This window comes from Syngnathus typhle, unplaced genomic scaffold (genome assembly GCF_033458585.1).
Source record: "Syngnathus typhle isolate RoL2023-S1 ecotype Sweden unplaced genomic scaffold, RoL_Styp_1.0 HiC_scaffold_24, whole genome shotgun sequence".
Lineage (NCBI taxonomy): Eukaryota > Metazoa > Chordata > Actinopteri > Syngnathiformes > Syngnathidae > Syngnathus > Syngnathus typhle.
Window position 1 is genome coordinate 870481 of NW_026871930.1, and position 143697 is coordinate 1014177.

A 143697-nucleotide genomic window follows, 5' to 3' on the forward strand; every position below is an offset into this window, starting at 1 on the left:
AATGACCACCTCCAACGTTTGGTTTATGTTTTATAAGCATTTTTAATTTTATTGCTTAAATCGCATTTTCTCGGCGAGCTGAGCACTTTTTCTGAATTGTGCCGCTCCCGTCACTCTGGTTAGGTTGGCATCGAAAAAAACGCTCTCGGGTGCTTTAGAGTGCCGAGTTCATCACTGCGCATGAAGAAATGACCACCTCCAACGTTTGGTTTATGTTTTATAAGCATTTTTAATTTTATTGCTTAAATCGCATTTTCTCGGCGAGCTGAGCACTTTTTCTGAATTGTGCCGCTCCCGTCACTCTGGTTAGGTTGGCATCGAAAAAAACGCTCTCGGGTGCTTTAGAGTGCCGAGTTTATTACTGCGCATTAAGAAATGACCACCTCCAACGTTTGGTTTATGTTTTATAAGCATTTTTAATTTTATTGCTTAAATCGCATTTTCTCGGCGAGCTGAGCACTTTTTCTGAATTGTGCCGCTCCCGTCACTCTGGTTAGGTTGGCATCGAAAAAAACGCTCTCGGGTGCTTTAGAGTGCCGAGTTATTCACTGCGCATGAAGAAATGACCACCTCCAACGTTTGGTTTATGTTTTATAAGCATTTTTAATTTTATTTCTTAAATCGCATTTTCTCGGCGAGCTGAGCACTTTTTCTGAATTGTGCCGCTCCCGTCACTCTGGTTAGGTTGGCATCGAAAAAAACGCTCTCGGGTGCTTTAGAGTGCCGAGTTTATCACTGCGCATGAAGAAATGACCACCTCCAACGTTTGGTTTATGTTTTATAAGCATTTTTAATTTTATTGCTTAAATCGCATTTTCTCGGCGAGCTGAGCGCTTTTTCTGAATTGTGCCGCTCCCGTCACTCTGGTTAGGTTGGCATCGAGAAAAACGCTCTCGGGTGCTTTAGAGTGCCGAGTTATTCACTGCGCATGAAGAAATGACCACCTCCAACGTTTGGTTTATGTTTAATAAGCATTTTTAATTTTATTGCTTAAATCGCATTTTCTCGGCGAGCTGAGCACTTTTTCTGAATTGTGCCGCTCCCGTCACTCTGGTTAGGTTGGCATCGAAAAAAACGCTCTCGGGTGCTTTAGAGTGCCGAGTTTATTACTGTGCATTAAGAAATGACCACCTCCAACGTTTGGTTTATGTTTTATAAGCATTTTTAATTTTATTGCTTAAATCGCATTTTCTCGGCGAGCTGAGCACTTTTTCTGAATTGTGCCGCTCCCGTCACTCTGGTTAGGTTGGCATCGAAAAAAACGCTCTCGGGTGCTTTAGAGTGCCGAGTTTATTACTGCGCATTAAGAAATGACCACCTCCAACGTTTGGTTTATGTTTTATAAGCATTTTTAATTTTATTGCTTAAATCGCATTTTCTCGGCGAGCTGAGCACTTCTTCTGAATTGTGCCGCTCCCGTCACTCTGGTTAGGTTGGCATCGAAAAAAACGCTCTCGGGTGCTTTAGAGTGCCGAGTTTATCACTGCGCATGAAGAAATGACCACCTCCAACGTTTGGTTTATGTTTTATAAGCATTTTTAATTTTATTGCTTAAATCGCATTTTCTCGGCGAGCTGAGCGCTTTTTCTGAATTGTGCCGCTCCCGTCACTCTGGTTAGGTTGGCATCGAAAAAAACGCTCTCGGGTGCTTTAGAGTGCCGAGTTATTCACTGCGCATGAAGAAATGACCACCTCCAACGTTGGGTTTATGTTTTATAAGCATTTTTAATTTTATTGCTTAAATCGCATTTTCTCGGCGAGCTGAGCACTTTTTCTGAATTGTGCCGCTCCCGTCACTCTGGTTAGGTTGGCATCGAAAAAAACGCTCTCGGGTGCTTTAGAGTGCCGAGTTTATTACTGCGCATTAAGAAATGACCACCTCTAACGTTTGGTTTATGTTTTATAAGCATTTTTAATTTTATTGCTTAAATCGCATTTTCTCGGCGAGCTGAGTACTTTTTCTGAATTGTGCCGCTCCCGTCACTCTGGTTAGGTTGGCATCGAAAAAAACGCTCTCGGGTGCTTTAGAGTGCCGAGTTTATCACTGCGCATGAAGAAATGACCACCTCCAACGTTTGGTTTATGTTTTATAAGCATTTTTAAATTTATTGCTTAAATCGCATTTTCTCGGCGAGCTGAGCGCTTTTTCTGAATTGTGCCGCTCCCGTCACTCTGGTTAGGTTGGCATCGAAAAAAACGCTCTCGGGTGCTTTAGAGTGCCGAGTTATTCACTGCGCATGAAGAAATGACCACCTCCAACGTTTGGTTTATGTTTTATAAGCATTTTTAGTTTTATTGCTTAAATCGCATTTTCTCGGCGAGCTGAGCACTTTTTCTGAATTGTGCCGCTCCCGTCACTCTGGTTAGGTTGGCATCGAAAAAAACGCTCTCGGGTGCTTTAGAGTGCCGAGTTTATCACTGCGCATGAAGAAATGACCACCTCCAACGTTTGGTTTATGTTTAATAAGCATTTTTAATTTTATTGCTTAAATCGCATTTTCTCGGCGAGCTGAGCACTTTTTCTGAATTGTGCCGCTCCCGTCACTCTGGTTAGATTGGCATCGAAAAAAACGCTCTCGGGTGCTTTAGAGTGCCGACTTTATCACTGCGCATGAAGAAATGACCACCTCCAACGTTTGGTTTATGTTTTATAAGCATTTTTAAATTTATTGCTTAAATCGCATTTTCTCGGCGAGCTGAGCGCTTTTTCTGAATTGTGCCGCTCCCGTCACTCTGGTTAGATTGGCATCGAAAAAAACGCTCTCGGGTGCTTTAGAGTGCCGACTTTATCACTGCGCATGAAGAAATGACTACCTCCAACGTTTGGTTTATGTTTTATAAGCATTTTTAATTTTATTGCTTAAATCGCATTTTCTCGGCGAGCTGAGCACTTTTTCTGAATTGTGCCGCTCCCGTCACTCTGGTTAGGTTGGCATCGAAAAAAACGCTCACGGGTGCTTTAGAGTGCCGAGTTTATTACTGCGCATTAAGAAATGACCACCTCCAACGTTTGGTTTATGTTTTATAAGCATTTTTAATTTTATTGCTTAAATCGCATTTTCTCGGCGAGCTGAGCACTTTTTCTGAATTGTGCCGCTCCCGTCACTCTGGTTAGGTTGGCATCGAAAAAAACGCTCTCGGGTGCTTTAGAGTGCCGAGTTATTCACTGCGCATGAAGAAATGACCACCTCCAACGTTTGGTTTATGTTTTATAAGCATTTTTAATTTTATTGCTTAAATCGCATTTTCTCGGCGAGCTGAGCACTTTTTCTGAATTGTGCCGCTCCCGTCACTCTGGTTAGGTTGGCATCGAAAAAAACGCTCTCGGGTGCTTTAGAGTGCCGAGTTTATCACTGCGCATGAAGAAATGACCACCTCCAACGTTTGGTTTATGTTTTATAAGCATTTTTAATTTTATTGCTTAAATCGCATTTTCTCGGCGAGCTGAGCACTTTTTCTGAATTGTGCCGCTCCCGTCACTCTGGTTAGGTTGGCATCGAAAAAAACGCTCTCGGGTGCTTTAGAGTGCCGAGTTTATTACTGCGCATTAAGAAATGACCACCTCCAACGTTTGGTTTATGTTTTATAAGCATTTTTAATTTTATTGCTTAAATCGCATTTTCTCGGCGAGCTGAGCACTTTTTCTGAATTGTGCCGCTCCCGTCACTCTGGTTAGGTTGGCATCGAAAAAAACGCTCTCGGGTGCTTTAGAGTGCCGAGTTATTCACTGCGCATGAAGAAATGACCACCTCCAACGTTTGGTTTATGTTTTATAAGCATTTTTAATTTTATTTCTTAAATCGCATTTTCTCGGCGAGCTGAGGACTTTTTCTGAATTGTGCCGCTCCCGTCACTCTGGTTAGGTTGGCATCGAAAAAAACGCTCTCGGGTGCTTTAGAGTGCCGAGTTTATCACTGCGCATGAAGAAATGACCACCTCCAACGTTTGGTTTATGTTTTATAAGCATTTTTAATTTTATTGCTTAAATCGCATTTTCTCGGCGAGCTGAGCGCTTTTTCTGAATTGTGCCGCTCCCGTCACTCTGGTTAGGTTGGCATCGAAAAAAACGCTCTCGGGTGCTTTAGAGTGCCGAGTTATTCACTGCGCATGAAGAAATGACCACCTCCAACGTTTGGTTTATGTTTAATAAGCATTTTTAATTTTATTGCTTAAATCGCATTTTCTCGGCGAGCTGAGCGCTTTTTCTGAATTGTGCCGCTCCCGTCACTCTGGTTAGGTTGGCATTGAAAAAAACGCTCTCGGGTGCTTTAGAGTGCCGAGTTATTCACTGCGCATGAAGAAATGACCACCTCCAACGTTTGGTTTATGTTTAATAAGCATTTTTAATTTTATTGCTTAAATCGCATTTTCTCGGCGAGCTGAGCACTTTTTCTGAATTGTGCCGCTCCCGTCACTCTGGTTAGGTTGGCATCGAAAAAAACGCTCTCGGGTGCTTTAGAGTGCCGAGTTTATTACTGCGCATTAAGAAATGACCACCTCCAACGTTTGGTTTATGTTTTATAAGCATTTTTAATTTTATTGCTTAAATCGCATTTTCTCGGCGAGCTGAGCACTTTTTCTGAATTGTGCCGCTCCCGTCACTCTGGTTAGGTTGGCATCGAAAAAAACGCTCTCGGGTGCTTTAGAGTGCCGAGTTATTCACTGCGCACGAAGAAATGACCACCTCCAACGTTTGGTTTATGTTTTATAAGCATTTTTAATTTTATTGCTTAAATCGCATTTTCTCGGCGAGCTGAGCGCTTTTTCTGAATTGTGCCGCTCCCGTCACTCTGGTTAGGTTGGCATCGAAAAAAACGCTCTCGGGTGCTTTAGAGTGCCGAGTTTATTACTGCGCATTAAGAAATGACCACCTCCAACGTTTGGTTTATGTTTTATAAGCATTTTTAATTTTATTGCTTAAATCGCATTTTCTCGGCGAGCTGAGCACTTCTTCTGAATTGTGCCGCTCCCGTCACTCTGGTTAGGTTGGCATCGAAAAAAACGCTCTCGGGTGCTTTAGAGTGCCGAGTTTATCACTGCGCATGAAGAAATGACCACCTCCAACGTTTGGTTTATGTTTTATAAGCATTTTTAATTTTATTGCTTAAATCGCATTTTCTCGGCGAGCTGAGCGCTTTTTCTGAATTGTGCCGCTCCCGTCACTCTGGTTAGGTTGGCATCGAAAAAAACGCTCTCGGGTGCTTTAGAGTGCCGAGTTATTCACTGCGCATGAAGAAATGACCACCTCCAACGTTTGGTTTATGTTTTATAAGCATTTTTAATTTTATTGCTTAAATCGCATTTTCTCGGCGAGCTGAGCACTTTTTCTGAATTGTGCCGCTCCCGTCACTCTGGTTAGGTTGGCATCGAAAAAAACGCTCTCGGGTGCTTTAGAGTGCCGAGTTATTCACTGCGCATGAAGAAATGACCACCTCCAACGTTTGGTTTATGTTTTATAAGCATTTTTAATTTTATTGCTTAAATCGCATTTTCTCGGCGAGCTGAGCACTTTTTCTGAATTGTGCCGCTCCCGTCACTCTGGTTAGGTTGGCATCGAAAAAAACGCTCTCGGGTGCTTTAGAGTGCCGAGTTTATTACTGCGCATTAAGAAATGACCACCTCCAACGTTTGGTTTATGTTTTATAAGCATTTTTAATTTTATTGCTTAAATCGCATTTTCTCGGCGAGCTGAGTACTTTTTCTGAATTGTGCCGCTCCCGTCACTCTGGTTAGGTTGGCATCGAAAAAAACGCTCTCGGGTGCTTTAGAGTGCCGAGTTTATCACTGCGCATGAAGAAATGACCACCTCCAACGTTTGGTTTATGTTTTATAAGCATTTTTAAATTTATTGCTTAAATCGCATTTTCTCGGCGAGCTGAGCGCTTTTTCTGAATTGTGCCGCTCCCGTCACTCTGGTTAGGTTGGCATCGAAAAAAACGCTCTCGGGTGCTTTAGAGTGCCGAGTTATTCACTGCGCATGAAGAAATGACCACCTCCAACGTTTGGTTTATGTTTTATAAGCATTTTTAGTTTTATTGCTTAAATCGCATTTTCTCGGCGAGCTGAGCACTTTTTCTGAATTGTGCCGCTCCCGTCACTCTGGTTAGGTTGGCATCGAAAAAAACGCTCTCGGGTGCTTTAGAGTGCCGAGTTTATCACTGCGCATGAAGAAATGACCACCTCCAACGTTTGGTTTATGTTTAATAAGCATTTTTAATTTTATTGCTTAAATCGCATTTTCTCGGCGAGCTGAGCACTTTTTCTGAATTGTGCCGCTCCCGTCACTCTGGTTAGATTGGCATCGAAAAAAACGCTCTCGGGTGCTTTAGAGTGCCGACTTTATCACTGCGCATGAAGAAATTACCACCTCCAACGTTTGGTTTATGTTTTATAAGCATTTTTAAATTTATTGCTTAAATCGCATTTTCTCGGCGAGCTGAGCGCTTTTTCTGAATTGTGCCGCTCCCGTCACTCTGGTTAGATTGGCATCGAAAAAAACGCTCTCGGGTGCTTTAGAGTGCCGAGTTTATCACTGCGCATGAAGAAATGACCACCTCCAACGTTTGGTTTATGTTTTATAAGCATTTTTAATTTTATTGCTTAAATCGCATTTTCTCGGCGAGCTGAGCGCTTTTTCTGAATTGTGCCGCTCCCGTCACTCTGGTTAGGTTGGCATCGAAAAAAACGCTCTCGGGTGCTTTAGAGTGCCGAGTTATTCACTGCGCATGAAGAAATGACCACCTCCAACGTTTGGTTTATGTTTAATAAGCATTTTTAATTTTATTGCTTAAATCGCATTTTCTCGGCGAGCTGAGCGCTTTTTCTGAATTGTGCCGCTCCCGTCACTCTGGTTAGGTTGGCATTGAAAAAAACGCTCTCGGGTGCTTTAGAGTGCCGAGTTATTCACTGCGCATGAAGAAATGACCACCTCCAACGTTTGGTTTATGTTTTATAAGCATTTTTAATTTTATTGCTTAAATCGCATTTTCTCGGCGAGCTGAGCACTTTTTCTGAATTGTGCCGCTCCCGTCACTCTGGTTAGGTTGGCATCGAAAAAAACGCTCTCGGGTGCTTTAGAGTGCCGAGTTATTCACTGCGCATGAAGAAATGACCACCTCCAACGTTTGGTTTATGTTTTATAAGCATTTTTAATTTTATTGCTTAAATCGCATTTTCTCGGCGAGCTGAGCACTTTTTCTGAATTGTGCCGCTCCCGTCACTCTGGTTAGGTTGGCATCGAAAAAAACGCTCTCGGGTGCTTTAGAGTGCCGAGTTTATCACTGCGCATGAAGAAATGACCACCTCCAACGTTTGGTTTATGTTTTATAAGCATTTTTAATTTTATTGCTTAAATCGCATTTTCTCGGCGAGCTGAGCGCTTTTTCTGAATTGTGCCGCTCCCGTCACTCTGGTTAGGTTGGCATCGAAAAAAACGCTCTCGGGTGCTTTAGAGTGCCGAGTTATTCACTGCGCATGAAGAAATGACCACCTCCAACGTTTGGTTTATGTTTAATAAGCATTTTTAATTTTATTGCTTAAATCGCATTTTCTCGGCGAGCTGAGCGCTTTTTCTGAATTGTGCCGCTCCCGTCACTCTGGTTAGGTTGGCATCGAAAAAAACGCTCTCGGGTGCTTTAGAGTGCCGAGTTATTCACTGCGCATGAAGAAATGACCACCTCCAACGTTTGGTTTATGTTTAATAAGCATTTTTAATTTTATTGCTTAAATCGCATTTTCTCGGCGAGCTGAGCACTTTTTCTGAATTGTGCCGCTCCCGTCACTCTGGTTAGGTTGGCATCGAAAAAAACGCTCTCGGGTGCTTTAGAGTGCCGAGTTTATTACTGCGCATTAAGAAATGACCACCTCCAACGTTTGGTTTATGTTTTATAAGCATTTTTAATTTTATTGCTTAAATCGCATTTTCTCGGCGAGCTGAGCACTTTTTCTGAATTGTGCCGCTCCCGTCACTCTGGTTAGGTTGGCATCGAAAAACACGCTCTCGGGTGCTTTAGAGTGCCGAGTTATTCACTGCGCACGAAGAAATGACCACCTCCAACGTTTGGTTTATGTTTTATAAGCATTTTTAATTTTATTGCTTAAATCGCATTTTCTCGGCGAGCTGAGCGCTTTTTCTGAATTGTGCCGCTCCCGTCACTCTGGTTAGGTTGGCATCGAAAAAAACGCTCTCGGGTGCTTTAGAGTGCCGAGTTTATTACTGCGCATTAAGAAATAACCACCTCCAACGTTTGGTTTATGTTTTATAAGCATTTTTAATTTTATTGCTTAAATCGCATTTTCTCGGCGAGCTGAGCACTTTTTCTGAATTGTGCCGCCCCCGTCACTCTGGTTAGGTTGGCATCGAAAAAAACGCTCTCTGGTGCTTTAGAGTGCCGAGTTTATTACTGCGCATGAAGAAATGACCACCTCCAACGTTTGGTTTATGTTTTATAAGCATTTTTAATTTTATTGCTTAAATCGCATTTTCTCGGCGAGCTGAGCGCTTTTTCTGAATTGTGCCGCTCCCGTCACTCTGGTTAGGTTGGCATCGAAAAAAACGCTCTCGGGTGCTTTAGAGTGCCGAGTTATTCACTGCGCATGAAGAAATGACCACCTCCAACGTTTGGTTTATGTTTAATAAGCATTTTTAATTGTATTGCTTAAATCGCATTTTCTCGGCGAGCTGAGCGCTTTTTCTGAATTGTGCCGCTCCCGTCACTCTGGTTAGGTTGGCATCGAAAAAAACGCTCTCGGGTGCTTTAGAGTGCCGAGTTATTCACTGCGCATGAAGAAATGACCACCTCCAACGTTTGGTTTATGTTTAATAAGCATTTTTAATTTTATTGCTTAAATCGCATTTTCTCGGCGAGCTGAGCACTTTTTCTGAATTGTGCCGCTCCCGTCACTCTGGTTAGGTTGGCATCGAAAAAAACGCTCTCGGGTGCTTTAGAGTGCCGAGTTTATTACTGCGCATTAAGAAATGACCACCTCCAACGTTTGGTTTATGTTTTATAAGCATTTTTAATTTTATTGCTTAAATCGCATTTTCTCGGCGAGCTGAGCACTTTTTCTGAATTGTGCCGCTCCCGTCACTCTGGTTAGGTTGGCATCGAAAAACACGCTCTCGGGTGCTTTAGAGTGCCGAGTTATTCACTGCGCACGAAGAAATGACCACCTCCAACGTTTGGTTTATGTTTTATAAGCATTTTTAATTTTATTGCTTAAATCGCATTTTCTCGGCGAGCTGAGCGCTTTTTCTGAATTGTGCCGCTCCCGTCACTCTGGTTAGGTTGGCATCGAAAAAAACGCTCTCGGGTGCTTTAGAGTGCCGAGTTTATTACTGCGCATTAAGAAATAACCACCTCCAACGTTTGGTTTATGTTTTATAAGCATTTTTAATTTTATTGCTTAAATCGCATTTTCTCGGCGAGCTGAGCACTTTTTCTGAATTGTGCCGCCCCCGTCACTCTGGTTAGGTTGGCATCGAAAAAAACGCTCTCTGGTGCTTTAGAGTGCCGAGTTTATTACTGCGCATTAAGAAATGACCACCTCCAACGTTTGGTTTACGTTTTATAAGCATTTTTAATTTTATTGCTTAAATCGCATTTTCTCGGCGAGCTGAGCACTTTTTCTGAATTGTGCCGCTCCCGTCACTCTGGTTAGGTTGGCATCGAAAAAAACGCTCTCGGGTGCTTTAGAGTGCCGAGTTATTCACTGCGCATGAAGAAATGACCACCTCCAACGTTTGGTTTATGTTTAATAAGCATTTTTAATTTTATTGCTTAAATCGCATTTTCTCGGCGAGCTGAGCACTTTTTCTGAATTGTGCCGCTCCCGTCACTCTGGTTAGGTTGGCATCGAAAAAAACGCTCTCGGGTGCTTTAGAGTGCCGAGTTATTCACTGCGCATGAAGAAATGACCACCTCCAACGTTTGGTTTATGTTTTATAAGCATTTTTAGTTTTATTGCTTAAATCGCAATTTCTCGGCGAGCTGAGCACTTTTTCTGAATTGTGCCGCTCCCGTCACTCTGGTTAGGTTGGCATCGAAAAAAACGCTCTCGGGTGCTTTAGAGTGCCGAGTTTATCACTGCGCATGAAGAAATGACCACCTCCAACGTTTGGTTTATGTTTAATAAGCATTTTAAATTTTATTGCTTAAATCGCATTTTCTCGGCGAGCTGAGCACTTTTTCTGAATTGTGCCGCTCCCGTCACTCTGGTTAGATTGGCATCGAAAAAAACGCTCTCGGGTGCTTTAGAGTGCCGACTTTATCACTGCGCATGAAGAAATGACCACCTCCAACGTTTGGTTTATGTTTTATAAGCATTTTTAATTTTATTGCTTAAATCGCATTTTCTCGGCGAGCTGAGCACTTTTTCTGAATTGTGCCGCTCCCGTCACTCTGGTTAGGTTGGCATCGAAAAAAACGCTCACGGGTGCTTTAGAGTGCCGAGTTTATTACTGCGCATTAAGAAATGACCACCTCCAACGTTTGGTTTATGTTTTATAAGCATTTTTAATTTTATTGCTTAAATCGCATTTTCTCGGCGAGCTGAGCACTTTTTCTGAATTGTGCCGCTCCCGTCACTCTGGTTAGGTTGGCATCGAAAAAAACGCTCTCGGGTGCTTTAGAGTGCCGAGTTTATCACTGCGCATGAAGAAATGACCACCTCCAACGTTTGGTTTATGTTTTATAAGCATTTTTAATTTTATTGCTTAAATCGCATTTTCTCGGCGAGCTGAGCGCTTTTTCTGAATTGTGCCGCTCCCGTCACTCTGGTTAGGTTGGCATCGAAAAAAACGCTCTCGGGTGCTTTAGAGTGCCGAGTTATTCACTGCGCATGAAGAAATGACCACCTCCAACGTTTGGTTTATGTTTAATAAGCATTTTTAATTTTATTGCTTAAATCGCATTTTCTCGGCGAGCTGAGCGCTTTTTCTGAATTGTGCCGCTCCCGTCACTCTGGTTAGGTTGGCATCGAAAAAAACGCTCTCGGGTGCTTTAGAGTGCCGAGTTATTCACTGCGCATGAAGAAATGACCACCTCCAACGTTTGGTTTATGTTTAATAAGCATTTTTAATTTTATTGCTTAAATCGCATTTTCTCGGCGATCTGAGCACTTTTTCTGAATTGTGCCGCTCCCATCACTCTGGTTAGGTTGGCATCGAAAAAAACGCTCTCGGGTGCTTTAGAGTGCCGAGTTTATTACTGCGCATTAAGAAATGACCACCTCCAACGTTTGGTTTATGTTTTATAAGCATTTTTAATTTTATTGCTTAAATCGCATTTTCTCGGCGAGCTGAGCACTTTTTCTGAATTGTGCCGCTCCCGTCACTCTGGTTAGGTTGGCATCGAAAAACACGCTCTCGGGTGCTTTAGAGTGCCGAGTTATTCACTGCGCACGAAGAAATGACCACCTCCAACGTTTGGTTTATGTTTTATAAGCATTTTTAATTTTATTGCTTAAATCGCATTTTCTCGGCGAGCTGAGCGCTTTTTCTGAATTGTGCCGCTCCCGTCACTCTGGTTAGGTTGGCATCGAAAAAAACGCTCTCGGGTGCTTTACAGTGCCGAGTTTATTACTGCGCATTAAAAAATGACCACCTCCAACGTTTGGTTTATGTTTTATAAGCATTTTTAATTTTATTGCTTAAATCGCATTTTCTCGGCGAGCTGAGCACTTTTTCTGAATTGTGCCGCTCCCGTCACTCTGGTTAGGTTGGCATCGAAAAAAACGCTCTCGGGTGCTTTAGAGTGCCGAGTTTATTACTGCGCATTAAGAAATGACCACCTCCAACGTTTGGTTTATGTTTTATAAGCATTTTTAATTTTATTGCTTAAATCGCATTTTCTCGGCGAGCTGAGCACTTTTTCTGAATTGTGCCGCTCCCGTCACTCTGGTTAGGTTGGCATCGAAAAAAACGCTCTCGGGTGCTTTAGAGTGCCGAGTTTATCACTGCGCATGAAGAAATGACCACCTCCAACGTTTGGTTTATGTTTTATAAGCATTTTTAAATTTATTGCTTAAATCGCATTTTCTCGGCGAGCTGAGCGCTTTTTCTGAATTGTGCCGCTCCCGTCACTCTGGTTAGGTTGGCATCGAAAAAAACGCTCTCGGGTGCTTTAGAGTGCCGAGTTATTCACTGCGCATGAAGAAATGACCACCTCCAACGTTTGGTTTATGTTTTATAAGCATTTTTAGTTTTATTGCTTAAATCGCATTTTCTCGGCGAGCTGAGCACTTTTTCTGAATTGTGCCGCTCCCGTCACTCTGGTTAGGTTGGCATCGAAAAAAACGCTCTCGGGTGCTTTACAGTGCCGAGTTATTCACTGCGCATGAAGAAATGACCACCTCCAACGTTTGGTTTATGTTTAATAAGCATTTTTAATTTTATTGCTTAAATCGCATTTTCTCGGCGAGCTGAGCACTTTTTCTGAATTGTGCCGCTCCCGTCACTCTGGTTAGGTTGGCATCGAAAAAAACGCTCTCGGGTGCTTTAGAGTGCCGAGTTTATTACTGCGCATTAAGAAATGACCACCTCCAACGTTTGGTTTATGTTTTATAAGCATTTTTAATTTTATTGCTTAAATCGCATTTTCTCGGCGAGCTGAGCAGTTTTTCTGAATTGTGCCGCTCCCGTCACTCTGGTTAGGTTGGCATCGAAAAACACGCTCTCGGGTGCTTTAGAGTGCCGAGTTATTCACTGCGCACGAAGAAATGACCACCTCCAACGTTTGGTTTATGTTTTATAAGCATTTTTAATTTTATTGCTTAAATCGCATTTTCTCGGCGAGCTGAGCGCTTTTTCTGAATTGTGCCGCTCCCGTCACTCTGGTTAGGTTGGCATCGAAAAAAACGCTCTCGGGTGCTTTAGAGTGCCGAGTTTATTACTGCGCATTAAGAAATAACCACCTCCAACGTTTGGTTTATGTTTTATAAGCATTTTTAATTTTATTGCTTAAATCGCATTTTCTCGGCGAGCTGAGCACTTTTTCTGAATTGTGCCGCCCCCGTCACTCTGGTTAGGTTGGCATCGAAAAAAACGCTCTCTGGTGCTTTAGAGTGCCGAGTTTATTACTGCGCATGAAGAAATGACCACCTCCAACGTTTGGTTTATGTTTTATAAGCATTTTTAATTTTATTGCTTAAATCGCATTTTCTCGGCGAGCTGAGCGCTTTTTCTGAATTGTGCCGCTCCCGTCACTCTGGTTAGGTTGGCATCGAAAAAAACGCTCTCGGGTGCTTTAGAGTGCCGAGTTATTCACTGCGCATGAAGAAATGACCACCTCCAACGTTTGGTTTATGTTTAATAAGCATTTTTAATTGTATTGCTTAAATCGCATTTTCTCGGCGAGCTGAGCGCTTTTTCTGAATTGTGCCGCTCCCGTCACTCTGGTTAGGTTGGCATCGAAAAAAACGCTCTCGGGTGCTTTAGAGTGCCGAGTTATTCACTGCGCATGAAGAAATGACCACCTCCAACGTTTGGTTTATGTTTAATAAGCATTTTTAATTTTATTGCTTAAATCGCATTTTCTCGGCGAGCTGAGCACTTTTTCTGAATTGTGCCGCTCCCGTCACTCTGGTTAGGTTGGCATCGAAAAAAACGCTCTCGGGTGCTTTAGAGTGCCGAGTTTATTACTGCGCATTAAGAAATGACCACCTCCAACGTTTGGTTTATGTTTTATAAGCATTTTTAATTTTATTGCTTAAATCGCATTTTCTCGGCGAGCTGAGCACTTTTTCTGAATTGTGCCGCTCCCGTCACTCTGGTTAGGTTGGCATCGAAAAACACGCTCTCGGGTGCTTTAGAGTGCCGAGTTATTCACTGCGCACGAAGAAATGACCACCTCCAACGTTTGGATTATGTTTTATAAGCATTTTTAATTTTATTGCTTAAATCGCATTTTCTCGGCGAGCTGAGCGCTTTTTCTGAATTGTGCCGCTCCCGTCACTCTGGTTAGGTTGGCATCGAAAAAAACGCTCTCGGGTGCTTTAGAGTGCCGAGTTTATTACTGCGCATTAAGAAATAACCACCTCCAACGTTTGGTTTATGTTTTATAAGCATTTTTAATTTTATTGCTTAAATCGCATTTTCTCGGCGAGCTGAGCACTTTTTCTGAATTGTGCCGCCCCCGTCACTCTGGTTAGGTTGGCATCGAAAAAAACGCTCTCTGGTGCTTTAGAGTGCCGAGTTTATTACTGCGCATTAAGAAATGACCACCTCCAACGTTTGGTTTACGTTTTATAAGCATTTTTAATTTTATTGCTTAAATCGCATTTTCTCGGCGAGCTGAGCACTTTTTCTGAATTGTGCCGCTCCCGTCACTCTGGTTAGGTTGGCATCGAAAAAAACGCTCTCGGGTGCTTTAGAGTGCCGAGTTATTCACTGCGCATGAAGAAATGACCACCTCCAACGTTTGGTTTATGTTTAATAAGCATTTTTAATTTTATTGCTTAAATCGCATTTTCTCGGCGAGCTGAGCACTTTTTCTGAATTGTGCCGCTCCCGTCACTCTGGTTAGGTTGGCATCGAAAAAAACGCTCTCGGGTGCTTTAGAGTGCCGAGTTATTCACTGCGCATGAAGAAATGACCACCTCCAACGTTTGGTTTATGTTTTATAAGCATTTTTAGTTTTATTGCTTAAATCGCAATTTCTCGGCGAGCTGAGCACTTTTTCTGAATTGTGCCGCTCCCGTCACTCTGGTTAGGTTGGCATCGAAAAAAACGCTCTCGGGTGCTTTAGAGTGCCGAGTTTATCACTGCGCATGAAGAAATGACCACCTCCAACGTTTGGTTTATGTTTAATAAGCATTTTAAATTTTATTGCTTAAATCGCATTTTCTCGGCGAGCTGAGCACTTTTTCTGAATTGTGCCGCTCCCGTCACTCTGGTTAGATTGGCATCGAAAAAAACGCTCTCGGGTGCTTTAGAGTGCCGACTTTATCACTGCGCATGAAGAAATGACCACCTCCAACGTTTGGTTTATGTTTTATAAGCGTTTTTAATTTTATTGCTTAAATCGCATTTTCTCGGCGAGCTGAGCACTTTTTCTGAATTGTGCCGCTCCCGTCACTCTGGTTAGGTTGGCATCGAAAAAAACGCTCACGGGTGCTTTAGAGTGCCGAGTTTATTACTGCGCATTAAGAAATGACCACCTCCAACGTTTGGTTTATGTTTTATAAGCATTTTTAATTTTATTGCTTAAATCGCATTTTCTCGGCGAGCTGAGCACTTTTTCTGAATTGTGCCGCTCCCGTCACTCTGGTTAGGTTGGCATCGAAAAAAACGCTCTCGGGTGCTTTAGAGTGCCGAGTTTATCACTGCGCATGAAGAAATGACCACCTCCAACGTTTGGTTTATGTTTTATAAGCATTTTTAATTTTATTGCTTAAATCGCATTTTCTCGGCGAGCTGAGCGCTTTTTCTGAATTGTGCCGCTCCCGTCACTCTGGTTAGGTTGGCATCGAAAAAAACGCTCTCGGGTGCTTTAGAGTGCCGAGTTATTCACTGCGCATGAAGAAATGACCACCTCCAACGTTTGGTTTATGTTTAATAAGCATTTTTAATTTTATTGCTTAAATCGCATTTTCTCGGCGAGCTGAGCGCTTTTTCTGAATTGTGCCGCTCCCGTCACTCTGGTTAGGTTGGCATCGAAAAAAACGCTCTCGGGTGCTTTAGAGTGCCGAGTTATTCACTGCGCATGAAGAAATGACCACCTCCAACGTTTGGTTTATGTTTAATAAGCATTTTTAATTTTATTGCTTAAATCGCATTTTCTCGGCGATCTGAGCACTTTTTCTGAATTGTGCCGCTCCCATCACTCTGGTTAGGTTGGCATCGAAAAAAACGCTCTCGGGTGCTTTAGAGTGCCGAGTTTATTACTGCGCATTAAGAAATGACCACCTCCAACGTTTGGTTTATGTTTTATAAGCATTTTTAATTTTATTGCTTAAATCGCATTTTCTCGGCGAGCTGAGCACTTTTTCTGAATTGTGCCGCTCCCGTCACTCTGGTTAGGTTGGCATCGAAAAACACGCTCTCGGGTGCTTTAGAGTGCCGAGTTATTCACTGCGCACGAAGAAATGACCACCTCCAACGTTTGGTTTATGTTTTATAAGCATTTTTAATTTTATTGCTTAAATCGCATTTTCTCGGCGAGCTGAGCGCTTTTTCTGAATTGTGCCGCTCCCGTCACTCTGGTTAGGTTGGCATCGAAAAAAACGCTCTCGGGTGCTTTAGAGTGCCGAGTTTATTACTGCGCATTAAAAAATGACCACCTCCAACGTTTGGTTTATGTTTTATAAGCATTTTTAATTTTATTGCTTAAATCGCATTTTCTCGGCGAGCTGAGCACTTTTTCTGAATTGTGCCGCTCCCGTCACTCTGGTTAGGTTGGCATCGAAAAAAACGCTCTCGGGTGCTTTAGAGTGCCGAGTTTATTACTGCGCATTAAGAAATGACCACCTCCAACGTTTGGTTTATGTTTTATAAGCATTTTTAATTTTATTGCTTAAATCGCATTTTCTCGGCGAGCTGAGCACTTTTTCTGAATTGTGCCGCTCCCGTCACTCTGGTTAGGTTGGCATCGAAAAAAACGCTCTCGGGTGCTTTAGAGTGCCGAGTTTATCACTGCGCATGAAGAAATGACCACCTCCAACGTTTGGTTTATGTTTTATAAGCATTTTTAAATTTATTGCTTAAATCGCATTTTCTCGGCGAGCTGAGCGCTTTTTCTGAATTGTGCCGCTCCCGTCACTCTGGTTAGGTTGGCATCGAAAAAAACGCTCTCGGGTGCTTTAGAGTGCCGAGTTATTCACTGCGCATGAAGAAATGACCACCTCCAACGTTTGGTTTATGTTTTATAAGCATTTTTAGTTTTATTGCTTAAATCGCATTTTCTCGGCGAGCTGAGCACTTTTTCTGAATTGTGCCGCTCCCGTCACTCTGGTTAGGTTGGCATCGAAAAAAACGCTCTCGGGTGCTTTAGAGTGCCGAGTTTATCACTGCGCATGAAGAAATGACCACCTCCAACGTTTGGTTTATGTTTAATAAGCATTTTTAATTTTATTGCTTAAATCGCATTTTCTCGGCGAGCTGAGCACTTTTTCTGAATTGTGCCGCTCCCGTCACTCTGGTTAGATTGGCATCGAAAAAAACGCTCTCGGGTGCTTTAGAGTGCCGACTTTATCACTGCGCATGAAGAAATGACCACCTCCAACGTTTGGTTTATGTTTAATAAGCATTTTTAATTTTATTGCTTAAATCGCATTTTCTCGGCGAGCTGAGCGCTTTTTCTGAATTGTGCCGCTCCCGTCACTCTGGTTAGGTTGGCATCGAAAAAAACGCTCTCGGGTGCTTTAGAGTGCCGAGTTATTCACTGCGCATGAAGAAATGACCACCTCCAACGTTTGGTTTATGTTTAATAAGCATTTTTAATTTTATTGCTTAAATCGCATTTTCTCGGCGAGCTGAGCACTTTTTCTGAATTGTGCCGCTCCCGTCACTCTGGTTAGGTTGGCATCGAAAAAAACGCTCTCGGGTGCTTTAGAGTGCCGAGTTTATTACTGCGCATTAAGAAATGACCACCTCCAACGTTTGGTTTATGTTTTATAAGCATTTTTAATTTTATTGCTTAAATCGCATTTTCTCGGCGAGCTGAGCACTTTTTCTGAATTGTGCCGCTCCCGTCACTCTGGTTAGGTTGGCATCGAAAAAAACGCTCTCGGGTGCTTTAGAGTGCCGAGTTATTCACTGCGCACGAAGAAATGACCACCTCCAACGTTTGGTTTATGTTTTATAAGCATTTTTAATTTTATTGCTTAAATCGCATTTTCTCGGCGAGCTGAGCGCTTTTTCTGAATTGTGCCGCTCCCGTCACTCTGGTTAGGTTGGCATCGAAAAAAACGCTCTCGGGTGCTTTAGAGTGCCGAGTTTATTACTGCGCATTAAGAAATAACCACCTCCAACGTTTGGTTTATGTTTTATAAGCATTTTTAATTTCATTGCTTAAATCGCATTTTCTCGGCGAGCTGAGCACTTTTTCTGAATTGTGCCGCCCCCGTCACTCTGGTTAGGTTGGCATCGAAAAAAACGCTCTCGGGTGCTTTAGAGTGCCGAGTTTATTACTGCGCATTAAGAAATGACCACCTCCAACGTTTGGTTTATGTTTTATAAGCATTTTTAATTTTATTCCTTAAATCGCATTTTCTCGGCGAGCTGAGCACTTTTTCTGAATTGTGCCGCTCCCGTCACTCTGGTTAGGTTGGCATCGAAAAAAACGCTCTCGGGTGCTTTAGAGTGCCGAGTTATTCACTGCGCATGAAGAAATGACCACCTCCAACGTTTGGTTTATGTTTAATAAGCATTTTTAATTTTATTGCTTAAATCGCATTTTCTCGGCGAGCTGAGCACTTTTTCTGAATTGTGCCGCTCCCGTCACTCTGGTTAGGTTGGCATCGAAAAAAACGCTCTCGGGTGCTTTAGAGTGCCGAGTTTATTACTGCGCATTAAGAAATGACCACCTCCAACGTTTGGTTTATGTTTTATAAGCATTTTTAATTTTATTGCTTAAATCGCATTTTCTCGGCGAGCTGAGCACTTTTTCTAAATTGTGCCGCTCCCGTCACTCTGGTTAGGTTGGCATCGAAAAAAAACGCTCCCGGGTGCTTTAGAGTGCCGAGTTATTCACTGCGCACGAAGAAATGACCACCTCCAACGTTTGGTTTATGTTTTATAAGCATTTTTAATTTTATTGCTTAAATCGCATTTTCTCGGCGAGCTGAGCGCTTTTTCTGAATTGTGCCGCTCCCGTCACTCTGGTTAGGTTGGCATCGAAAAAAACGCTCTCGGGTGCTTTAGAGTGCCGAGTTTATTACTGCGCATTAAGAAATGACCACCTCCAACGTTTGGTTTATGTTTTATAAGCATTTTTAATTTTATTGCTTAAATCGCATTTTCTCGGCGAGCTGAGAACTTTTTCTGAATTGTGCCGCTCCCGTCACTCTGGTTAGGTTGGCATCGAAAAAAACGCTCTCGGGTGCTTTAGAGTGCCGAGTTTATTACTGCGCATTAAGAAATGACCACCTCCAACGTTTGGTTTATGTTTTATAAGCATTTTTAATTTTATTGCTTAAATCGCATTTTCTCGGCGAGCTGAGCACTTTTTCTGAATTGTGCCGCTCCCGTCACTCTGGTTAGGTTGGCATCGAAAAAAACGCTCTCGGGTGCTTTAGAGTGCCGAGTTTATCACTGCGCATGAAGAAATGACCACCTCCAACGTTTGGTTTATGTTTTATAAGCATTTTTAGTTTTATTGCTTAAATCGCATTTTCTCGGCGAGCTGAGCGCTTTTTCTGAATTGTGCCGCTCCCGTCACTCTGGTTAGGTTGGCATCGAAAAAAACGCTCTCGGGTGCTTTAGAGTGCCGAGTTTATTACTGCGCATTAAGAAATGACCACCTCCAACGTTTGGTTTATGTTTTATAAGCATTTTTAATTTTATTGCTTAAATCGCATTTTCTCGGCGAGCTGAGCACTTTTTCTGAATTGTGCCGCTCCCGTCACTCTGGTTAGGTTGGCATCGAAAAAAACGCTCTCGGGTGCTTTAGAGTGCCGAGTTTATCACTGCGCATGATGACCACCTCCAACGTTTGGTTTATGTTTTATAAGCATTTTTAATTTTATTGCTTAAATCGCATTTTCTCGGCGAGCTGAGCGCTTTTTCTGAATTGTGCCGCTCCCGTCACTCTGGTTAGGTTGGCATCGAAAAAAACGCTCTCGGGTGCTTTAGAGTGCCGAGTTTATCACTGCGCATGAAGAAATGACCACCTCCAACGTTTGGTTTATGTTTTATAAGCATTTTTAATTTTATTGCTTAAATCGCATTTTCTCGGCGAGCTGAGCGCTTTTTCTGAATTGTGCCGCTCCCGTCACTCTGGTTAGGTTGGCATCGAAAAAAACGCTCTCGGGTGCTTTAGAGTGCCGAGTTTATCACTGCGCATGAAGAAATGACCACCTCCAACGTTTGGTTTATGTTTTATAAGCATTTTTAATTTTATTGCTTAAATCGCATTTTCTCGGCGAGCTGAGCGCTTTTTCTGAATTGTGCCGCTCCCGTCACTCTGGTTAGGTTGGCATCGAAAAAAACGCTCTCGGGTGCTTTAGAGTGCCGAGTTATTCACTGCGCATGAAGAAATGACCACCTCCAACGTTTGGTTTATGTTTTATAAGCATTTTTAATTTTATTGCTTAAATCGTTTTCTCGGCGAGCTGAGCACTTTTTCTGAATTGTGCCGCTCCCGTCACTCTGGTTAGGTTGGCATCGAAAAAAACGCTCTCGGGTGCTTTAGAGTGCCGAGTTTATCACTGCGCATGAAGAAATTGCCACCTCCAACGTTTGGTTTATGTTTTATAAGCATTTTTAAATGTATTGCTTAAATCGCATTTTCTCGGCGAGCTGAGCGCTTTTTCTGAATTGTGCCGCTCCCGTCACTCTGGTTAGGTTGGCATCGAAAAAAACGCTCTCGGGTGCTTTAGAGTGCCGAGTTATTCACTGCGCATGAAGAAATGATCACCTCCAACGTTTGGTTTATGTTTTATAAGCATTTTTAGTTTTATTGCTTAAATCGCATTTTCTCGGCGAGTTGAGCACTTTTTCTGAATTGTGCCGCTCCCGTCACTCTGGTTAGGTTGTTATCGAAAAAAACGCTCTCGGGTGCTTTAGAGTGCCGAGTTTATCACTGCGCATGAAGAAATGACCACCTCCAACGTTTGGTTTATGTTTAATAAGCATTTTTAATTTTATTGCTTAAATCGCATTTTCTCGGCGAGCTGAGCACTTTTTCTGAATTGTGCCGCTCCCGTCACTCTGGTTAGGTTGGCATCGAAAAAAACGCTCTCGGGTGCTTTAGAGTGCCGACTTTATCACTGCGCATGAAGAAATGACCACCTCCAACGTTTGGTTTATGTTTTATAAGCATTTTTAATTTTATTGCTTAAATCGCATTTTCTCGGCGAGCTGAGCACTTTTTCTGAATTGTGCCGCTCCCGTCACTCTGGTTAGGTTGGCATCGAAAAAAACGCTCTCGGGTGCTTTAGAGTGCCGACTTTATCACTGCGCATGAAGAAATGACCACCTCCAACGTTTGGTTTATGTTTTATAAGCATTTTTAATTTAATTGCTTAAATCGCATTTTCTCGGCGAGCTGAGCACTTTTTCTGAATTGTGCCGCTCCCGTCACTCTGGTTAGGTTGGCATCGAAAAAACGCTCCCGGGTGCTTTAGAGTGCCGAGTTATTCACTGCGCATGAAGAAATGACCACCTCCAACGTTTGGTTTATGTTTTATAAGCATTTTTAATTTTATTGCTTAAATCGCATTTTCTCGGCGAGCTGAGCACTTTTTCTGAATTGTGCCGCTCCCGTCACTCTGGTTAGGTTGGCATCGAAAAAAACGCTCACGGGTGCTTTAGAGTGCCGAGTTTATTACTGCGCATTAAGAAATGACCACCTCCAACGTTTGGTTTATGTTTTATAAGCATTTTTAATTTTATTGCTTAAATCGCATTTTCTCGGCGAGCTGAGCACTTTTTCTGAATTGTGCCGCTCCCGTCACTCTGGTTAGGTTGGCATCGAAAAAAACGCTCCCGGGTGCTTTAGAGTGCCGAATTATTCACTGCGCATGAAGAAATGACCACCTCCAACGTTTGGTTTATGTTTTATAAGCATTTTTAATTTTATTGCTTAAATCGCATTTTCTCGGCGAGCTGAGCACTTTTTCTGAATTGTGCCGCTCCCGTCACTCTGGTTGGGTTGGCATCGAAAAAAACGCTCTCGTGTGCTTTAGAGTGCCGAGTTTATCACTGCGCATGAAGAAATGACCACCTCCAACGTTTGGTTTATGTTTTATAAGCATTTTTAATTTTATTGCTTAAATCGCATTTTCTCGGCGAGCTGAGCACTTTTTCTGAATTGTGCCGCTCCCGTCACTCTGGTTAGGTTATTGGCATCGAAAAAAACGCTCTCGGGTGCTTTAGAGTGCCGAGTTTATCACTGCGCATGAAGAAATGACCACCTCCAACGTTTGGTTTATGTTTTATAACCATTTTTAATTTTATTGCTTAAATCGCATTTTCTCGGTGAGCTGAGCACTTTTTCTGAATTGTGCCGCTCCCGTCACTCTGGTTAGGTTGGCATCGAAAAAAACGCTCTCGGGTGCTTTAGAGTGCCGAGTTATTCACTGCGCATGAAGAAATGACCACATCCAACGTTTGGTTTATGTTTAATAAGCATTTTTAATTTTATTGCTTGAATCGCATTTTCTCGGCGAGCTGAGCACTTTTTCTGAATTGTGCCGCTCCCGTCACTCTGGTTAGGTTGGCATCGAAAAAAACGCTCTCGGGTGCTTTAGAGTGCCGAGTTTATCACTGCGCATGAAGAAATGACCACCTCCAACGTTTGGTTTATGTTTTATAAGCATTTTTAATTTTATTGCTTAAATCGCATTTTCTCGGCGAGCTGAGCGCTTTTTCTGAATTGTGCCGCTCCCGTCACTCTGGTTAGGTTGGCATCGAAAAAAACGCTCTCGGGTGCTTTAGAGTGCCGAGTTTATCACTGCGCATGAAGAAATGACCACCTCCAACGTTTGGTTTATGTTTTATAAGCATTTTTAATTTTATTGCTTAAATCGCATTTTCTCGGCGAGCTGAGCACTTTTTCTGAATTGTGCCGCTCCCGTCACTCTGGTTAGGTTGGCATCGAAAAAAACGCTCTCGGGTGCTTTAGAGTGCCGAGTTTATCACTGCGCATGAAGAAATGACCACCTCCAACGTTTGGTTTATGTTTTATAAGCATTTTTAATTTTATTGCTTAAATCGCATTTTCTCGGCGAGCTGAGCACTTTTTCTGAATTGTGCCGCTCCCGTCACTCTGGTTAGGTTGGCATCGAAAAAAACGCTCTCGGGTGCTTTAGAGTGCCGAGTTTATCACTGCGCATGAAGAAATGACCACCTCCAACGTTTGGTTTATGTTTTATAAGCATTTTTAATTTTATTGCTTAAATCGCATTTTCTCGGCGAGCTGAGCGCTTTTTCTGAATTCTGCCGCTCCCGTCACTCTGGTTAGGTTGGCATCGAAAAAAACGCTCTCGGGTGCTTTAGAGTGCCAAGTTTATCACTGCGCATGAAGAAATGACCACCTCCAACGTTTGGTTTATGTTTTATAAGCATTTTTAATTTTATTGCTTAAATCGCATTTTCTCGGCGAGCTGAGCTTTTTTTTCTGAATTGTGCCGCTCCCGTAACTCTGGTTAGGTTGGCATCGAAAAAAACGCTCTCGGGTGCTTTAGAGTGCCGAGTTTATCACTGCGCATGAAGAAATGACCACTTCCAACGTTTGGTTTGTGTTTTATAAGCATTTTTAATTTTATTGCTTAAATCGCATTTTCTCGGCGAGCTGAGCACTTTTTCTGAATTGTGCCGCTCCCGTCACTCTGGTTAGGTTGGCATCGAAAAAAAACGCTCTCGGGAGCTTTAGAGTGCCGAGTTTATTACTGCGCATTAAGAAATGACCACCTCCAACGTTTGGTTTATGTTTTATAAGCATTTTTAATTTTATTGCTTAAATCGCATTTTCTCGGCGAGCTGAGCGCTTTTTCTGAATTGTGCCGCTCCCGTCACTCTGGTTAGGTTGGCATCGAAAAAAACGCTCTAGGGTGCTTTAGAGTGCCGAGTTATTCACTGCGCATGAAGAAATGACCACCTCCAACGTTTGGTTTATGTTTTATAAGCATTTTTAATTTTATTGCTTAAATCGCATTTTCTCGGCGAGCTGAGCACTTTTTCTGAATTGTGCCGCTCCCGTCACTCTGGTTAGGTTGGCATCGAAAAAAACGCTCTCGGGTGCTTTAGAGTGCCGAGTTTATCACTGCGCATGAAGAAATGACCACCTCCAACGTTTGGTTTATGTTTTATAAGCATTTTTAATTTTATTGCTTAAATCGCATTTTCTCGGCGAGCTGAGCGCTTTTTCTGAATTGTGCCGCTCCCGTCACTCTGGTTAGGTTGGCATCGAAAAAAACGCTCTCGGGTGCTTTAGAGTGCCGAGTTTATTACTGCGCATTAAGAAATGACCACCTCCAACGTTTGGTTTATGTTTTATAAGCATTTTTAATTGTATTGCTTAAATCGCATTTTCTCGGCGAGCTGAGCACTTTTTCTGAATTGTGCCGCTCCCGTCACTCTGGTTAGGTTGGCATCGAAAAAAACGCTCTCGGGTGCTTTAGAGTGCCGAGTTATTCACTGCGCACGAAGAAATGACCACCTCCAACGTTTGGTTTATGTTTTATAAGCATTTTTAATTTTATTGCTTAAATCGCATTTTCTCGGCGAGCTGAGCGCTTTTTCTGAATTGTGCCGCTCCCGTCACTCTGGTTAGGTTGGCATCGAAAAAAACGCTCTCGGGTGCTTTAGAGTGCCGAGTTTATTACTGCGCATTAAGAAATGACCACCTCCAACGTTTGGTTTATGTTCTATAAGCATTTTTAATTTTATTGCTTAAATCGCATTTTCTCGGCGAGCTGAGCACTTTTTCTGAATTGTGCCGCTCCCGTCACTCTGGTTAGGTTGGCATCGAAAAAAACGCTCTCGGGTGCTTTAGAGTGCCGAGTTATTCACTGCGCATGAAGAAATGACCACCTCCAACGTTTGGTTTATGTTTAATAAGCATTTTTAATTTTATTGCTTGAATCGCATTTTCTCGGCGAGCTGAGCACTTTTTCTGAATTGTGCCGCTCCCGTCACTCTGGTTAGGTTGGCATCGAAAAAAACGCTCTCGGGTGCTTTAGAGTGCCGAGTTTAGCACTGCGCATGAAGAAATGACCACCTCCAACGTTTGGTTTATGTTTTATAAGCATTTTTAATTTTATTGCTTAAATCGCATTTTCTCGGAGAGCTGAGCGCTTTTTCTGAATTGTGCCGCTCCCGTCACTCTGGTTAGGTTGGCATAGAAAAAAACGCTCTCGGGTGCTTTAGAGTGCCGAGTTTATCACTGCGCATGAAGAAATGACCACCTCCAACGTTTGGTTTATGTTTTATAAGCATTTTTAATTTTATTGCTTAAATCGCATTTTCTCGGCGAGCTGAGCACTTTTTCTGAATTGTGCCGCTCCCGTCACTCTGGTTAGGTTGGCATCGAAAAAAACGCTCTCGGGTGCTTTAGAGTGCCGAGTTTATCACTGCGCATGAAGAAATGACCACCTCCAACGTTTGGTTTATGTTTTATAAGCATTTTTAAATTTATTGCTTAAATCGCATTTTCTCGGCGAGCTGAGCGCTTTTTCTGAATTGTGCCGCTCCCGTCACTCTGGTTGGCATCGAAAAAAACGCTCTCGGGTGCTTTAGAGTGCCGAGTTATTCACTGCGCATGAAGAAATGACCACCTCCAACGTTTGGTTTATGTTTTATAAGCATTTTTAGTTTTATTGCTTAAATCGCATTTTCTCGGCGAGCTGAGCACTTTTTCTGAATTGTGCCGCTCCCGTCACTCTGGTTAGGTTGGCACCGAAAAAAACGCTCTCGGGTGCTTTAGAGTGCCGAGTTTATCACTGCGCATGAAGAAATGACCACCTCCAACGTTTGGTTTATGTTTAATAAGCATTTTTAATTTTATTGCTTAAATCGCATTTTCTCGGCGAGCTGAGCACTTTTTCTGAATTGTGCCGCTCCCGTCACTCTGGTTAGGTTGGCATCGAAAAAAACGCTCTCGGGTGCTTTAGAGTGCCGACTTTATCACTGTGCATGAAGAAATGACCACCTCCAACGTTTGGTTTATGTTTTATAAGCATTTTTAATTTTATTGCTTAAATCGCATTTTCTCGGCGAGCTGAGCACTTTTTCTGAATTGTGCCGCTCCCGTCACTCTGGTTAGGTTGGCATCGAAAAAAACGCTCACGGGTGCTTTAGAGTGCCGAGTTTATTACTGCGCATTAAGAAATGACCACCTCCAACGTTTGGTTTATGTTTTATAAGCATTTTTAATTTTATTGCTTAAATCGCATTTTCTCGGCGAGCTGAGCGCTTTTTCTGAATTGTGGCGCTCCCGTCACTCTGGTTAGGTTGGCATCGAAAAAAACGCTCTCGGGTGCTTTAGAGTGCCGAGTTATTCACTGCGCATGAAGAAATGACCACCTCCAACGTTTGGTTTATGTTTAATAAGCATTTTTAATTTTATTGCTTAAATCGCATTTTCTCGGCGAGCTGAGCGCTTTTTCTGAATTGTGCCGCTCCCGTCACTCTGGTTAGGTTGGCATCGAAAAAAACGCTCTCGGGTGCTTTAGAGTGCCGAGTTATTCACTGCGCATGAAGAAATGTCCACCTCCAACGTTTGGTTTATGTTTAATAAGCATTTTTAATTTTATTGCTTAAATCGCATTTTCTCGGCGAGCTGAGCACTTTTTCTGAATTGTGCCGCTCCCGTCACTCTGGTTAGGTTGGCATCGAAAAAAACGCTCTCGGGTGCTTTAGAGTGCCGAGTTTATTACTGCGCATTAAGAAATGACCACCTCCAACGTTTGGTTTATGTTTTATAAGCATTTTTAATTTTATTGCTTAAATCGCATTTTCTCGGCGAGCTGAGCACTTTTTCTGAATTGTGCCGCTCCCGTCACTCTGGTAGGTTGGCATCGAAAAAAACGCTCTCGGGTGCTTTAGAGTGCCGAGTTATTCACTGCGCACGAAGAAATGACCACCTCCAACGTTTGGTTTATGTTTTATAAGCATTTTTAATTTTATTGCTTAAATCGCATTTTCTCGGCGAGCTGAGCGCTTTTTCTGAATTGTGCCGCTCCCGTCACTCTGGTTAGGTTGGCATCGAAAAAAACGCTCTCGGGTGCTTTAGAGTGCCGAGTTTATTACTGCGCATTAAGAAATGACCACCTCCAACGTTTGGTTTATGTTTTATAAGCATTTTTAATTTCATTGCTTAAATCGCATTTTCTCGGCGAGCTGAGCACTTTTTCTGAATTGTGCCGCTCCCGTCACTCTGGTTAGGTTGGCATCGAAAAAAACGCTCTCGGGTGCTTTAGAGTGCCGAGTTTATTACTGCGCATTAAGAAATGACCACCTCCAACGTTTGGTTTATGTTTTATAAGCATTTTTAATTTTATCGCTTAAATCGCATTTTCTCGGCAAGCTGAGCACTTTTTCTGAATTGTGCCGCTCCCGTCACTCTGGTTAGGTTGGCATCGAAAAAAACGCTCTCGGTGTGCTTTAGAGTGCCGAGTTTATTACTGCGCATGAAGAAATGACCACCTCCAACGTTTGGTTTATGTTTAATAAGCATTTTTAATTTTATTGCTTAAATCGCATTTTCTCGGCGAGCTGAGGACTTTTTCTGAATTGTGCCGCTCCCGTCACTCTGGTTAGGTTGGCATCGAAAAAAAACGCTCTCGGGTGCTTTAGAGTGCCGAGATTATTACTGTGCATTAAGAAATGACCACCTCCAACGTTTGGTTTATGTTTTATAAGCATTTTTAATTTTATTGCTTAAATCGTTTTCTCGGCGAGCTGAGTACTTTTTCTGAATTGTGCCGCTCCCGTCACTCTGGTTAGGTTGGCATCGAAAAAAACGCTCTCGGGTGCTTTAGAGTGCCGAGTTTATTACTGCGCATGAAGAAATGGCCACCTCCAACGTTTGGTTTATGTTTTATAAGCATTTTTAAATTTATTGCTTAAATCGCATTTTCTCGGCGAGCTGAGCGCTTTTTCTGAATTGTGCCGCTCCCGTCACTCTGGTTAGGTTGGCATCGAAAAAAACGCTCTTGGGTGCTTTAGAGTGCCGAGTTATTCACTGCGCATGAAGAAATGATCACTTCCAACGTTTGGTTTATGTTTTATAAGCATTTTTAGTTTTATTGCTTAAATCGCATTTTCTCGGCGAGCTGAGCACTTTTTCTGAATTGTGCCGCTCCCGTCACTCTGGTTAGGTTGGCATCGAAAAAAACGCTCTCGGGTGCTTTAGAGTGCCGAGTTTATCACTGCGCATGAAGAAATGACCACCTCCAACGTTTGGTTTATGTTTAATAAGCATTTTTAATTTTATTGCTTAAATCGCATTTTCTCGGCGAGCTGAGCACTTTTTCTGAATTGTGCCGCTCCCGTCACTCTGGTTAGGTTGGCATCGAAAAAAACGCTCTCGGGTGCTTTAGAGTGCCGACTTTATCACTGCGCATGAAGAAATGACCACCTCCAACGTTTGGTTTATGTTTTATAAGCATTTTTAATTTTATTGCTTAAATCGCATTTTCTCGGCGAGCTGAGCACTTTTTCTGAATTGTGCCGCTCCCGTCACTCTGGTTAGGTTGGCATCGAAAAAAAACGCTCACGGGTGCTTTAGAGTGCCGAGTTTATTACTGCGCATTAAGAAATGACCACCTCCAACGTTTGGTTTATGTTTTATAAGCATTTTTAATTTTATTGCTTAAATCGCATTTTCTCGGCGAGCTGAGCACTTTTTCTGAATTGTGCCGCTCCCGTCACTCTGGTTAGGTTGGCATCGAAAAAAACGCTCCCGGGTGCTTTAGAGTGCCGAATTATTCACTGCGCATGAAGAAATGACCACCTCCAACGTTTGGTTTATGTTTTATAAGCATTTTTAATTTTATTGCTTAAATCGCATTTTCTCGGCGAGCTGAGCACTTTTTCTGAATTGTGCCGCTCCCGTCACTCTGGTTGGGTTGGCATCGAAAAAAACGCTCTCGGGTGCTTTAGAGTGCCGAGTTTATCACTGCGCATGAAGAAATGACCACCTCCAACGTTTGGTTTATGTTTTATAAGCATTTTTAATTTTATTGCTTAAATCGCATTTTCTCGGCGAGCTGAGCACTTTTTCTGAATTGTGCCGCTCCCGTCACTCTGGTTAGGTTATTGGCATCGAAAAAAACGCTCTCGGGTGCTTTAGAGTGCCGAGTTTATCACTGCGCATGAAGAAATGACCACCTCCAACGTTTGGTTTATGTTTTATAACCATTTTTAATTTTATTGCTTAAATCGCATTTTCTCGGCGAGCTGAGCACTTTTTCTGAATTGTGCCGCTCCCGTCACTCTGGTTAGGTTCGCATCGAAAAAAAACGCTCTCGGGTGCTTTAGAGTGCCGAGATTATTACTGTGCATTAAGAAATGACCACCTCCAACGTTTGGTTTATGTTTTATAAGCATTTTTAATTTTATTGCTTAAATCGTTTTCTCGGCGAGCTGAGTACTTTTTCTGAATTGTGCCGCTCCCGTCACTCTGGTTAGGTTGGCATCGAAAAAAACGCTCTCGGGTGCTTTAGAGTGCCGAGTTTATCACTGCGCATGAAGAAATGGCCACCTCCAACGTTTGGTTTATGTTTTATAAGCATTTTTAAATTTATTGCTTAAATCGCATTTTCTCGGCGAGCTGAGCACTTTTTCTGAATTGTGCCGCTCCCGTCACTCTGGTTAGGTTATTGGCATCGAAAAAAACGCTCTCGGGTGCTTTAGAGTGCCGAGTTTATCACTGCGCATGAAGAAATGACCACCTCCAACGTTTGGTTTATGTTTTATAACCATTTTTAATTTTATTGCTTAAATCGCATTTTCTCGGCGAGCTGAGCACTTTTTCTGAATTGTGCCGCTCCCGTCACTCTGGTTAGGTTGGCATCGAAAAAAACGCTCTCGGGTGCTTTAGAGTGCCGAGTTTATCACTGCGCATGAAGAAATGACCACCTCCAACGTTTGGTTTATGTTTTATAAGCATTTTTAATTTTATTGCTTAAATCGCATTTTCTCGGCGAGCTGAGCGCTTTTTCTGAATTCTGCCGCTCCCGTCACTCTGGTTAGGTTGGCATCGAAAAAAACGCTCTCGGGTGCTTTAGAGTGCCAAGTTTATCACTGCGCATGAAGAAATGACCACCTCCAACGTTTGGTTTATGTTTTATAAGCATTTTTAATTTTATTGCTTAAATCGCATTTTCTCGGCGAGCTGAGCTTTTTTTTCTGAATTGTGCCGCTCCCGTAACTCTGGTTAGGTTGGCATCGAAAAAAACGCTCTCGGGTGCTTTAGAGTGCCGAGTTTATCACTGCGCATGAAGAAATGACCACTTCCAACGTTTGGTTTGTGTTTTATAAGCATTTTTAATTTTATTGCTTAAATCGCATTTTCTCGGCGAGCTGAGCACTTTTTCTGAATTGTGCCGCTCCCGTCACTCTGGTTAGGTTGGCATCGAAAAAAAACGCTCTCGGGAGCTTTAGAGTGCCGAGTTTATTACTGCGCATTAAGAAATGACCACCTCCAACGTTTGGTTTATGTTTTATAAGCATTTTTAATTTTATTGCTTAAATCGCATTTTCTCGGCGAGCTGAGCGCTTTTTCTGAATTGTGCCGCTCCCGTCACTCTGGTTAGGTTGGCATCGAAAAAAACGCTCTAGGGTGCCTTAGAGTGCCGAGTTATTCACTGCGCATGAAGAAATGACCACCTCCAACGTTTGGTTTATGTTTTATAAGCATTTTTAATTTTATTGCTTAAATCGCATTTTCTCGGCGAGCTGAGCACTTTTTCTGAATTGTGCCGCTCCCGTCACTCTGGTTAGGTTGGCATCGAAAAAAACGCTCTCGGGTGCTTTAGAGTGCCGAGTTTATCACTGCGCATGAAGAAATGACCACCTCCAACGTTTGGTTTATGTTTTATAAGCATTTTTAATTTTATTGCTTAAATCGCATTTTCTCGGCGAGCTGAGCGCTTTTTCTGAATGGTGCCGCTCCCGTCACTCTGGTTAGGTTGGCATCGAAAAAAACGCTCTCGGGTGCTTTAGAGTGCCGAGTTTATTACTGCGCATTAAGAAATGACCACCTCCAACGTTTGGTTTATGTTTTATAAGCATTTTTAATTGTATTGCTTAAATCGCATTTTCTCGGCGAGCTGAGCACTTTTTCTGAATTGTGCCGCTCCCGTCACTCTGGTTAGGTTGGCATCGAAAAAAACGCTCTCGGGTGCTTTAGAGTGCCGAGTTATTCACTGCGCACGAAGAAATGACCACCTCCAACGTTTGGTTTATGTTTTATAAGCATTTTTAATTTTATTGCTTAAATCGCATTTTCTCGGCGAGCTGAGCGCTTTTTCTGAATTGTGCCGCTCCCGTCACTCTGGTTAGGTTGGCATCGAAAAAAACGCTCTCGGGTGCTTTAGAGTGCCGAGTTTATTACTGCGCATTAAGAAATGACCACCTCCAACGTTTGGTTTATGTTTTATAAGCATTTTTAATTTTATTGCTTAAATCGCATTTTCTCGGCGAGCTGAGCACTTTTTCTGAATTGTGCCGCTCCCGTCACTCTGGTTAGGTTGGCATCGAAAAAAACGCTCTCGGGTGCTTTAGAGTGCCGAGTTATTCACTGCGCATGAAGAAATGACCACCTCCAACGTTTGGTTTATGTTTAATAAGCATTTTTAATTTTATTGCTTGAATCGCATTTTCTCGGCGAGCTGAGCACTTTTTCTGAATTGTGCCGCTCCCGTCACTCTGGTTAGGTTGGCATCGAAAAAAACGCTCTCGGGTGCTTTAGAGTGCCGAGTTTATCACTGCGCATGAAGAAATGACCACCTCCAACGTTTGGTTTATGTTTTATAAGCATTTTTAATTTTATTGCTTAAATCGCATTTTCTCGGAGAGCTGAGCGCTTTTTCTGAATTGTGCCGCTCCCGTCACTCTGGTTAGGTTGGCATAGAAAAAAACGCTCTCGGGTGCTTTAGAGTGCCGAGTTTATCACTGCGCATGAAGAAATGACCACCTCCAACGTTTGGTTTATGTTTTATAAGCATTTTTAATTTTATTGCTTAAATCGCATTTTCTCGGCGAGCTGAGCACTTTTTCTGAATTGTGCCGCTCCCGTCACTCTGGTTAGGTTGGCATCGAAAAAAACGCTCTCGGGTGCTTTAGAGTGCCGAGTTTATCACTGCGCATGAAGAAATGACCACCTCCAACGTTTGGTTTATGTTTTATAAGCATTTTTAAATTTATTGCTTAAATCGCATTTTCTCGGCGAGCTGAGCGCTTTTTCTGAATTGTGCCGCTCCCGTCACTCTGGTTAGGTTGGCATCGAAAAAAACGCTCTCGGGTGCTTTAGAGTGCCGAGTTATTCACTGCGCATGAAGAAATGACCACCTCCAACGTTTGGTTTATGTTTTATAAGCATTTTTAGTTTTATTGCTTAAATCGCATTTTCTCGGCGAGCTGAGCACTTTTTCTGAATTGTGCCGCTCCCGTCACTCTGGTTAGGTTGGCACCGAAAAAAACGCTCTCGGGTGCTTTAGAGTGCCGAGTTTATCACTGCGCATGAAGAAATGACCACCTCCAACGTTTGGTTTATGTTTAATAAGCATTTTTAATTTTATTGCTTAAATCGCATTTTCTCGGCGAGCTGAGCACTTTTTCTGAATTGTGCCGCTCCCGTCACTCTGGTTAGGTTGGCATCGAAAAAAACGCTCTCGGGTGCTTTAGAGTGCCGACTTTATCACTGCGCATGAAGAAATGACCACCTCCAACGTTTGGTTTATGTTTTATAAGCATTTTTAATTTTATTGCTTAAATCGCATTTTCTCGGCGAGCTGAGCACTTTTTCTGAATTGTGCCGCTCCCGTCACTCTGGTTAGGTTGGCATCGAAAAAAACGCTCACGGGTGCTTTAGAGTGCCGAGTTTATTACTGCGCATTAAGAAATGACCACCTCCAACGTTTGGTTTATGTTTTATAAGCATTTTTAATTTTATTGCTTAAATCGCATTTTCTCGGCGAGCTGAGCGCTTTTTCTGAATTGTGGCGCTCCCGTCACTCTGGTTAGGTTGGCATCGAAAAAAACGCTCTCGGGTGCTTTAGAGTGCCGAGTTTATTACTGCGCATTAAGAAATGACCACCTCCAACGTTTGGTTTATGTTTTATAAGCATTTTTAATTTCATTGCTTAAATCGCATTTTCTCGGCGAGCTGAGCACTTTTTCTGAATTGTGCCGCTCCCGTCACTCTGGTTAGGTTGGCACCGAAAAAAACGCTCTCGGGTGCTTTAGAGTGCCGAGTTTATCACTGCGCATGAAGAAATGACCACCTCCAACGTTTGGTTTATGTTTAATAAGCATTTTTAATTTTATTGCTTAAATCGCATTTTCTCGGCGAGCTGAGCACTTTTTCTGAATTGTGCCGCTCCCGTCACTCTGGTTAGGTTGGCATCGAAAAAAACGCTCTCGGGTGCTTTAGAGTGCCGACTTTATCACTGCGCATGAAGAAATGACCACCTCCAACGTTTGGTTTATGTTTTATAAGCATTTTTAATTTTATTGCTTAAATCGCATTTTCTCGGCGAGCTGAGCACTTTTTCTGAATTGTGCCGCTCCCGTCACTCTGGTTAGGTTGGCATCGAAAAAAACGCTCACGGGTGCTTTAGAGTGCCGAGTTTATTACTGCGCATTAAGAAATGACCACCTCCAACGTTTGGTTTATGTTTTATAAGCATTTTTAATTTTATTGCTTAAATCGCATTTTCTCGGCGAGCTGAGCGCTTTTTCTGAATTGTGGCGCTCCCGTCACTCTGGTTAGGTTGGCATCGAAAAAAACGCTCTCGGGTGCTTTAGAGTGCCGAGTTTATTACTGCGCATTAAGAAATGACCACCTCCAACGTTTGGTTTATGTTTTATAAGCATTTTTAATTTCATTGCTTAAATCGCATTTTCTCGGCGAGCTGAGCACTTTTTCTGAATTGTGCCGCTCCCGTCACTCTGGTTAGGTTGGCATCGAAAAAAACGCTCTCGGGTGCTTTAGAGTGCCGAGTTTATTACTGCGCATTAAGAAATGACCACCTCCAACGTTTGGTTTATGTTTTATAAGCATTTTTAATTTTATCGCTTAAATCGCATTTTCTCGGCAAGCTGAGCACTTTTTCTGAATTGTGCCGCTCCCGTCACTCTGGTTAGGTTGGCATCGAAAAAAAACGCTCTCGGGTGCTTTAGAGTGCCGAGTTTATTACTGCGCATGAAGAAATGACCACCTCCAACGTTTGGTTTATGTTTAATAAGCATTTTTAATTTTATTGCTTAAATCGCATTTTCTCGGCGAGCTGAGGACTTTTTCTGAATTGTGCCGCTCCCGTCACTCTGGTTAGGTTGGCATCGAAAAAAAACGCTCTCGGGTGCTTTAGAGTGCCGAGATTATTACTGTGCATTAAGAAATGACCACCTCCAACGTTTGGTTTATGTTTTATAAGCATTTTTAATTTTATTGCTTAAATCGTTTTCTCGGCGAGCTGAGTACTTTTTCTGAATTGTGCCGCTCCCGTCACTCTGGTTAGGTTGGCATCGAAAAAAACGCTCTCGGGTGCTTTAGAGTGCCGAGTTTATCACTGCGCATGAAGAAATGGCCACCTCCAACGTTTGGTTTATGTTTTATAAGCATTTTTAAATTTATTGCTTAAATCGCATTTTCTCGGCGAGCTGAGCGCTTTTTCTGAATTGTGCCGCTCCCGTCACTCTGGTTAGGTTGGCATCGAAAAAAACGCTCTTGGGTGCTTTAGAGTGCCGAGTTATTCACTGCGCATGAAGAAATGATCACTTCCAACGTTTGGTTTATGTTTTATAAGCATTTTTAGTTTTATTGCTTAAATCGCATTTTCTCGGCGAGCTGAGCACTTTTTCTGAATTGTGCCGCTCCCGTCACTCTGGTTAGGTTGGCATCGAAAAAAACGCTCTCGGGTGCTTTAGAGTGCCGAGTTTATCACTGCGCATGAAGAAATGACCACCTCCAACGTTTGGTTTATGTTTAATAAGCATTTTTAATTTTATTGCTTAAATCGCATTTTCTCGGCGAGCTGAGCACTTTTTCTGAATTGTGCCGCTCCCGTCACTCTGGTTAGGTTGGCATCGAAAAAAACGCTCTCGGGTGCTTTAGAGTGCCGAGTTTATTACTGCGCATTAAGAAATGACCACCTCCAACGTTTGGTTTATGTTTTATAAGCATTTTTAATTTTATCGCTTAAATCGCATTTTCTCGGCAAGCTGAGCACTTTTTCTGAATTGTGCCGCTCCCGTCACTCTGGTTAGGTTGGCATCGAAAAAAAACGCTCTCGGGTGCTTTAGAGTGCCGAGTTTATTACTGCGCATGAAGAAATGACCACCTCCAACGTTTGGTTTATGTTTAATAAGCATTTTTAATTTTATTGCTTAAATCGCATTTTCTCGGCGAGCTGAGGACTTTTTCTGAATTGTGCCGCTCCCGTCACTCTGGTTAGGTTGGCATCGAAAAAAAACGCTCTCGGGTGCTTTAGAGTGCCGAGATTATTACTGTGCATTAAGAAATGACCACCTCCAACGTTTGGTTTATGTTTTATAAGCATTTTTAATTTTATTGCTTAAATCGTTTTCTCGGCGAGCTGAGTACTTTTTCTGAATTGTGCCGCTCCCGTCACTCTGGTTAGGTTGGCATCGAAAAAAACGCTCTCGGGTGCTTTAGAGTGCCGAGTTTATCACTGCGCATGAAGAAATGGCCACCTCCAACGTTTGGTTTATGTTTTATAAGCATTTTTAAATTTATTGCTTAAATCGCATTTTCTCGGCGAGCTGAGCGCTTTTTCTGAATTGTGCCGCTCCCGTCACTCTGGTTAGGTTGGCATCGAAAAAAACGCTCTTGGGTGCTTTAGAGTGCCGAGTTATTCACTGCGCATGAAGAAATGATCACTTCCAACGTTTGGTTTATGTTTTATAAGCATTTTTAGTTTTATTGCTTAAATCGCATTTTCTCGGCGAGCTGAGCACTTTTTCTGAATTGTGCCGCTCCCGTCACTCTGGTTAGGTTGGCATCGAAAAAAACGCTCTCGGGTGCTTTAGAGTGCCGAGTTTATCACTGCGCATGAAGAAATGACCACCTCCAACGTTTGGTTTATGTTTAATAAGCATTTTTAATTTTATTGCTTAAATCGCATTTTCTCGGCGAGCTGAGCACTTTTTCTGAATTGTGCCGCTCCCGTCACTCTGGTTAGGTTGGCATCGAAAAAAACGCTCTCGGGTGCTTTAGAGTGCCGACTTTATCACTGCGCATGAAGAAATGACCACCTCCAACGTTTGGTTTATGTTTTATAAGCATTTTTAATTTTATTGCTTAAATCGCATTTTCTCGGCGAGCTGAGCACTTTTTCTGAATTGTGCCGCTCCCGTCACTCTGGTTAGGTTGGCATCGAAAAAAACGCTCACGGGTGCTTTAGAGTGCCGAGTTTATTACTGCGCATTAAGAAATGACCACCTCCAACGTTTGGTTTATGTTTTATAAGCATTTTTAATTTTATTGCTTAAATCGCATTTTCTCGGCGAGCTGAGCACTTTTTCTGAATTGTGCCGCTCCCGTCACTCTTGTTAGGTTGGCATCGAAAAAAACGCTCCCGGGTGCTTTAGAGTGCCGAATTATTCACTGCGCATGAAGAAATGACCACCTCCAACGTTTGGTTTATGTTTTATAAGCATTTTTAATTTTATTGCTTAAATCGCATTTTCTCGGCGAGCTGAGCACTTTTTCTGAATTGTGCCGCTCCCGTCACTCTGGTTGGGTTGGCATCGAAAAAAACGCTCTCGGGTGCTTTAGAGTGCCGAGTTTATCACTGCGCATGAAGAAATGACCACCTCCAACGTTTGGTTTATGTTTTATAAGCATTTTTAATTTTATTGCTTAAATCGCATTTTCTCGGCGAGCTGAGCACTTTTTCTGAATTGTGCCGCTCCCGTCACTCTGGTTAGGTTATTGGAATCGAAAAAAACGCTCTCGGGTGCTTTAGAGTGCCGAGTTTATCACTGCGCATGAAGAAATGACCACCTCCAACGTTTGGTTTATGTTTTATAACCATTTTTAATTTTATTGCTTAAATCGCATTTTCTCGGTGAGCTGAGCACTTTTTCTGAATTGTGCCGCTCCCGTCACTCTGGTTAGGTTGGCATCGAAAAAAACGCTCTCGGGTGCTTTAGAGTGCCGAGTTATTCACTGCGCATGAAGAAATGACCACCTCCAACGTTTGGTTTATGTTTAATAAGCATTTTTAATTTTATTGCTTGAATCGCATTTTCTCGGCGAGCTGAGCACTTTTTCTGAATTGTGCCGCTCCCGTCACTCTGGTTAGGTTGGCATCGAAAAAAACGCTCTCGGGTGCTTTAGAGTGCCGAGTTTATCACTGCGCATGAAGAAATGACCACCTCCAACGTTTGGTTTATGTTTTATAAGCATTTTTAATTTTATTGCTTAAATCGCATTTTCTCGGCGAGCTGAGCGCTTTTTCTGAATTGTGCCGCTCCCGTCACTCTGGTTAGGTTGGCATCGAAAAAAACGCTCTCGGGTGCTTTAGAGTGCCGAGTTTATCACTGCGCATTAAGAAATGACCACCTCCAACGTTTGGTTTATGTTTTATAAGCATTTTTAATTTTATTGCTTAAATCGCATTTTCTCGGCGAGCTGAGCACTTTTTCTGAATTGTGCCGCTCCCGTCACTCTGGTTAGGTTGGCATCGAAAAAAACGCTCTCGGGTGCTTTAGAGTGCCGAGTTTTTCACTGCGCATGAAGAAATGACCACCTCCAACGTTTGGTTTATGTTTTATAAGCATTTTTAATTTTATTGCTTAAATCGCATTTTCTCGGCGAGCTGAGCACTTTTTCTGAATTGTGCCGCTCCCGTCACTCTGGTTAGGTTGGCATCGAAAAAAACGCTCTCGGGTGCTTTAGAGTGCCGAGTTTATCACTGCGCATGAAGAAATGACCACCTCCAACGTTTGGTTTATGTTTTATAAGCATTTTTAATTTTATTGCTTAAATCGCATTTTCTCGGCGAGCTGAGCGCTTTTTCTGAATTCTGCCGCTCCCGTCACTCTGGTTAGGTTGGCATCGAAAAAAACGCTCTCGGGTGCTTTAGAGTGCCAAGTTTATCACTGCGCATGAAGAAATGACCACCTCCAACGTTTGGTTTATGTTTTATAACCATTTTTAATTTTATTGCTTAAATCGCATTTTCTCGGTGAGCTGAGCACTTTTTCTGAATTGTGCCGCTCCCGTCACTCTGGTTAGGTTGGCATCGAAAAAAACGCTCTCGGGTGCTTTAGAGTGCCGAGTTATTCACTGCGCATGAAGAAATGACCACCTCCAACGTTTGGTTTATGTTTAATAAGCATTTTTAATTTTATTGCTTGAATCGCATTTTCTCGGCGAGCTGAGCACTTTTTCTGAATTGTGCCGCTCCCGTCACTCTGGTTAGGTTGGCATCGAAAAAAACGCTCTCGGGTGCTTTAGAGTGCCGAGTTTATCACTGCGCATGAAGAAATGACCACCTCCAACGTTTGGTTTATGTTTTATAAGCATTTTTAATTTTATTGCTTAAATCGCATTTTCTCGGCGAGCTGAGCACTTTTTCTGAATTGTGCCGCTCCCGTCACTCTGGTTAGGTTGGCATCGAAAAAAACGCTCTCGGGTGCTTTAGAGTGCCGAGTTTATCACTGCGCATGAAGAAATGACCACCTCCAACGTTTGGTTTATGTTTTATAAGCATTTTTAAATTAATTGCTTAAATCGCATTTTCTCGGCGAGCTGAGCGCTTTTTCTGAATTGTGCCGCTCCCGTCACTCTGGTTAGGTTGGCATCGAAAAAAACGCTCTCGGGTGCTTTAGAGTGCCGAGTTATTCACTGCGCATGAAGAAATGACCACCTCCAACGTTTGGTTTATGTTTTATAAGCATTTTTAATTTTATTGCTTAAATCGCATTTTCTCGGCGAGCTGAGCACTTTTTCTGAATTGTGCCGCTCCCGTCACTCTGGTTAGGTTGGCATCGAAAAAAACGCTCTCGGGTGCTTTAGAGTGCCGAGTTTATCACTGCGCATGAAGAAATGACCACCTCCAACGTTTGGTTTATGTTTTATAAGCATTTTTAATTTTATTGCTTAAATCGCATTTTCTCGGCGAGCTCTGCCGCTCCCGTCACTCTGGTTAGGTTGGCATCGAAAAAAACGCTCTCGGGTGCACTTTAGAGTGCCAAGTTTATCACTGCGCATGAAGAAATGACCACCTCCAACGTTTGGTTTATGTTTTATAAGCATTTTTAATTTTATTGCTTAAATCGCATTTTCTCGGCGAGCTGAGCTTTTTTTTCTGAATTGTGCCGCTCCCGTAACTCTGGTTAGGTTGGCTTCGAAAAAAACGCTCTCGGGTGCTTTAGAGTGCCGAGTTTATCACTGCGCATGAAGAAATGACCACTTCCAACGTTTGGTTTGTGTTTTATAAGCATTTTTAATTTTATTGCTTAAATCGCATTTTCTCGGCGAGCTGAGCACTTTTTCTGAATTGTGCCGCTCCCGTCACTCTGGTTAGGTTGGCATCGAAAAAAACGCTCTCGGGAGCTTTAGAGTGCCGAGTTTATTACTGCGCATTAAGAAATGACCACCTCCAACGTTTGGTTTATGTTTTATAAGCATTTTTAATTTTATTGCTTAAATCGCATTTTCTCGGCGAGCTGAGCGCTTTTTCTGAATTGTGCCGCTCCCGTCACTCTGGTTAGGTTGGCATCGAAAAAAACGCTCTCGGGTGCTTTAGAGTGCCGAGTTATTCACTGCGCATGAAGAAATGACCACCTCCAACGTTTGGTTTATGTTTTATAAGCATTTTTAATTGTATTGCTTAAATCGCATTTTCTCGGCGAGCTGAGCACTTTTTCTGAATTGTGCCGCTCCCGTCACTCTGGTTAGGTTGGCATCGAAAAAAACGCTCTCGGGTGCTTTAGAGTGCCGAGTTTATCACTGCGCATGAAGAAATGACCACCTCCAACGTTTGGTTTATGTTTTATAAGCATTTTTAATTTTATTGCTTAAATCGCATTTTCTCGGCGAGCTGAGCGCTTTTTCTGAATTGTGCCGCTCCCGTCACTCTGGTTAGGTTGGCATCGAAAAAAACGCTCTCGGGTGCTTTAGAGTGCCGAGTTATTCACTGCGCATGAAGAAATGACCACCTCCAACGTTTGGTTTATGTTTAATAAGCATTTGTAATTTTATTGCTTAAATCGCATTTTCTCGGCGAGCTGAGCGCTTTTTCTGAATTGTGCCGCTCCCGTCTCTCTGGTTAGGTTGGCATCGAAAAAAACGCTCTCGGGTGCTTTAGAGTGCCGAGTTATTCACTGCGCATGAAGAAATGACCACCTCCAACGTTTGGTTTATGTTTAATAAGCATTTTTAATTTTATTGCTTAAATCGCATTTTCTCGGCGAGCTGAGCGCTTTTTCTGAATTGTGCCGCTCCCGTCACTCTGGTTAGGTTGGCATCGAAAAAAACGCTCTCGGGTGCTTTAGAGTGCCGAGTTATTCACTGCGCATGAAGAAATGACCACCTCCAACGTTTGGTTTATGTTTAATAAGCATTTTTAATTTTATTGCTTAAATCGCATTTTCTCGGCGAGCTGAGCACTTTTTCTGAATTGTGCCGCTCTGGTTAGGTTGGCATCGAAAAAAACGCTCTCGGGTGCTCTAGAGTGCCGAGTTTTTTACTGCGCATTAAGAAATGACCACCTCCAACGTTTGGTTTATGTTTTATAAGCATTTTTAATTTTATTGCTTAAATCGCATTTTCTCGGCGAGCTGAGCACTTTTTCTGAATTGTGCCGCTCCCGTCACTCTGGTTAGGTTGGCATCGAAAAAAACGCTCTCGGGTGCTTTAGAGTGCCGAGTTATTCACTGCGCACGAAGAAATGACCACCTCCAACGTTTGGTTTATGTTTTATAAGCATTTTTAATTTTATTGCTTAAATCGCATTTTCTCGGCGAGCTGAGCGCTTTTTCTGAATTGTGCCGCTCCCGTCACTCTGGTTAGGTTGGCATCGAAAAAAACGCTCTCGGGTGCTTTAGAGTGCCGAGTTATTCACTGCGCATGAAGAAATGACCACCTCCAACGTTTGGTTTATGTTTAATAAGCATTTTTAATTTTATTGCTTGAATCGCATTTTCTCGGCGAGCTGAGCACTTTTTCTGAATTGTGCCGCTCCCGTCACTCTGGTTAGGTTGGCATCGAAAAAAACGCTCTCGGGTGCTTTAGAGTGCCGATTTTATCACTGCGCATGAAGAAATGACCACCTCCAACGTTTGGTTTATGTTTTATAAGCATTTTTAATTTTATTGCTTAAATCGCATTTTCTCGGCGAGCTGAGCACTTTTTCTGAATTGTGCCGCTCCCGTCACTCTGGTTAGGTTGGCATCGAAAAAAACGCTCTCGGGTGCTTTAGAGTGCCGAGTTTATCACTGCGCATGAAGAAATGACCACCTCCAACGTTTGGTTTATGTTTTATAAGCATTTTTAAATTAATTGCTTAAATCGCATTTTCTCGGCGAGCTGAGCGCTTTTTCTGAATTGTGCCGCTCCCGTCACTCTGGTTAGGTTGGCATCGAAAAAAACGCTCTCGGGTGCTTTAGAGTGCCGAGTTATTCACTGCGCATGAAGAAATGACCACCTCCAACGTTTGGTTTATGTTTTATAAGCATTTTTAATTTTATTGCTTAAATCGCATTTTCTCGGCGAGCTGAGCACTTTTTCTGAATTGTGCCGCTCCCGTCACTCTGGTTAGGTTGGCATCGAAAAAAACGCTCTCGGGTGCTTTAGAGTGCCGAGTTTATCACTGCGCATGAAGAAATGACCACCTCCAACGTTTGGTTTATGTTTTATAAGCATTTTTAATTTTATTGCTTAAATCGCATTTTCTCGGCGAGCTCTGCCGCTCCCGTCACTCTGGTTAGGTTGGCATCGAAAAAAACGCTCTCGGGTGCTTTAGAGTGCCAAGTTTATCACTGCGCATGAAGAAATGACCACCTCCAACGTTTGGTTTATGTTTTATAAGCATTTTTAATTGTATTGCTTAAATCGCATTTTCTCGGCGAGCTGAGCTTTTTTTTCTGAATTGTGCCGCTCCCGTAACTCTGGTTAGGTTGGCTTCGAAAAAAACGCTCTCGGGTGCTTTAGAGTGCCGAGTTTATCACTGCGCATGAAGAAATGACCACTTCCAACGTTTGGTTTGTGTTTTATAAGCATTTTTAATTTTATTGCTTAAATCGCATTTTCTCGGCGAGCTGAGCGCTTTTTCTGAATTGTGCCGCTCCCGCCACTCTGGTTAGGTTGGCATCGAAAAAAACGCTCTCGGGAGCTTTAGAGTGCCGAGTTTATTACTGCGCATTAAGAAATGACCACCTCCAACGTTTGGTTTATGTTTTATAAGCATTTTTAATTTTATTGCTTAAATCGCATTTTCTCGGCGAGCTGAGCGCTTTTTCTGAATTGTGCCGCTCCCGTCACTCTGGTTAGGTTGGCATCGAAAAAAACGCTCTCGGGTGCTTTAGAGTGCCGAGTTATTCACTGCGCATGAAGAAATGACCACCTCCAACGTTTGGTTTATGTTTTATAAGCATTTTTAATTTTATTGCTTAAATCGCATTTTCTCGGCGAGCTGAGCACTTTTTCTGAATTGTGCCGCTCCCGTCACTCTGGTTAGGTTGGCATCGAAAAAAACGCTCTCGGGTGCTTTAGAGTGCCGAGTTTATCACTGCGCATGAAGAAATGACCACCTCCAACGTTTGGTTTATGTTTTATAAGCATTTTTAATTTTATTGCTTAAATCGCATTTTCTCGGCGAGCTGAGCGCTTTTTCTGAATTGTGCCGCTCCCGTCACTCTGGTTAGGTTGGCATCGAAAAAAACGCTCTCGGGTGCTTTAGAGTGCCGAGTTATTCACTGCACATGAAGAAATGACCACCTCCAACGTTTGGTTTATGTTTAATAAGCAATTTTAATTTTATTGCTTAAATCGCATTTTCTCGGCGAGCTGAGCGCTTTTTCTGAATTGTGCCGCTCCCGTCACTCTGGTTAGGTTGGCATCGAAAAAAACGCTCTCGGGTGCTTTAGAGTGCCGAGTTATTCACTGCGCATGAAGAAATGACCACCTCCAACGTTTGGTTTATGTTTAATAAGCATTTTTAATTTTATTGCTTAAATCGCATTTTCTCGGCGAGCTGAGCAGTTTTTCTGAATTGTGCCGCTCCCGTCACTCTGGTTAGGTTGGCATCGAAAAAAACGCTCTCGGGTGCTCTAGAGTGCCGAGTTTATCACTGCGCATGAAGAATTGACCACCTCCAACGTTTGGTTTATGTTTTATAAGCATTTTTAATTTTATTGCTTAAATCGCATTTTCTCGGCGAGCTCTGCCGCTCCCGTCACTCTAGTTAGGTTGGCATCGAAAAAAACGCTCTCGGGTGCTTTAGAGTGCCAAGTTTATCACTGCGCATGAAGAAATGACCACCTCCAACGTTTGGTTTATGTTTTATAAGCATTTTTAATTTTATTGCTTAAATCGCATTTTCTCGGCGAGCTGAGCTTTTTTTTCTGAATTGTGCCGCTCCCGTAACTCTGGTTAGGTTGGCTTCGAAAAAAACGCTCTCGGGTGCTTTAGAGTGCCGAGTTTATCACTGCGCATGAAGAAATGACCACTTCCAACGTTTGGTTTGTGTTTTATAAGCATTTTTAATTTTATTGCTTAAATCGCATTTTCTCGGCGAGCTGAGCACTTTTTCTGAATTGTGCCGCTCCCGTCACTCTGGTTAGGTTGGCATCGAAAAAAACGCTCTCGGGAGCTTTAGAGTGCCGAGTTTATTACTGCGCATTAAGAAATGACCACCTCCAACGTTTGGTTTATGTTTTATAAGCATTTTTAATTTTATTGCTTAAATCGCATTTTCTCGGCGAGCTGAGCGCTTTTTCTGAATTGTGCCGCTCCCGTCACTCTGGTTAGGTTGGCATCGAAAAAAACGCTCTCGGGTGCTTTAGAGTGCCGAGTTATTCACTGCGCATGAAGAAATGACCACCTCCAACGTTTGGTTTATGTTTTATAAGCATTTTTAATTTTATTGCTTAAATCGCATTTTCTCGGCGAGCTGAGCACTTTTTCTGAATTGTGCCGCTCCCGTCACTCTGGTTAGGTTGGCATCGAAAAAAACGCTCTCGGGTGCTTTAGAGTGCCGAGTTTATCACTGCGCATGAAGAAATGACCACCTCCAACGTTTGGTTTATGTTTTATAAGCATTTTTAATTTTATTGCTTAAATCGCATTTTCTCGGTGAGCTGAGCGCTTTTTCTGAATTGTGCCGCTCCCGTCACTCTGGTTAGGTTGGCATCGAAAAAAACGCTCTCGGGTGCTTTAGAGTGCCGAGTTATTCACTGCGCATGAAGAAATGACCACCTCCAACGTTTGGTTTATGTTTAATAAGCATTTTTAATTTTATTGCTTAAATCGCATTTTCTCGGCGAGCTGAGCGCTTTTTCTGAATTGTGCCGCTCCCGTCACTCTGGTTAGGTTGGCATCGAAAAAAACGCTCTCGGGTGCTTTAGAGTGCCGAGTTATTCACTGCGCATGAAGAAATGACCACCTCCAACGTTTGGTTTATGTTTTATAAGCATTTTTAATTTTATTGCTTAAATCGCATTTTCTCGGCGAGCTGAGCACTTTTTCTGAATTGTGCCGCTCCCGTCAGTCTGGTTAGGTTGGCATCGAAAAAAACGCTCTCGGGTGCTCTAGAGTGCCGAGTTTTTTACTGCGCATTAAGAAATGACCACCTCCAACGTTTGGTTTATGTTTTATAAGCATTTTTAATTTTATTGCTTAAATCGCATTTTCTCGGCGAGCTGAGCACTTTTTCTGAATTGTGCCGCTCCCGTCACTCTGGTTAGGTTGGCATCGAAAAAAACGCTCTCGGGTGCTTTAGAGTGCCGAGTTATTCACTGCGCACGAAGAAATGACCACCTCCAACGTTTGGTTTATGTTTTATAAGCATTTTTAATTTTATTGCTTAAATCGCATTTTCTCGGCGAGCTGAGCGCTTTTTCTGAATTGTGCCGCTCCCGTCACTCTGGTTAGGTTGGCATCGAAAAAAACGCTCTCGGGTGCTTTAGAGTGCCGAGTTTATTACTGCGCATTAACAAATGACCACCTCCAACGTTTGGTTTATGTTTAATAAGCATTTTTAATTTTATTGCTTAAATCGCATTTTCTCGGCGAGCTGAGCACTTTTTCTGAATTGTGCCGCTCCCGTCACTCTGGTTAGGTTGGCATCGAAAAAAACGCTCTCGGGTGCTTTAGAGTGCCGAGTTTATTACTGCGCATTAAGAAATGACCACCTCCAACGTTTGGTTTATGTTTTATAAGCATTTTTAATTTTATTGCTTAAATCGCATTTTCTCGGCGAGCTGAGCACTTTTTCTGAATTGTGCCGCTCCCGTCACTCTGGTTAGGTTGGCATCGAAAAAAACGCTCTCGGGTGCTTTAGAGTGCCGAGTTATTCACTGCGCATGAAGAAATGACCACCTCCAACGTTTGGTTTATGTTTTATAAGCATTTTTAATTTTATTGCTTAAATCGCATTTTCTCGGCGAGCTGAGCACTTTTTCTGAATTGTGCCGCTCCCGTCACTCTGGTTAGGTTGGCATCGAAAAAAACGCTCTCGGGTGCTTTAGAGTGCCGAGTTTATCACTGCGCATGAAGAAATGACCACCTCCAACGTTTGGTTTATGTTTTATAAGCATTTTTAATTTTATTGCTTAAATCGCATTTTCTCGGCGAGCTGAGCGCTTTTTCTGAATTGTGCCGCTCCCGTCACTCTGGTTAGGTTGGCATCCAAAAAATTGCTCTCGGGTGCTTTAGAGTGCCGAGTTTATCACTGCGCATGAAGAAATGACCACCTCCAACGTTTGGTTTATGTTTTATAAGCATTTTTAATTTTATTGCTTAAATCGCATTTTCTCGGCGAGCTGAGCGCTTTTTCTGAATTGTCCCGCTCCCGTAACTCTGGTTAGGTTGGCATCGAAAAAAACGCTCTCGGGTGCTTTAGAGTGCCGAGTTATTCACTGCGCATGAAGAAATGTCCACCTCCAACGTTTGGTTTATGTTTAATAAGCATTTTTAATTTTATTGCTTAAATCGCATTTTCTCGGCGAGCTGAGCACTTTTTCTGAATTGTGCCGCTCCCGTCACTCTGGTTAGGTTGGCATAGAAAAAAACGCTCTCGGGTGCTTTAGAGTGCCGAGTTTATTACTGCGCATTAAGAAATGACCACCTCCAACGTTTGGTTTATGTTTTATAAGCATTTTTAATTTTATTGCTTAAATTGCATTTTCTCGGCAAGCTGAGCACTTTTTCTGAATTGTGCCGCTCCCGTCACTCTGGTTAGGTTGGCATCGAAAAAAACGCTCTCGGGTGCTTTAGAGTGCCGAGTTTATTACTGCGCATGAAGAAATTACCACCTCCAACGTTTGGTTTATGTTTAATAAGCATTTTTAATTTTATTGCTTAAATCGCATTTTCTCGGCGAGCTGAGCACTTTTTCTGAATTGTGCCGCTCCCGTCACTCTGGTTAGGTTGGCATCGAAAAAAAACGCTCTCGGGTGCTTTAGAGTGCCGAGTTTATTACTGCGCATTAAGAAATGACCACCTCCAATGTTTGGTTTATGTTTTATAAGCATTTTTAATTTTATTGCTTAAATCGTTTTCTCGGCGAGCTGAGCACTTTTTCTGAATTGTGCCGCTCCCGTCACTCTGGTTAGGTTGGCATCGAAAAAAACGCTCTCGGGTGCTTTAGAGTGCCGAGTTTATCACTGCGCATGAAGAAATTGCCACCTCCAACGTTTGGTTTATGTTTTATAAGCATTTTTAAATTTATTGCTTAAATCGCATTTTCTCGGCGAGCTGAGCGCTTTTTCTGAATTGTGCCGCTCCCGTCACTCTGGTTAGGTTGGCATCGAAAAAAACGCTCTCGGGTGCTTTAGAGTGCCGAGTTATTCACTGCGCATGAAGAAATGATCACCTCCAACGTTTGGTTTATGTTTTATAAGCATTTTTAGTTTTATTGCTTAAATCGCATTTTCTCGGCGAGCTGAGCACTTTTTCTGAATTGTGCCGCTCCCGTCACTCTGGTTAGGTTGGCATCGAAAAAAACGCTCTCGGGTGCTTTAGAGTGCCGAGTTTATTACTGCGCATTAAGAAATGACCACCTCCAACGTTTGGTTTATGTTTTATAAGCATTTTTAATTTTATTGCTTAAATCGCATTTTCTCGGCGAGCTGAGCACTTTTTCTGAATTGTGCCGCTCCCGTCACTCTGGTTAGGTTGGCATCGAAAAAAACGCTCTCGGGTGCTTTAGAGTGCCGAGTTATTCACTGCGCATGAAGAAATGACCACCTCCAACGTTTGGTTTATGTTTTATAAGCATTTTTAATTTTATTGCTTAAATCGCATTTTCTCGGCGAGCTGAGCACTTTTTCTGAATTGTGCCGCTCCCGTCACTCTGGTTAGGTTGGCATCGAAAAAAACGCTCTCGGGTGCTTTAGAGTGCCGAGTTTATCACTGCGCATGAAGAAATGACCACCTCCAACGTTTGGTTTATGTTTTATAAGCATTTTTAATTTTATTGCTTAAATCGCATTTTCTCGGCGAGCTGAGCGCTTTTTCTGAATTGTGCCGCTCCCGTCACTCTGGTTAGGTTGGCATCCAAAAAATTGCTCTCGGGTGCTTTAGAGTGCCGAGTTTATCACTGCGCATGAAGAAATGACCACCTCCAACGTTTGGTTTATGTTTTATAAGCATTTTTAATTTTATTGCTTAAATCGCATTTTCTCGGCGAGCTGAGCGCTTTTTCTGAATTGTCCCGCTCCCGTAACTCTGGTTAGGTTGGCATCGAAAAAAACGCTCTCGGGTGCTTTAGAGTGCCGAGTTATTCACTGCGCATGAAGAAATGTCCACCTCCAACGTTTGGTTTATGTTTAATAAGCATTTTTAATTTTATTGCTTAAATCGCATTTTCTCGGCGAGCTGAGCACTTTTTCTGAATTGTGCCGCTCCCGTCACTCTGGTTAGGTTGGCATAGAAAAAAACGCTCTCGGGTGCTTTAGAGTGCCGAGTTTATTACTGCGCATTAAGAAATGACCACCTCCAACGTTTGGTTTATGTTTTATAAGCATTTTTAATTTTATTGCTTAAATTGCATTTTCTCGGCAAGCTGAGCACTTTTTCTGAATTGTGCCGCTCCCGTCACTCTGGTTAGGTTGGCATCGAAAAAAACGCTCTCGGGTGCTTTAGAGTGCCGAGTTTATTACTGCGCATGAAGAAATTACCACCTCCAACGTTTGGTTTATGTTTAATAAGCATTTTTAATTTTATTGCTTAAATCGCATTTTCTCGGCGAGCTGAGCACTTTTTCTGAATTGTGCCGCTCCCGTCACTCTGGTTAGGTTGGCATCGAAAAAAAACGCTCTCGGGTGCTTTAGAGTGCCGAGTTTATTACTGCGCATTAAGAAATGACCACCTCCAACGTTTGGTTTATGTTTTATAAGCATTTTTAATTTTATTGCTTAAATCGTTTTCTCGGCGAGCTGAGCACTTTTTCTGAATTGTGCCGCTCCCGTCACTCTGGTTAGGTTGGCATCGAAAAAAACGCTCTCGGGTGCTTTAGAGTGCCGAGTTTATCACTGCGCATGAAGAAATTGCCACCTCCAACGTTTGGTTTATGTTTTATAAGCATTTTTAAATTTATTGCTTAAATCGCATTTTCTCGGCGAGCTGAGCGCTTTTTCTGAATTGTGCCGCTCCCGTCACTCTGGTTAGGTTGGCATCGAAAAAAACGCTCTCGGGTGCTTTAGAGTGCCGAGTTATTCACTGCGCATGAAGAAATGATCACCTCCAACGTTTGGTTTATGTTTTATAAGCATTTTTAGTTTTATTGCTTAAATCGCATTTTCTCGGCGAGCTGAGCACTTTTTCTGAATTGTGCCGCTCCCGTCACTCTGGTTAGGTTGGCATCGAAAAAAACGCTCTCGGGTGCTTTAGAGTGCCGAGTTTATTACTGCGCATTAAGAAATGACCACCTCCAACGTTTGGTTTATGTTTTATAAGCATTTTTAATTTTATTGCTTAAATCGCATTTTCTCGGCGAGCTGAGCACTTTTTCTGAATTGTGCCGCTCCCGTCACTCTGGTTAGGTTGGCATCGAAAAAAACGCTCTCGGGTGCTTTAGAGTGCCGAGTTATTCACTGCGCATGAAGAAATGACCACCTCCAACGTTTGGTTTATGTTTTATAAGCATTTTTAATTTTATTGCTTAAATCGCATTTTCTCGGCGAGCTGAGCACTTTTTCTGAATTGTGCCGCTCCCGTCACTCTGGTTAGGTTGGCATCGAAAAAAACGCTCTCGGGTGCTTTAGAGTGCCGAGTTTATCACTGCGCATGAAGAAATGACCACCTCCAACGTTTGGTTTATGTTTTATAAGCATTTTTAATTTTATTGCTTAAATCGCATTTTCTCGGCGAGCTGAGCGCTTTTTCTGAATTGTGCCGCTCCCGTCACTCTGGTTAGGTTGGCATCCAAAAAATTGCTCTCGGGTGCTTTAGAGTGTCGAGTTTATCACTGCGCATGAAGAAATGACCACCTCCAACGTTTGGTTTATGTTTTATAAGCATTTTTAATTTTATTGCTTAAATCGCATTTTCTCGGCGAGCTGAGCGCTTTTTCTGAATTGTGCCGCTCCCGTCACTCTGGTTAGGTTGGCATCGAAAAAAACGCTCTCGGGTGCTTTAGAGTGCCGAGTTATTCACTGCGCATGAAGAAATGATCACCTCCAACGTTTGGTTTATGTTTTATAAGCATTTTTAGTTTTATTGCTTAAATCGCATTTTCTCGGCGAGCTGAGCACTTTTTCTGAATTGTGCCGCTCCCGTCACTCTGGTTAGGTTGGCATCGAAAAAAACGCTCCCGGGTGCTTTAGAGTGCCGAGTTATTCACTGCGCATGAAGAAATGACCACCTCCAACGTTTGGTTTATGTTTTATAAGCATTTTTAATTTTATTGCTTAAATCGCATTTTCTCGGCGAGCTGAGCACTTTTTCTGAATTGTGCCGCTCCCGTCACTCTGGTTAGGTTGCCATCGAAAAAAACGCTCTCGGGTGCTTTAGAGTGCCGAGATTATCACTGCGCATGAAGAAATGACCACCTCCAACGTTTGGTTTATGTTTTATAAGCATTTTTAATTTTATTGCTTAAATCGCATTTTCTCGGCGAGCTGAGCACTTTTTCTGAATTGTGCCGCTCCCGTCACTCTGGTTAGGTTATTGGCATCGAAAAAAACGCTCTCGGGTGCTTTAGAGTGCCGACTTTATCACTGCGCATGAAGAAATGACCACCTCCAACGTTTGGTTTATGTTTTATAAGCATTTTTAATTTTATTGCTTAAATCGCATTTTCTCGGCGAGCTGAGCACTTTTTCTGAATTGTGCCGCTCCCGTCACTCTGGTTAGGTTGGCATCGAAAAAAACGCTCACGGGTGCTTTAGAGTGCCGAGTTTATTACTGCGCATTAAGAAATGACCACCTCCAACGTTTGGTTTATGTTTTATAAGCATTTTTAATTTTGTTGCTTAAATCGCATTTTCTCGGCGAGCTGAGCACTTTTTCTGAATTGTGCCGCTCCCGTCACTCTGGTTAGGTTGGCATCGAAAAAAACGCTCACGGGTGCTTTAGAGTGCCGAGTTTATTACTGCGCATTAAGAAATGACCACCTCCAACGTTTGGTTTATGTTTTATAAGCATTTTTAATTTTATTGCTTAAATCGCATTTTCTCGGCGAGCTGAGCACTTTTTCTGAATTGTGCCGCTCCCGTCACTCTGGTTAGGTTGGCATCGAAAAAAACGCTCTCGGGTGCTTTAGAGTGCCGAGTTTATTACTGCGCATTAAGAAATGACCACCTCCAACGTTTGGTTTAAGTTTTATAAGCATTTTTAATTTTATTGCTTAAATCGCATTTTCTCGGCGAGCTGAGCACTTTTTCTGAATTGTGCCGCTCCCGTCACTCTGGTTAGGTTGGCATCGAAAAAAACGCTATCGGGTGCTTTAGAGTGCCGAGTTATTCACTGCGTATGAAGAAATGACCACCTCCAACGTTTGGTTTATGTTTAATAAGCATTTTTAATTTTATTGCTTAAATCGCATTTTCTCGGCGAGCTGAGCACTTTTTCTGAATTGTGCCGCTCCCGTCACTCTGGTTAGGTTGGCATCGAAAAAAACGCTCTCGGGTGCTTTAGAGTGCCGAGTTTATTACTGCGCATTAAGAAATTACCACCTCCAACGTTTGGTTTATGTTTTATAAGCATTTTTAATTTTATAGCTTAAATCGCATTTTCTCGGCGAGCTGAGCACTTTTTCTGAATTGTGCCGCTCCCGTCACTCTGGTTAGGTTGGCATCGAAAAAAACGCTCTCGGGTGCTTTAGAGTGCCGAGTTATTCACTGCGCATGAAGAAATGACCACCTCCAACGTTTGGTTTATGTTTAATAAGCATTTTTAATTTTATTGCTTGAATCGCATTTTCTCGGCGAGCTGTGAGCACCTTTTCTGAATTGTGCCGCTCCCGTCACTCTGGTTAGGTTGGCATCGAAAAAAACGCTCTCGGGTGCTTTAGAGTGCCGAGTTTATCACTGCGCATGAAGAAATGACCACCTCCAACGTTTGGTTTATGTTTTATAAGCATTTTTAATTTTATTGCTTAAATCGCATTTTCTCGGCGAGCTGAGCGCTTTTTCTGAATTGTGCCGCTCCCATCACTCTGGTTAGGTTGGCATCGAAAAAAACGCTCTCGGGTGCTTTAGAGTGCCGAGTTTATCACTGCGCATGAAGAAATGACCACCTCCAACGTTTGGTTTATGTTTTATAAGCATTTTTAATTTTATTGCTTAAATCGCATTTTCTCGGCGAGCTGAGCACTTTTTCTGAATTGTGCCACTCCCGTCACTCTGGTTAGGTTGGCATCGAAAAAAACGCTCTCGGGTGCTTTAGAGTGCCGAGTTTATCACTGCGCATGAAGAAATGACCACCTCCAACGTTTGGTTTATGTTTAATAAGCATTTTTAATTTTATTGCTTAAATCGCATTTTCTCGGCGAGCTGAGCACTTTTTCTGAATTGTGCCGCTCCCGTCACTCTGGTTAGGTTGGCATCGAAAAAAACGCTCTCGGGTGCTTTAGAGTGCCGACTTTATCACTGCGTATGAAGAAATGACCACCTCCAACGTTTGGTTTATGTTTTATAAGCATTTTTAATTTTATTGCTTAAATCGCATTTTCTCGGCGAGCTGAGCACTTTTTCTGAATTGTGCCGCTCCCGTCACTCTGGTTAGGTTGGCATCGAAAAAAACGCTCACGGGTGCTTTAGAGTGCCGAGTTTATTACTGCGCATTAAGAAATGACCACCTCCAACGTTTGGTTTATGTTTTATAAGCATTTTTAATTTTATTGCTTAAATCGCATTTTCTCGGCGAGCTGAGCACTTTTTCTGAATTGTGCCGCTCCCGTCACTCTGGTTAGGTTGGCATCGAAAAAAACGCTCTCGGGTGCTTTAGAGTGCCGAGTTATTCACTGCGCATGAAGAAATGACCACCTCCAACGTTTGGTTTATGTTTTATAAGCATTTTTTATTTTATTGCTTTGATCGCATTTTCTCGGCGAGCTGAGCACTTTTTCTGAATTGTGCCGCTCCCGTCACTCTGGTTAGGTTGGCATCGAAAAAAACGCTCTCGGGTGCTTTAGAATGCCGAGTTTATCACTGCGCATGAAGAAATGACCACCTCCAACGTTTGGTTTATGTTTTATAAGCATTTTTAAATTTATTGCTTTAATCGCATTTTCTCGGCGAGCTGAGCGCTTTTTCTGAATTGTGCCGCTCCCGTCACTCTGGTTAGGTTGGCATCGAAAAAAACGCTCTCGGGTGCTTTAGAGTGCCGAGTTATTCACTGCGCATGAAGAAATGACCACCTCCAACGTTTGGTTTATGTTTTATAAGCATTTTTAGTTTTATTGCTTAAATCGCATTTTCTCGGCGAGCTGAGCACTTTTTCTGAATTGTGCCGCTCCCGTCACTCTGGTTAGGTTGGCATCGAAAAAAACGCTCTCGGGTGCTTTAGAGTGCCGAGTTTATCACTGCGCATGAAGAAATGACCACTTCCAACGTTTGGTTTATGTTTTACAAGCATTTTTAATTTTATTGCTTAAATCGCATTTTCTCGGCGAGCTGAGCACTTTTTCTGAATTGTGCCGCTCCCGTCACTCTGGTTAGGTTGGCATCGAAAAAAACGCTCTCGGGTGCTTTAGAGTGCCGAGTTTATTACTGCGCATTAAGAAATGACCACCTCCAACGTTTGGTTTATGTTTTATAAGCATTTTTAATTTTATTGCTTAAATCGCATTTTCTCGGCGAGCTGAGCACTTTTTCTGAATTGTGCCGCTCCCGTCACTCTGGTTAGGTTGGCATCGAAAAAAACGCTCTCGGGTGCTTTAGAGTGCCGAGTTATTCACTGCGCATGAAGAAATGACCACCTCCAACGTTTGGTTTATGTTTTATAAGCATTTTTAATTTTATTGCTTTGATCGCATTTTCTCGGCGAGCTGAGCACTTTTTCTGAATTGTGCCGCTCCCGTCACTCTGGTTAGGTTGGCATCGAAAAAAACGCTCTCGGGTGCTTTAGAGTGCCGAGTTTATCACTGCGCATGAAGAAATGACCACCTCCAACGTTTGGTTTATGTTTTATAAGCATTTTTAATTTTATTGCTTAAATCGCATTTTCTCGGCGAGCTGAGCGCTTTTTCTGAATTGTGCCGCTCCCGTCACTCTGGTTAGGTTGGCATAGAAAAAAACGCTCTCGGGTGCTTTAGAGTGCCGAGTTATTCACTGCGCATGAAGAAATGACCACCTCCAACGTTTGGTTTATGTTTAATAAGCATTTTTAATTTTATTGCTTAAATCGCATTTTCTCGGCGAGCTGAGCGCTTTTTCTGAATTGTGCCGCTCCCGTCACTCTGGTTAGGTTGGCATCGAAAAAAACGCTCTCGGGTGCTTTAGAGTGCCGAGTTATTCACTGCGCATGAAGAAATGACCACCTCCAACGTTTGGTTTATGTTTAATAAGCATTTTTAATTTTATTGCTTAAATCGCATTTTCTCGGCGAGCTGAGCACTTTTTCTGAATTGTGCCGCTCCCGTCACTCTGGTTAGGTTGGCATCGAAAAAAACGCTCTCGGGTGCTTTAGAGTGCCGAGTTTATTACTGCGCATTAAGAAATGACCACCTCCAACGTTTGGTTTATGTTTTATAAGCATTTTTAATTTTATTGCTTAAATCGCATTTTCTCGGCGAGCTGAGCACTTTTTCTGAATTGTGCCGCTCCCGTCACTCTGGTTAGGTTGGCATCGAAAAAAACGCTCTCGGGTGCTTTAGAGTGCCGAGTTATTCACTGCGCACGAAGAAATGACCACCTCCAACGTTTGGTTTATGTTTTATAAGCATTTTTAATTTTATTGCTTAAATCGCATGTTCTCGGCGAGCTGAGCGCTTTTTCTGAATTGTGCCGCTCCCGTCACTCTGGTTAGGTTGGCATCGAAAAAAACGCTCTCGGGTGCTTTAGAGTGCCGAGTTTATTACTGCGCATTAAGAAATGACCACCTCCAACGTTTGGTTTATGTTTTATAAGCATTTTTAATTTTATTGCTTAAATCGCATTTTCTCGGCGAGCTGAGCACTTTTTCTGAATTGTGCCTCTCCCGTCACTCTGGTTAGGTTGGCATCGAAAAAAACGCTCTCGGGTGCTTTAGAGTGCCGAGTTATTCACTGCGCACGAAGAAATGACCACCTCCAACGTTTGGTTTATGTTTTATAAGCATTTTTAATTTTATTGCTTAAATCGCATTTTCTCGGCGAGCTGAGCGCTTTTTCTGAATTGTGCCGCTCCCGTCACTCTGGTTAGGTTGGCATCGAAAAAAACGCTCTCGGGTGATTTAGAGTGCCGAGTTTATTACTGCGCATTAAGAAATGACCACCTCCAACGTTTGGTTTATGTTTTATAAGCATTTTTAATTTTATTGCTTAAATAGCATTTTCTCGGCGAGCTGAGCACTTTTTCTGAATTGTGCCGCTCCCGTCACTCTGGTTAGGTTGGCATCGAAAAAAACGCTCTCGGGTGCTTTAGAGTGCCGAGTTATTCACTGCGCACGAAGAAATGACCACCTCCAACGTTTGGTTTATGTTTTATAAGCATTTTTAATTTTATTGCTTAAATCGCATTTTCTCGGCGAGCTGAGCGCTTTTTCTGAATTGTGCCGCTCCCGTCACTCGTTGGCATCGAAAAAAACGCTCTCGGGTGCTTTAGAGTGCCGAGTTTATTACTGCGCATTAAGAAATGACCACCTCCAACGTTTGGTTTATGTTTTATAAGCATTTTTAATTTTATTGCTTAAATCGCATTTTCTCGGCGAGCTGAGCACTTTTTCTGAATTGTGCCGCTCCCGTCACTCTGGTTAGGTTGGCATCGAAAAAAACGCTATCGGGTGCTTTAGAGTGCCGAGTTATTCACTGCGCATGAAGAAATGACCACCTCCAACGTTTGGTTTATGTTTAATAAGCTTTTTTAATTTTATTGCTTAAATCGCATTTTCTCGGCGAGCTGAGCACTTTTTCTGAATTGTGCCGCTCCCGTCACTCTGGTTAGGTTGGCATCGAAAAAAACACTCTCGGGTGCTTTAGAATGCCGAGTGTATCACTGCGCATGAAGAAATGACCACCTCCAACGTTTGGTTTATGTTTTATAAGCATTTTTAAATTTATTGCTTAAATCGCATTTTCTCGGCGAGCTGAGCACTTTTTCTGAATTGTGCCGCTCCCGTCACTCTGGTTAGGTTGGCATCGAAAAAAACGCTCTCGGGTGCTTTAGAGTGCCGAGTTATTCACTGCGCATGAAGAAATGACCACCTCCAACGTTTGGTTTATGTTTTATAAGCATTTTTAGTTTTATTGCTTAAATCGCATTTTCTCGGCGAGCTGAGCACTTTTTCTGAATTGTGCCGCTCCCGTCACTCTGGTTAGGTTGGCATCGAAAAAAACGCTCTCGGGTGCTTTAGAGTGCCGAGTTTATCACTGCGCATGAAGAAATGACCACCTCCAACGTTTGGTTTATGTTTAATAAGCATTTTTAATTTTATTGCTTAAATCGCATTTTCTCGGCGAGCTGAGCACTTTTTCTGAATTGTGCCGCTCCCGTCACTCTGGTTAGGTTGGCATCGAAAAAAACGCTCTCGGGTGCTTTAGAGTGCCGACTTTATCACTGCGCATGAAGAAATGACCACCTCCAACGTTTGGTTTATGTTTTATAAGCATTTTTAATTTTATTGCTTAAATCGCATTTTCTCGGCGAGCTGAGCACTTTTTCTGAATTGTGCCGCTCCCGTCACTCTGGTTAGGTTGGCATCGAAAAAAACGCTCACGGGTGCTTTAGAGTGCCGAGTTTATTACTGCGCATTAAGAAATGACCACCTCCAACGTTTGGTTTATGTTTTATAAGCATTTTTAATTTTATTGCTTAAATCGCATTTTCTCGGCGAGCTGAGCACTTTTTCTGAATTGTGCCGCTCCCGTCACTCTGGTTAGGTTGGCATCGAAAAAAACGCTCACGGGTGCTTTAGAGTGCCGAGTTTATTACTGCGCATTAAGAAATGACCACCTCCAACGTTTGGTTTATGTTTTATAAGCATTTTTAATTTTATTGCTTAAATCGCATTTTCTCGGCGAGCTGAGCACTTTTTCTGAATTGTGCCGCTCCCGTCACTCTGGTTAGGTTGGCATCGAAAAAAACGCTATCGGGTGCTTTAGAGTGCCGAGTTATTCACTGCGCATGAAGAAATGACCACCTCCAACGTTTGGTTTATGTTTAATAAGCATTTTTAATTTTATTGCTTAAATCGCATTTTCTCGGCGAGCTGAGCACTTTTTCTGAATTGTGCCGCTCCCGTCACTCTGGTTAGGTTGGCATCGAAAAAAACGCTCTCGGGTGCTTTAGAGTGCCGAGTTTATTACTGCGCATTAAGAAATGACCACCTCCAACGTTTGGTTTATGTTTTATAAGCATTTTTAATTTTATTGCTTAAATCGCATTTTCTCGGCGAGCTGAGCACTTTTTCTGAATTGTGCCGCTCCCGTAACTCTGGTTAGGTTGGCATCGAAAAAAACGCTCTCGGGTGCTTTAGAGTGCCGAGTTTATCACTGCGCATGAAGAAATGACCACTTCCAACGTTTGGTTTATGTTTTATAAGCATTTTTAATTTTATTGCTTAAATCGCATTTTCTCGGCGAGCTGAGCACTTTTTCTGAATTGTGCCGCTCCCGTCTATCTGGTTAGGTTGGCATCGAAAAAAACGCTCTCGGGTGCTTTAGAGTGCCGAGTTTATTACTGCGCATTAAGAAATGAGATCCTCCAACGTTTGGTTTATGTTTTATAAGCATTTTTAATTTTAATGCTTAAATCGCATTTTCTCGGCGAGCTGAGCACTTTTTCTGAATTGTGCCGCTCCCGTCACTCTGGTTAGGTTGGCATCGAAAAAAACGCTCTCGGGTGCTTTAGAGTGCCGAGTTATTCACTGCGCATGAAGAAATGAGCACCTCCAACGTTTGGTTTATGTTTTATAAGCATTTTTAATTTTATTGCTTAAATCGCATTTTCTCGGCGAGCTGAGCACTTTTTCTGAATTGTGCCGCTCCCGTCACTCTGGTTAGGTTGGCATCGAAAAAAACGCTCTCGGGTGCTTTAGAGTGCCGACTTTATCACTGCGCATGAAGAAATGACCACCTCCAACGTTTGGTTTATGTTTTATAAGCATTTTTAATTTTATTGCTTAAATCGCATTTTCTCGGCGAGCTGAGCACTTTTTCTGAATTGTGCCGCTCCCGTCACTCTGGTTAGGTTGGCATCGAAAAAAACGCTCACGGGTGCTTTAGAGTGCCGAGTTTATTACTGCGCATTAAGAAATGACCACCTCCAACGTTTGGTTTATGTTTTATAAGCATTTTTAATTTTATTGCTTAAATCGCATTTTCTCTGCGAGCTGAGCACTTTTTCTGAATTGTGCCGCTCCCGTCACTCTGGTTAGGTTGGCATCGAAAAAAACGCTCTCGGGTGCTTTAGAGTGCCGAGTTATTCACTGCGCATGAAGAAATGACCACCTCCAACGTTTGGTTTATGTTTTATAAGCATTTTTAATTTTATTGCTTAAATCGCATTTTCTCGGCGAGCTGAGCACTTTTTTCTGAATTGTGCCGCTCCCCTCACTCTGGTTAGGTTGGCATCGAAAAAAACGCTCTCGGGTGCTTTAGAGTGCCGAGTTTATTACTGCGCATTAAGAAATGACCCCCTCCAACGTTTGGTTTATGTTTAATAAGCATTTTTAATTTTATTGCTTGAATCGCATTTTCTCGGCGAGCTGAGCACTTTTTCTGAATTGTGCCGCTCCCGTCACTCTGGTTAGGTTGGCATCGAAAAAAACGCTCTCGGGTGCTTTAGAGTGCCGAGTTTATCACTGCGCACGAAGAAATGACCACCTCCAACGTTTGGTTTATGTTTTATAAGCATTTTTAAATTTATTGCTTAAATCGCATTTTCTCGGCGAGCTGAGCAGTTTTTCTGAATTGTGCCGCTCCCGTCACTCTGGTTAGGTTGGCATCGAAAAAAACGCTCTCGGGTGCTCTAGAGTGCCGAGTTTATCACTGCGCATGAAGAAATGACCACCTCCAACGTTTGGTTTATGTTTTATAAGCATTTTTAATTTTATTGCTTAAATCGCATTTTCTCGGCGAGCTGAGCACTTTTTCTGAATTGTGCCGCTCCCGTCACTCTGGTTAGGTTGGCATCGAAAAAAACGCTATCGGGTGCTTTAGAGTGCCGAGTTATTCACTGCGCATGAAGAAATGACCACCTCCAACGTTTGGTTTATGTTTAATAAGAATTTTTTATTTTATTGCTTGAATCGCATTTTCTCGGCGAGCTGAGCACTTTTTCTGAATTGTGCCGCTCCCGTCTCTCTGGTTAGGTTGGCATCGAAAAAAACGCTCTCGGGTGCTTTAAGAGTGCCGAGTTTATCACTGCGCATGAAGAAATGACCACCTCCAACGTTTGGTTTATGGTTTATAAGCATTTTTAATTTTATTGCTTAAATCGCATTTTCTCGGCGAGCTGAGCGCTTTTTCTGAATTGTGCCGCTCCCGTCACTCTGGTTAGGTTGGCATCGAAAAAAAACGCTCTCGGGTGCTTTAGAGTGCCGAGTTATTCACTGCGCATGAAGAAATGACCACCTCCAACGTTTGGTTTATGTTTTATAAGCATTTTCAATTTTATTGCTTAAATCGCATTTTCTCGGCGAGCTGAGCACTTTTTCTGAATTGTGCCGCTCCCGTCACTCTGGTTAGGTTGGCATCGAAAAAAACGCTCTCGGGTGCTTTAGAGTGCCGAGTTTATCACTGCGCATGAAGAAATGACCACCTCCAACGTTTGGTTTATGTTTTATAAGCATTTTTAATTTTATTGCTTAAATCGCATTTTCTCGGCGAGCTGAGCGCTTTTTCTGAATTGTGCCGCTCCCGTCACTCTGGTTAGGTTGGCATCGAAAAAAACGCTCTCGGGTGCTTTAGAGTGCCGAGTTATTCACTGCGCATGAAGAAATGACCACCTCCAACGTTTGGTTTATGTTTAATAAGCATTTTTAATTTTATTGCTTAAATCGCATTTTCTCGGCGAGCTGAGCGCTTTTTCTGAATTGTGCCGCTCCCGTCACTCTGGTTAGGTTGGCATCGAAAAAAACGCTCTCGGGTGCTTTAGAGTGCCGAGTTATTCACTGCGCATGAAGAAATGACCACCTCCAACGTTTGGTTTATGTTTTATAAGCATTTTTAATTTTATTGCTTAAATCGCATTTTCTCGGCGAGCTGAGCACTTTTTCTGAATTGTGCCGCTCCCGTCACTCTGGTTAGGTTGGCATCGAAAAAAACGCTCTCGGGTGCTTTGGAGTGCCGAGTTATTCACTGCGCATGAAGAAATGACCACCTCCAACGTTTGGTTTATGTTTAATAAGCATTTTTAATTTTATTGCTTAAATCGCATTTTCTCGGCGAGCTGAGCGCTTTTTCTGAATTGTGCCGCTCCCGTCACTCTGGTTAGGTTGGCATCGAAAAAAACGCTCTCGGGTACTTTAGAGTGCCGAGTTTATCACTGCGCATGAAGAAATGACCACCTCCAACGTTTGGTTTATGTATTATAAGCATTTTTAAATTTATTGCTTAAATCGCATTTTCTCGGCGAGCTGAGCGCTTTTTCTGAATTGTGCCGCTCCCGTCACTCTGGTTAGGTTGGCATCGAAGAAAACGCTCTCGGGTGCTTTAGAGTGCCGAGTTTATCACTGCGCATGAAGAAATGACCACCTCCAACGTTTGGTTTATGTTTTATAAGCATTTTTAATTTTATTGCTTAAATCGCATTTTCTCGGCGAGCTGAGCGCTTTTTCTGAATTGTGCCGCTCCCGTAACTCTGGTTAGGTTGGCATCGAAAAAAACGCTCTCGGGTGCTTTAGAGTGCCGAGTTTATCACTGCGCATGAAGAAATGACCACTTCCAACGTTTGGTTTATGTTTTATAAGCATTTTTAATTTTATTGCTTAAATCGCATTTTCTCGGCGAGCTGAGCACTTTTTCTGAATTGTGCCACTCCCGTCACTCTGGTTAGGTTGGCATCGAAAAAAACGCTCTCGGGTGCTTTAGAGTGCCGAGTTATTCACTGCGCATGAAGAAATGACCACCTCCAACGTTTGGTTTATGTTTTATAAGCATTTTTAATTTTATTGCTTGAATCGCATTTTCTCGGCGAGCTGAGCACTTTTTCTGAATTGTGCCGCTCCCGTCACTCTGGTTAGGTTGGCATCGAAAAAAACGCTCTCGGGTGCTTTAGAGTGCCGAGTTTATCACTGCGCATGAAGAAATGACCACCTCCAACGTTTGGTTTATGTTTTATAAGCATTTTTAATTTTATTGCTTAAATCGCATTTTCTCGGCGAGCTGAGCGCTTTTTCTGAATTGTGCCGCTCCCGTCACTCTGGTTAGGTTGGCATCGAAAAAAACGCTCTCGGGTGCTTTAGAGTGCCGAGTTATTCACTGCGCATGAAGAAATGACCACCTCCAACGTTTGGTTTATGTTTTATAAGCATTTTTAATTTTATTGCTTAAATCGCATTTTCTCGGCGAGCTGAGCACTTTTTCTGAATTGTGCCGCTCCCGTCACTCTGGTTAGGTTGGCATCGAAAAAAACGCTCTCGGGTGCTTTAGAGTGCCGAGTTATTCACTGCGCATGAAGAAATGACCACCTCCAACGTTTGGTTTATGTTTAATAAGCATTTTTAATTTTATTGCTTGAATCGCATTTTCTCGGCGAGCTGAGCACTTTTTCTGAATTGTGCCGCTCCCGTCACTCTGGTTAGGTTGGCATCGAAAAAAACGCTCTCGGGTGCTTTAGAGTGCCAAGTTTATCACTGCGCATGAAGAAATGACCACCTCCAACGTTTGGTTTATGTTTTATAAGCATTTTTAATTTTATTGCTTAAATCGCATTTTCTCGGCGAGCTGAGCGCTTTTTCTGAATTGTGCCGCTCCCGTCACTCTGGTTAGGTTGGCATCGAAAAATACGCTCTCGGGTGCTTTAGAGTGCCGAGTTTATCACTGCGCATGAAGAAATGACCACCTCCAACGTTTGGTTTATGTTTTATAAGCATTTTTAATTTTATTGCTTAAATCGCATTTTCTCGGCGAGCTGAGCACTTTTTCTGAATTGTGCCGCTCCCGTCACTCTGGTTAGGTTGGCATCGAAAAAAACGCTCTCGGGTGCTTTAGAGTGCCGAGTTTATCACTGCGCATGAAGAAATGACCACCTCCAACGTTTGGTTTATGTTTAATAAGCATTTTTAATTTTATTGCTTAAATCGCATTTTCTCGGCGAGCTGAGCACTTTTTCTGAATTGTGCCGCTCCCGTCACTCTGGTTAGGTTGGCATCGAAAAAAACGCTCTCGGGTGCTTTAGAGTGCCGACTTTATCACTGCGCATGAAGAAATGACCACCTCCAACGTTTGGTTTATGTTTTATAAGCATTTTTAATTTTATTGCTTAAATCGCATTTTCTCGGCGAGCTGAGCGCTTTTTCTGAATTGTGCCGCTCCCGTCACTCTGGTTAGGTTGGCATCGAAAAAAACGCTCTCGGGTGCTTTAGAGTGCCGAGTTTATCACTGCGCATGAAGAAATGACCACTTCCAACGTTTGGTTTATGTTTTATAAGCATTTTTAATTTTATTGCTTAAATCGCATTTTCTCGGCGAGCTGAGCACTTTTTCTGAATTGTGCCGCTCCCGTCACTCTGGTTAGGTTGGCATCGAAAAAAACGCTCTCGGGTGCTTTAGAGTGCCGAGATATTCACTGCGCATGAAGAAATGACCACCTCCAACGTTTGGTTTATGTTTTATAAGCATTTTTAATTTTATTGCTTAAATCGCATTTTCTCGGCGAGCTGAGCACTTTTTCTGAATTGTGCCGCTCCCGTCACTCTGGTTAGGTTGGCATCGAAAAAAACGCTCTCGGGTGCTTTAGAGTGCCGAGTTATTCACTGCGCATGAAGAAATGACCACCTCCAACGTTTGGTTTATGTTTAATAAGCATTTTTAATTTTATTGCTTGAATCGCATTTTCTCGGCGAGCTGAGCACTTTTTCTGAATTGTGCCGCTCCCGTCACTCTGGTTAGGTTGGCATCGAAAAAAACGCTCTCGGGTGCTTTAGAGTGCCAAGTTTATCACTGCGCATGAAGAAATGACCACCTCCAACGTTTGGTTTATGTTTTATAAGCATTTTTAATTTTATTGCTTAAATCGCATTTTCTCGGCGAGCTGAGCGCTTTTTCTGAATTGTGCCGCTCCCGTCACTCTGGTTAGGTTGGCATCGAAAAATACGCTCTCGGGTGCTTTAGAGTGCCGAGTTTATCACTGCGCATGAAGAAATGACCACCTCCAACGTTTGGTTTATGTTTTATAAGCATTTTTAATTTTATTGCTTAAATCGCATTTTCTCGGCGAGCTGAGCGCTTTTTCTGAATTGTGCCGCTCCCGTCACTCTGGTTAGGTTGGCATCGAAAAATACGCTCTCGGGTGCTTTAGAGTGCCGAGTTTATCACTGCGCATGAAGAAATGACCACCTCCAACGTTTGGTTTATGTTTTATAAGCATTTTTAATTTTATTGCTTAAATCGCATTTTCTCGGCGAGCTGAGCACTTTTTCTGAATTGTGCCGCTCCCGTCACTCTGGTTAGGTTGGCATCGAAAAAAACGCTCTCGGGTGCTTTAGAGTGCCGAGTTTATCACTGCGCATGAAGAAATGACCACCTCCAACGTTTAGTTTATGTTTAATAAGCATTTTTAATTTTATTGCTTAAATCGCATTTTCTCGGCGAGCTGAGCACTTTTTCTGAATTGTGCCGCTCCCGTCACTCTGGTTAGGTTGGCATCGAAAAAAACGCTCTCGGGTGCTTTAGAGTGCCGACTTTATCACTGCGCATGAAGAAATGACCACCTCCAACGTTTGGTTTATGTTTTATAAGCATTTTTAATTTTATTGCTTAAATCGCATTTTCTCGGCGAGCTGAGCACTTTTTCTGAATTGTGCCGCTCCCGTCACTCTGGTTAGGTTGGCATCGAAAAAAACGCTCACGGGTGCTTTAGAGTGCCGAGTTTATTACTGCGCATTAAGAAATGACCACCTCCAACGTTTGGTTTATGTTTTATAAGCATTTTTAATTTTATTGCTTAAATCGCATTTTCTCGGCGAGCTGAGCACTTTTTCTGAATTGTGCCGCTCCCGTCACTCTGGTTAGGTTGGCATCGAAAAAAACGCTCACGGGTGCTTTAGAGTGCCGAGTTTATTACTGCTCATTAAGAAATGACCACCTCCAACGTTTGGTTTATGTTTTATAAGCATTTTTAATTTTATTGCTTAAATCGCATTTTCTCGGCGAGCTGAGCACTTTTTCTGAATTGTGCCGCTCCCGTCACTCTGGTTAGGTTGGCATCGAAAAAAACGCTCTCGGGTGCTTTAGAGTGCCTAGTTATTCATTGCGCATGAAGAAATGACCACCTCCAACGTTTGGTTTATGTTTTATAAGCATTTTTTATTTTATTGCTTAAATCGCATTTTCTCGGCGAGCTGAGCACTTTTTCTGAATTGTGCCGCTCCCGTCACTCTGGTTAGGTTGGCATCGAAAAAAAACGCTCTCGGGTGCTTTAGAGTGCCGAGTTTATCACTGCGCATGAAGAAATGACCACCTCCAACGTTTGGTTTATGTTTTATAAGCATTTTTAATTTTATTGCTTAAATCGCATTTTCTCGGCGAGCTGAGCACTTTTTCTGAATTGTGCCGCTCCCGTCACTCTGGTTAGGTTGGCATCGAAAAAAACGCTCTCGGGTGCTTTAGAGTGCCGAGTTTATCACTGCGCATGAAGAAATGACCACCTCCAACGTTTGGTTTATGTTTTATAAGCCTTTTTAAATTTATTGCTTAAATCGCATTTTCTCGGCGAGCTGAGCGCTTTTTCTGAATTGTGCCGCTCCCGTCACTCTGGTTAGGTTGGCATCGAAAAAAACGCTCTCGGGTGCTTTAGAGTGCCGAGTTATTCACTGCGCATGAAGAAATGGCCACCTCCAACGTTTGGTTTATGTTTTATAAGCATTTTTAATTTTATTGCTTAAATCACATTTTCTCGGCGAGCTGAGCGCTTTTTCTGAATTGTGCCGCTCCCGTCACTCTGGTTAGGTTGGCATCGAAAAAAACGCTCTCGGGTGCTTTAGAGTGCCGAGTTATTCACTGCGCATGAAGAAATGACCACCTCCAACGTTTGGTTTATGTTTAATAAGCATTTTTAATTTTATTGCTTAAATCGCATTTTCTCGGCGAGCTGAGCACTTTTTCTGAATTGTGCCGCTCCCGTCACTCTGGTTAGGTTGGCATCGAAAAAAACGCTCTCGGGTGCTTTAGAGTGCCGAGTTTATCACTGCGCATGAAGAAATGACCACCTCCAACGTTTGGTTTATGTTTTATAAGCATTTTTAATTTTATTGCTTAAATTGCATTTTCTCGGCGAGCTGAGCGCTTTTCCTGAATTGTGCCGCTCCCGTAACTCTGGTTAGGTTGGCATCGAAAGAAACGCTCTCGGGTGCTTTAGTGCCAAGTTTATCACTGCGCATGAAGAAATGACCACCTCCAACGTTTGGTTTATGTTTAATAAGCATTTTTAATTTTATTGCTTAAATCGCATTTTCTCGGCGAGCTGAGCACTTTTTCTGAATTGTGCCGCTCCCGTCACTCTGGTTAGGTTGGCATCGAAAAAAACGCTCTCGGGTGCTTTAGAGTGCCGACTTTATCACTGCGCATGAAGAAATGACCACCTCCAACGTTTGGTTTATGTTTTATAAGCATTTTTAATTTTATTGCTTAAATCGCATTTTCTCGGCGAGCTGAGCACTTTTTCTGAATTGTGCCGCTCCCGTCACTCTGGTTAGGTTGGCATCGAAAAAAACGCTCTCGGGTGCTTTAGAGTGCCGAGTTTATCACTGCGCATGAAGAAAGGACCACCTCCAACGTTTGGTTTATGTTTTATAAGCATTTTTAATTTTATTGCTTAAATCGAATTTTCTCGGCGAGCTGAGCGCTTTTTCTGAATTGTGCCGCTCCGGTCACTCTGGTTAGGTTGGCATCGAAAAAAACGCTCTCGGGTCCTTTAGAGTGCCGAGTTTATCACTGCGCATGAAGAAATGACCACCTCCAACGTTTGGTTTATGTTTTATAAGCATTTTTAATTTTATTGCTTAAATCGCATTTTCTCGGCGAGCTGAGCACTTTTTCTGAATTGTGCCGCTCCCGTCACTCTGGTTAGGTTGGCATCGAAAAAAACGCTCTCGGGTGCTTTAGAGTGCCGAGTTTATTACTGCGCATTAAGAAATGACCACCTCCAACGTTTGGTTTATGTTTTATAAGCATTTTTAATTTTATTGCTTAAATCGCATTTTCTCGGCGAGCTGAGCACTTTTTCTGAATTGTGCCACTCCCGTCACTCTGGTTAGGTTGGCATCGAAAAAAACGCTCTCGGGTGCTTTAGAGTGCCGAGTTATTCACTGCGCATGAAGAAATGACCACCTCCAACGTTTGGTTTATGTTTTATAAGCATTTTTAATTTTATTGCTTGAATCGCATTTTCTCGGCGAGCTGAGCACTTTTTCTGAATTGTGCCGCTCCCGTCACTCTGGTTAGGTTGGCATCGAAAAAAACGCTCTCGGGTGCTTTAGAGTGCCGAGTTTATCACTGCGCATGAAGAAATGACCACCTCCAACGTTTGGTTTATGTTTTATAAGCATTTTTAATTTTATTGCTTAAATCGCATTTTCTCGGCGAGCTGAGCGCTTTTTCTGAATTGTGCCGCTCCCGTCACTCTGGTTAGGTTGGCATCGAAAAAAACGCTCTCGGGTGCTTTAGAGTGCCGAGTTATTCACTGCGCATGAAGAAATGACCACCTCCAACGTTTGGTTTATGTTTTATAAGCATTTTTAATTTTATTGCTTAAATCGCATTTTCTCGGCGAGCTGAGCACTTTTTCTGAATTGTGCCGCTCCCGTCACTCTGGTTAGGTTGGCATCGAAAAAAACGCTCTCGGGTGCTTTAGAGTGCCGAGTTATTCACTGCGCATGAAGAAATGACCACCTCCAACGTTTGGTTTATGTTTAATAAGCATTTTTAATTTTATTGCTTGAATCGCATTTTCTCGGCGAGCTGAGCACTTTTTCTGAATTGTGCCGCTCCCGTCACTCTGGTTAGGTTGGCATCGAAAAAAACGCTCTCGGGTGCTTTAGAGTGCCAAGTTTATCACTGCGCATGAAGAAATGACCACCTCCAACGTTTGGTTTATGTTTTATAAGCATTTTTAATTTTATTGCTTAAATCGCATTTTCTCGGCGAGCTGAGCGCTTTTTCTGAATTGTGCCGCTCCCGTCACTCTGGTTAGGTTGGCATCGAAAAATACGCTCTCGGGTGCTTTAGAGTGCCGAGTTTATCACTGCGCATGAAGAAATGACCACCTCCAACGTTTGGTTTATGTTTTATAAGCATTTTTAATTTTATTGCTTAAATCGCATTTTCTCGGCGAGCTGAGCACTTTTTCTGAATTGTGCCGCTCCCGTCACTCTGGTTAGGTTGGCATCGAAAAAAACGCTCTCGGGTGCTTTAGAGTGCCGAGTTTATCACTGCGCATGAAGAAATGACCACCTCCAACGTTTGGTTTATGTTTAATAAGCATTTTTAATTTTATTGCTTAAATCGCATTTTCTCGGCGAGCTGAGCACTTTTTCTGAATTGTGCCGCTCCCGTCACTCTGGTTAGGTTGGCATCGAAAAAAACGCTCTCGGGTGCTTTAGAGTGCCGACTTTATCACTGCGCATGAAGAAATGACCACCTCCAACGTTTGGTTTATGTTTTATAAGCATTTTTAATTTTATTGCTTAAATCGCATTTTCTCGGCGAGCTGAGCGCTTTTTCTGAATTGTGCCGCTCCCGTCACTCTGGTTAGGTTGGCATCGAAAAAAACGCTCTCGGGTGCTTTAGAGTGCCGAGTTAACCACTGCGCATGAAGAAATGACCACTTCCAACGTTTGGTTTATGTTTTATAAGCATTTTTAATTTTATTGCTTAAATCGCATTTTCTCGGCGAGCTGAGCACTTTTTCTGAATTGTGCCGCTCCCGTCACTCTGGTTAGGTTGGCATCGAAAAAAACGCTCTCGGGTGCTTTAGAGTGCCGAGATATTCACTGCGCATGAAGAAATGACCACCTCCAACGTTTGGTTTATGTTTTATAAGCATTTTTAATTTTATTGCTTAAATCGCATTTTCTCGGCGAGCTGAGCACTTTTTCTGAATTGTGCCGCTTCCGTCACTCTGGTTAGGTTGGCATCGAAAAAAACGCTCTCGGGTGCTTTAGAGTGCCGAGTTATTCACTGCGCATGAAGAAATGACCACTTCCAACGTTTGGTTTATGTTTTATAAGCATTTTTAATTTTATTGCTTAAATCGCATTTTCTCGGCGAGCTGAGCACTTTTTCTGAATTGTGCCGCTCCCGTCACTCTGGTTAGGTTGGCATCGAAAAAAACGCTCTCGGGTGCTTTAGAGTGCCGAGATATTCACTGCGCATGAAGAAATGACCACCTCCAACGTTTGGTTTATGTTTTATAAGCATTTTTAATTTTATTGCTTAAATCGCATTTTCTCGGCGAGCTGAGCACTTTTTCTGAATTGTGCCGCTTCCGTCACTCTGGTTAGGTTGGCATCGAAAAAAACGCTCTCGGGTGCTTTAGAGTGCCGAGTTATTCACTGCGCATGAAGAAATGACCACCTCCAACGTTTGGTTTATGTTTAATAAGCATTTTTAATTTTATTGCTTGAATCGCATTTTCTCGGCGAGCTGAGCACTTTTTCTGAATTGTGCCGCTCCCGTCACTCTGGTTAGGTTGGCATCGAAAAAAACGCTCTCGGGTGCTTTAGAGTGCCAAGTTTATCACTGCGCATGAAGAAATGACCACCTCCAACGTTTGGTTTATGTTTTATAAGCATTTTTAATTTTATTGCTTAAATCGCATTTTCTCGGCGAGCTGAGCGCTTTTTCTGAATTGTGCCGCTCCCGTCACTCTGGTTAGGTTGGCATCGAAAAATACGCTCTCGGGTGCTTTAGAGTGCCGAGTTTATCACTGCGCATGAAGAAATGACCACCTCCAACGTTTGGTTTATGTTTTATAAGCATTTTTAATTTTATTGCTTAAATCGCATTTTCTCGGCGAGCTGAGCGCTTTTTCTGAATTGTGCCGCTCCCGTCACTCTGGTTAGGTTGGCATCGAAAAATACGCTCTCGGGTGCTTTAGAGTGCCGAGTTTATCACTGCGCATGAAGAAATGACCACCTCCAACGTTTGGTTTATGTTTTATAAGCATTTTTAATTTTATTGCTTAAATCGCATTTTCTCGGCGAGCTGAGCACTTTTTCTGAATTGCGCCGCTCCCGTCACTCTGGTTAGGTTGGCATCGAAAAAAACGCTCTCGGGTGCTTTAGAGTGCCGAGTTTATCACTGCGCATGAAGAAATGACCACCTCCAACGTTTGGTTTATGTTTAATAAGCATTTTTAATTTTATTGCTTAAATCGCATTTTCTCGGCGAGCTGAGCACTTTTTCTGAATTGTGCCGCTCCCGTCACTCTGGTTAGGTTGGCATCGAAAAAAACGCTCTCGGGTGCTTTAGAGTGCCGAGATATTCACTGCGCATGAAGAAATGACCACCTCCAACGTTTGGTTTATGTTTTATAAGCATTTTTAATTTTATTGCTTAAATCGCATTTTCTCGGCGAGCTGAGCACTTTTTCTGAATTGTGCCGCTCCCGTCACTCTGGTTAGGTTGGCATCGAAAAAAACGCTCTCGGGTGCTTTAGAGTGCCGAGTTATTCACTGCGCATGAAGAAATGACCACCTCCAACGTTTGGTTTATGTTTAATAAGCATTTTTAATTTTATTGCTTGAATCGCATTTTCTCGGCGAGCTGAGCACTTTTTCTGAATTGTGCCGCTCCCGTCACTCTGGTTAGGTTGGCATCGAAAAAAACGCTCTCGGGTGCTTTAGAGTGCCAAGTTTATCACTGCGCATGAAGAAATGACCACCTCCAACGTTTGGTTTATGTTTTATAAGCATTTTTAATTTTATTGCTTAAATCGCATTTTCTCGGCGAGCTGAGCGCTTTTTCTGAATTGTGCCGCTCCCGTCACTCTGGTTAGGTTGGCATCGAAAAATACGCTCTCGGGTGCTTTAGAGTGCCGAGTTTATCACTGCGCATGAAGAAATGACCACCTCCAACGTTTGGTTTATGTTTTATAAGCATTTTTAATTTTATTGCTTAAATCGCATTTTCTCGGCGAGCTGAGCGCTTTTTCTGAATTGTGCCGCTCCCGTCACTCTGGTTAGGTTGGCATCGAAAAATACGCTCTCGGGTGCTTTAGAGTGCCGAGTTTATCACTGCGCATGAAGAAATGACCACCTCCAACGTTTGGTTTATGTTTTATAAGCATTTTTAATTTTATTGCTTAAATCGCATTTTCTCGGCGAGCTGAGCACTTTTTCTGAATTGTGCCGCTCCCGTCACTCTGGTTAGGTTGGCATCGAAAAAAACGCTCTCGGGTGCTTTAGAGTGCCGAGTTTATCACTGCGCATGAAGAAATGACCACCTCCAACGTTTAGTTTATGTTTAATAAGCATTTTTAATTTTATTGCTTAAATCGCATTTTCTCGGCGAGCTGAGCACTTTTTCTGAATTGTGCCGCTCCCGTCACTCTGGTTAGGTTGGCATCGAAAAAAACGCTCTCGGGTGCTTTAGAGTGCCGACTTTATCACTGCGCATGAAGAAATGACCACCTCCAACGTTTGGTTTATGTTTTATAAGCATTTTTAATTTTATTGCTTAAATCGCATTTTCTCGGCGAGCTGAGCACTTTTTCTGAATTGTGCCGCTCCCGTCACTCTGGTTAGGTTGGCATCGAAAAAAACGCTCACGGGTGCTTTAGAGTGCCGAGTTTATTACTGCGCATTAAGAAATGACCACCTCCAACGTTTGGTTTATGTTTTATAAGCATTTTTAATTTTATTGCTTAAATCGCATTTTCTCGGCGAGCTGAGCACTTTTTCTGAATTGTGCCGCTCCCGTCACTCTGGTTAGGTTGGCATCGAAAAAAACGCTCACGGGTGCTTTAGAGTGCCGAGTGTATTACTGCTCATTAAGAAATGACCACCTCCAACGTTTGGTTTATGTTTTATAAGCATTTTTAATTTTATTGCTTAAATCGCATTTTCTCGGCGAGCTGAGCACTTTTTCTGAATTGTGCCGCTCCCGTCACTCTGGTTAGGTTGGCATCGAAAAAAACGCTCTCGGGTGCTTTAGAGTGCCTAGTTATTCATTGCGCATGAAGAAATGACCACCTCCAACGTTTGGTTTATGTTTTATAAGCATTTTTAATTTTATTGCTTAAATCACATTTTCTCGGCGAGCTGAGCGCTTTTTCTGAATTGTGCCGCTCCCGTCACTCTGGTTAGGTTGGCATCGAAAAAAACGCTCTCGGGTGCTTTAGAGTGCCGAGTTTATCACTGCGCATGAAGAAACGACCACCTCCAACGTTTGGTTTATGTTTTATAAGCATTTTTAATTTTATTGCTTAAATCGCATTTTCTCGGCGAGCTGAGCACTTTTTCTGAATTGTGTCGCTCCCGTCACTCTGGTTAGGTTGGCATCGAAAAAAACGCTCTCGGGTGCTTTAGAGTGCCGAGTTATTCACTGCGCATGAAGAAATGACCACCTCCAACGTTTGGTTTATGTTTAATAAGCATTTTTAATTTTATTGCTTGAATCGCATTTTCTCGGCGAGCTGAGCACTTTTTCTGAATTGTGCCGCTCCCGTCACTCTGGTTAGGTTGGCATCGAAAAAAACGCTCTCGGGTGCTTTAGAGTGCCAAGTTTATCACTGCGCATGAAGAAATGACCACCTCCAACGTTTGGTTTATGTTTTATAAGCATTTTTAATTTTATTGCTTAAATCGCATTTTCTCGGCGAGCTGAGCGCTTTTTCTGAATTGTGCCGCTCCCGTCACTCTGGTTAGGTTGGCATCGAAAAAAACGCTCTCGGGTGCTTTAGAGTGCCGAGTTTATCACTGCGCATGAAGAAATGACCACCTCCAACGTTTGGTTTATGTTTTATAAGCATTTTTAATTTTATTGCTTAAATCGCATTTTCTCGGCGAGCTGAGCACTTTTTCTGAATTGTGCCGCTCCCGTCACTCTGGTTAGGTTGGCATCGAAAAAAACGCTCTCGGGTGCTTTAGAGTGCCGAGTTTATCACTGCGCATGAAGAAATGACCACCTCCAACGTTTGGTTTATGTTTTATAAGCCTTTTTAAATTTATTGCTTAAATCGCATTTTCTCGGCGAGCTGAGCGCTTTTTCTGAATTGTGCCGCTCCCGTCACTCTGGTTAGGTTGGCATCGAAAAAAACGCTCTCGGGTGCTTTAGAGTGCCGAGTTATTCACTGCGCATGAAGAAATGGCCACCTCCAACGTTTGGTTTATGTTTTATAAGCATTTTTAATTTTATTGCTTAAATCACATTTTCTCGGCGAGCTGAGCGCTTTTTCTGAATTGTGCCGCTCCCGTCACTCTGGTTAGGTTGGCATCGAAAAAAACGCTCTCGGGTGCTTTAGAGTGCCGAGTTTATTACTGCGCATTAAGAAATGACCACCTCCAACGTTTGGTTTATGTTTTATAAGCATTTTTAATTTTATTGCTTAAATCGCATTTTCTCGGCGAGCTGAGCACTTTTTCTGAATTGTGCCGCTCCCGTCACTCTGGTTAGGTTGGCATCGAAAAAAACGCTCTCGGGTGCTTTAGAGTGCCGAGTTTATCACTGCGCATGAAGAAATGACCACCTCCAACGTTTGGTTTATGTTTTATAAGCATTTTTAATTTTATTGCTTAAATCGCATTTTCTCGGCGAGCTGAGCACTTTTTCTGAATTGTGCCGCTCCCGTCACTCTGGTTAGGTTGGCATCGAAAAAAACGCTCTCGGGTGCTTTAGAGTGCCGAGTTTATCACTGCGCATGAAGAAATGACCACCTCCAACGTTTGGTTTATGTTTTATAAGCATTTTTAAATTTATTGCTTAAATCGCATTTTCTCGGCGAGCTGAGCGCTTTTTCTGAATTGTGCCGCTCCCGTCACTCGTTGGCATCGAAAAAAACGCTCTCGGGTGCTTTAGAGTGCCGAGTTATTCACTGCGCATGAAGAAATGACCACCTCCAACGTTTGGTTTATGTTTTATAAGCATTTTTAATTTTATTGCTTAAATCGCATTTTCTCGGCGAGCTGAGCACTTTTTCTGAATTGTGCCGCTCCCGTCACTCTGGTTAGGTTGGCATCGAAAAAAACGCTCTCGGGTGCTTTAGAGTGCCGAGTTATTCACTGCGCATGAAGAAATGACCACCTCCAACGTTTGGTTTATGTTTAATAAGCATTTTTAATTTTATTGCTTGAATCGCATTTTCTCGGCGAGCTGAGCACTTTTTCTGAATTGTGCCGCTCCCGTCACTCTGGTTAGGTTGGCATCGAAAAAAACGCTCTCGGGTGCTTTAGAGTGCCAAGTTTATCACTGCGCATGAAGAAATGACCACCTCCAACGTTTGGTTTATGTTTTATAAGCATTTTTAATTTTATTGCTTAAATCGCATTTTCTCGGCGAGCTGAGCGCTTTTTCTGAATTGTGCCGCTCCCGTCACTCTGGTTAGGTTGGCATCGAAAAATACGCTCTCGGGTGCTTTAGAGTGCCGAGTTTATCACTGCGCATGAAGAAATGACCACCTCCAACGTTTGGTTTATGTTTTATAAGCATTTTTAATTTTATTGCTTAAATCGCATTTTCTCGGCGAGCTGAGCGCTTTTTCTGAATTGTGCCGCTCCCGTCACTCTGGTTAGGTTGGCATCGAAAAATACGCTCTCGGGTGCTTTAGAGTGCCGAGTTTATCACTGCGCATGAAGAAATGACCACCTCCAACGTTTGGTTTATGTTTTATAAGCATTTTTAATTTTATTGCTTAAATCGCATTTTCTCGGCGAGCTGAGCACTTTTTCTGAATTGTGCCGCTCCCGTCACTCTGGTTAGGTTGGCATCGAAAAAAACGCTCTCGGGTGCTTTAGAGTGCCGAGTTTATTTACTGCGCATGAAGAAATGACCACCTCCAACGTTTGGTTTATGTTTAATAAGCATTTTTAATTTTATTGCTTAAATCGCATTTTCTCGGCGAGCTGAGCACTTTTTCTGAATTGTGCCGCTCCCGTCACTCTGGTTAGGTTGGCATCGAAAAAAACGCTCTCGGGTGCTTTAGAGTGCCGACTTTATCACTGCGCATGAAGAAATGACCACCTCCAACGTTTGGTTTATGTTTTATAAGCATTTTTAATTTTATTGCTTAAATCGCATTTTCTCGGCGAGCTGAGCACTTTTTCTGAATTGTGCCGCTCCCGTCACTCTGGTTAGGTTGGCATCGAAAAAAACGCTCTCGGGTGCTTTAGAGTGCCTAGTTATTCATTGCGCATGAAGAAATGACCACCTCCAACGTTTGGTTTATGTTTTATAAGCATTTTTAATTTTATTGCTTAAATCGCATTTTCTCGGCGAGCTGAGCACTTTTTCTGAATTGTGCCGCTCCCGTCACTCTGGTTAGGTTGGCATCGAAAAAAACGCTCTCGGGTGCTTTAGAGTGCCGAGTTTATCACTGCGCATGAAGAAATGACCACCTCCAACGTTTGGTTTATGTTTTATAAGCATTTTTAATTTTATTGCTTAAATTGCATTTTCTCGGCGAGCTGAGCGCTTTTCCTGAATTGTGCCGCTCCCGTAACTCTGGTTAGGTTGGCATCGAAAGAAACGCTCTCGGGTGCTTTAGTGCCAAGTTTATCACTGCGCATGAAGAAATGACCACCTCCAACGTTTGGTTTATGTTTAATAAGCATTTTTAATTTTATTGCTTAAATCGCATTTTCTCGGCGAGCTGAGCACTTTTTCTGAATTGTGCCGCTCCCGTCACTCTGGTTAGGTTGGCATCGAAAAAAACGCTCTCGGGTGCTTTAGAGTGCCGACTTTATCACTGCGCATGAAGAAATGACCACCTCCAACGTTTGGTTTATGTTTTATAAGCATTTTTAATTTTATTGCTTAAATCGCATTTTCTCGGCGAGCTGAGCACTTTTTCTGAATTGTGCCGCTCCCGTCACTCTGGTTAGGTTGGCATCGAAAAAAACGCTCTCGGGTGCTTTAGAGTGCCGAGTTTATCACTGCGCATGAAGAAAGGACCACCTCCAACGTTTGGTTTATGTTTTATAAGCATTTTTAATTTTATTGCTTAAATCGAATTTTCTCGGCGAGCTGAGCGCTTTTTCTGAATTGTGCCGCTCCGGTCACTCTGGTTAGGTTGGCATCGAAAAAAACGCTCTCGGGTCCTTTAGAGTGCCGAGTTTATCACTGCGCATGAAGAAATGACCACCTCCAACGTTTGGTTTATGTTTTATAAGCATTTTTAATTTTATTGCTTAAATCGCATTTTCTCGGCGAGCTGAGCACTTTTTCTGAATTGTGCCGCTCCCGTCACTCTGGTTAGGTTGGCATCGAAAAAAACGCTCTCGGGTGCTTTAGAGTGCCGAGTTTATTACTGCGCATTAAGAAATGACCACCTCCAACGTTTGGTTTATGTTTTATAAGCATTTTTAATTTTATTGCTTAAATCGCATTTTCTCGGCGAGCTGAGCACTTTTTCTGAATTGTGCCACTCCCGTCACTCTGGTTAGGTTGGCATCGAAAAAAACGCTCTCGGGTGCTTTAGAGTGCCGAGTTATTCACTGCGCATGAAGAAATGACCACCTCCAACGTTTGGTTTATGTTTTATAAGCATTTTTAATTTTATTGCTTGAATCGCATTTTCTCGGCGAGCTGAGCACTTTTTCTGAATTGTGCCGCTCCCGTCACTCTGGTTAGGTTGGCATCGAAAAAAACGCTCTCGGGTGCTTTAGAGTGCCGAGTTTATCACTGCGCATGAAGAAATGACCACCTCCAACGTTTGGTTTATGTTTTATAAGCATTTTTAATTTTATTGCTTAAATCGCATTTTCTCGGCGAGCTGAGCGCTTTTTCTGAATTGTGCCGCTCCCGTCACTCTGGTTAGGTTGGCATCGAAAAAAACGCTCTCGGGTGCTTTAGAGTGCCGAGTTATTCACTGCGCATGAAGAAATGACCACCTCCAACGTTTGGTTTATGTTTTATAAGCATTTTTAATTTTATTGCTTAAATCGCATTTTCTCGGCGAGCTGAGCACTTTTTCTGAATTGTGCCGCTCCCGTCACTCTGGTTAGGTTGGCATCGAAAAAAACGCTCTCGGGTGCTTTAGAGTGCCGAGTTATTCACTGCGCATGAAGAAATGACCACCTCCAACGTTTGGTTTATGTTTAATAAGCATTTTTAATTTTATTGCTTGAATCGCATTTTCTCGGCGAGCTGAGCACTTTTTCTGAATTGTGCCGCTCCCGTCACTCTGGTTAGGTTGGCATCGAAAAAAACGCTCTCGGGTGCTTTAGAGTGCCAAGTTTATCACTGCGCATGAAGAAATGACCACCTCCAACGTTTGGTTTATGTTTTATAAGCATTTTTAATTTTATTGCTTAAATCGCATTTTCTCGGCGAGCTGAGCGCTTTTTCTGAATTGTGCCGCTCCCGTCACTCTGGTTAGGTTGGCATCGAAAAATACGCTCTCGGGTGCTTTAGAGTGCCGAGTTTATCACTGCGCATGAAGAAATGACCACCTCCAACGTTTGGTTTATGTTTTATAAGCATTTTTAATTTTATTGCTTAAATCGCATTTTCTCGGCGAGCTGAGCACTTTTTCTGAATTGTGCCGCTCCCGTCACTCTGGTTAGGTTGGCATCGAAAAAAACGCTCTCGGGTGCTTTAGAGTGCCGAGTTTATCACTGCGCATGAAGAAATGACCACCTCCAACGTTTGGTTTATGTTTAATAAGCATTTTTAATTTTATTGCTTAAATCGCATTTTCTCGGCGAGCTGAGCACTTTTTCTGAATTGTGCCGCTCCCGTCACTCTGGTTAGGTTGGCATCGAAAAAAACGCTCTCGGGTGCTTTAGAGTGCCGACTTTATCACTGCGCATGAAGAAATGACCACCTCCAACGTTTGGTTTATGTTTTATAAGCATTTTTAATTTTATTGCTTAAATCGCATTTTCTCGGCGAGCTGAGCGCTTTTTCTGAATTGTGCCGCTCCCGTCACTCTGGTTAGGTTGGCATCGAAAAAAACGCTCTCGGGTGCTTTAGAGTGCCGAGTTAACCACTGCGCATGAAGAAATGACCACTTCCAACGTTTGGTTTATGTTTTATAAGCATTTTTAATTTTATTGCTTAAATCGCATTTTCTCGGCGAGCTGAGCACTTTTTCTGAATTGTGCCGCTCCCGTCACTCTGGTTAGGTTGGCATCGAAAAAAACGCTCTCGGGTGCTTTAGAGTGCCGAGATATTCACTGCGCATGAAGAAATGACCACCTCCAACGTTTGGTTTATGTTTTATAAGCATTTTTAATTTTATTGCTTAAATCGCATTTTCTCGGCGAGCTGAGCACTTTTTCTGAATTGTGCCGCTTCCGTCACTCTGGTTAGGTTGGCATCGAAAAAAACGCTCTCGGGTGCTTTAGAGTGCCGAGTTATTCACTGCGCATGAAGAAATGACCACTTCCAACGTTTGGTTTATGTTTTATAAGCATTTTTAATTTTATTGCTTAAATCGCATTTTCTCGGCGAGCTGAGCACTTTTTCTGAATTGTGCCGCTCCCGTCACTCTGGTTAGGTTGGCATCGAAAAAAACGCTCTCGGGTGCTTTAGAGTGCCGAGATATTCACTGCGCATGAAGAAATGACCACCTCCAACGTTTGGTTTATGTTTTATAAGCATTTTTAATTTTATTGCTTAAATCGCATTTTCTCGGCGAGCTGAGCACTTTTTCTGAATTGTGCCGCTTCCGTCACTCTGGTTAGGTTGGCATCGAAAAAAACGCTCTCGGGTGCTTTAGAGTGCCGAGTTATTCACTGCGCATGAAGAAATGACCACCTCCAACGTTTGGTTTATGTTTAATAAGCATTTTTAATTTTATTGCTTGAATCGCATTTTCTCGGCGAGCTGAGCACTTTTTCTGAATTGTGCCGCTCCCGTCACTCTGGTTAGGTTGGCATCGAAAAAAACGCTCTCGGGTGCTTTAGAGTGCCAAGTTTATCACTGCGCATGAAGAAATGACCACCTCCAACGTTTGGTTTATGTTTTATAAGCATTTTTAATTTTATTGCTTAAATCGCATTTTCTCGGCGAGCTGAGCGCTTTTTCTGAATTGTGCCGCTCCCGTCACTCTGGTTAGGTTGGCATCGAAAAATACGCTCTCGGGTGCTTTAGAGTGCCGAGTTTATCACTGCGCATGAAGAAATGACCACCTCCAACGTTTGGTTTATGTTTTATAAGCATTTTTAATTTTATTGCTTAAATCGCATTTTCTCGGCGAGCTGAGCGCTTTTTCTGAATTGTGCCGCTCCCGTCACTCTGGTTAGGTTGGCATCGAAAAATACGCTCTCGGGTGCTTTAGAGTGCCGAGTTTATCACTGCGCATGAAGAAATGACCACCTCCAACGTTTGGTTTATGTTTTATAAGCATTTTTAATTTTATTGCTTAAATCGCATTTTCTCGGCGAGCTGAGCACTTTTTCTGAATTGCGCCGCTCCCGTCACTCTGGTTAGGTTGGCATCGAAAAAAACGCTCTCGGGTGCTTTAGAGTGCCGAGTTTATCACTGCGCATGAAGAAATGACCACCTCCAACGTTTGGTTTATGTTTAATAAGCATTTTTAATTTTATTGCTTAAATCGCATTTTCTCGGCGAGCTGAGCACTTTTTCTGAATTGTGCCGCTCCCGTCACTCTGGTTAGGTTGGCATCGAAAAAAACGCTCTCGGGTGCTTTAGAGTGCCGACTTTATCACTGCGCATGAAGAAATGACCACCTCCAACGTTTGGTTTATGTTTTATAAGCATTTTTAATTTTATTGCTTAAATCGCATTTTCTCGGCGAGCTGAGCACTTTTTCTGAATTGTGCCGCTCCCGTCACTCTGGTTAGGTTGGCATCGAAAAAAACGCTCACGGGTGCTTTAGAGTGCCGAGTTTATTACTGCGCATTAAGAAATGACCACCTCCAACGTTTGGTTTATGTTTTATAAGCATTTTTAATTTTATTGCTTAAATCGCATTTTCTCGGCGAGCTGAGCACTTTTTCTGAATTGTGCCGCTCCCGTCACTCTGGTTAGGTTGGCATCGAAAAAAACGCTCACGGGTGCTTTAGAGTGCCGAGTTTATTACTGCTCATTAAGAAATGACCACCTCCAACGTTTGGTTTATGTTTTATAAGCATTTTTAATTTTATTGCTTAAATCGCATTTTCTCGGCGAGCTGAGCACTTTTTCTGAATTGTGCCGCTCCCGTCACTCTGGTTAGGTTGGCATCGAAAAAAACGCTCTCGGGTGCTTTAGAGTGCCTAGTTATTCATTGCGCATGAAGAAATGACCACCTCCAACGTTTGGTTTATGTTTTATAAGCATTTTTAATTTTATTGCTTAAATCGCATTTTCTCGGCGAGCTGATCACTTTTTCTGAATTGTGCCGCTCCCGTCACTCTGGTTAGGTTGGCATCGAAAAAAACGCTCTCGGGTGCTTTAGAGTGCCGAGTTTATCACTGCGCATGAAGAAATGACCACCTCCAACGTTTGGTTTATGTTTTATAAGCATTTTTAATTTTATTGCTTAAATTGCATTTTCTCGGCGAGCTGAGCGCTTTTTCTGAATTGTGCCGCTCCCGTAACTCTGGTTAGGTTGGCATCGAAAAAAACGCTCTCGGGTGCTTTAGTGCCAAGTTTATCACTGCGCATGAAGAAATGACCACCTCCAACGTTTGGTTTATGTTTAATAAGCATTTTTAATTTTATTGCTTAAATCGCATTTTCTCGGCGAGCTGAGCACTTTTTCTGAATTGTGCCGCTCCCGTCACTCTGGTTAGGTTGGCATCGAAAAAAACGCTCTCGGGTGCTTTAGAGTGCCGACTTTATCACTGCGCATGAAGAAATGACCACCTCCAACGTTTGGTTTATGTTTTATAAGCATTTTTAATTTTATTGCTTAAATCGCATTTTCTCGGCGAGCTGAGCACTTTTTCTGAATTGTGCCGCTCCCGTCACTCTGGTTAGGTTGGCATCGAAAAAAACGCTCACGGGTGCTTTAGAGTGCCGAGTTTATTACTGCGCATTAAGAAATGACCACCTCCAACGTTTGGTTTATGTTTTATAAGCATTTTTAATTTTATTGCTTAAATCGCATTTTCTCGGCGAGCTGAGCGCTTTTTCTGAATTGTGCCGCTCCCGTCACTCTGGTTAGGTTGGCATCGAAAAAAACGCTCTCGGGTGCTTTAGAGTGCCGAGTTTATCACTGCGCATGAAGAAATGACCACTTCCAACGTTTGGTTTATGTTTTATAAGCATTTTTAATTTTATTGCTTAAATCGCATTTTCTCGGCGAGCTGAGCACTTTTTCTGAATTGTGCCGCTCCCGTCACTCTGGTTAGGTTGGCATCGAAAAAAACGCTCTCGGGTGCTTTAGAGTGCCGAGTTTATTACTGCGCATTAAGAAATGACCACCTCCAACGTTTGGTTTATGTTTTATAAGCATTTTTAATTTTATTGCTTAAATCGCATTTTCTCGGCGAGCTGAGCACTTTTTCTGAATTGTGCCGCTCCCGTCACTCTGGTTAGGTTGGCATCGAAAAAAACGCTCTCGGGTGCTTTAGAGTGCCGAGTTTATCACTGCGCATGAAGAAATGACCACCTCCAACGTTTGGTTTATGTTTTATAAGCATTTTTAATTTTATTGCTTAAATCGCATTTTCTCGGCGAGCTGAGCACTTTTTCTGAATTGTGCCGCTCCCGTCACTCTGGTTAGGTTGGCATCGAAAAAAACGCTCTCGGGTGCTTTAGAGTGCCGAGTTTATCACTGCGCATGAAGAAATGACCACTTCCAACGTTTGGTTTATGTTTTATAAGCATTTTTAATTTTATTGCTTAAATCGCATTTAGTCGGCGAGCTGAGCACTTTTTCTGAATTGTGCCGCTCCCGTCACTCTGGTTAGGTTGGCATCGAAAAAAACGCTCTCGGGTGCTTTAGAGTGCCGAGTTTATTACTGCGCATTAAGAAATGACCACCTCCAACGTTTGGTTTATGTTTTATAAGCATTTTTAATTTTATTGCTTAAATCGCATTTTCTCGGCGAGCTGAGCACTTTTTCTGAATTGTGCCGCTCCCGTCACTCTGGTTAGGTTGGCATCGAAAAAAACGCTCTCGGGTGCTTTAGAGTGCCGAGTTTATCACTGCGCATAAAGAAATGACCACCTCCAACGTTTGGTTTATGTTTTATAAGCATTTTTAATTTTATTGCTTAAATCGCATTTTCTCGGCGAGCTGAGCACTTTTTCTGAATTGTGCCGCTCCCGTCACTCTGGTTAGGTTGGCATCGAAAAAAACGCTCTCGGGTGCTTTAGAGTGCCGAGTTTATCACTGCGCATGAAGAAATGACCACCTCCAACGTTTGGTTTATGTTTTATAAGCATTTTTAAATTTATTGCTTAAATCGCATTTTCTCGGCGAGCTGAGCGCTTTTTCTGAATTGTGCCGCTCCCGTCACTCGTTGGCATCGAAAAAAACGCTCTCGGGTGCTTTAGAGTGCCGAGTTATTCACTGCGCATGAAGAAATGACCACCTCCAACGTTTGGTTTATGTTTTATAAGCATTTTTAATTTTATTGCTTAAATCGCATTTTCTCGGCGAGCTGAGCACTTTTTCTGAATTGTGCCGCTCCCGTCACTCTGGTTAGGTTGGCATCGAAAATAACGCTCTCGGGTGCTTTAGAGTGCCGAGTTTATCACTGCGCATGAAGAAATGACCACCTCCAACGTTTGGTTTATGTTTTATAAGCATTTTTAATTTTATTGCTTAAATCGCATTTTCTCGGCGAGCTGAGCGCTTTTTCTGAATTGTGCCGCTCCCGTCACTCTGGTTAGGTTGGCATCGAAAAAAACGCTCTCGGGTGCTTTAGAGTGCCGAGTTATTCACTGCGCATGAAGAAATGACCACCTCCAACGTTTGGTTTATGTTTAATAAGCATTTTTAATTTTATTGCTTAAATCGCATTTTCACGGCGAGCTGAGCGCTTTTTCTGAATTGTGCCGCTCCCGTCACTCTGGTTAGGTTGGCATCGAAAAAAACGCTCTCGAGTGCTTTAGAGTGCCGAGTTATTCACTGCGCATGAAGAAATGACCACCTCCAACGTTTGGTTTATGTTTTATAAGCATTTTTAATTTTATTGCTTAAATCGCATTTTCTCGGCGAGCTGAGCACTTTTTCTGAATTGTGCCGCTCCCGTCACTCTGGTTAGGTTGGCATTGAAAAAAACGCTCTCGGGTGCTTTAGAGTGCCGAGTTATTCACTGCGCATGAAGAAATGACCACCTCCAACGTTTGGTTTATGTTTAATAAGCATTTTTAATTTTATTGCTTAAATCGCATTTTCTCGGCGAGCTGAGCGCTTTTTCTGAATTGTGCCGCTCCCGTCACTCTGGTTAGGTTGGCATCGAAAAAAACGCTCTCGGGTGCTTTAGAGTGCCGAGTTATTCACTGCGCATGAAGAAATGACCACCTCCAACGTTTGGTTTATGTTTTATAAGCATTTTTAATTTTATTGCTTAAATCGCATTTTGTCGGCGAGCTGAGCACTTTTTCTGAATTGTGCCGCTCCCGTCACTCTGGTTAGGTTGGCATCGAAAAAAACGCTCTCGGGTGCTTTAGAGTGCCGAGTTATTCACTGCGCATGAAGAAATGACCACCTCCAATAAGCATTTTTAATTTTATTGCTTGAATCGCATTTTCTCGGCGAGCTGAGCACTTTTTCTGAATTGTGCCGCTCCCGTCACTCTGGTTAGGTTGGCATCGAAAAAAACGCTCTCGGGTGCTTTAGAGTGCCAAGTTTATCACTGCGCATGAAGAAATGACCACCTCCAACGTTTGGTTTATGTTTTATAAGCATTTTTAATTTTATTGCTTAAATCGCATTTTCTCGGCGAGCTGAGCGCTTTTTCTGAATTGTGCCGCTCCCGTCACTCTGGATAGGTTGGCATCGAAAAATACGCTCTCGGGTGCTTTAGAGTGCCGAGTTTATCACTGCGCATGAAGAAATGACCACCTCCAACGTTTGGTTTATGTTTTATAAGCATTTTTAATTTTATTGCTTAAATCGCATTTTCTCGGCGAGCTGAGCACTTTTTCTGAATTGTGCCGCTCCCGTCACTCTGGTTAGGTTGGCATCGAAAAAAACGCTCTCGGGTGCTTTAGAGTGCCGAGTTTATCACTGCGCATGAAGAAATGACCACCTCCAACGTTTGGTTTATGTTTAATAAGCATTTTTAATTTTATTGCTTAAATCGCATTTTCTCGGCGAGCTGAGCACTTTTTCTGAATTGTGCCGCTCCCGTCACTCTGGTTAGGTTGGCATCGAAAAAAAACGCTCTCGGGTGCTTTAGAGTGCCGACTTTATCACTGCGCATGAAGAAATGACCACCTCCAACGTTTGGTTTATGTTTTATAAGCATTTTTAATTTTATTGCTTAAATCGCATTTTCTCGGCGAGCTGAGCACTTTTTCTGAATTGTGCCGCTCCCGTCACTCTGGTTAGGTTGGCATCGAAAAAAACGCTCACGGGTGCTTTAGAGTGCCGAGTTTATTACTGCGCATTAAGAAATGACCACCTCCAACGTCTGGTTTATGTTTTATAAGCATTTTTAATTTTATTGCTTAAATCGCATTTTCTCGGCGAGCTGAGCGCTTTTTCTGAATTGTGCCGCTCCCGTCACTCTGGTTAGGTTGGCATCGAAAGAAACGCTCTTGGGTCCTTTAGAGTGCCGAGTTTATCACTGCGCATGAAGAAATGACCACCTCCAACGTTTGGTTTATGTTTTATAAGCATTTTTAATTTTATTGCTTAAATCGCATTTTCTCCGCGAGCTGAGCACTTTTTCTGAATTGTGCCGCTCCCGTCACTCTGGTTAGGTTGGCATCGAAAAAAACGCTCTCGGGTGCTTTAGAGTGCCGAGTTTATTACTGCGCATTAAGAAATAACCACCTCCAACGTTTGGTTTATGTTTTATAAGCATTTTTAATTTTATTGCTTAAATCGCATTTTCTCGGCGAGCTGAGCACTTTTTCTGAATTGTGCCGCTCCCGTCACTCTGGTTAGGTTGGCATCGAAAAAAACGCTCTCGGGTGCTTTAGAGTGCCGAGTTTATTACTGCGCATTAAGAAATGACCACCTCCAACGTTTGGTTTATGTTTTATAAGCATTTTTAATTTTATTGCTTAAATCGCATTTTCTCGGCGAGCTGAGCACTTTTTCTGAATTGTGCCGCTCCCGTCACTCTGGTTAGGTTGGCATCGAAAAAAACGCTCTCGGGTGCTTTAGAGTGCCGAGTTTATCACTGCGCATGAAGAAATGACCACCTCCAACGTTTGGTTTATGTTTTATAAGCATTTTTAATTTTATTGCTTAAATCGCATTTTCTCGGCGAGCTGAGCACTTTTTCTGAATTGTGCCGCTCCCGTCACTCTGGTTAGGTTGGCATCGAAAAAAACGCTCTCGGGTGCTTTAGAGTGCCGAGTTTATCACTGCGCATGAAGAAATGACCACCTCCAACTTATTGCTTAAATCGCATTTTCTCGGCGAGCTGAGCGCTTTTTCTAAATTGTGCCGCTCCCGTCACTCTGGTTAGGTTGGCATCGAAAAAAACGCTCTCGGGTGCTTTAGAGTGCCGAGTTTATCACTGCGCATGAAGAAATGACCACCTCCAACGTTTGGTTTATGTTTTATAAGCATTTTTAAATTTATTGCTTAAATCGCATTTTCTCGGCGAGCTGAGCGCTTTTTCTGAATTGTGCCGCTCCCGTCACTCTGGTTAGGTTGGCATCGAAAAAAACGCTCTCGGGTGCTTTAGAGTGCCGAGTTATTCACTGCGCATGAAGAAATGACCACCTCCAACGTTTGGTTTATGTTTTATAAGCATTTTTAATTTTATTGCTTAAATCGCATTTTCTCGGCGAGCTGAGCACTTTTTCTGAATTGTGCCGCTCCCGTCACTCTGGTTAGGTTGGCATCGAAAAAAAAGCTCTCGGGTGCTTTAGAGTGCCGAGTTTATGACTGCGCATGAAGAAATGACCACCTCCAACGTTTGGTTTATGTTTTATAAGCATTTTTAATTTTATTGCTTAAATCGCATTTTCTCGGCGAGCTGAGCGCTTTTTCTGAATTGTGCCGCTCCCGTCACTCTGGTTAGGTTGGCATCGAAAAAAACGCTCTCGGGTGCTTTAGAGTGCCGAGTTTATCACTGCGCATGAAGAAATGACCACCTCCAACGTTTGGTTTATGTTTTATAAGCATTTTTAATTTTATTGCTTAAATCGCATTTTCTCGGCGAGCTGAGCGCTTTTTCTGAATTGTGCCGCTCCCGTAACTCTGGTTAGGTTGGCATCGAAAAAAACGCTCTCGGGTGCTTTAGAGTGCCGAGTTTATCACTGCGCATGAAGAAATGACCACTTCCAACGTGCATTTTTAATTTTATTGCTTAAATCGCATTTTCTCGGCGAGCTGAGCACTTTTTCTGAATTGTGCCGCTCCCGTCACTCTGGTTAGGTTGGCATCGAAAAAAACGCTCTCGGGTGCTTTAGAGTGCCGAGTTTATTACTGCGCATTAAGAAATGACCACCTCCAACGTTTGGTTTATGTTTTATAAGCATTTTTAATTTTATTGCTTAAATCGCATTTTCTCGGCGAGCTGAGCACTTTTTCTGAATTGTGCCACTCCCGTCACTCTGGTTAGGTTGGCATCGAAAAAAACGCTCTCGGGTGCTTTAGAGTGCCGAGTTATTCACTGCGCATGAAGAAATGACCACCTCCAACGTTTGGTTTATGTTTTATAAGCATTTTTAATTTTATTGCTTAAATCGCATTTTCTCGGCGAGCTGAGCACTTTTTCTGAATTGTGCCGCTCCCGTCACTCTGGTTAGGTTGGCATCGAAAAAAAACGCTCTCGGGTGCTTTAGAGTGCCGAGTTTATCACTGCGCATGAAGAAATGACCACCTCCAACGTTTGGTTTATCTTTTATAAGCATTTTTAATTTTATTGCTTAAATCGCATTTTCTCGGCGAGCTGAGCGCTTTTTCTGAATTGTGCCGCTCCCGTCACTCTGGTTAGGTTGGCATCGAAAAAAACGCTCTCGGGTGCTTTAGAGTGCCGAGTTATTCACTGCGCATGAAGAAATGACCACCTCCAACGTTTGGTTTATGTTTAATAAGCATTTTTAATTTTATTGCTTAAATCGCATTTTCTCGGCGAGCTGAGCACTTTTTCTGAATTGTGCCGCTCCCGTCACTCTGGTTAGGTTGGCATCGAAAAAAACGCTCTCGGGTGCTTTAGAGTGCCGACTTTATCACTGCGCATGAAGAAATGACCACCTCCAACGTTTGGTTTATGTTTTATAAGCATTTTTAATTTTATTGCTTAAATCGCATTTTCTCGGCGAGCTGAGCACTTTTTCTGAATTGTGCCGCTCCCGTCACTCTGGTTAGGTTGGCATCGAAAAAAACGCTCACGGGTGCTTTAGAGTGCCGAGTTTATTACTGCGCATTAAGAAATGACCACCTCCAACGTTTGGTTTATGTTTTATAAGCATTTTTAATTTTATTGCTTAAATCGCATTTTCTCGGCGAGCTGAGCGCTTTTTCTGAATTGTGCCGCTCCCGTCACTCTGGTTAGGTTGGCATCGAAAAAAACGCTCTCGGGTGCTTTAGAGTGCCGAGTTTATCACTGCGCATGAAGAAATGACCACTTCCAACGTTTGGTTTATGTTTTATAAGCATTTTTAATTTTATTGCTTAAATCGAATTTTCTCGGCGAGCTGAGCACTTTTTCTGAATTGTGCCGCTCCCGTCACTCTGGTTAGGTTGGCATCGAAAAAAACGCTCTCGGGTGCTTTAGAGTGCCGAGTTTATTACTGCGCATTAAGAAATGACCACCTCCAACGTTTGGTTTATGTTTTATAAGCATTTTTAATTTTATTGCTTAAATCGCATTTTCTCGGCGAGCTGAGCACTTTTTTCTGAATTGTGCCGCTCCCGTCACTCTGGTTAGGTTGGCATCGAAAAAAACGCTCTCGGGTGCTTTAGAGTGCCGAGTTTATCACTGCGCATGAAGAAATGACCACCTCCAACGTTTGGTTTATGTTTTATAAGCATTTTTAATTTTATTGCTTAAATCGCATTTTCTCGGCGAGCTGAGCACTTTTTCTGAATTGTGCCGCTCCCGTCACTCTGGTTAGGTTGGCATCGAAAAAAACGCTCTCGGGTGCTTTAGAGTGCCGAGTTTATCACTGCGCATGAAGAAATGACCACTTCCAACGTTTGGTTTATGTTTTATAAGCATTTTTAATTTTATTGCTTAAATCGCATTTAGTCGGCGAGCTGAGCACTTTTTCTGAATTGTGCCGCTCCCGTCACTCTGGTTAGGTTGGCATCGAAAAAAACGCTCTCGGGTGCTTTAGAGTGCCGAGTTTATTACTGCGCATTAAGAAATGACCACCTCCAACGTTTGGTTTATGTTTTATAAGCATTTTTAATTTTATTGCTTAAATCGCATTTTCTCGGCGAGCTGAGCACTTTTTCTGAATTGTGCCGCTCCCGTCACTCTGGTTAGGTTGGCATCGAAAAAAACGCTCTCGGGTGCTTTAGAGTGCCGAGTTTATCACTGCGCATGAAGAAATGACCACCTCCAACGTTTGGTTTATGTTTTATAAGCATTTTTAATTTTATTGCTTAAATCGCATTTTCTCGGCGAGCTGAGCACTTTTTCTGAATTGTGCCGCTCCCGTCACTCTGGTTAGGTTGGCATCGAAAAAAACGCTCTCGGGTGCTTTAGAGTGCCGAGTTTATCACTGCGCATGAAGAAATGACCACCTCCAACGTTTGGTTTATGTTTTATAAGCATTTTTAAATTTATTGCTTAAATCGCATTTTCTCGGCGAGCTGAGCGCTTTTTCTGAATTGTGCCGCTCCCGTCACTCGTTGGCATCGAAAAAAACGCTCTCGGGTGCTTTAGAGTGCCGAGTTATTCACTGCGCATGAAGAAATGACCACCTCCAACGTTTGGTTTATGTTTTATAAGCATTTTTAATTTTATTGCTTAAATCGCATTTTCTCGGCGAGCTGAGCACTTTTTCTGAATTGTGCCGCTCCCGTCACTCTGGTTAGGTTGGCATCGAAAAAAACGCTCTCGAGTGCTTTAGAGTGCCGAGTTATTCACTGCGCATGAAGAAATTACCACCTCCAACGTTTGGTTTATGTTTTATAAGCATTTTTAATTTTATTGCTTAAATCGCATTTTCTCGGCGAGCTGAGCACTTTTTCTGAATTGTGCCGCTCCCGTCACTCTGGTTAGGTTGGCATTGAAAAAAACGCTCTCGGGTGCTTTAGAGTGCCGAGTTATTCACTGCGCATGAAGAAATGACCACCTCCAACGTTTGGTTTATGTTTAATAAGCATTTTTAATTTTATTGCTTAAATCGCATTTTCTCGGCGAGCTGAGCGCTTTTTCTGAATTGTGCCGCTCCCGTCACTCTGGTTAGGTTGGCATCGAAAAAAACGCTCTCGGGTGCTTTAGAGTGCCGAGTTATTCACTGCGCATGAAGAAATGACCACCTCCAACGTTTGGTTTATGTTTTATAAGCATTTTTAATTTTATTGCTTAAATCGCATTTTGTCGGCGAGCTGAGCACTTTTTCTGAATTGTGCCGCTCCCGTCACTCTGGTTAGGTTGGCATCGAAAAAAACGCTCTCGGGTGCTTTAGAGTGCCGAGTTATTCACTGCGCATGAAGAAATGACCACCTCCAACGTTTGGTTTATGTTTAATAAGCATTTTTAATTTTATTGCTTGAATCGCATTTTCTCGGCGAGCTGAGCACTTTTTCTGAATTGTGCCGCTCCCGTCACTCTGGTTAGGTTGGCATCGAAAAAAACGCTCTCGGGTGCTTTAGAGTGCCAAGTTTATCACTGCGCATGAAGAAATGACCACCTCCAACGTTTGGTTTATGTTTTATAAGCATTTTTAATTTTATTGCTTAAATCGCATTTTCTCGGCGAGCTGAGCGCTTTTTCTGAATTGTGCCGCTCCCGTCACTCTGGTTAGGTTGGCATCGAAAAATACGCTCTCGGGTGCTTTAGAGTGCCGAGTTTATCACTGCGCATGAAGAAATGACCACCTCCAACGTTTGGTTTATGTTTTATAAGCATTTTTAATTTTATTGCTTAAATCGCATTTTCTCGGCGAGCTGAGCACTTTTTCTGAATTGTGCCGCTCCCGTCACTCTGGTTAGGTTGGCATCGAAAAAAACGCTCTCGGGTGCTTTAGAGTGCCGAGTTTATCACTGCGCATGAAGAAATGACCACCTCCAACGTTTAGTTTATGTTTAATAAGCATTTTTAATTTTATTGCTTAAATCGCATTTTCTCGGCGAGCTGAGCACTTTTTCTGAATTGTGCCGCTCCCGTCACTCTGGTTAGGTTGGCATCGAAAAAAACGCTCTCGGGTGCTTTAGAGTGCCGACTTTATCACTGCGCATGAAGAAATGACCACCTCCAACGTTTGGTTTATGTTTTATAAGCATTTTTAATTTTATTGCTTAAATCGCATTTTCTCGGCGAGCTGAGCACTTTTTCTGAATTGTGCCGCTCCCGTCACTCTGGTTAGGTTGGCATCGAAAAAAACGCTCACGGGTGCTTTAGAGTGCCGAGTTTATTACTGCGCATTAAGAAATGACCACCTCCAACGTCTGGTTTATGTTTTATAAGCATTTTTAATTTTATTGCTTAAATCGCATTTTCTCGGCGAGCTGAGCGCTTTTTCTGAATTGTGCCGCTCCCGTCACTCTGGTTAGGTTGGCATCGAAAAAAACGCTCTTGGGTCCTTTAGAGTGCCGAGTTTATCACTGCGCATGAAGAAATGACCACCTCCAACGTTTGGTTTATGTTTTATAAGCATTTTTAATTTTATTGCTTAAATCGCATTTTCTCCGCGAGCTGAGCACTTTTTCTGAATTGTGCCGCTCCCGTCACTCTGGTTAGGTTGGCATCGAAAAAAACGCTCTCGGGTGCTTTAGAGTGCCGAGTTTATTACTGCGCATTAAGAAATGACCACCTCCAACGTTTGGTTTATGTTTTATAAGCATTTTTAATTTTATTGCTTAAATCGCATTTTCTCGGCGAGCTGAGCACTTTTTCTGAATTGTGCCGCTCCCGTCACTCTGGTTAGGTTGGCATCGAAAAAAAACGCTCTCGGGTGCTTTAGAGTGCCGAGTTATTCACTGCGCATGAAGAAATGACCACCTCCAACGTTTGGTTTATGTTTAATAAGCATTTTTAATTTTATTGCTTGAATCGCATTTTCTCGGCGAGCTGAGCACTTTTTCTGAATTGTGCCGCTCCCGTCACTCTGGTTAGGTTGCCATCGAAAAAAACGCTCTCGGGTGCTTTAGAGTGCCAAGTTTATCACTGCGCATGAAGAAATGACCACCTCCAACGTTTGGTTTATGTTTTATAAGCATTTTTAATTTTATTGCTTAAATCGCATTTTCTCGGCGAGCTGAGCGCTTTTTCTGAATTGTGCCGCTCCCGTCACTCTGGTTAGGTTGGCATCGAAAAATACGCTCTCGGGTGCTTTAGAGTGCCGAGTTTATCACTGCGCATGAAGAAATGACCACCTCCAACGTTTGGTTTATGTTTTATAAGCATTTTTAATTTTATTGCTTAAATCGCATTTTCTCGGCGAGCTGAGCACTTTTTCTGAATTGTGCCGCTCCCGTCACTCTGGTTAGGTTGGCATCGAAAAAAACGCTCTCGGGTGCTTTAGAGTGCCGAGTTTATCACTGCGCATGAAGAAATGACCACCTCCAACGTTTGGTTTATGTTTAATAAGCATTTTTAATTTTATTGCTTAAATCGCATTTTCTCGGCGAGCTGAGCACTTTTTCTGAATTGTGCCGCTCCCGTCACTCTGGTTAGGTTGGCATCGAAAAAAACGCTCTCGGGTGCTTTAGAGTGCCGACTTTATCACTGCGCATGAAGAAATGACCACCTCCAACGTTTGGTTTATGTTTTATAAGCATTTTTAATTTTATTGCTTAAATCGCATTTTCTGGGCGAGCTGAGCACTTTTTCTGAATTGTGCCGCTCCCGTCACTCTGGTTAGGTTGGCATCGAAAAAAACGCTCACGGGTGCTTTAGAGTGCCGAGTTTATTACTGCGCATTAAGAAATGACCACCTCCAACGTTTGGTTTATGTTTTATAAGCATTTTTAATTTTATTGCTTAAATCGCATTTTCTCGGCGAGCTGAGCACTTTTTCTGAATTGTGCCGCTCCCGTCACTCTGGTTAGGTTGGCATCGAAAAAAACGCTCACGGGTGCTTTAGAGTGCCGAGTTTATTACTGCGCATTAAGAAATGACCACCTCCAACGTTTGGTTTATGTTTTATAAGCATTTTTAATTTTATTGCTTAAATCGCATTTTCTCGGCGAGCTGAGCACTTTTTCTGAATTGTGCCGCTCCCGTCACTCTGGTTAGGTTGGCATCGAAAAAAACGCTCTCGGGTGCTTTAGAGTGCCTAGTTATTCATTGCGCATGAAGAAATGACCACCTCGAACGTTTGGTTTATGTTTTATAAGCATTTTTAATTTTATTGCTTAAATCGCATTTTCTCGGCGAGCTGAGCACTTTTTCTGAATTGTGCCGCTCCCGTCACTCTGGTTAGGTTGGCATCGAAAAAAACGCTCTCGGGTGCTTTAGAGTGCCGAGTTTATCACTGCGCATGAAGAAAGGACCACCTCCAACGTTTGGTTCATGTTTTATAAGCATTTTTAATTTTATTGCTTAAATCGCATTTTCTCGGCGAGCTGAGCGCTTTTTCTGAATTGTGCCGCTCCCATCACTCTGGTTAGGTTGGCATCGAAAAAAACGCTCTCGGGTGCTTTAGAGTGCCGAGTTTATCACTGCGCATGAAGAAATGACCACCTCCAACGTTTGGTTTATGTTTTATAAGCATTTTTAATTTTATTGCTTAAATCGCATTTTCTCGGCGAGCTGAGCGCTTTTTCTGAATTGTGCCGCTCCCGTAACTCTGGTTAGGTTGGCATCGAAAAAAACGCTCTCGGGTGCTTTAGAGTGCCGAGTTTATCACTGCGCATGAAAAAAATGACCACTTCCAACGTTTGGTTTATGTTTTATAAGCATTTTTAATTTTATTGCTTAAATCGCATTTTCTCGGCGAGCTGAGCACTTTTTCTGAATTGTGCCGCTCCCGTCACTCTGGTTAGGTTGGCATCGAAAAAAACGCTCTCGGGTGCTTTAGAGTGCCGAGTTTATTACTGCGCATTAAGAAATGACCACCTCCAACGTTTGGTTTATGTTTTATAAGCATTTTTAATTTTATTGCTTAAATCGCAATTTCTCGGCGAGCTGAGCACTTTTTCTGAATTGTGCCGCTCCCGTCACACTGGTAAGGTTGGCATCGAAAAAAACGCTCTCGGTTGCTTTGGAGTGCCGAGTTATTCACTGCGCATGAAGAAATGACCACCTCCAACGTTTGGTTTATGTTTAATAAGCATTTTTAATTTTATTGCTTGAATCGCATTTTCTCGGCGAGCTGAGCACTTTTTCTGAATTGTGCCGCTCCCGTCACTCTGGTTAGGTTGGCATCGAAAAAAACGCTCTCGGGTGCTTTAGAGTGCCGAGTTTATCACTGCGCATGAAGAAATGACCACCTCCAACGTTTGGTTTATGTTTTATAAGCATTTTTAATTTTATTGCTTAAATCGCATTTTCTCGGCGAGCTGAGCACTTTTTCTGAATTGTGCCGCTCCCGTCACTCGGGTTAGGTTGGCATCGAAAAAAACGCTCACGGGTGCTTTAGAGTGCCGAGTTTATTACTGCGCATTAAGAAACGACCACCTCCAACGTTTGGTTTATGTTTTATAAGCATTTTTAATTTTATTGCTTAAATCGCATTTTCTCGGCGAGCTGAGCACTTTTTCTTGTGCCGCTCCCGTCACTCTGGTTAGGTTGGCATCGAAAAAAACGCTCTCGGGTGCTTTAGAGTGCCGAGTTTATCACTGCGCATGAAGCAATGACCACCTCCAACGTTTGGTTTATGTTTAATAAGCATTTTTAATTTTATTGCTTAAATCGCATTTTCTCGGCGAGCTGAGCACTTTTTCTGAATTGTGCCGCTCCCGTCACTCTGGTTAGGTTGGCATCGAAAAAAACGCTCTCGGGTGCTTTAGAGTGCCGACTTTATCACTGCGCATGAAGAAATGACCACCTCCAACGTTTGGTTTATGTTTTATAAGCATTTTTAATTTTATTGCTTAAATCGCATTTTCTCGGCGAGCTGAGCACTTTTTCTGAATTGTGCCGCTCCCGTCACTCTGGTTAGGTTGGCATCGAAAAAAACGCTCACGGGTGCTTTAGAGTGCCGAGTTTATTACTGCGCATTAAGAAATGACCACCTCCAACGTTTGGTTTATGTTTTATAAGCATTTTTAATTTTATTGCTTAAATCGCATTTTCTCGACGAGCTGAGCACTTTTTCTGAATTGTGCCGCTCCCGTCACTCTGGTTAGGTTGGCATCGAAAAAAACGCTCTCGGGTGCTTTAGAGTGCCGAGTTATTCACTGCGCATGAAGAAATGACCACCTCCAACGTTTGGTTTATGTTTTATAAGCATTTTTAATTTTATTGCTTAAATCGCATTTTCTCGGCGAGCTGAGCACTTTTTCTGAATTGTGCCGCTCCCGTCACTCTGGTTAGGTTGGCATCGAAAAAAACGCTCTCGGGTGCTTTAGAGTGCCGAGTTTATCACTGCGCATGAAGAAATGACCACCTCCAACGTTTGGTTTATGTTTTATAAGCATTTTTAATTTTACTGCTTAAATCGCATTTTCTCGGCGAGCTGAGCGCTTTTTCTGAATTGTGCCGCTCCCGTCACTCTGGTTAGGTTGGCATCGAAAAAAACGCTCTCGGGTGCTTTAGAGTGCCGAGTTTATTACTGCGCATTAAGAAATGACCACCTCCAACGTTTGGTTTATGTTTTATAAGTATTTTTAATTTTATTGCTTAAATCGCATTTTCTCGGCGAGCTGAGCACTTTTTCTGAATTGTGCCGCTCCCGTCACTCTGGTTAGGTTGGCATCGAAAAAAACGCTCTCGGGTGCTTTAGAGTGCCGAGTTATTCACTGCGCACGAAGAAATGACCACCTCCAACGTTTGGTTTATGTTTTATAAGCATTTTTAATTTTATTGCTTAAATCGCATTTTCTCGGCGAGCTGAGCACTTTTTCTGAATTGTGCCGCTCCCGTCACTCTGGTTAGGTTGGCATCGAAAAAAACGCTCTCGGGTGCTTTAGAGTGCCGAGTTTATTACTGCGCATTAAGAAATGACCACCTCCAACGTTTGGTTTATGTTTTATAAGCATTTTTAATTTTATTGCTTAAATCGCATTTTCTCGGCGAGCTGAGCACTTTTTCTGAATTGTGCCGCTCCCGTCACTCTGGTTAGGTTGGCATCGAAAAAAACGCTCTCGGGTGCTTTAGAGTGCCGAGTTATTCACTGCGCATGAAGAAATGACCACCTCCAACGTTTGGTTTATGTTTAATAAGCATTTTTAATTTTATTGCTTGAATCGCATTTTCTCGGCGAGCTGAGCACTTTTTCTGAATTGTGCCGCTCCCGTCACTCTGGTTAGGTTGGCATCGAAAAAAACGCTCTCGGGTGCTTTAGAGTGCCGAGTTTATCACTGCACATGAAGAAATTACCACCTCCAACGTTTGGTTTATGTTTTATAAGCATTTTTAATTTTATTGCTTAAATCGCATTTTCTCGGCGAGCTGAGCAATTTTTCTGAATTGTGCCGCTCCCGTCACTCTGGTTAGGTTGGCATCGAAAAAAAACGCTCTCGGGTGCTTTAGAGTGCCGAGTTTATTACTGCGCATTAAGAAATGACCACCTCCAACGTTTGGTTTATGTTTTATAAGCATTTTTAATTTTATTGCTTAAATCGCATTTTCTCGGCGAGCTGAGCACTTTTTCTGAATTGTGCCGCTCCCGTCACTCTGGTTAGGTTGGCATCGAAAAAAACGCTCTCGGGTGCTTTAGAGTGCCGAGTTTATTACTGCGCATGAAGAAATGACCACCTCCAACGTTTGGTTTATGTTTTATAAGCATTTTTTATTTTATTGCTTGAATCGCATTTTCTCGGCGAGCTGAGCACTTTTTCTGAATTGTGCCGCTCCCGTCACTCTGGTTAGGTTGGCATCGAAAAAAACGCTCTCGGGTGCTTTAGAGTGCCGAGTTATTCACTGCGCATGAAGAAATGACCACCTCCAACGTTTGGTTTATGTTTTATAAGCATTTTTAATTTTATTGCTTAAATCGCATTTTCTCGGCGAGCTGAGCGCTTTTTCTGAATTGTGCCGCTCCCGTAACTCTAGTTAGGTTGGCATCGAAAAAAACGCTCTCGGGTGCTTTAGAGTGCCGAGTTTATTACTGCGCATTAAGAAATGACCACCTCCAACGTTTGGTTTATGTTTTATAAGCATTTTTAATTTTATTGCTTAAATCGCATTTTCTCGGCGAGCTGAGCACTTTTTCTGAATTGTGCCGCTCCCGTCACTCTGGTTAGGTTGGCATCGAAAAAAACGCTATCGGGTGCTTTAGAGTGCCGAGTTATTCACTGCGCATGAAGAAATGGCCACCTCCAACGTTTGGTTTATGTTTAGTAAGCATTTTTAATTTTATTGCTTAAATCGCATTTTCTCGGCGAGCTGAGCACTTTTTCTGAATTGTGCCGCTCCCGTCACTCTGGTTAGGTTGGCATCGAAAAAAACGCTCTCGGGTTCTTTAGAGTGCCGAGTTTATTACTGCGCATTAAGAAATGACCACCTCCAACGTTTGGTTTATGTTTTATAAGCATTTTTAATTTTATTGCTTAAATCGCATTTTCTCGGCGAGCTGAGCACTTTTTCTGAATTGTGCCGCTCCCGTCACTCTGGTTAGGTTGGCATCGAAAAAAACGCTCTCGGGTGCTTTAGAGTGCCGAGTTTATTACTGCGCATTAAGAAATGACCACCTCCAACGTTTGGTTTATGTTTTATAAGTATTTTTAATTTTATTGCTTAAATCGCATTTTCTCGGCGAGCTGAGCACTTCTTCTGAATTGTGCCGCTCCCGTCACTCTGGTTAGGTTGGCATCGAAAAAAACGCTCTCGGGTGCTTTAGAGTGCCGAGTTATTCACTGCGCATGAAGAAATGACCACCTGCAACGTTTGGTTTATGTTTTATAAGCATTTTTAATTTTATTGCTTAAATCGCATTTTCTCGGCGAGCTGAGCACTTTTTCTGAATTGTGCCGCTCCCGTCACTCTGGTTAGGTTGGCATCGAAAAAAACGCTCTCGGGTGCTTTAGAGTGCCGAGTTATTCACTGCGCATGAAGAAATGACCACCTCCAACGTTTGGTTTATGTTTTATAAGCATTTTAATTTTATTGCTTAAATCGCATTTTCTCGGCGAGCTGAGCACTTTTTCTGAATTGTGCCGCTCCCGTCACTCTGGTTAGGTTGGCATCGAAAAAAACGCTTTCGGGTGCTTTAGAGTGCCGAGTTTATCACTGCGCATGAAGAAAGGACCACCTCCAACGTTTGGTTTATGTTTTATAAGCATTTTTAATTTTATTGCTTAAATCGCATTTTCTCGGCGAGCTGAGCGCTTTTTCTGAATTGTGCCGCTCCCGTCACTCTGGTTAGGTTGGCATCGAAAAAAACGCTCTCGGGTGCTTTAGAGTGCCGAGTTATTCACTGCGCATGAAGAAATGACCACCTCCAACGTTTGGTTTATGTTTAATAAGCATTTTTAATTTTATTGCTTAAATCGCATTTTCTCGGCGAGCTGAGCGCTTTTTCTGAATTGTGCCGCTCCCGTCACTCTGGTTAGGTTGGCATCGAAAAAAACGCTCTCGGGTGCTTTAGAGTGCCGAGTTATTCACTGCGCATGAAGAAATGACAACCTCCAACGTTTGGTTTATGTTTAATAAGCATTTTTAATTTTATTGCTTAAATCGCATTTTCTCGGCGAGCTGAGCTTTTTTTCTGAATTGTGCCGCTCCCGTCACTCTGGTTAGGTTGGCATCGAAAAAAACGCTCTCGGGTGCTTTAGAGTGCCGAGTTATTCACTGCGCATGAAGAAATGACCACCTCCAACGTTTGGTTTATGTTTTATAAGCATTTTTAATTTTATTGCTTAAATCGCATTTTCTCGGCGAGCTGAGCACTTTTTCTGAATTGTGCCGCTCCCGCCACTCTGGTTAGGTTGGCATCGAAAAAAACGCTCACGGGTGCTTTAGAGTGCCGAGTTTATTACTGCGCATTAAGAAATGACCACCTCCAACGTTTGGTTTATGTTTTATAAGCATTTTTAATTTTATTGCTTAAATCGCATTTTCTCGACGAGCTGAGCACTTTTTCTGAATTGTGCCGCTCCCGTCACTCTGGTTAGGTTGGCATCGAAAAAAACGCTCTCGGGTGCTTTAGAGTGCCGAGTTATTCACTACGCATGAAGAAATGACCACCTCCAACGTTTGGTTTATGTTTTATAAGCATTTTTAATTTTATTGCTTAAATCGCATTTTCTCGGCGAGCTGAGCACTTTTTCTGAATTGTGCCGCTCCCGTCACTCTGGTTAGGTTGGCATCGAAAAAAACGCTCTCGGGTGCTTTAGAGTGCCGAGTTTATCACTGCGCATGAAGAAATGACCACCTCCAACGTTTGGTTTATGTTTTATAAGCATTTTTAATTTTATTGCTTAAATCGCATTTTCTCGGCGAGCTGAGCGCTTTTTCTGAATTGTGCCGCTCCCGTCACTCTGGTTAGGTTGGCATCGAAAAAAACGCTCTCGGGTGCTTTAGAGTGCCGAGTTTATCACTGCGCATGAAGAAATGACCACCTCCAACGTTTGGTTTATGTTTTATAAGCATTTTTAATTTTATCGCTTAAATCGCATTTTCTCGGCGAGCTGAGCGCTTTTTCTGAATTGTGCCGCTCCCGTAACTCTGGTTAGGTTGGCATCGAAAAAAACGCTCTCGGGTGCTTTAGAGTGCCGAGTTTATCACTGCGCATGAAGAAATGACCACTTCCAACGTTTGGTTTATGTTTTATAAGCATTTTTAATTTTATTGCTTAAATCGCATTTTCTCGGCGAGCTGAGCACTTTTTCTGAATTGTGCCGCTCCCGTCACTCTGGTTAGGTTGGCAACGAAAAAAACGCTCTCGGGTGCTTTAGAGTGCCGAGTTTATTACTGCGCATTAAGAAATGACCACCTCCAACGTTTGGTTTATGTTTTATAAGCATTTTTAATTTTATTGCTTAAATCGCATTTTCTCGGCGAGCTGAGCACTTTTTCTGAATTGTGCCGCTCCCGTCACTCTGGTTAGGTTGGCATCGAAAAAAACGCTCTCGGGTGCTTTAGAGTGCCGAGTTATTCACTGCGCACGAAGAAATGGCCACCTCCAACGTTTGGTTTATGTTTTATAAGCATTTTTAATTTTATTGCTTAAATCGCATTTTCTCGGCGAGCTGAGCGCTTTTTCTGAATTGTGCCGCTCCCGTCACTCTGGTTAGGTTGGCATCGAAAAAAACGCTCTCGGGTGCTTTAGAGTGCCGAGTTTATTACTGCGCATTAAGAAATGACCACCTCCAACGTTTGGTTTATGTTTTATAAGCATTTTTAATTTTATTGCTTAAATCGCATTTTCTCGGCGAGCTGAGCACTTTTTCTGAATTGTGCCGCTCCCGTCACTCTGGTTAGGTTGCCATCGAAAAAAACGCTCTCGGGTGCTTTAGAGTGCCGAGTTTATTACTGCGCATTAAGAAATGACCACCTCCAACGTTTGGTTTATGTTTTATAAGCATTTTTAATTTTATTGCTTAAATCGCGTTTTCTCGGCGAGCTGAGCACTTTTTCTGAATTGTGCCGCTCCCGTCACTCTGGTTAGGTTGGCATCGAAAAAAACGCTATCGGGTGCTTTAGAGTGCCGAGTTATTCACTGCGCATGAAGAAATGACCACCTCCAACGTTTGGTTTATGTTTAATAAGCATTTTTAATTTTATTGCTTAAATCGCATTTTCTCGGCGAGCTGAGCACTTTTTCTGAATTGTGCCGCTCCCGTCACTCTGGTTAGGTTGGCATCGAAAAAAACGCTCTCGGGTGCTTTAGAGTGCCGAGTTTATTACTGCGCATTAAGAAATGACCACCTCCAACGTTTGGTTTATGTTTTATAAGCATTTGTAATTTTATTGCTTAAATCGCATTTTCTCGGCGAGCTGAGCACTTTTTCTGAATTGTGCCGCTCCCGTCACTCTGGTTAGAATGGCATCGAAAAAAACGCTCTCGGGTGCTTTAGAGTGCCGAGTTTATTACTGCGCATTAAGAAATGACCACCTCCAACGTTTGGTTTATGTTTTATAAGCATTTTTAATTTTATTGCTTAAATCGCATTTTCTCGGCGAGCTGAGCACTTTTTCTGAATTGTGCCGCTCCCGTCACTCTGGTTAGGTTGGCATCGAAAAAAACGCTCTCGGGTGCTTTAGAGTGCCGAGTTATTCACTGCGCATGAAGAAATGACCACCTCCAACGTTTGGTTTATGTTTAATAAGCATTTTTAATTTTATTGCTTAAATCGCATTTTCTCGGCGAGCTGAGCACTTTTTCTGAATTGTGCCGCTCCCGTCACTCTGGTTAGGTTGGCATCGAAAAAAACGCTTTCGGGTGCTTTTGTCACGAACGGAGTGGAAGATGGAGCAGGGCGACCACGTGCAGCTTGGAAAAGGGTTTATTGCAGGAACTTACAGACTCGGTAACAGACATGACTTGCAACCAAACCAACAACAGAAGCTGACCGCGATGTGAGACAAAGGGACCGGGTGACATTAGCAATGAACCGACAGGGGAGTGACACAGAGACAGGACTTAAATACATGACTGGAAATGAGAGGCAGGTGAGAATGATCACACTGATTGAGGGAACACAGGAGGGGAGGGGCGACGCGAACAGAAACCATGGCAACCTAGCAAAACTGGGGACCAATCATGACAGTACCCCCCCCACAAGGGACGGCTCCCGACGTCCCAAAAATCCAATCCCTCACGACGCGGGGGGGGGGGGGCGGGTGGTCAGAGAGCCGCACCCGGGGGGCGGCGACAAGGGGCAGAGAGCCGCACTCGGGCGGCGGCGACTAGGGAAACCACCTCACTCGGCGGCGACTTGGGGGACAGAACTGCACTCAGCGGAGGTCAAGGGCCCAGGGCCACACTCGCGGCACACACTGGGGGCCTGACGCGCAATCGGCAGGAACTTGGGGAACAGAACTGCACTCAGCGGAGGTCAGGGCCCAGGGCTACAATCGCGGCACACACTGGGGGCCTGACGCGCAATCGGCAGGAACTTGGGGAACAGAACTGCACTCAGCGGAGGTCAGGGGCCCAGGGCCACACTCGCGGCACACACTGGGGGCCTGACGCGCAATCGGCAGGAACTTGGGGAACAGAACTGCACTCAGCGGAGGTCAGGGGCCCAGGGCCACACTCGCGGCACACACTGGGGGCCTGACGCGCAATCGGCAGGAACTTGGGGAACAGAACTGCACTCAGCGGAGGTCAGAGGCCCAGGGCCACACTCGCGGCACACACTGGGGGCCTGACGCGCAGTCGGCAGCAACTTTGGGGAACATGAACCGCACTCGGGCGGCGACTTTGGGGAACACGAACCGCACTCGGGCGGCGACTTTGGGGACACGAACCGCACTCGGGCGGCGACCTTGGGGACACAAACCGCACTCGGGCGGCGACCTTGGGGACACGAACCGCACTCGGGCGGCGACTTTGGGGACACGAACCGCACTCGGGCGGCGACTTGGGGAACCGATGGCGTCGCAGATGGGGCTGTGGCTTGGCTTGGCTTGGCTTGGCTCGGCTTGGCTCGGCTGTGGCTTGGCTTGGCTCGGCTGTGGCTCGGCTCGGCTGTGGCTCGGCTCGGCTGTGGCTCGGCTCGGCTGTGGCTCGGCTCGGCTGTGGCTCGGCTCGGCTGTGGCTCGGCTCGGCTGTGGCTCGGCTGTGGCTCGGCTGTGGCTCGGCTGTGGCTCGGCTGTGGCTCGGCTCGGCTGTGGCTCGGCTCGGCTCGGCTGTGGCTCGGCTCGGCTGTGGCTTGGCTCGGCTTTGGCTTCGCTCGGCTTGACGTTGGTTTCTTGGGCTTGACTTGGCTGCTTGGCGTGGCTTGGTTGCTTGGCGTGGCTTGGTTGCTTGGCGTGGCTTGGTTGCTTGGCGTGGCTTGGTTGCTTGGCTTGGTTTCTTGGCTTGGTTTGGTTGCTTGGCGTGGCTTGGTTGCTTGGCGTGGCTTGGTTGCTTGGCGTGGCTTGGTTGCTTGGCGTGGCGGGGATTGGTTTCTTGGCGTGGCTTGGTTGCTTGGCGTGGCTTGGTTGCTTGGCGTGGATTGGTTGCTTACCGTGGCTTGGTTGCTTGGCTTGGCTTGGCTTGGCTTGGCTTGGCTCACGGAAGCTGGTGGTGGAGGGGGGTCCAAGCGCTGGTCGCTGTGAGGTCGGTTCATTCTGTCACGAACGGAGTGGAAGATGGAGCAGGGCGACCACGTGCAGCTTGGAAAAGGGTTTATTGCAGGAACTTACAGACTCGGTAACAGACATGACTTGCAACCAAACCAACAACAGAAGCTGACCGCGATGTGAGACAAAGGGACCGGGTGACATTAGCAATGAACCGACAGGGGAGTGACACAGAGACAGGACTTAAATACATGACTGGAATTGAGAGGCAGGTGAGAATGATCACACTGATTGAGGGAACACAGGAGGGGAGGGGCGACGCGAACACAAACCATGGCAACCTAGCAAAACTGGGGACCAATCATGACAGCTTTAGAGTGCCGAGTTTATCACTGCGCATGAAGAAATGACCACCTCCAACGTTTGGTTTATGTTTTATAAGCATTTTTAATTTTATTGCTTAAATCGCATTTTCTCGGCGAGCTGAGCACTTTTTCTGAATTGTGCCGCTCCCGTCACTCTGGTTAGGTTGGCATCGAAAAAAACGCTCTCGGGTGCTTTAGAGTGCCGAGTTTATCACTGCGCATGAAGAAATGACCACCTCCAACGTTTGGTTTATGTTTTATAAGCATTTTTAAATGTATTGCTTAAATCGCATTTTCCCGGCGAGCTGAGCGCTTTTTCTGAATTGTGCCGCTCCCGTCACTCTGCTTAGGTTGGCATCGAAAAAAACGCTCTCGGGTGCTTTAGAGTGCCGAGTTTATCACTGCGCATGAAGAAATGACCACCTCCAACGTTTGGTTTATGTTTTATAAGCATTTTTAATTTTATTGCTTAAATCGCATTTTCTCGGCGAGCTGAGCGCTTTTTCTGAATTGTGCCGCTCCCGTCACTCTGGTTAGGTTGGCATCGGAAAAAACGCTCTCGGGTGCTTTAGAGTGCCGAGTTTATCACTGCGCATGAAGAAATGACAACCTCCAACGTTTGGTTTATGTTTTTTAAGCATTCTTAATTTTATTGCTTAAATCGCATTTTCTCGGCGAGCTGAGCACTTTTTCTGAATTGTGCCGCTCCCGTCACTCTGGTTAGGTTGGCAACGAAAAAAACGCTCTCGGGTGCTTTAGAGTGCCGAGTTTATCACTGCGCATGAAGAAATGACCACCTCCAACGTTTGGTTTATGTTTTATAAGCATTTTTAAATTTATTGCTTAAATCGCATTTTCTCGGCGAGCTGAGCGCTTTTTCTGAATTGTGCCGCTCCCGTCACTCTGGTTAGGTTGGCATCGAAAAAAACGCTCTCGGGTGCTTTAGAGTGCCGAGTTATTCACTGCGCATGAAGAAACGACCACCTCCAACGTTTGGTTTATGTTTTATAAGCATTTTTAATTTTTTTGCTTAAATCGCATTTTCTCGGCGAGCTGAGCACTTTTTCTGAATTGTGCCGCTCCCGTCACTCTGGTTAGGTTGGCATCGAAAAAAACGCTCCCGGGTGCTTTAGAGTGCCGAGTTATTCACTGTGCATGAAGAAATGACCACCTCCAACGTTTGGTTTATGTTTAATAAGCATTTTTAATTTTATTGCTTGAATCGCATTTTCTTGGCGAGCTGAGCACTTTTTCTGAATTGTGCCGCTCCCGTCACTCTGGTTAGGTTGGCATCGAAAAAAACGCTCTCGGGTGCTTTAGAGTGCCGAGTTTATCACTGCGCATGAAGAAATGACCACCTCCAACGTTTGGTTTATGTTTTATAAGCATTTTTAATTTTATTGCTTAAGTCGCATTTTCTCGGCGAGCTGAGCGCTTTTTCTGAATTGTGCCGCTCCCGTCACTCTGGTTAGGTTGGCATCGAAAAAAACGCTCTCGGGTGCTTTAGAGTGCCGAGTTTATCACTGCGCATGAAGAAATGACCACCTCCAACGTTTGTTTATGTTTTATAAGCATTTTTAGATTTATTGCTTAAATCGCATTTTCTCGGCGAGCTGAGCACTTTTTCTGAATTGTGCCGCTCCCGTCACTCTGGTTAGGTTGGCATCGAAAAAAACGCTCTCGGGTGCTTTAGAGTGCCGAGTTTATCACTGCGCATGAAGAAATGACCACCTCCAACGTTTGGTTTATGTTTAATAAGCATTTTTAATTTTATTGCTTAAATCGCATTTTCTCGGCGAGCTGAGCACTTTTTCTGAATTGTGCCGCTCCCGTCACTCTGGTTAGGTTGGCATCGAAAAAAACGCTCTCGGGTGCATGCTTTAGAGTGCCGACTTTATCACTGCGCATGAAGAAATGACCACCTCCAACGTTTGGTTTATGTTTTATAAGCATTTTTAATTTTATTGCTTAAATCGCATTTTCTCGGCGAGCTGAGCACTTTTTCTGAATTGTGCCGCTCCCGTCACTCTGGTTAGGTTGGCATCGAAAAAAACGCTCTCGGGTGCTTTAGAGTGCCGAGTTTATCACTGCGCATGAAGAAATGACCACCTCCAACGTTTGGTTTATGTTTTATAAGCATTTTTAAATGTATTGCTTAAATCGCATTTTCCCGGCGAGCTGAGCGCTTTTTCTGAATTGTGCCGCTCCCGTCACTCTGCTTAGGTTGGCATCGAAAAAAACGCTCTCGGGTGCTTTAGAGTGCCGAGTTTATCACTGCGCATGAAGAAATGACCACCTCCAACGTTTGGTTTATGTTTTATAAGCATTTTTAATTTTATTGCTTAAATCGCATTTTCTCGGCGAGCTGAGCGCTTTTTCTGAATTGTGCCGCTCCCGTCACTCTGGTTAGGTTGGCATCGGAAAAAACGCTCTCGGGTGCTTTAGAGTGCCGAGTTTATCACTGCGCATGAAGAAATGACAACCTCCAACGTTTGGTTTATGTTTTTTAAGCATTCTTAATTTTATTGCTTAAATCGCATTTTCTCGGCGAGCTGAGCACTTTTTCTGAATTGTGCCGCTCCCGTCACTCTGGTTAGGTTGGCAACGAAAAAAACGCTCTCGGGTGCTTTAGAGTGCCGAGTTTATCACTGCGCATGAAGAAATGACCACCTCCAACGTTTGGTTTATGTTTTATAAGCATTTTTAAATGTATTGCTTAAATCGCATTTTCTCGGCGAGCTGAGCGCTTTTTCTGAATTGTGCCGCTCCCGTCACTCTGGTTAGGTTGGCATCGAAAAAAACGCTCTCGGGTGCTTTAGAGTGCCGAGTTATTCACTGCGCATGAAGAAATGACCACCTCCAACGTTTGGTTTATGTTTTATAAGCATTTTTAATTTTTTTGCTTAAATCGCATTTTCTCGGCGAGCTGAGCACTTTTTCTGAATTGTGCCGCTCCCGTCACTCTGGTTAGGTTGGCATCGAAAAAAACGCTCCCGGGTGCTTTAGAGTGCCGAGTTATTCACTGTGCATGAAGAAATGACCACCTCCAACGTTTGGTTTATGTTTAATAAGCATTTTTAATTTTATTGCTTGAATCGCATTTTCTTGGCGAGCTGAGCACTTTTTCTGAATTGTGCCGCTCCCGTCACTCTGGTTAGGTTGGCATCGAAAAAAACGCTCTCGGGTGCTTTAGAGTGCCGAGTTTATCACTGCGCATGAAGAAATGACCACCTCCAACGTTTGGTTTATGTTTTATAAGCATTTTTAATTTTATTGCTTAAGTCGCATTTTCTCGGCGAGCTGAGCGCTTTTTCTGAATTGTGCCGCTCCCGTCACTCTGGTTAGGTTGGCATCGAAAAAAACGCTCTCGGGTGCTTTAGAGTGCCGAGTTTATCACTGCGCATGAAGAAATGACCACCTCCAACGTTTGGTTTATGTTTTATAAGCATTTTTAATTTTATTGCTTAAATCGCATTTTCTCGGCGAGCTGAGCACTTTTTCTGAATTGTGCCGCTCCCGTCACTCTGGTTAGGTTGGCATCGAAAAAAAACGCTCTCGGGTGCTTTAGAGTGCCGAGTTTATCACTGCGCATGAAGAAATGACCACCTCCAACGTTTGGTTTATGTTTTATAAGCATTTTTAAATTTATTGCTTAAATCGCATTTTCTCGGCGAGCTGAGCGCTTTTTCTGAATTGTGCCGCTCCCGTCACTCTGGTTAGGTTGGCATCGAAAAAAACGATCTCGGGTGCTTTAGAGTTCCGAGTTATTCACTGCGCATGAAGAAATGACCACCTCCAACGTTTGTTTATGTTTTATAAGCATTTTTAGATTTATTGCTTAAATCGCATTTTCTCGGCGAGCTGAGCACTTTTTCTGAATTGTGCCGCTCCCGTCACTCTGGTTAGGTTGGCATCGAAAAAAACGCTCTCGGGTGCTTTAGAGTGCCGAGTTTATCACTGCGCATGAAGAAATGACCACCTCCAACGTTTGGTTTATGTTTAATAAGCATTTTTAATTTTATTGCTTAAATCGCATTTTCTCGGCGAGCTGAGCACTTTTTCTGAATTGTGCCGCTCCCGTCACTCTGGTTAGGTTGGCATCGAAAAAAACGCTCTCGGGTGCATGCTTTAGAGTGCCGACTTTATCACTGCGCATGAAGAAATGACCACCTCCAACGTTTGGTTTATGTTTTATAAGCATTTTTAATTTTATTGCTTAAATCGCATTTTCTCGGCGAGCTGAGCACTTTTTCTGAATTGTGCCGCTCCCGTCACTCTGGTTAGGTTGGCATCGACAAAAACGCTCACGGGTGCTTTAGAGTGCCGAGTTTATTACTGCGCATTAAGAAATGACCACCTCCAACGTTTGGTTTATGTTTTATAAGCATTTTTAATTTTATTGCTTAAATCGCATTTTCTCGGCGAGCTGAGCACTTTTTCTGAATTGTGCCGCTCCCGTCACTCTGGTTAGGTTGGCATCGAAAAAAACGCTCTCGGGTGCTTTAGAGTGCCGAGTTATTCACTGCGCATGAAGAAATGACCACCTCCAACGTTTGGTTTATGTTTTATAAGCATTTTTAATTTTATTGCTTAAATCGCATTTTCTCGGCGAGCTGAGCACTTTTTCTGAATTGTGCCGCTCCCGTCACTCTGGTTAGGTTGGCATCGAAAAAACCGCTCTCGGTTGCTTTAGAGTGCCGAGTTTATCACTGCGCATGAAGAAATGACCACCTCCAACGTTTGGTTTATGTTTTATAAGCATTTTTAATTTTATTGCTTAAATCGCATTTTCTCGGCGAGCTGAGCGCTTTTTCTGAATTGTGCCGCGCTCCTGTCACTCTGGTTAGGTTGGCATCGAAAAAAACGCTCTCGGGTGCTTTAGAGTGCCGAGTTTATTACTGCGCATTAAGAAATGACCACCTCCAACGTTTGGTTTATGTTTTATAAGCATTTTTAATTGTATTGCTTAAATCGCATTTTCTCGGCGAGCTGAGCACTTTTTCTGAATTGTGCCGCTCCCGTCACTCTGGTTAGGTTGGCATCGAAAAAAACGCTCTCGGGTGCATGCTTTAGAGTGCCGACTTTATCACTGCGCATGAAGAAATGACCACCTCCAACGTTTGGTTTATGTTTTATAAGCATTTTTAATTTTATTGCTTAAATCGCATTTTCTCGGCGAGCTGAGCACTTTTTCTGAATTGTGCCGCTCCCGTCACTCTGGTTAGGTTGGCATCGAAAAAAACGCTCACGGGTGCTTTAGAGTGCCGAGTTTATTACTGCGCATTAAGAAATGACCACCTCCAACGTTTGGTTTATGTTTTATAAGCATTTTTAATTTTATTGCTTAAATCGCATTTTCTCGGCGAGCTGAGCACTTTTTCTGAATTGTGCCGCTCCCGTCACTCTGGTTAGGTTGGCATCGAAAAAAACGCTCTCGGGTGCTTTAGAGTGCCGAGTTTATCACTGCGCATGAAGAAATGACCACCTCCAACGTTTGGTTTATGTTTAATAAGCATTTTTAATTTTATTGCTTAAATCGCATTTTCTCGGCGAGCTGAGCACTTTTTCTGAATTGTGCCGCTCCCGTCACTCTGGTTAGGTTGGCATCGAAAAAAACGCTCTCGGTTGCTTTAGAGTGCCGAGTTTATCACTGCGCATGAAGAAATGACCACCTCCAACGTTTGGTTTATGTTTTATAAGCATTTTTAATTTTATTGCTTAAATCGCATTTTCTCGGCGAGCTGAGCGCTTTTTCTGAATTGTGCCGCGCTCCCGTCACTCTGGTTAGGTTGGCATCGAAAAAAACGCTCTCGGGTGCTTTAGAGTGCCGAGTTTATTACTGCGCATTAAGAAATGACCACCTCCAACGTTTGGTTTATGTTTTATAAGCATTTTTAATTTTATTGCTTAAATCGCATTTTCTCGGCGAGCTGAGCACTTTTTCTGAATTGTGCCGCTCCCGTCACTCTGGTTAGGTTGGCATCGAAAAAAACGCTCACGGGTGCTTTAGAGTGCCGAGTTTATTACTGCGCATTAAGAAATGACCACCTCCAACGTTTGGTTTATGTTTTATAAGCATTTTTAATTTTATTGCTTAAATCGCATTTTCTCGGCGAGCTGAGCACTTTTTCTGAATTGTGCCGCTCCCGTCACTCTGGTTAGGTTGGCATCGAAAAAAACGCTCTCGGGTGCTTTAGAGTGCCGAGTTTATCACTGCGCATGAAGAAATGACCACCTCCAACGTTTGGTTTATGTTTAATAAGCATTTTTAATTTTATTGCTTAAATCGCATTTTCTCGGCGAGCTGAGCACTTTTTCTGAATTGTGCCGCTCCCGTCACTCTGGTTAGGTTGGCATCGAAAAAAACGCTCTCGGGTGCTTTAGAGTGCCGACTTTATCACTGCGCATGAAGAAATGACCACCTCCAACGTTTGGTTTATGTTTTATAAGCATTTTTAATTTTATTGCTTAAATCGCATTTTCTCGGCGAGCTGAGCGCTTTTTCTGAATTGTGCCGCTCCCGTAACTCTGGTTAGGTTGGCATCGAAAAAAACGCTCTCGGGTGCTTTAGAGTGCCGAGTTTATCACTGCGCATGAAGAAATGACCACTTCCAACGTTTGGTTTATGTTTAATAAGCATTTTTAATTTTATTGCTTGAATCGCATTTTCTCGGCGAGCTGAGCACTTTTTCTGAATTGTGCCGCTCCCGTCACTCTGGTTAGGTTGGCATCGAAAAAAACGCTCTCGGGTGCTTTAGAGTGCCGAGTTTATTACTGCGCATTAAGAAATGACCACCTCCAACGTTTGGTTTATGTTTTATAAGCATTTTTAATTTTATTGCTTAAATCGCATTTTCTCGGCGAGCTGAGCGCTTTTTCTGAATTGTGCCGCTCCCGTCACTCTGGTTAGGTTGGCATCGAAAAAAATGCTCTCGGGTTCTCTAGAGTGCCGAGTTATTCACTGCGCATGAAGAAATGACCACCTCCAACGTTTGGTTTATGTTTAATAAGCATTTTTAATTTTATTGCTTGAATCGCATTTTCTCGGCGAGCTGAGCACTTTTTCTGAATTGTGCCGCTCCCGTCACTCTGGTTAGGTTGGCATCGAAAAAAACGCTCTCGGGTGCTTTAGAGTGCCGAGTTTATCACTGGGCATGAAGAAATGACCACCTCCAACGTTTGGTTTATGTTTTATAAGCATTTTTAATTTTATTGCTTAAATCGCATTTTCTCGGCGAGCTGAGCGCTTTTTCTGAATTGTGCCGCTCCCGTCACTCTGGTTAGGTTGGCATCGAAAAAAACGCTCTCGGGTGCTTTAGAGTGCCGAGTTATTCACTGCGCACGAAGAAATGACCACCTCCAACGTTTGGTTTATGTTTTATAAGCATTTTTAATTTTATTGCTTAAATTGCATTTTCTCGGCGAGCTGAGCGCTTTTTCTGAATTGTGCCGCTCCCGTCACTCTGGTTAGGTTGGCATCGAAAAAAACGCTCTCGGGTGCTTTAGAGTGCCGAGTTTATTACTGCGCATTAAGAAATGACCACCTCCAACGTTTGGTTTATGTTTTATAAGCATTTTTAATTTTATTGCTTAAATCGCATTTTCTCGACGAGCTGAGCACTTTTTCTGAATTGTGCCGTTCCCGTCACTCTGGTTAGGTTGGCATCGAAAAAAACGCTCTCGGGTGCTTTAGAGTGCCGAGTTATTCACTGCGCATGAAGAAATGACCACCTCCAACGTTTGGTTTATGTTTAATAAGCATTTTTAATTTTATTGCTTAAATCGCATTTTCTCGGCGAGCTGAGCGCTTTTTCTGAATTGTGCCGCTCCCGTCACTCTGGTTAGGTTGGCATCGAAAAAAATGCTCTCGGGTGCTTTAGAGTGCCGAGTTATTCACTGCGCATGAAGAAATGACCACCTCCAACGTTTTGTTTATGTTTAATAAGCATTTTCAATTTTATTGCTTGAATCGCATTTTCTCGGCGAGCTGAGCACTTTTTCTGAATTGTGCCGCTCCCGTCACTCTGGTTAGGTTGGCATCGAAAAAAACGCTCTCGGGTGCTTTAGAGTGCCGAGTTTATCACTGCGCATGAAGAAATGACCACCTCCAACGTTTGGTTTATGCTTTATAAGCATTTTTAATTTTATTGCTTAAATCGCATTTTCTCGGCGAGCTGAGCGCTTTTTCTGAATTGTGCCGCGCTCCCGTCACTCTGGTTAGGTTGGCATCGAAAAAAACGCTCTCGGGTGCTTTAGAGTGCCGAGTTTATTACTGCGCATTAAGAAATGACCACCTCCAACGTTTGGTTTATGTTTTATAAGCATTTTTAATTTTATTGCTTAAATCGCATTTTCTCGGCGAGCTGAGCACTTTTTCTGAATTGTGCCGCTCCCGTCACTCTGGTTAGGTTGGCATCGAAAAAAACGCTCACGGGTGCTTTAGAGTGCCGAGTTTATTACTGCGCATTAAGAAATGACCACCTCCAACGTTTGGTTTATGTTTTATAAGCATTTTTAATTTTATTGCTTAAATCGCATTTTCTCGGCGAGCTGAGCACTTTTTCTGAATTGTGCCGCTCCCGTCACTCTGGTTAGGTTGGCATCGAAAAAAACGCTCTCGGGTGCTTTAGAGTGCCGAGTTTATCACTGCGCATGAAGAAATGACCACCTCCAACGTTTGGTTTATGTTTAATAAGCATTTTTAATTTTATTGCTTAAATCGCATTTTCTCGGCGAGCTGAGCACTTTTTCTGAATTGTGCCGCTCCCGTCACTCTGGTTAGGTTGGCATCGAAAAAAACGCTCTCGGGTGCTTTAGAGTGCCGACTTTATCACTGCGCATGAAGAAATGACCACCTCCAACGTTTGGTTTATGTTTTATAAGCATTTTTTATTTTATTGCTTAAATCGCATTTTCTCGGCGAGCTGAGCGCTTTTTCTGAATTGTGCCGCTCCCGTAACTCTGGTTAGGTTGGCATCGAAAAAAACGCTCTCGGGTGCTTTAGAGTGCCGAGTTTATCACTGCGCATGAAGAAATGACCACTTCCAACGTTTGGTTTATGTTTAATAAGCATTTTTAATTTTATTGCTTGAATCGCATTTTCTCGGCGAGCTGAGCACTTTTTCTGAATTGTGCCGCTCCCGTCACTCTGGTTAGGTTGGCATCGAAAAAAACGCTCTCGGGTGCTTTAGAGTGCCGAGTTTATTACTGCGCATTAAGAAATGACCACCTCCAACGTTTGGTTTATGTTTTATAAGCATTTTTAATTTTATTGCTTAAATCGCATTTTCTCGGCGAGCTGAGCGCTTTTTCTGAATTGTGCCGCTCCCGTCACTCTGGTTAGGTTGGCATCGAAAAAAATGCTCTCGGGTGCTTTAGAGTGCCGAGTTATTCACTGCGCATGAAGAAATGACCACCTCCAACGTTTGGTTTATGTTTAATAAGCATTTTTAATTTTATTGCTTGAATCGCATTTTCTCGGCGAGCTGAGCACTTTTTCTGAATTGTGCCGCTCCCGTCACTCTGGTTAGGTTGGCATCGAAAAAAACGCTCTCGGGTGCTTTAGAGTGCCGAGTTTATCACTGCGCATGAAGAAATGACCACCTCCAACGTTTGGTTTATGTTTTATAAGCATTTTTAATTTTATTGCTTAAATCGCATTTTCTCGGCGAGCTGAGCGCTTTTTCTGAATTGTGCCGCTCCCGTCACTCTGGTTAGGTTGGCATCGAAAAAAACGCTCTCGGGTGCTTTAGAGTGCCGAGTTATTCACTGCGCACGAAGAAATGACCACCTCCAACGTTTGGTTTATGTTTTATAAGCATTTTTAATTTTATTGCTTAAATTGCATTTTCTCGGCGAGCTGAGCGCTTTTTCTGAATTGTGCCGCTCCCGTCACTCTGGTTAGGTTGGCATCGAAAAAAACGCTCTCGGGTGCTTTAGAGTGCCGAGTTTATTACTGCGCATTAAGAAATGACCACCTCCAACGTTTGGTTTATGTTTTATAAGCATTTTTAATTTTATTGCTTAAATCGCATTTTCTCGACGAGCTGAGCACTTTTTCTGAATTGTGCCGTTCCCGTCACTCTGGTTAGGTTGGCATCGAAAAAAACGCTCTCGGGTGCTTTAGAGTGCCGAGTTTATTACTGCGCATTAAGAAATGACCACCTCCAACGTTTGGTTTATGTTTTATAAGCATTTTTAATTTTATTGCTTAAATCGCATTTTCTCGGCGAGCTGAGCACTTTTTCTGAATTGTGCCGCTCCCGTCACTCTGGTTAGGTTGGCATCGAAAAAAACGCTCTCGGGTGCTTTAGAGTGCCGAGTTATTCACTGCGCATGAAGAAATGACCACCTCCAACGTTTGGTTTATGTTTAATAAGCATTTTTAATTTTATTGCTTGAATCGCATTTTCTCGGCGAGCTGAGCACTTTTTCTGAATTGTGCCGCTCCCGTCACTCTGGTTAGGTTGGCATCGAAAAAAACGCTCTCGGGTGCTTTAGAGTGCCGAGTTTATCACTGCGCATGAAGAAATGACCACCTCCAACGTTTGGTTTATGTTTTATAAGCATTTTTAATTTTATTGCTTAAATCGCATTTTCTCGGCGAGCTGAGCACTTTTTCTGAATTGTGCCGCTCCCGTCACTCTGGTTAGGTTGGCATCGAAAAAAACGCTCTCGGGTGCTTTAGAGTGCCGAGTTTATCACTGCGCATGAAGAAATGACCACCTCCAACGTTTGGTTTATGTTTTATAAGCATTTTTAAATTTATTGCTTAAATCGCATTTTCTCGGCGAGCTGAGCGCGTTTTCTGAATTGTGCCGCTCCCGTCACTCTGGTTAGGTTGGCATCGAAAAAAACGCTCTCGGGTGCTTTAGAGTGCCGAGTTATTCACTGCGCATGAAGAAATGACCACCTCCAACGTTTGGTTTATGTTTTATAAGCATTTTTAATTTTATTGCTTAAATCGCATTTTCTCGGCGAGCTGAGCACTTTTTCTGAATTGTGCCGCTCCCGTCACTCTGGTTAGGTTGGCATCGAAAAAAACGCTCTCGGGTGCTTTAGAGTGCCGAGTTTATTACTGCGCATTAAGAAATGACCACCTCCAACGTTTGGTTTATGTTTTATAAGCATTTTTAATTTTATTGCTTAAATCGCATTTTCTCGGCGAGCTGAGCGCTTTTTCTGAATTGTGCCGCGCTCCTGTCACTCTGGTTAGGTTGGCATCGAAAAAAACGCTCTCGGGTGCTTTAGAGTGCCGAGTTTATTACTGCGCATTAAGAAATGACCACCTCCAACGTTTGGTTTATGTTTTATAAGCATTTTTAATTTTATTGCTTAAATCGCATTTTCTCGGCGAGCTGAGCACTTTTTCTGAATTGTGCCGCTCCCGTCACTCTGGTTAGGTTGGCATCGAAAAAAACGCTCTCGGGTGCATGCTTTAGAGTGCCGACTTTATCACTGCGCATGAAGAAATGACCACCTCCAACGTTTGGTTTATGTTGTATAAGCATTTTTAATTTTATTGCTTAAATCGCATTTTCTCGGCGAGCTGAGCACTTTTTCTGAATTGTGCCGCTCCCGTCACTCTGGTTAGGTTGGCATCGAAAAAAACGCTCACGGGTGCTTTAGAGTGCCGAGTTTATTACTGCGCATTAAGAAATGACCACCTCCAACGTTTGGTTTATGTTTTATAAGCATTTTTAATTTTATTGCTTAAATCGCATTTTCTCGGCGAGCTGAGCACTTTTTCTGAATTGTGCCGCTCCCGTCACTCTGGTTAGGTTGGCATCGAAAAAAACGCTCTCGGGTGCTTTAGAGTGCCGAGTTTATCACTGCGCATGAAGAAATGACCACCTCCAACGTTTGGTTTATGTTTAATAAGCATTTTTAATTTTATTGCTTAAATCGCATTTTCTCGGCGAGCTGAGCACTTTTTCTGAATTGTGCCGCTCCCGTCACTCTGGTTAGGTTGGCATCGAAAAAAACGCTCTCGGTTGCTTTAGAGTGCCGAGTTTATCACTGCGCATGAAGAAATGACCACCTCCAACGTTTGGTTTATGCTTTATAAGCATTTTTAATTTTATTGCTTAAATCGCATTTTCTCGGCGAGCTGAGCGCTTTTTCTGAATTGTGCCGCGCTCCCGTCACTCTGGTTAGGTTGGCATCGAAAAAAACGCTCTCGGGTGCTTTAGAGTGCCGAGTTTATTACTGCACATTAAGAAATGACCACCTCCAACGTTTGGTTTATGTTTTATAAGCATTTTTAATTTTATTGCTTAAATCGCATTTTCTCGGCGAGCTGAGCACTTTTTCTGAATTGTGCCGCTCCCGTCACTCTGGTTAGGTTGGCATCGAAAAAAACGCTCACGGGTGCTTTAGAGTGCCGAGTTTATTACTGCGCATTAAGAAATGACCACCTCCAACGTTTGGTTTATGTTTTATAAGCATTTTTAATTTTATTGCTTAAATCGCATTTTCTCGGCGAGCTGAGCACTTTTTCTGAATTGTGCCGCTCCCGTCACTCTGGTTAGGTTGGCATCGAAAAAAACGCTCTCGGGTGCTTTAGAGTGCCGAGTTTATCACTGCGCATGAAGAAATGACCACCTCCAACGTTTGGTTTATGTTTAATAAGCATTTTTAATTTTATTGCTTAAATCGCATTTTCTCGGCGAGCTGAGCACTTTTTCTGAATTGTGCCGCTCCCGTCACTCTGGTTAGGTTGGCATCGAAAAAAACGCTCTCGGGTGCTTTAGAGTGCCGACTTTATCACTGCGCATGAAGAAATGACCACCTCCAACGTTTGGTTTATGTTTTATAAGCATTTTTAATTTTATTGCTTAAATCGCATTTTCTCGGCGAGCTGAGCGCTTTTTCTGAATTGTGCCGCTCCCGTAACTCTGGTTAGGTTGGCATCGAAAAAAACGCTCTCGGGTGCTTTAGAGTGCCGAGTTTATCACTGCGCATGAAGAAATGACCACTTCCAACGTTTGGTTTATGTTTAATAAGCATTTTTAATTTTATTGCTTGAATCGCATTTTCTCGGCGAGCTGAGCACTTTTTCTGAATTGTGCCGCTCCCGTCACTCTGGTTAGGTTGGCATCGAAAAAAACGCTCTCGGGTGCTTTAGAGTGCCGAGTTTATTACTGCGCATTAAGAAATGACCACCTCCAACGTTTGGTTTATGTTTTATAAGCATTTTTAATTTTATTGCTTAAATCGCATTTTCTCGGCGAGCTGAGCGCTTTTTCTGAATTGTGCCGCTCCCGTCACTCTGGTTAGGTTGGCATCGAAAAAAATGCTCTCGGGTGCTTTAGAGTGCCGAGTTATTCACTGCGCATGAAGAAATGACCACCTCCAACGTTTGGTTTATGTTTTATAAGCATTTTTAATTTTATTGCTTAAATCGCATTTTCTCGGCGAGCTGAGCACTTTTTCTGAATTGTGCCGCTCCCGTCACTCTGGTTAGGTTGGCATCGAAAAAAACGCTCTCGGGTGCTTTAGAGTGCCGAGTTTATCCCTGCGCATGAAGAAATGACCACCTCCAACGTTTGGTTTATGTTTTATAAGCATTTTTAGTTTTATTGCTTAAATCGCATTTTCTCGGCGAGCTGAGCACTTTTTCTGAATTGTGCCGCTCCCGTCACTCTGGTTAGGTTGGCATCGAAAAAAACGCTCTCGGGTGCTTTAGAGTGCCGAGTTATTCACTGCGCATGAAGAAATGACCACCTCCAACGTTTGGTTTATGTTTTATAAGCATTTTTAATTTTATTGCTTAAATCGCATTTTCTCGGCGAGCTGAGCACTTTTTCTGAATTGTGCCGCTCCCGTCACTCTGGTTAGGTTGGCATCGAAAAAAACGCTCTCGGGTGCTTTAGAGTGCCGAGTTTATCACTGCGCATGAAGAAATGACCACCTCCAACGTTTGGTTTATGTTTTATAAGCATTTTTAATTTTATTGCTTAAATCGCATTTTCTCGGCGAGCTGAGCGCTTTTTCTGAATTGTGCCGCTCCCGTCACTCTGGTTAGGTTGGCATCGAAAAAAACGCTCTCGGGTGCTTTAGAATGCCGAGTTTATTACTGCGCATTAAGAAATGACCACCTCCAACGTTTGGTTTATGTTTAATAAGCATTTTTAATTTTATTGCTTAAATCGCATTTTCTCGGCGAGCTGAGCACTTTTTCTGAATTGTGCCGCTCCCGTCACTCTGGTTAGGTTGGCATCGAAAAAAACGCTCTCGGGTGCTTTAGAGTGCCGACTTTATCACTGCGCATGAAGAAATGACCACCTCCAACGTTTGGTTTATGTTTTATAAGCATTTTTAATTTTATTGCTTAAATCGCATTTTCTCGGCGAGCTGAGCGCTTTTTCTGAATTGTGCCGCTCCCGTAACTCTGGTTAGGTTGGCATCGAAAAAAACGCTCTCGGGTGCTTTAGAGTGCCGAGTTTATCACTGCGCATGAAGAAATGACCACCTCCAACGTTTGGTTTATGTTTAATAAGCATTTTTAATTTTATTGCTTGAATCGCATTTTCTCGGCGAGCTGAGCACTTTTTCTGAATTGTGCCGCTCCCGTCACTCTGGTTAGGTTGGCATCGAAAAAAACGCTCTCGGGTGCTTTAGAGTGCCGAGTTTATCACTGCGCATGAAGAAATGACCACCTCCAACGTTTGGTTTATGTTTTATAAGCATTTTTAATTTCATTGCTTAAATCGCATTTTCTCGGCGAGCTGAGCGCTTTTTCTGAATTGTGCCGCTCCCGTCACTCTGGTTAGGTTGGCATCGAAAAAAACGCTCTCGGGTGCTTTAGAGTGCCGAGTTTATCACTGCGCATGAAGAAATGACCACCTCCAACGTTTGGTTTATGTTTTATAAGCATTTTTAATTTTATTGTTTAAATCGCATTTTCTCGGCGAGCTGAGCACTTTTTCTGAATTGTGCCGCTCCCGTCACTCTGGTTAGGTTGGCATCGAAAAAAAACGCTCTCGGGTGCTTTAGAGTGCCGAGTTTATCACTGCGCATGAAGAAATGACCACCTCCAACGTTTGGTTTATGTTTTATAAGCATTTTTAAATTTATTGCTTAAATCGCATTTTCTCGGCGAGCTGAGCGCTTTTTCTGAATTGTGCCGCTCCCGTCACTCTGGTTAGGTTGGCATCGAAAAAAACGCTCTCGGGTGCTTTAGAGTGCCGAGTTATTCACTGCGCATGAAGAAATGACCACCTCCAACGTTTGGTTTATGTTTTATAAGCATTTTTAATTTTATTGCTTAAATCGCATTTTCTCGGCGAGCTGAGCGCTTTTTCTGAATTGTGCCGCTCCCGTCACTCTGGTTAGGTTGGCATCAAAAAAAACGCTCTCGGGTGCTTTAGAGTGCCGAGTTATTCACTGCGCATGAAGAAATGACCACCTCCAACGTTTGGTTTATGTTTAATAACCATTTTTAATTTTATTGCTTAAATCGCATTTTCTCGGCGAGCTGAGCACTTTTTCTGAATTGTGCCGCTCCCGTCACTCTGGTTAGGTTGGCATCGAAAAAAACGCTCACGGGTGCTTTAGAGTGCCGAGTTTATTACTGCGCATTAAGAAATGACCACCTCCAACGTTTGGTTTATGTTTTATAAGCATTTTTAATTTTATTGCTTAAATCGCATTTTCTCGGCGAGCTGAGCACTTTTTCTGAATTGTGCCGCTCCCGTCACTCTGGTTAGGTTGGCATCGAAAAAAACGCTCTCGGGTGCTTTAGAGTGCCGAGTTATTCACTGTGCATGAAGAAATGACCACCTCCAACGTTTGGTTTATGTTTTATAAGTGTACGGAAGGGCTGGCTTCCTATAATATATTATACTGGATCGTTGAGTAGAGCTCGCATCGGGTGACCGGTCAGAATCACACAGATGTCTTCCCTCAATTTCTTTATTGCTTCACAGCTGGTTTATTGCAACATAGCTTTGCAGGTATGTAGGGTTTGGGTAAGTGTGTGTGTGGTTTTGCCAAAGACGCACATAAAACGGACAGCTGTGAGTACGAGGTTGGATCACTGGATCGGCGCTGTTAGAGCGGGGTCTTCGGTAGAATTACTACAGCGTAATATCGCAAGCCCAAACTGTACGCTGATTGGCTGAACGTTAGTTGAAGCGATGCGTCATCAGCAGGGAGAGAGAAAGTCACAGTAAAGGGTGTCATACTTGGCGTCCACAAGGGGGGCCTTTTTTACAGCCGCCCCCAGATTTCAGTAGGAAATCTGCATAAGAAGAAAAGGCTCCATCTCAAGTCCTGTAGTTAGTTGTCCGGCAGCTCTGGAAGAGGGATGAGTCGAGCCACAGGACGGGTGTATGTTCTCTCTCTGACCTTCACTTCGGCAGCTCGCACCTTACCGTCAAGGCTTGGGATGATGCTGGTCACTTTGCCCACTGGCCACAGTGAGCGAGGAAGTTGAGGGTCAAGGATGAGAACCGTCTGGCCGATTTGCAGGTCTGGGTTTTCTGCGTTCCGCTTTTGCCGGACCTGGAGACTGGGCAGGTAGAATCGGATGAACCGCTTCCAGAAGTGGTCGGCCAACTGTTGGCAATGGCGCCATGGCTTGCTGCTCAGGGTCTCGGAAGCTGGGTACACCACCTGTGGGAGAGAGGCATCTGGACGACCAATGAGCAAGGAGTTGGGGGTCACTGGATCGGGATCGGCTATATCAGCAGAAGTGTAGCCTAATGGTTTGGCGTTCAGAATCCCTTCAATCTCTACTAGCAGAGTTCTCAGGACTTCTTCAGTTACAAGCTGTATTCCGAGTGTGACCTGAAGAGCTTGCTTCACAGAGCGTATCTCACGCTCCCAGCAACCACCAAAGTGGGGGGCATTAGGTGTATTGAACCGCCAAGAGATTTGCTGAGAAGCAAGTTGAGCTTGAAGGTCTGGTGTAAGTTCAGTGAATGCTTCGCGTAGCTCTCGTTCACCACCTCTGAAATTAGTCCCTTGGTCTGAGATCAGCTCAAAAGGTTTTCCCCTTCGAGCGATGAATCGTCTCAGGGCCATGAGGAAAGAGTCTGCGGATAGACTGGAGAGGAGATCAATATGTACTGCCCGGATGGTCATGCATTTGAAGATTACTCCCCAGCGCTTCTCACTTCTCCTACCAATCTTCACAGTGTATGGGCCGAAGCAGTCCACTCCTGTTGATTAGAATGCAGGCTTGAAAAGCCGGACTCTGGGAGGTGGTAGGTCCGCCATCTTAGGGATCTGTGGCTTTCCACGCCATTTCTGACACCCTGGGCACTTGCGCTGGAAGCGGCGGATGGCTTCTCGGCCGCCTGGAATCCAGTACTTCCGGCGCATTTCCGAAAATACCCTCTCTGGACCAGGATGATGCAAACGATCATCGTACTCCTGAATGAGCAGATGGGTGATAGGGTGTTTGCCATCAAGCACTATTGGGTGCACAGTTTCTGATTCGAGCTGGTTGCTGTGACGCAGACGACCGCCCACACGTATGAGCTTGTCAGTGTGGTCGAACTCAGGGGCCAGGGTGAGAAGACGGCTGCTCTTGGGGATAGATTTTCCTGATTGTAGCTGGGCATAATCAGTGGGAAAACTGTCCAGTTGTACCTGTTGTAGCAGAGACAGCTGGGCTTGGTGGTAGTCATCAGCGGTGGCATCGCCTGAAGCCGCCCCGTGCAGAGTCTGACTTGTAGACACCAGGAGATTTCTGAAAGATGAGAACTGTGTTGCGTCAGGTACCTGACTAGGTGTAGCAGTAGCGAGGCCACAGAATGGAGGTTTCTTGAGTTCTTCGCTCTGCTCTGGCCCAGTTTGGAGCTGAGGGGCTTGTGGCCATTTGTCTGCGTTGCCCCACAGGAACGTCGGACCTTGGCCCCAGCGGCTATCCGTAGTTAAGGTGTGGAGAGGCTTGCCACGCGTGATGTCATCTGCAGGGTTCTCTGCGGACTCTACATAGCGCCAGGTATCACCCTTTGTGAGATCTTGAATCTCTGCCACCCGTGTGACGACAAATACTTTGAATCTACATGACTCTGACTGGAGCCATGTGAGCACGGTGGTAGAATCAGCCCAGAGCACCACACGCTGAATGGGAAGTGTGAGTTCAGATTTGAGGAGTTGTGCCATCTGCGCTCCAGTCAGGGCGGCGCACAACTCCAAACGTGGAATTGACTGCTGCTTCTTTGGAGCAACTCTGGATCTTGCAGTGATGAAGGCCACCTGAACTACGCCACAAGGGTTCTCAGTTCTGAGGTATGCCACGGAGCCATAGGCTCGCTCTGAGGCATCGCAGAACACATGCACTTCACGCTTGCAGGTAGAAGAGTCCAACTCTGTGCTAGTGTAACATCTTGGAAGGGCTATACTTTGTAGGTGCTGCAATTCCTCCTCCCACTCTCTCCATGCGGCAAGCAGATGATCAGGGAGAGAAGGGTCATCCCAGTCACGCTTCTTATCCCACAAGTGCTGGATGACGACCTTGGCTCTTGTGGTGTAAGGTACAAGGAAGCCGAGAGGGTCATACTGGCTCGCCAGTACCTTGTAAATGGAACGCATAGTGACGGGATTTCCTGTAGTTACGGTGGCTCGACATTTGAACGACAGCGTGTCCTTCTGACAGTCCCACTGCAGGCCCAGTGCTGACTCTTCTGATCCTGGGTGACCTTGGGTGATCCACTTCTCGGCACTGACTGATCTGATCTCGGCAGGAAGTTGATGGATGGTTTCGGGGTGAGTGCTGGCCCATTGACGTAGCTCAAAGCCCCCTTCAGCAAGCAGAGTCTGCAACTTGTCGATGATGGACTTGGCTTCTTTAGCTGAAGACACACTTTGAAGACAGTTGTCCACATAGAAGTGCCTCAATACGGAGTCTTGGACTGCATCGGTGGGTTGAGTGTGGTCAGTGACATGTCTCTGCAGGGCATATGTAGCGCAGCAGGGGCTACAGGTTGTCCCGAAGGGAAGCACTTTCCACTGGTAGATGGCGGGCTGTTCGTCACGCTTGAGGTCTCTCCATAAGAAGCAGAGGAGCGGCTGGTCTTGCGGAAGAAGCCTGACCTGGTGGAACATCCCTCTTATGTCACTGCTGAATGCCACACAATGTTCTCTGAATCGCAGGATAACTGAGAGGAGAGGTGGGCCAAGGGTTGGACCGGGGACTAGGAGTTTGTTGAGATCAACCCCATCGTACTGGAAAGAACAATTAAAAACCACTCTGTGTTTGCCGTTGTGCTCGACCAGATGGTGGGGAATATACCAGCTGCTCGAGGTGTTCTCTGTGCCCTGTGGTAGTTTTACCACATAGCCAGCTTGTTCGAGCCTGTGGATTTCAGCGTTGTAGACTTGAGCTATGTCGGGTGTCTTTGCCAGTCTTCGTTCAGTGTTCCTGAGCAGGGGAAGCACTGCCTCCTTTGGTGCACACAGGTTGGGAAAGTTTTTCACACGGAGGAGGGGAGTGGCGTAACGGTGAACACCATCAACTTCTATGCGCACAGTGTGTTTATCCAAGCATTCAAGGGCTTCTTTGTCCTGCCGAGACCTTGTGCTGGCCTTTTCATTGCGCCACGGAAGGACGTCCAGTTGCCATAATCTCTCAACGTGCTGATAGATGTCTGCTGGTGGGGCTCCAAAGGAGGTGAAAAGGCAGCGCTGTTCAGCGAGGTATTGTTTCAAGTTGTGGGTCGGACCTTGCAGGGTCCATCCCAGCCTGGTACGGACAGCAACTGGTGCGCCGGGAGGACCGAAGATGACTGGTTCAACTGGAGTCACCAAGTGGGGGTGGTCTGAGCCAATAAGCAGCAGTGGGGCGATGTCTGTGAACGATGAGATTGGCAGTTGCTTCAAATGCCTGTATTTACTCTGCAGTGCTTTGACTGGGTACGTGTGCTGGCCAAGTCCCAGAGCGGGTGCAGTGAAGGCTCTCTGGATGTTGAACACCATAGCTGGGGAACTGGCTGGAGAGATGGTGAAGGAAACAGCCGCCCCATGAAGCATCTGCAGCTCCTGCCTGACTGTGCGCAGCGGCAGGGCTTCAGGTTGACCCTCGATACCAAGGTGTTGTGCTGCTGGCTGAAGGAGCAAGGTGCGCTCTGAACCATCATCCAGTACGGCGTAGGTCTCCAAAGCTTGATCACCAAAGCGGAGGATAACTTTGCTGATCTTGAGAAGTACGCGTGGGCCCTGTGGTGGCTTGCCGATGAACAGCACTTGTTCTGATGTTGGTGCTGCTGAGGGTTTGCTCTCGTTGGGTTTAGCCTGGTCCGATTTCTTCTCCGCTTTACTTGTCTTGACTGGACTTCTCTCATTAACCTCATGGAGGACGACGAGGTGTCTGCGGTTGCATGTTTTACAGCCCATTTTTAGATCACATTCAGCTGATCTGTGTTCTCTGCCGCACCGCCAACATCGATTGTTGTCTTGAACCCAGTTACTCTTCTGGGTGGCAGATAGGATCTTGAAGTTTGTGCAGTTATTCAAGGTGTGCTTGTCGTTGTCACAGAATGCACAGAACCTCTTTGGTACCTGGCTGATTGGAGCAGATTTGGCAGTCTCTTCGTCGTGTTTGGGTTCCGCAGCCAGCATGAGGACTGAGGTCTTTGGTGACGGCTTCCAGTTACTCCTACAGTCTTTGTCGTTCCTTTTGGGGCCAGTGTCCTTCCTGTTGCGATATTGTGCGATGTCCTCCTGGATCTGAAGCTCATACTCCAACCAATCTGCTAAATCCAGGAGAGTGGGGATTGGAATGCGGAGCGGATGAATATAACGTCTGAAACTGGACCTCAAGTCGTGCGGTAGCTTGCCTAGTGGACGGGTGACATGAGAACCACAGTCTAGCTCAACTTGTCCCTTTAAACCAAGCTGCTCCAACATGCTTACCAGGGATCGGATATTCAGGGCAAATAACCTGAATGATTTGACATCACCACTCGGGATGTTGGGGCCATCCATCAGTTCAGCAATACGCTGAAGGGCGAGTTGGTGTGGCTGGCCATACTGCTGGTTTAAAGCTGCCATGGTGTCAGAAAAGGGATAGTCGGAATTGCTGTAGGAATCTGCAACCAGCAAGGCTTCTTCCAGCTTCAGATGGTCCACTAGAATCTGGAACTTAAAACGTTCAGTGGCATCTCTGGGAAGAAGATTGTCAAGGGCAATGCGGAGTCTCGCAAACTCTCTTGGGTTAGGGAGGCTAAAGTTTGGAATTGTTGGAGTAGGACCCTTGTAGGTTCTTTCCTGTCCCCCAGTGGGAGTCACTGGGCGGCGGTGTTTGTAGTTGTGCCAAGGTGGAGATGGGCTGCGTCTCTCACGCTGGTCTGGAGAATAACGAGAGCCTCTGTAGCGATGATGGCGCTCGGGTGAGCGGTGACGGCTTGTTTGCTCATAGCTGTAGCGCTCTTTACTGGACTCATATCTGCGTCGCGGGGACTGATGCTTGTAGAGCACTGGCTCAGGATAGTGTTCAGGAGACGAGGAGTCGTACCTGTATGATTCCCTATAGCCCTTTGTATCCCTGCGGGGGTCATACTGCCTTCCAGAGGGTGGTCTTGGTGGTGTCTCTCTTCTAGATCTCCTGTCTCTGTCCCGAAAGTGGACTAACGTCTGGTACCTTGATGAGACACCCCCATTGTCCAGCCCTTCTCTGTACAGTCTATCTCTAGTCACCGGACGTGGCTCTGGACAGGAACTGCTGGACTCCATTTTGTCTCTGAGCTGTTCGTTCTGTACTTTCAATTTCTCTATGGATACTAGGAGATAATCCCTTTCACGCTGAAGCATCTGGCGCTCCCGTCTCCACTCATCTGCGGAAGAATCCCTTGTGTCAGTGACTGACCGTCGCACTGGGCTGTGGGACAGCTGACCATTCGGGGTTGTAGAGTGTGAATCAGGTTCACTGTGCTCCTCTTCCTCTAGATGGTGTCTAGACTGTAGTGAATAAGGCTTCTGAGTTTGTGAGCTGGTTGGGAGATCAGGTAGATCGTAATCCTGCAAGTACGTGGGGAGGGATCTTTGCCTCTGACTCCGCGCATTGGGATCATTCTGTAATGGGTTAAACATCTTATTCCGCTGCGGGCTCTGGATCCGGCTCGAAGGACCACTTTGTACGGAAGGGCTGGCTTCCTATAATATATTATACTGGATCGTTGAGTAGAGCTCGCATCGGGTGACCGGTCAGAATCACACAGATGTCTTCCCTCAATTTCTTTATTGCTTCACAGCTGGTTTATTGCAACATAGCTTTGCAGGTATGTAGGGTTTGGGTAAGTGTGTGTGTGGTTTTGCCAAAGACGCACATAAAACGGACAGCTGTGAGTACGAGGTTGGATCACTGGATCGGCGCTGTTAGAGCGGGGTCTTCGGTAGAATTACTACAGCGTAATATCGCAAGCCCAAACTGTACGCTGATTGGCTGAACGTTAGTTGAAGCGATGCGTCATCAGCAGGGAGAGAGAAAGTCACAGTAAAGGGTGTCATACTTGGCGTCCACAAGGGGGGCCTTTTTTACAATAAGCATTTTTAATTTTATTGCTTAAATCGCATTTTCTCGGCGAGCTGAGCGCTTTTTCTGAATTGTGCCGCTCCCGTCACTCTGGTTAGGTTGGCATCGAAAAAAACGCTCTCGGGTGCTTTAGAGTGCCGACTTTATCACTGCGCATGAAGAAATGACCACCTCCAACGTTTGGTTTATGTTTTATAAGCATTTTTAATTTTATTGCTTAAATCGCATTTTCTCGGCGAGCTGAGCGCTTTTTCTGAATTGTGCCGCTCCCGTCACTCTGGTTAGGTTGGCATCGAAAAAAACGCTCTCGGGTGCTTTAGAGTGCCGAGTTATTCACTGCGCATGAAGAAATGACCACCTCCAACGTTTGGTTTATGTTTAATAAGCATTTTTAATTTTATTGCTTAAATCGCATTTTCTCGGCGAGCTGAGCGCTTTTTCTGAATTGTGCCGCTCCCGTCACTCTGGTTAGGTTGGCATCGAAAAAAACGCTCTCGGGTGCTTTAGAATGCCGAGTTATTCACTGCGCATGAAGAAATGACCACCTCCAACGTTTGGTTTATGTTTAATAAGCATTTTTAATTTTATTGCTTAAATCGCATTTTCTCGGCGAGCTGAGCACTTTTTCTGAATTGTGCCGCTCCCGTCACTCTGGTTAGGTTGGCATCGAAAAAAACGCTCTCGGGTGCTTTAGAGTGCCGAGTTTATTACTGCGCATTAAGAAATGACCACCTCCAACGTTTGGTTTATGTTTTATAAGCATTTTTAATTTTATTGCTTAAATCGCATTTTCTCGGCGAGCTGAGCACTTTTTCTGAATTGTGCCGCTCCCGTCACTCTGGTTAGGTTGGCATCGAAAAAAACGCTCTCGGGTGCTTTAGAGTGCCGAGTTATTCACTGCGCACGAAGAAATGACCACCTCCAACGTTTGGTTTATGTTTTATAAGCATTTTTAATTTCATTGCTTAAATCGCATTTTCTCGGCGAGCTGAGCGCTTTTTCTGAATTGTGCCGCTCCCGTCACTCTGGTTAGGTTGGCATCGAAAAAAACGCTCTCGGGTGCTTTAGAGTGCCGAGTTTATTACTGCGCATTAAGAAATGATCACCTCCAACGTTTGGTTTATGTTTTATAAGCATTTTTAATTTTATTGCTTAAATCGCATTTTCTCGGCGAGCTGAGCACTTTTTCTGAATTGTGCCGCTCCCGTCACTCTGGTTAGGTTGGCATCGAAAAAAACGCTCTCGGGTGCTTTAGAGTGCCGAGTTTATTACTGCGCATTAAGAAATGACCACCTCCAACGTTTGGTTTATGTTTTATAAGCATTTTTAATTTTATTGCTTAAATCGCATTTTCTCGGCGAGCTGAGCACTTTTTCTGAATTGTGCCGCTCCCGTCACTCTGGTTAGGTTGGCATCGAAAAAAACGCTCTCGGGTGCTTTAGAGTGCCGAGTTTATTACTGCGCGTGAAGAAATGACCACCTCCAACGTTTGGTTTATGTTTTATAAGCATTTTTAATTTTATTGCTTAAATCGCATTTTCTCGGCGAGCTGAGCACTTTTTCTGAATTGTGCCGCTCCCGTCACTCTGGTTAGGTTGGCATCGAAAAAAACGCTCTCGGGTGCTTTAGAGTGCTGAGTTATTCACTGCGCATGAAGAAATGACCACCTCCAACGTTTGGTTTATGTTTTATAAGCATTTTTAATTTTATTGCTTAAATCGCATTTTCTCGGCGAGCTGAGCGCTTTTTCTGAATTGTCCCGCTCCCGTCACTCTGGTTAGGTTGGCATCGAAAAAAACGCTCTCGGGTGCTTTAGAGTGCCGAGTTATTCACTGCGCATGAAGAAATGACCACCTCCAACGTTTGGTTTATGTTTTATAAGCATTTTTAATTTTATTGCTTAAATCGCATTTTCTCGGCGAGCTGAGCGCTTTTTCTGAATTGTGCCGCTCCCGTCACTCTGGTTAGGTTGGCATCGAAAAAAACGCTCTCGGGTGCTTTAGAGTGCCGAGTTATTCACTGCGCATGAAGAAATGACCACCTCCAACGTTTGGTTTATGTTTAATAAGCATTTTTAATTTTATTGCTTAAATCGCATTTTCTCGGCGAGCTGAGCGTTTTTTCTGAATTGTGCCGCTCCCGTCACTCTGGTTAGGTTGGCATCGAAAAAAACGCTCTCGGGTGCTTTAGAATGCCGAGTTATTCACTGCGCATGAAGAAATGACCACCTCCAACGTTTGGTTTATGTTTAATAAGCATTTTTAATTTTATTGCTTAAATCGCATTTTCTCGGCGAGCTGAGCACTTTTTCTGAATTGTGCCGCTCCCGTCACTCTGGTTAGGTTGGCATCGAAAAAAACGCTCTCGGGTGCTTTAGAGTGCCGAGTTTATTACTGCGCGTGAAGAAATGACCACCTCCAACGTTTGGTTTATGTTTTATAAGCATTTTTAATTTTATTGCTTAAATCGCATTTTCTCGGCGAGCTGAGCACTTTTTCTGAATTGTGCCGCTCCCGTCACTCTGGTTAGGTTGGCATCGAAAAAAACGCTCTCGGGTGCTTTAGAGTGCTGAGTTATTCACTGCGCATGAAGAAATGACCACCTCCAACGTTTGGTTTATGTTTTATAAGCATTTTTAATTTTATTGCTTAAATCGCATTTTCTCGGCGAGCTGAGCACTTTTTCTGAATTGTGCCGCTCCCGTCACTCTGGTTAGGTTGGCATCGAAAAAAACGCTCTCGGGTGCTTTAGAGTGCCGAGTTATTCACTGCGCATGAAGAAATGACCACCTCCAACGTTTGGTTTATGTTTTATAAGCATTTTTAATTTTATTGCTTAAATCGCATTTTCTCGGCGAGCTGAGCACTTTTTCTGAATTGTGCCGCTCCCGTCACTCTGGTTAGGTTGGCATCGAAGAAAACGCTCTCGGGTGCTTTAGAGTGCCGAGTTTATCACTGCGCATGAAGAAATGACCACCTCCAACGTTTGGTTTATGTTTAATAAGCATTTTTAATTTTATTGCTTAAATCGCATTTTCTCGGCGAGCTGAGCGCTTTTTCTGAATTGTGCCGCTCCCGTCACTCTGGTTAGGTTGGCATCGAAAAAAACGCTCACGGGTGCTTTAGAGTGCCGAGTTATTCACTGCGCATGAAGAAATGATCACGTCCAACGTTTGGTTTATGTTTTATAAGCATTTTTAATTTTATTGCTTAAATCGCATTTTCTCGGCGAGCTGAGCACTTTTTCTGAATTGTGCCGCTCCCGTCACTCTGGTTAGGTTGGCATCGAAAAAAACGCTCTCGGGTGCTTTAGAGTGCCGAGTTTATTACTGCGCATCAAGAAATGACCACCTCCAACGTTTGGTTTATGTTTTATAAGCATTTTTAATTTTATTGCTTAAATCGCATTTTCTCGGCGAGCTGAGCACTTTTTCTGAATTGTGCCGCTCCCGTCACTCTGGTTAGGTTGGCATCGAAAAAAACGCTCTCGGGTGCTTTAGAGTGCCGAGTTATTCACTGCGCATGAAGAAATGACCACCTCCAACGTTTAGTTTATGTTTTAAAAACATTTTTAATTTTATTGCTTGAATCGCATTTTCTCGGCGAGCTGAGCACTTTTTCTGAATTGTGCCGCTCCCGTCACTCTGGTTAGGTTGGCATCGAAAAAAACGCTCTCGGGTGCTTTAGAGTGCCGAGTTATTCACTGCGCATGAAGAAATGACCACCTCCAACGTTTGGTTTATGTTTAATAAGCATTTTTAATTTTATTGCTTAAATCGCATTTTCTCGGCGAGCTGAGCACTTTTTCTGAATTGTGCCGCTCCCGTCACTCTGGTTAGGTTGGCATCGAAAAAAACGCTCTCGGGTGCTTTAGAGTGCCGAGTTTATTACTGCGCATTAAGAAATGACCACCTCCAACGTTTGGTTTATGTTTTATAAGCATTTTTAATTTTATTGCTTAAATCGCATTTTCTCGGCGAGCTGAGCACTTTTTCTGAATTGTGCCGCTACCGTCACTCTGGTTAGGTTGGCATCGAAAAAAACGCTCTCGGGTGCTTTAGAGTGCCGAGTTATTCACTGCGCACGAAGAAATGACCACCTCCAACGTTTGGTTTATGTTTTATAAGCATTTTTAATTTTATTGCTTAAATCGCATTTTCTCGGCGAGCTGAGCGCTTTTTCTGAATTGTGCCGCTCCCGTCACTCTGGTTAGGTTGGCATCGAAAAAAACGCTCTCGGGTGCTTTAGAGTGCCGAGTTTATTACTGCGCATTAAGAAATGACCACCTCCAACGTTTGGTTTATGTTTTATAAGCATTTTTAATTTTATTGCTTAAATCGCATTTTCTCGGCGAGCTGAGCACTTTTTCTGAATTGTGCCGCTCCCGTCACTCTGGTTAGGTTGGCATCGAAAAAAACGCTCTCGGGTGCTTTAGAGTGCCGAGTTTATTACTGCGCATTAAGAAATGACCACCTCCAACGTTTGGTTTATGTTTTATAAGCATTTTTAATTTTATTGCTTAAATCGCATTTTCTCGGCGAGCTGAGCACTTTTTCTGAATTGTGCCGCTCCCGTCACTCTGGTTAGGTTGGCATCGAAAAAAACGCTCTCGGGTGCTTTAGAGTGCCGAGTTTATCACTGCGCATGAAGAAATGACCACCTCCAACGTTTGGTTTATGTTTTATAAGCATTTTTAATTTTATTGCTTAAATCGCATTTTCTCGGCGAGCTGAGCGCTTTTTCTGAATTGTGCCGCTCCCGTCACTCTGGTTAGGTTGGCATCGAAAAAAACGCTCTCGGGTGCTTTAGAGTGCCGAGTTTATCACTGCGCATGAAGAAATGACCACCTCCAACGTTTGGTTTATGTTTTATAAGCATTTTTAATTTTATTGCTTAAATCGCATTTTCTCGGCGAGCTGAGCGCTTTTTCTGAATTGTGCCGCTCCCGTAACTCTGGTTAGGTTGGCATTGAAAAAAACGCTCTCGGGTGCTTTAGAGTGCCGAGTTTATCACTGCGCATGAAGAAATGACCACTTCCAACGTTTGGTTTATGTTTTATAAGCATTTTTAATTTTATTGCTTAAATCGCATTTTCTCGGCGAGCTGAGCACTTTTTCTGAATTGTGCCGCTCCCGTCACTCTGGTTAGGTTGGCATCGAAAAAAACGCTCTCGGGTGCTTTAGAGTGCCGAGTTTATTACTGCGCATCAAGAAATTACCACCTCCAACGTTTGGTTTATGTTTTATAAGCATTTTTAATTTTATTGCTTAAATCGCATTTTCTCGGCGAGCTGAGCACTTTTTCTGAATTGTGCCGCTCCCGTCACTCTGGTTAGGTTGGCATCGAAAAAAACGCTCTCGGGTGCTTTAGAGTGCCGAGTTATTCACTGCGCATGAAGAAATGACCACCTCCAACGTTTGGTTTATGTTTTAAAAACATTTTTAATTTTATTGCTTAAATCGCATTTTCTCGGCGAGCTGAGCACTTTTTCTGAATTGTGCCGCTCCCGTCACTCTGGTTAGGTTGGCATCGAAAAAAACGCTCTCGGGTGCTTTAGAGTGCCGAGTTTATCACTGCGCATGAAGAAATGACCACCTCCAACGTTTGGTTTATGTTTTATAAGCATTTTTAATTTTATTGCTTAAATCGCATTTTCTCGGCGAGCTGAGCGCTTTTTCTGAATTGTGCCGCTCCCGTCACTCTGGTTAGGTTGGCATCGAAAAAAACGCTCTCGGGTGCTTTAGAGTGCCGAGTTATTCACTGCGCATGAAGAAATGACCACCTCCAACGTTTGGTTTATGTTTAATAAGCATTTTTAATTTTATTGCTTAAATCGCATTTTCTCGGCGAGCTGAGCGCTTTTTCTGAATTGTGCCGCTCCCGTCACTCTGGTTAGGTTGGCATCGAAAAAAACGCTCTCGGGTGCTTTAGAGTGCCGAGTTATTCACTGCGCATGAAGAAATGACCACCTCCAACGTTTGGTTTATGTTTAATAAGCATTTTTAATTTTATTGCTTAAATCGCATTTTCTCGGCGAGCTGAGCACTTTTTCTGAATTGTGCCGCTCCCGTCACTCTGGTTAGGTTGGCATCGAAAAAAACGCTCTCGGGTGCTTTAGAGTGCCGAGTTTATTACTGCGCATTAAGAAATGACCACCTCCAACGTTTGGTTTATGTTTTATAAGCATTTTTAATTTTATTGCTTAAATCGCATTTCCTCGGCGAGCTGAGCACTTTTTCTGAATTGTGCCGCTCCCGTCACTCTGGTTAGGTTGGCATCGAAAAAAACGCTCTCGGGTGCTTTAGAGTGCCGAGTTTATCACTGCGCATGAAGAAATGACCACCTCCAACGTTTGGTTTATGTTTTATAAGCATTTTTAATTTTATTGCTTAAATCGCATTTTCTCGGCGAGCTGAGCGCTTTTTCTGAATTGTGCCGCTCCCGTCACTCTGGTTAGGTTGGCATCGAAAAAAACGCTCTCGGGTGCTTTAGAGTGCCGAGTTTATCACTGCGCATGAAGAAATGACCACCTCCAACGTTTGGTTTATGTTTTATAAGCATTTTTAATTTTATTGCTTAAATCGCATTTTCTCGGCGAGCTGAGCACTTTTTCTGAATTGTGCCGCTCCCGTCACTCTGGTTAGGTTGGCATCGAAAAAAACGCTCTCGGGTGCTTTAGAGTGCCGTTTATCACTGCGCATGAAGAAATGACCACCTCCAACGTTTGGTTTATGTTTTATAAGCATTTTTAAATTTATTGCTTAAATCGCATTTTCTCGGCGAGCTGAGCGCTTTTTCTGAATTGTGCCGCTCCCGTCACTCTGGTTAGGTTGGCATCGAAAAAAACGCTCTCGGGTGCTTTAGAGTGCCGAGTTATTCACTGCGCATGAAGAAATGACCACCTCCAACGTTTGGTTTATGTTTTATAAGCATTTTTAGTTTTATTGCTTAAATCGCATTTTCTCGGCGAGCTGAGCACTTTTTCTATATTGTGCCGCTTTCGTCACTCTGGTTAGGTTGGCATCGAAAAAAACGCTCTCGGGTGCTTTAGAGTGCCGAGTTTATCACTGCGCATGAAGAAATGACCACCTCCAACGTTTGGTTTATGTTTAATAAGCATTTTTAATTTTATTGCTTAAATCGCATTTTCTCGGCGAGCTGAGCACTTTTTCTGAATTGTGCCGCTCCCGTCACTCTGGTTAGGTTGGCATCGAAAAAAACGCTCTCGGGTGCTTTAGAGTGCCGTTTATCACTGCGCATGAAGAAATGACCACCTCCAACGTTTGGTTTATGTTTTATAAGCATTTTTAATTTTATTGCTTAAATCGCATTTTCTCGGCGAGCTGAGCACTTTTTCTGAATTGTGCCGCTCCCGTCACTCTGGTTAGGTTGGCATCGAAAAAAACGCTCACGGGTGCTTTAGAGTGCCGAGTTTATTACTGCGCATTAAGAAATGACCACCTCCAACGTTTGGTTTATGTTTTATAAGCATTTTTAATTTTATTGCTTAAATCGCATTTTCTCGGCGAGCTGAGCACTTTTTCTGAATTGTGCCGCTCCCGTCACTCTGGTTAGGTTGGCATCGAAAAAAACGCTCTCGGGTGCCTTAGAGTGCCGAGTTATTCACTGCGCATGAAGAAATGACCACCTCCAACGTTTGGTTTATGTTTTATAAGCATTTTTAATTTTATTGCTTAAATCGCATTTTCTCGGCGAGCTGAGCACTTTTTCTGAATTGTGCCGCTCCCGTCACTCTGGTTAGGTTGGCATCGAAAAAAACGCTCTCGGGTGCTTTAGAGTGCCGAGTTTATCACTGCGCATGAAGAAATGACCACCTCCAACGTTTGGTTTATGTTTTATAAGCATTTTTAATTTTATTGCTTAAATCGCATTTTCTCGGCGAGCTGAGCGCTTTTTCTGAATTGTGCCGCTCCCGTCACTCTGGTTAGGTTGGCATCGAAAAAAATGCTCTCGGGTGCTTTAGAGTGCCGAGTTATTCACTGCGCATGAAGAAATGACCACCTCCAACGTTTGGTTTATGTTTAATAAGCATTTTTAATTTTATTGCTTAAATCGCATTTTCTCGGCGAGCTGAGCGCTTTTTCTGAATTGTGCCGCTCCCGTCACTCTGGTTAGGTTGGCATCGAAAAAAACGCTCTCGGGTGCTTTAGAGTGCCGAGTTATTCACTGCGCATGAAGAAATGACCACCTCCAACGTTTGGTTTATGTTTAATAAGCATTTTTAATTTTATTGCTTAAATCGCATTTTCTCGGCGAGCTGAGCACTTTTTCTGAAATGTGCCGCTCCCGTCACTCTGGTTAGGTTGGCATCGAAAAAAACGCTCTCGGGTGCTTTAGAGTGCCGAGTTTATTACTGCGCATTAAGAAATGACCACCTCCAACGTTTGGTTTATGTTTTATAAGCATTTTTAATTTTATTGCTTAAATCGCATTTTCTCGGCGAGCTGAGCACTTTTTCTGAATTGTGCCGCTCCCGTCACTCTGGTTAGGTTGGCATCGAAAAAAACGCTCTCGGGTGCTTTAGAGTGCCGAGTTATTCACTGCGCACGAAGAAATGACCACCTCCAACGTTTGGTTTATGTTTTATAAGCATTTTTAATTTTATTGCTTAAATCGCATTTTCTCGGCGAGCTGAGCACTTTTTCTGAATTGTGCCGCTCCCGTCACTCTAGTTGGCATCGAAAAAAACGCTCTCGGGTGCTTTAGAGTGCCGAGTTTATTACTGCGCATTAAGAAATGACCACCTCCAACGTTTGGTTTATGTTTTATAAGCATTTTTAATTTTACTGCTTAAATCGCATTTTCTCGGCGAGCTGAGCACTTTTTCTGAATTGTGCCGCTCCCGTCACTCTGGTTAGGTTGGCATCGAAAAAAACGCTCTCGGGTGCTTTAGAGTGCCGAGTTTATTACTGCGCATTAAGAAATGACCACCTCCAACGTTTGGTTTATGTTTTATAAGCATTTTTAATTTTATTGCTTAAATCGCATTTTCTCGGCGAGCTGAGCACTTTTTCTGAATTGTGCCGCTCCCGTCACTCTGGTTAGGTTGGCATCGAAAAAAACGCTATCGGGTGCTTTAGAGTGCCGAGTTATTCACTGCACATGAAGAAATGACCACCTCCAACGTTTGGTTTATGTTTAATAAGCATTTTTAATTTTATTGCTTAAATCGCATTTTCTCGGCGAGCTGAGCGCTTTTTCTGAATTGTGCCGCTCCCGTCACTCTGGTTAGGTTGGCATCGAAAAAAACGCTCTCGGGTGCTTTAGAGTGCCGAGTTATTCACTGCGCATGAAGAAATGACCACCTCCAACGTTTGGTTTATGTTTAATAAGCATTTTTAATTTTATTGCTTAAATCGCATTTTCTCGGCGAGCTGAGCACTTTTTCTGAAATGTGCCGCTCCCGTCACTCTGGTTAGGTTGGCATCGAAAAAAACGCTCTCGGGTGCTTTAGAGTGCCGAGTTTATTACTGCGCATTAAGAAATGACCACCTCCAACGTTTGGTTTATGTTTTATAAGCATTTTTAATTTTATTGCTTAAATCGCATTTTCTCGGCGAGCTGAGCACTTTTTCTGAATTGTGCCGCTCCCGTCACTCTGGTTAGGTTGGCATCGAAAAAAACGCTCTCGGGTGCTTTAGAGTGCCGAGTTATTCACTGCGCACGAAGAAATGACCACCTCCAACGTTTGGTTTATGTTTTATAAGCATTTTTAATTTTATTGCTTAAATCGCATTTTCTCGGCGAGCTGAGCACTTTTTCTGAATTGTGCCGCTCCCGTCACTCTAGTTGGCATCGAAAAAAACGCTCTCGGGTGCTTTAGAGTGCCGAGTTTATTACTGCGCATTAAGAAATGACCACCTCCAACGTTTGGTTTATGTTTTATAAGCATTTTTAATTTTACTGCTTAAATCGCATTTTCTCGGCGAGCTGAGCACTTTTTCTGAATTGTGCCGCTCCCGTCACTCTGGTTAGGTTGGCATCGAAAAAAACGCTCTCGGGTGCTTTAGAGTGCCGAGTTTATTACTGCGCATTAAGAAATGACCACCTCCAACGTTTGGTTTATGTTTTATAAGCATTTTTAATTTTATTGCTTAAATCGCATTTTCTCGGCGAGCTGAGCACTTTTTCTGAATTGTGCCGCTCCCGTCACTCTGGTTAGGTTGGCATCGAAAAAAACGCTATCGGGTGCTTTAGAGTGCCGAGTTATTCACTGCACATGAAGAAATGACCACCTCCAACGTTTGGTTTATGTTTAATAAGCATTTTTAATTTTATTGCTTAAATCGCATTTTCTCGGCGAGCTGAGCACTTTTTCTGAATTGTGCCGCTCCCGTCACTCTGGTTAGGTTGGCATCGAAAAAAACGCTCTCGGGTGCTTTAGAGTGCCGAGTTTATTACTGCGCATTAAGAAATGACCACCTCCAACGTTTGGTTTATGTTTTATAAGCATTTTTAATTTTATTGCTTAAATCGCATTTTCTCGGCGAGCTGAGCACTTTTTCTGAATTGTGCCGCTCCCGTCACTCTGGTTAGGTTGGCATCGAAAAAAACGCTCTCGGGTGCTTTAGAGTGCCGAGTTTATTACTGCGCATTAAGAAATGACCACCTCCAACGTTTGGTTTATGTTTTATAAGCATTTTTAATTTTATTGCTTAAATCGCATTTTCTCGGCGAGCTGAGCACTTTTTCTGAATTGTGCCGCTCCCGTCACTCTGGTTAGGTTGGCATCGAAAAAAACGCTCTCGGGTGCTTTAGAGTGACGAGTTATTCACTGCGCATGAAGAAATGACCACCTTCAACGTTTGGTTTATGTTTTATAAGCATTTTTAATTTTATTGCTTAAATCGCATTTTCTCGGCGAGCTGAGCACTTTTTCTGAATTGTGCCGCTCCCGTCACTCTGGTTAGGTTGGCATCGAAAAAAACGCACTCGGGTGCTTTAGAGTGCCGAGTTTATCACTGCGCATGAAGAAATTACCACCTCCAACGTTTGGTTTATGTTTTATAAGCATTTTTAATTTTATTGCTTAAATCGCATTTTCTCGGCGAGCTGAGCGCTTTTTCTGAATTGTGCCGCTCCCGTCACTCTGGTTAGGTTGGCATAGAAAAAAACGCTCTCGGGTGCTTTAGAGTGCCGAGTTATTCACTGCGCATGAAGAAAATGACCACCTCCAACGTTTGGTTTATGTTTAATAAGCATTTTTAATTTTATTGCTTAAATCGCATTTTCTCGGCGAGCTGAGCGCTTTTTCTGAATTGTGCCGCTCCCGTCACTCTGGTTAGGTTGGCATCGAAAAAAACGCTCTCGGGTGCTTTAGAGTGCCGAGTTATTCACTGCGCATGAAGAAATGACCACCTCCAACGTTTGGTTTATGTTTAATAAGCATTTTTAATTTTATTGCTTAAATCGCATTTTCTCGGCGAGCTGAGCACTTTTTCTGAATTGTGCCGCTCCCGTCACTCTGGTTAGGTTGGCATCGAAAAAAACGCTCTCGGGTGCTTTAGAGTGCCGAGTTTATTACTGCGCATTAAGAAATGACCACCTCCAACGTTTGGTTTATGTTTTATAAGCATTTTTAATTTTATTGCTTAAATCGCATCTTCTCGGCGAGCTGAGCACTTTTTCTGAATTGTGCCGCTCCCGTCACTCTGGTTAGGATGGCATCGAAAAAAACGCTCTCGGGTGCTTTAGAGTGCCGAGTTCTTCACTGCGCACGAAAAAATGACCACCTCCAACGTTTGGTTTATGTTTTATAAGCATTTTTAATTTTATTGCTTAAATCGCATTTTCTCGGCGAGCTGAGCGCTTTTTCTGAATTGTGCCGCTCCCGTCACTCTGGTTAGGTTGGCATCGAAAAAAACGCTCTCGGGTGCTTTAGAGTGCCGAGTTTATTACTGCGCATTAAGAAATGACCACCTCCAACGTTTGGTTTATGTTTTATAAGCATTTTTAATTTTATTGCTTAAATCGCATTTTCTCGGCGAGCTGAGCACTTTTTCTGAATTGTGCCGCTCCCGTCACTCTGGTTAGGTTGGCATCGAAAAAAACGCTCTCGGGTGCTTTAGAGTGCCGAGTTTATTACTGCGCATTAAGAAATGACCACCTCCAACGTTTGGTTTATGTTTTATAAGCATTTTTAATTTTATTGCTTAAATCGCATTTTCTCGGCGAGCTGAGCACTTTTTCTGAATTGTGCCGCTCCCGTCACTCTGGTTAGGTTGGCATCGAAAAAAACGCTCTCGGGTGCTTTAGAGTGCCGAGTTTATTACTGCGCATTAAGAAATGACCACCTCCAACGTTTGGTTTATGTTTTATAAGCATTTTTAATTTTATTGCTTAAATGGCATTTTCTCGGCGAGCTGAGCACTTTTTCTGAATTGTGCCGCTCCCGTCACTCTGGTTAGGTTGGCATCGAAAAAAACGCTCTCGGGTGCTTTAGAGTGCCGAGTTATTCACTGCGCATGAAGAAATGACCACCTCCAACGTTTGGTTTATGTTTAATAAGCATTTTTAATTTTATTGCTTGAATCGCATTTTCTCGGCGAGCTGAGCACTTTTTCTGAATTGTGCCGCTCCCGTCACTCTGGTTAGGTTGGCATCGAAAAAAACGCTCTCGGGTGCTTTAGAGTGCCGAGTTTATCACTGCGCATGAAGAAATGCCCACCTCCAACGTTTGGTTTATGTTTTATAAGCATTTTTAATTTTATTGCTTAAATCGCATTTTCTCGGCGAGCTGAGCGCTTTTTCTGAATTGTGCCGCTCCCGTCACTCTGGTTAGGTTGGCATCGAAAAAAACGCTCTCGGGTGCTTTAGAGTGCCGAGTTTATCACTGCGCATGAAGAAATGACCACCTCCAACGTTTGGTTTATGTTTTATAAGCATTTTTAATTTTATTGCTTAAATCGCATTTTCTCGGCGAGCTGAGCACTTTTTCTGAATTGTGCCGCTCCCGTCACTCTGGTTAGGTTGGCATCGAAAAAAACGCTCTCGGGTGCTTTAGAGTGCCGAGTTTATCACTGCGCATGAAGAAATGACCACCTCCAACGTTTGGTTTATGTTTTATAAGCATTTTTAAATGTATTGCTTAAATCGCATTTTCTCGGCGAGCTGAGCGCTTTTTCTGAATTGTGCCGCTCCCGTCACTCTGGTTAGGTTGGCATCGAGAAAAACGCTCTCGGGTGCTTTAGAGTGCCGAGTTTATTACTGCGCATTAAGAAATGACCACCTCCAACGTTTGGTTTATGTTTTATAAGCATTTTTAATTTTATTGCTTAAATCGCATTTTCTCGGCGAGCTGAGCACTTTTTCTGAATTGTGCCGCTCCCGTCACTCTGGTTAGGTTGGCATCGAAAAAAACGCTCACGGGTGCTTTAGAGTGCCGAGTTTATTACTGCGCATTAAGAAATGACCACCTCCAACGTTTGGTTTATGTTTTATAAGCATTTTTAATTTTATTGCTTAAATCGCATTTTCTCGGCGAGCTGAGCACTTTTTCTGAATTGTGCCGCTCCCGTCACTCTGGTTAGGTTGGCATCGAAAAAAACGCTCTCGGGTGCTTTAGAGTGCCGAGTTATTCACTGCGCATGAAGAAATGAACACCTCCAACGTTTGGTTTATGTTTAATAAGCATTTTTAATTTTATTGCTTAAATCGCATTTTCTCGGCGAGCTGAGCACTTTTTCTGAATTGTGCCGCTCCCGTCACTCTGGTTAGGTTGGCATCGAAAAAAACGCTCTCGGGTGCTTTAGAGTGCCGAGTTTATTACTGCGCATTAAGAAATGACCACCTCCAACGTTTGGTTTATGTTTTATAAGCATTTTTAATTTTATTGCTTAAATCGCATTTTCTCGGCGAGCTGAGCACTTTTTCTGATTTGTGCCGCTCCCGTCACTCTGGTTAGGTTGGCATCGAAAAAAACGCTCTCGGGTGCTTTAGAGTGCTGAGTTTATTACTGCGCATTAAGAAATGACCACCTCCAACGTTTGGTTTATGTTTTATAAGCATTTTTAATTTTATTGCTTAAATCGCATTTTCTCGGCGAGCTGAGCACTTTTTCTGAATTGTGCCGCTCCCGTCACTCTGGTTAGGTTGGCATCGAAAAAAACGCTCTCGGGTGCTTTAGAGTGCCGAGTTATTCACTGCGCATGAAGAAATCACCACCTCCAACGTTTGGTTTATGTTTAATAAGCATTTTTAATTTTATTGCTTGAATCGCATTTTCTCGGCGAGCTGAGCACTTTTTCTGAATTGTGCCGCTCCCGTCACTCTGGTTAGGTTGGCATCGAAAAAAACGCTCTCGGGTGCTTTAGAGTGCCGAGTTTATTACTGCGCATTAAGAAATGACCACCTCCAACGTTTGGTTTATGTTTTATAAGCATTTTTAATTTTATTGCTTAAATCGCATTTTCTCGGCGAGCTGAGCACTTTTTCTGAATTGTGCCGCTCCCGTCACTCTGGTTAGGTTGGCATCGAAAAAAACGCTCTCGGGTGCTTTAGAGTGCTGAGTTTATTACTGCGCATTAAGAAATGACCACCTCCAACGTTTGGTTTATGTTTTATAAGCATTTTTAATTTTATTGCTTAAATCGCATTTTCTCGGCGAGCTGAGCACTTTTTCTGAATTGTGCCGCTCCCGTCACTCTGGTTAGGTTGGCATCGAAAAAAACGCTCTCGGGTGCTTTAGAGTGCCGAGTTATTCACTGCGCATGAAGAAATGACCACCTCCAACGTTTGGTTTATGTTTTATAAGCATTTTTAATTTTATTGCTTAAATCGCATTTTCTCGGCGAGCTGAGCACTTTTTCTGAATTGTGCCGCTCCCGTCACTCTGGTTAGGTTGGCATCGAAAAAAACGCTCTCGGGTGCTTTAGAGTGCCGAGTTTATCACTGCGCGTGAAGAAATGACCACCTCCAACGTTTGGTTTATGTTTTATAAGCATTTTTAATTTTATTGCTTAAATCGCATTTTCTCGGCGAGCTGAGCGCTTTTTCTGAATTGTGCCGCTCCCGTCACTCTGGTTAGGTTGGCATCGAAAAAAACGCTCTCGGGTGCTTTAGAGTGCCGAGTTTATCACTGCGCATGAAGAAATGACCACCTCCAACGTTTGGTTTATGTTTTATAAGCATTTTTAATTTTATTGCTTAAATCGCATTTTCTCGGCGAGCTGAGCGCTTTTTCTGAATTGTGCCGCTCCCGTAACTCTGGTTAGGTTGGCATCGAAAAAAACGCTCTCGGGTGCTTTAGAGTGCCGAGTTTATCACTGCGCATGAAGAAATGACCACTTCCAACGTTTGGTTTATGTTTTATAAGCATTTTTAATTTTATTGCTTAAATCGCATTTTCTCGGCGAGCTGAGCACTTTTTCTGAATTGTGCCGCTCCCGTCACTCTGGTTAGGTTGGCATCGAAAAAAACGCTCTCGGCTGCTTTAGAGTGCCGAGTTTATTACTGCGCATTAAGAAATGACCACCTCCAACGTTTGGTTTATGTTTTATAAGCATTTTTAATTTTATTGCTTAAATCGCATTTTCTCGGCGAGCTGAGCACTTTTTCTGAATTGTGCCGCTCCCGTCACTCTGGTTAGGTTGACATCGAAAAAAACGCTCTCGGGTGCTTTAGAGTGCCGAGTTTATTACTGCGCATTAAGAAATGACCACCTCCAACGTTTGGTTTATGTTTTATAAGCATTTTTAATTTTATTGCTTAAATCGCATTTTCTCGGCGAGCTGAGCACTTTTTCTGAATTGTGTCGCTCCCGTCACTCTGGTTAGGTTAGCATCGAAAAAAACGCTCTCGGGTGCTTTAGAGTGCCGAGTTATTCACTGCGCATGAAGAAATGACCACCTCCAACGTTTGGTTTATGTTTTATAAGCATTTTTAATTTTATTGCTTAAATCGCATTTTCTCGGCGAGCTGAGCACTTTTTCTGAATTGTGCCGCTCCCGTCACTCTGGTTAGGTTGGCATCGAAAAAAACGCTCTCGGGTGCTTTAGAGTGCCGAGTTTATCACTGCGCATGAAGAAATGACCACCTCCAACGTTTGGTTTATGTTTTATAAGCATTTTTAATTTTATTGCTTAAATCGCATTTTCTCGGCGAGCTGAGCGCTTTTTCTGAATTGTGCCGCTCCCGTCACTCTGGTTAGGTTGGCATCGAAAAAAACGCTCTCGGGTGCTTTAGAGTGCCGAGTTATTCACTGCGCATGAAGAAATGACCACCTCCAACGTTTGGTTTATGTTTAATAAGCATTTTTAATTTTATTGCTTAAATCGCATTTTCTCGGCGAGCTGAGCGCTTTTTCTGAATTGTGCCGCTCCCGTCACTCTGGTTAGGTTGGCATCGAAAAAAACGCTCTCGGGTGCTTTAGAGTGCCGAGTTATTCACTGCGCATGAAGAAATGACCACCTCCAACGTTTGGTTTATGTTTTATAAGCATTTTTAATTTTATTGCTTAAATCGCATTTTCTCGGCGAGCTGAGCACTTTTTCTGAATTGTGCCGCTCCCGTCACTCTGGTTAGGTTGGCATCGAAAAAAACGCTCTCGGGTGCTTTAGAGTGCCGAGTTTATCACTGCGCGTGAAGAAATGACCACCTCCAACGTTTGGTTTATGTTTTATAAGCATTTTTAATTTTATTGCTTAAATCGCATTTTCTCGGCGAGCTGAGCACTTTTTCTGAATTGTGCCGCTCCCGTCACTCTGGTTAGGTTGGCATCGAAAAAAACGCTCTCGGGTGCTTTAGAGTGCCGAGTTATTCACTGCGCATGAAGAAATGAACACCTCCAACGTTTGGTTTATGTTTAATAAGCATTTTTAATTTTATTGCTTAAATCGCATTTTCTCGGCGAGCTGAGCACTTTTTCTGAATTGTGCCGCTCCCGTCACTCTGGTTAGGTTGGCATCGAAAAAAACGCTCTCGGGTGCTTTAGAGTGCCGAGTTTATTACTGCGCATTAAGAAATGACCACCTCCAACGTTTGGTTTATGTTTTATAAGCATTTTTAATTTTATTGCTTAAATCGCATTTTCTCGGCGAGCTGAGCACTTTTTCTGATTTGTGCCGCTCCCGTCACTCTGGTTAGGTTGGCATCGAAAAAAACGCTCTCGGGTGCTTTAGAGTGCTGAGTTTATTACTGCGCATTAAGAAATGACCACCTCCAACGTTTGGTTTATGTTTTATAAGCATTTTTAATTTTATTGCTTAAATCGCATTTTCTCGGCGAGCTGAGCACTTTTTCTGAATTGTGCCGCTCCCGTCACTCTGGTTAGGTTGGCATCGAAAAAAACGCTCTCGGGTGCTTTAGAGTGCCGAGTTATTCACTGCGCATGAAGAAATCACCACCTCCAACGTTTGGTTTATGTTTAAAAAGCATTTTTAATTTTATTGCTTGAATCGCATTTTCTCGGCGAGCTGAGCACTTTTTCTGAATTGTGCCGCTCCCGTCACTCTGGTTAGGTTGGCATCGAAAAAAAACGCTCTCGGGTGCTTTAGAGTGCCGAGTTTATTACTGCGCATTAAGAAATGACCACCTCCAACGTTTGGTTTATGTTTTATAAGCATTTTTAATTTTATTGCTTAAATCGCATTTTCTCGGCGAGCTGAGCACTTTTTCTGAATTGTGCCGCTCCCGTCACTCTGGTTAGGTTGGCATCGAAAAAAACGCTCTCGGGTGCTTTAGAGTGCCGAGTTTATCACTGCGCATTAAGAAATGGCCACCTCCAACGTTTGGTTTATGTTTTATAAGCATTTTTAATTTTATTGCTTAAATCGCATTTTCTCGGCGAGCTGAGCACTTTTTCTGAATTGTGCCGCTCCCGTCACTCTGGTTAGGTTGGCATCGAAAAAAACGCTCTCGGGTGCTTTAGAGTGCCGAGTTTATCACTGCGCATGAAGAAATTACCACCTCCAACGTTTGGTTTATGTTTTATAAGCATTTTTAAATTTATTGCTTGAATCGCATTTTCTCGGCGAGCTGAGCGCTTTTTCTGAATTGTGCCGCTCCCGTCACTCTGGTTAGGTTGGCATCGAAAAAAACGCTCTCGGGTGCTTTAGAGTGCAGAGTTTATCACTGCGCATGAAGAAATGACCACCTCCAACGTTTGGTTTATGTTTTACAAGCATTTTTAATTTTATTGCTTAAATCGCATTTTCTCGGCGAGCTGAGCACTTTTTCTGAATTGTGCCGCTCCCGTCACTCTGGTTAGGTTGGCATCGAAAAAAACGCTCTCGGGTGCTTTAGAGTGCCGAGTTTATCACTGCGCATGAAGAAATGACCACCTCCAACGTTTGGTTTATGTTTAATAAGCATTTTTAATTTTATTGCTTAAATCGCATTTTCTCGGCGAGCTGAGCACTTTTTCTGAATTGTGCTGCTCCCGTCACTCTGGTTAGGTTGGCATCGAAAAAAACGCTCTCGGGTGCTTTAGAGTGCCGACTTTATCACTGCGCATGAAGAAATGACCACCTCCAACGTTTGGTTTATGTTTTATAAGCATTTTTAATTTTATTGCTTAAATCGCATTTTCTCGGCGAGCTGAGCACTTTTTCTGAATTGTGCCGCTCCCGTCACTCTGGTTAGGTTGGCATCGAAAAAAACGCTCACGGGTGCTTTAGAGTGCCGAGTTTATTACTGCGCATTAAGAAATGACCACCTCCAACGTTTGGTTTATGTTTTATAAGCATTTTTAATTTTATTGCTTAAATCGCATTTTCTCGGCGAGCTGAGCACTTTTTCTGAATTGTTCCGCTCCCGTCACTCTGGTTAGGTTGGCATCGAAAAAAACGCTCTCGGGTGCTTTAGAGTGCCGAGTTATTCACTGCGCATGAAGAAATGACCACCTCCAACGTTTGGTTTATGTTTTATAAGCATTTTTAATTTTATTGCTTAAATCGCATTTTCTCGGCGAGCTGAGCACTTTTTCTGAATTGTGCCGCTCCCGTCACTCTGGTTAGGTTGGCATCGAAAAAAACGCTCTCGGGTGCTTTAGAGTGCCGAGTTTATCACTGCGCGTGAAGAAATGACCACCTCCAACGTTTGGTTTATGTTTTATAAGCATTTTTAATTTTATTGCTTAAATCGCATTTTCTCGGCGAGCTGAGCGCTTTTTCTGAATTGTGCCGCTCCCGTCACTCTGGTTAGGTTGGCATCGAAAAAAACGCTCTCGGGTGCTTTAGAGTGCCGAGTTTATCACTGCGCATGAAGAAATGACCACCTCCAACGTTTGGTTTATGTTTTATAAGCATTTTTAATTTTATTGCTTAAATCGCATTTTCTCGGCGAGCTGAGCGCTTTTTCTGAATTGTGCCGCTCCCGTAACTCTGGTTAGGTTGGCATCGAAAAAAACGCTCTCGGGTGCTTTAGAGTGCCGA